The 144,179-nt window shown below is 42.4% G+C and overlaps 1 protein-coding gene across 2 annotated transcripts; it reads left to right on the forward strand.

Annotated features, from left to right (window-relative positions):
* The first annotated feature begins 14,883 nt into the window (after nt 1-14,883).
* Nucleotides 14,884-76,808, forward strand: LOC122775300 (matrix metalloproteinase-16-like). Of its 2 annotated transcripts, XM_044035157.1 has the most exons (11): nt 14,884-15,353; nt 36,399-36,547; nt 37,337-37,351; nt 37,898-38,020; nt 41,669-41,973; nt 56,470-56,631; nt 58,746-58,963; nt 66,655-66,793; nt 69,831-69,981; nt 70,743-70,858; nt 74,677-76,808. In XM_044035157.1, exons 1-11 carry the CDS (start codon nt 15,240-15,242, stop codon nt 75,009-75,011), a joined length of 1,827 nt encoding a protein of 608 aa, XP_043891092.1. In that variant the 5' UTR covers nt 14,884-15,239; the 3' UTR covers nt 75,012-76,808. The 2 variants fall into 2 exon arrangements, with proteins under 2 accessions (XP_043891092.1, XP_043891101.1); XM_044035166.1 differs by lacking the exon at nt 37,337-37,351.
* Nucleotides 76,809-144,179: the final 67,371 nt, after the last annotated feature.

The raw sequence follows: 144,179 nt of genomic DNA on the forward strand, positions 1-144,179 counted from the left end.
CTCTAATTGCAAGGTATCAACCCTGTCTCCCGGATCATTCATTCACATTTCTCAAGCAAAATTGCCTATCATTGAGGATGTGTTTGAACCGCTTGGTGGTACTTTTGGCAGAGAGACGGAAGTGACAGCAATAATGACCATGGATGTGGTGTAGGCACTAAAAGCACCTGGTTAGGGTTAGAAAAAGACCATAAGTTTTCCTCAGCACCAACATCATCTCCATAAAACACAACTGGAAACGTGAAAACACACCAACATTTGATCTTGGACTGGTTTTGAAATATGGTCTGCTGTGTGGTGGACAGCTCCCCGTCTTGTTCTTAACTCGCCATGTTTCACACCACCACCAACATCCACACACGTGGAGTTTTGCTGATGTTTTCATACGTTCAAAATTCCTTCACAAAACCGACAAACGTTGCATTTCACGTGGTTTGCAGGAGCCACTTTTCCTGGGTGGCTGCTCTGGAACAAGCACTCCCCTCTCTTTCTCGTGAGCCTGGTGAAAAGGTACACTAGGCTAGGGCTCACTGGCGTTCACCAATATAGAACTCTGTCAGACAATCTCCAGCAGCGTGTCTGGGGCTGATAACACCCACAACCCTCCTGCGTGTCCTATTCAGTTTTCCCAATAATGCCCCTGGAAGCAGCAGCCTGATTTTTATGCCACAGTGTACTCCGACTCTATAAAATTCCGGTGTCCCCCATCACTGGAACTGCTACACAAGCAGCAGTGTAAAAGGTTTTTATTGATGATGATTAGGTGCTTTTCTTTCTCTCCTGCCTTCCTGCCTTGCAGCTAGTGACACAAACTATAGGAGGTTAATGTCTTTTCATAATGGTGGCTCCATAACTCCTCTCTGCGTATTAAGATTAAGTTTATTATTATTGCTCTCATAGGTGCACTGTCATCGTAAAAGTTTCCCCCCCCAATTCAGTGATGCACAAGCAGCGGGTTTCTGGGTGCACTCAAACTGTTTGCCTAAAGGGGTGATAAAAAATAACTGAGGACCAACCTGTTGTTTTACGATGCTTTTTATATTTGTCCAAAAAGAAACTTTTGGATGACTTTCAGCTCTCACCGAAACAACATTTTGGACTGAACACAACAATCACTTGCAGTAGTAGTACGCTGGCTCATTAGATCTAATATCGAAGTCACAATTTAGTTATAAAGGTAGAGCTCTTGTGAAGTCTTGATGAAATAAAGTGAATTGGCAAACGCACGGTAATGCTGTCGTAAAAAAGAAGATTGCAGCAATAAGGCTTAAAAAGAGAAATCTCCCTCTGGCTTGGCCAAAGTCGCCGCTTCTCTCAGTGAGTTGCAGGCCTGCTGCGCTGGGAAAGATCTGACTTTAACCTCTCATCGCAACAGTGCTTCATAAAATCCACGTCTCGGGACGAACATGTGGTACAAGGCGAGATGCGGGTGAGAAAGAAATGAGGCTGGACAGATATTTAGTGTCAACCTGAAGCGTGAGGACTCCTCAACCACAGGACATGTGTTTTTGACTGCACAGCAGATTGATACCACTCTTGATAGTGTATTGTTAAAAGTGAAGACAATTAAACACAAGCAGTGCGACTTTGGGGTTATTAACCGAGCAAAGACGACATTTTAATCAGTGATCTTGAGAAGATGTGGACAAGTTATCATCTGAGACCTTTTAATAATCATCCATCCACTGTTTCCAGGCTGTTAAATTGTGCTAACTGGCCTTTGTAGCTGAACATTTAACTCCCAGAAAGTTCCTCTTTAGCTTCTACCCACCACTCATTCACGACTAAACTTGGATGAAGAGTGATGGACATTCTCTCCTCCCGTATGTGGTCTCTGTTGATCCCATGTCCCGATAAAACCAAGTACCACTCCTGATATGCTTTTTAGATGTCAGATATTGTAGTTTCTCTTGTTAATGAACCTTTACGTGGAGTAATAAGTGCTTCGGCCGCTAGACTCACATCTAATGTGTTAACTTTTCCAGTGAGATGAGTCCTCCTGCAGGAGGGTGTTGATTACATGAATTAAATCAGGGCAGAATTCAAGCTGAGCCTTGTTTCAGAAAATTATAATAGAACCTGTGCGAACCAGGTGCTTTGCCTGAGGACATTAAGTGAGTGGCCTCTCAGATTTTCCTCCTCGGAAGAAAAAGCACATTTGGAGGAGGGGGAGTTTATAATCAGACACAGTGTGATGTGAGCTCCTCTCTCAGTATGACATTAAATCTTCTCCTTGGCCTTTTTTTGCACTCAGAGGTCCTGAGATGTGCTTTCGATGACCAAGGGACAGTGTGTGTCACACTATGATTCCAGGTGAAGTGAAGGCGACTGTGATACAAAGATGCTTCCTTTTTTACCCAGCACAGCGAAAATAAGAAGGGGGGGGACATGATTTTGAAAAGGTCATTTATTTTGAAATAAGGCGTTAAGTTATATCATCTTCCACCTTCATTAACGCAGACTTACAAATAAAAGGGATAGTGCAGCATGTCTTTGCAGTGGATGGAAAATAGTGTGACCTCACGTAATGTTTTTTTTTTGGCATTGTTTCTCACAAAAGTCGCTCAATACAGTTACATAATGTTAGAAAACATAGTTTTTGGAACAAGGACAGTAGTCTTGTCACCTCAAAGAAAGAAGGTTCTGGGTTCAAACCTGGCAGCCAATCAGGGTCTTTCTGTGTGGAGATGATTTGTTGTCCCTATACATGTTCGGTTTCTCTGGAGCTACTTTGATTTGCAAAGTCAGAGTCCAAAGCCACGCAGCATAGGTTAATTGGAGCCTCTAAATTCCCTGTAGGTGTAAATATGTGCCTGTCTCAGCCCCTGTGATGCTGGAGCTCGCCTCTCACCTGTCTGCTGGGATTGGCTCCAGATGTGTTTTCAACCAACTCTGCTCACAACAAATGTTGTCTCAGCTCAGAAATCTGCTTTTTGTTTTCCTCCATCTGAAATCGCGGACAATAATTCATCTATTGTAAAGAACATATTGTGTTTTTTCGGGGTGTAACATTCTGTTTTCTATTATTGCCATGCAGCCATATTGTCCATGTAAAAAAACTCACCTCTTTTTTTTCCCCCTGCTTTTCTCTTAATGAAAGACGTACTGCAGGGAAAATATTTGGGGAGTCCCGAGACCCCTTTTCATCCGCCCATGAGCTGATGAAGCTGTGCTCTCTTGAGGACAGATGTTTGGCCTTGCTTTTAGCCTGCATTTTGTGGAGTGAGCTGTAAGACTATTTCCCGCAGGAGTCAGAGGAGAACATCTGATGCCTGCGCAATTTGGGGACGTGTTGCCTTGAAAATGACCTGTGATCTGACACAAGCCGCCTCCCCTTTCCTCCCTGATGAAATTCCTTCACCGGGGCTGTGTTCTTTTCACACGAGACAACATTCTGAAGCACATTTCATCTGCACAGCGAGCAGATCCTCCACAGGCTCCTTCAGTCCGTGCTATACGGTGTTTCTGAGCCAGGTGCATTTTCAGCAAGCTGTCTGCTGCAGGGGGGGGGCGAACCACGGGTATTCACAAAAACAAGCTGGGCCTGCTGCGTTGCACGGGAGCCCGGTGCTTTGATTACACTGTGCACCAGCTCCACACGCACACATGCACCGAGAATCTTGTTTGTACACCCAGTGAAAACATTTACCTTATATTTACAGTATCCGACCTGATTACATGGTGTAAAACCTGGCGTTTTATGGAAAGCTAATGTGTCCGACTGAACACTCACTATGCAGTGTCAACACCAACCCTCGTTCTTTATTGACGTACGTTTGTATTTCGACATGAAAAGTGTTGGTTTCATATTCAGCACTTTATGGCATCATAAAACATTACTGGTTCAATACCTATAATAACCAATATTGGGCTTTTCGGCAAATGAATACACCATTCTTAGAGTTGACTTGTTTATGAGCAGCTGTATGAAAACAACTGCTTTATATAAAAGAAATATTCTCTGTGTTGACGGTATAAAAGACTCCCCATTTACAGTTTCACCTTATTGGAAATAATTATAAGTTTATTGGTTAAATGGAGCAGTCATTATTCTATGAATTGATGGAGCCTGTAATCAAACGATGTCACAGGAAATCCTTCAGACGGTGATACATGTAGAATAAACCCGCTCTTTGCACTGACTCTGTGAAATGAATGACTCAAAATGTGGATCAGTGGAGACAACGAGATTCTGCTCACTCTGCCGAACCCAGGCGACAGCTGTAAGGTTTTCAATTCTATTTTTAATTCTCTGTAGCTAATTCCCCCCCCCGTAAAAACAGAGGTTGCACAGTTAAAACCCTCGTTCGCCTGCAATCTGGGCACGGAGGGACGAGTGGGTGGAGGACGAGGGACGGAGCGAGGGAGAAAGAAAGAGTCCAAAATGACCAGCATCCCTCCCTAATGTCAACTCTGTAACAGAGACAGATTTCTGTGGGAGGGCCACGTCCCATTTCTGAGTGAGTAACACTGAAAACAGATGACAGCATGATCTGATTCAAAGAGGCTGCAGCAGGGATGGAGAGAGAGATGAAGAGAGACGGCGCCAATAATTCAAATGTAGCACACACACACTGCAGTGACTTACATTAATTTGGACAGAAATTAGGTTCTGCCTTAGTAGGACCAGGCTTTGGTCCCCATGACAACTCGTGGTCCTGAAAAAGTTCTGTTTTTTTGAGGTATCGTGATTTAGTTAAACATAACTCAAGGTTCAGTTCAATATAAACCATGTAATGTGATGCATTAACTCATGAAAACAGTAACTACTCTGTAACTGCTGCCTTTGCAGTTTACTACTGACTGTGTTGTTTCAAACTGTGATTTTGATTAGGAAGCGATTTATTTCCTCAGCCTTTGTCCTAAAGACAAATGAAAACACGAGTATATACACACAAACACACACACACACACACACGGGGACTGTTCATGATTACATAACCAGAACCTGATTCAACCCAAATGATCAGCAACTATCTGCAGTTTAGGTCATGTTTGGATGATTTTCACCATGTCGCCCTGTAATGCTCCACGCTGGCACCCATGTGGTCCAGTGGCACCAGCAGAGGGATTATGATGCTCCCACCTGGAACGTCTCCCTTATTTACTGGCAACAACAATCATGGCCAAATAATTCATAAAGACTCAATCTGTTCCACGTGGCGGTCCAAAAACCCTCGTGGTTATTACCCACTGATTACAGCCCTACAGGTTTCCTATTACAGCTTTAGTTACAGTTTTAGGCTTTGCTTGCATGCCCGTTCTTGGTCTGATGGATAATAATGCACGTTTTAATGTGCAACTTCAGTGTCATTGTAAAGTGATACCAGAAGCTGTTAGCGGACCACGCGGGATTTATTGCACCAAGCCTGGAAGCAACTGAGTGTTATTACAGTCAAATATCGCCGCTTGCTTTTTGGAGTGGAAACTAATGATAGACACTTAGCAGCACACACTGTGAATGTCCCAACACAGATTATGCCATATTGATATTCCATCCATCCTTAATCTTTACTGGTTATCCCTTGGAGGGTCACGGGGGGGTGGTGGGGGTGGGGGTGGACAGGTCAACAGCATGACAAGGCCTAACAGACAGACGCAAAATCCATTTACAATTACATTTACACCTGTGGTCAATTAAGAGCCTCACATCGACCCAACCTTAGTCTAAGTACCTGGAGGAAACCCACACAGACGCTAGGAAAACATGCACAATTCACACTAGATGACTGAGGTGAACAGGGATTCAAACAAAAACCCTTGTCGCTGCAAGGCAACAGCTACCCAGTCATTAACATTCTACACCATATGTTGATATTGATGCTATGATTTCCTGCACTGAGGATAAAGGTAGGCCCGAGCCCCACTGAATGCAACAATAACATATCTGAAATACTCCCCCTGTCTCAACTAAATAGCATCACATTAGCTGTCTTTTCTGCAAATCCGCTTTAATGCTTTAATGAGGCTTCACCTTGATGATGCGTTTGAGACATATGTGACAGATGCTGAAGCTGTTCAATGATAATTTTGCCCATTTTGCTGTGAAATATTACGTGAGAAATAAACGAGGGTGCTGTCCTCCTTGTCCGTCACTCGCATGACACGCCCCTGAGACTCTCACTTCTCACTCCAGCAGTGTGGCTGCTCTAATCTTTTAACATGTATGCCTCATGTGTTCCTAAGAAACCAAAGAAACAGCATGCAGATAACACACTTATAATCCAACTTTCTCTGTTTTTCACTTCTAAAATAAGTAATAATAGTAATAATGGAAATGTTGCATGCAGGCGCACTTCTGTTGATCGTTTCCTCCGCACACCTTCAAAAGGCGTCGATACACAGATAATGTAATATTGGCAAATATCTCTGGCTGCCTGTTTGAGACAAGTCTGACCTTTGAAATGAATACATCGTCTTATCATGGATACACGTTTGATGGATTTCTTTGAACCTGTGTGGCAGCCCGGCTGAATACAAACAACAGCGCTCCCTTCGGCTGTGGCATTTCGACGTGACCCACCTCACATCATGAGCTGCTGATCAGAGACATGCCGCCCTCAGCCGTTCACCCTACAACTCGAATCACCGCGGCGTCTCTCACGCGCAAACACGCGGTCCCCGAGTGCTTCGCTTAGCAGGAAACAACAATAAAAACCAAAAGAGTAAAAGTCAAAGCAATAAAACTAGACAAACAGACAGGATGAAAATAAATATTCAAACCACTGATACAAACATAAAGACTAAAGGCTGCTGCATTGCCTCCAAATAAAAGGCAGATTTGGAAAAACAACAACAACAGCTCTTCAGTGTGTTCTAATGTGTGGAGGCAGAGTGCTCCACAGTTTAGAGGCATAAAAACAGAAGGAGGCCTCATCGGTGTTTTTATGGGACACAGATGGAGCATTTTTAGTGATCCGGCTGGAGCATAAAGTGAAAGAAGATCTCAGATGTAGGGAGGAGTGAGGTCATTTAACGCTTTACAGACAAGTAAAACAACAATAAAATCAACTCGTGTAGCGAGAGTCTCCAACAGTGGAGCGATATGATGTGCCTCCTTTGTTTTAGTTTGGCTCGTGGCCGGAGCTTTTTGAACAAGTCGCATTTTTCCTCATACAGTCGCTGCTCGTGCAATAAAAAAAGACGCGCGGATGAAAGCATGAATGAGCGTGCATCATTCAGAGTTGAGTTTAAAGTGAAAAATGCTTTGACATTGAAGAAAATGGGAACTTCAAAGTAATCAGGTTGAATATTGTGTGCATTAGTGTGAACTCATCCCTACATATGACATGCAGTGAGAGCAAGGGACAGCTGGTGACACCCACATGTACAGAAGTGTGTCATCAACATCACAAGTTTAATTCCTCAAATCTGTCCATTCAAACTTTGCGGTTGATAAGATAGGTTGAAAAAAGATAAGAAACTTTACTTTGTACATGTTTCCTAATATTTGTTCAATTTCACAACTGAGGCACCGTCACTCTGGTCTGAGAAGGTTGGTATAATAAGAATAAGCTCAGGTGCTGGTGGATTCCATTTTAGAGATAGAACTGAAATGGAATCAGTGAGCCAACATCACATTTCACCGCTAACTTCTTCATCATCACAGTGATGTTTATACAATTTTTGTTTAATTTAAGGTACTACACCAGCGATACACGGAGAAGTGGAGCCCCCCCCCACAAAGAGACAGTTCTTACACTTCATGTCATTTTCTACTCCAATAACTTTGATGATAGCATCTGTCCAAGTGTAAAGCAGCTCATCGAGTACACTTTGAGATGTGCGCTGTCAGTGTGTGTGAACACTCTTGTTAGAAGAGACTCCCGTCGCTGCACTTTCTTTTCTTTTCTTTTCTTTTCTTTCGCTCATAAACTGAAACGATAAAAAGACTGCGCCGAGCGCCGCCAGACACCGCGTGAACCTGGCCAGCAGTTCTGACACGCAGAAAAGTCCCGTCCCGGCTGGTGTGGAGACTGGTTTTGCAGTCAGGAGGGTGGAGGAATTCACTTTTCATTTCAGACTGCCAACTGATCTGAGCCCACAGCTGGGTTACTACTGTCACTATTAATATGGATAAAGCTCATCCAGCATAACATCATTAATTCATATATTAAGTGTGGCTGGTTGTAGCTAACCCACTTCTGCAGGTCTGCTTTAGAATGTTCCTGTGTGAGTTGGTTCTTTGCCCAGAGCCATGAACCACTTTAATGTCCGCAGAAGATCCGTGTGTGAGATGCGTCTGGGAGCTGTAATTGGTCATAATGGCTCAAAGCACTTTGATCACCCGGTGCCGCCGAACATGAACCATTCGGCTTTCTATTCGGCTGCGAGGGGAGTGGATGTGATGCTCGAGGTGATTGAGCCATGAGAGATTTCCCACCTTAGCATCTGCTCCATTAACGCACATTATTGTACAACCAGGATCTGTCCGTGTGTCCTGCGAGTCTGAGGTCACAGCCAACACGCAGTTGACCAAGATGGAGCCGATGTCATTAGATCCCGGCTGGTAAATTCTATATAAATTATACATCAGCTCGCAAACACTGCGGTTCCCTCATTGCTTCTTCACCTCAGCATTTACTGAAGAATGACACTAACTGTGAATAATGCATAACGCATTTGAGGAAGTAATCCTCTATACACACACATGCTCTCTTCAATATTCCCGGGTCTTTCCTGGAGTTACAAAGAGTAATGATCGTCTTTCACAACAAGAAAACTAATTAAAAGCCTTTATTTTTTTTTCTTTACCAGTTCTCCTCTGACTTGGGTTTCAGTTTTACTCCAGTGACGGCTCATGTGGCTTTTTAGTTCAAAAAAAAAAAAGCCCCCATGTGTAGTAAATATAAAACTTTTTTTTCAACTAAGTAAGCCGGAAACAGCTATGGCTTTTGTCCAAAAGCAACAAACAGGCAGCTTTAAAACCCAGTAATTCATCTTATTTTCTGCCCTAATCAGTGTCAGCTTTACAGTCGCTGCAGGCCAACCGCAGTTGTTCCTGTCCCCAACAGAACTTTCCACACCAGGTGAGTCCACGTAAAAACATTGATAATAAGACAGCCGTGTTATGTGTCAACAAGTCCAATATTTTATTGTATCGCTATAATTACAAGCTGGTGACTTTTTCTTCAACGTCAGCTTGGGTTGATTCCATCAACGTGGTGGTGTTGACGATGGATGGTTGGATGTTCCACGTGTCGGGGGTTTGATCCACAGTTGTGCCAGTCTACACGTCCCTGGGCAAGACACGTCATCATAAATCGCTCCTGGCAGCATGTAAATGCAGATGATGTAAATGTGAATGTGTGCGAGCTATAACGGTTGTGTAAAGCGCTTTGAGTTCTAATCAACTTTAGAAAAGTGCTTAAAAAAAGGGTAGATCATGGGTGACATGATGGGATCCACATGTGCCAAACTGTCTGGACCAGGAATTGTTTTTCTCTTAACTGTCAGGATAAAGGGAGGTTTCCTCCTCCAGTCACTTATGGTCTGGCCGTGGACATGAGATAAATCATAACACAGTCTTCACCAGGACACCACCAACTCTCTACCCCGAGGCCAGTCGACCTCTGGCAGACCCACAAAGACTAAACCCAGACACGACGGAGGAAACTGACATTAGATCACATTTTTTTCAGTTAGCACCTGAAGTTTGATCACAGGTGAAAGTTGTGAGTGAAGATCCACTGTTGCCACACCTAAGACCCCGGGATGCTTGAACTCCCTTCACTTGAGGTAGCCACTCATTTTCAAGCCTCCAGCAAATGACTTCACTGGGCAGCTTCACACTGAACACGTCTTCCGATCAGAGAGATCAGAAACAAGGGATTATTCTGCTGCTTATATGGACGTAGCTCCCACACGCTCACCTCAGCCAAGACTGCTGGATGTGATGTAATATTTACTGTACATACTGAATCCTGCAGTGGCATCATTTCTTTCATTTACAGCTCAGCAACAAAGTGAATATTTCTCCAAATTCCAAGCCGTCCCTCGCAGCTTAGAGTACTATATGTCTCCCGCTTCAGAGACGAAACACAGACACTGTGTCTCCGTCCACAAACAGCACGTTTTTTTTTATATTTGTCATTAAGTGCAGGAGATGGGAAGCGGCCAAGCGTCTCCCACTCTCAAGTTATTAACGGCATCGGTCTGCTTTATTTTCACAAGTAGAAAGTTGAAGAAGAAAGTGTTGGGCACACTGAGGCAAAGACAGGGGGGGGGGGTGGAGGTGGGTGAGAGATTGCCAACAGCGCTAATCGACCTACTTCCGATTTTGCGGCGAGGATCAGTTTCAGGTTTTTGGCCGGTGGGTGGCTGCATGGTACGAATGTTTACCCCATACAGGAAGGGTGGAAACATTTTAGTGTAACCACAAGCAAATCGCAAGGGAAAATCTCCCAAAGCCGTGTGTGTGTGTGTGTGTGTGTGTGTGTGTGTGTCGGGTATTTGCTTCCTTTGCTGTGAATGTCTGACTTTGAAGCTTCGCTTTCTAGTCTTATCAGATCTATGTGGAGGTACGGCACAGCTGCTCTCACTGTGCACTGACCATGCAGACAGTAAAGTCACTTTAATACTGCGTTAGTAAATCAGCCACAATATTAACAGCTGACAAGTGTGAGTGGACAGCAATTCTGGTGGATAGTTGCACAAGAACTGCAGACAGACGCATTGTACATAGACACACATGAGTATATAACCTGATTCTATTAGAGTCAGATGTAACTTCAAAGATTGGGATTGCAAATTCTTTTTTTTTTTTTGTTTTAATCGCCATTTTGTAGCTGAATGTCCTTCACCTCCCCCTTTGACGCTGTTCCTGCTGCAACTATAAAATAAGAAATACAATTCATACAGTCAGGTTATAATAAACATCAAGTATTTTAAATTCAAATAGTTTAACCTGAATACTCAGGTTTAAAGCTGATGAACATAGTTTTATACTAGCCATCTGTACTTTTAAAGTAGATTTTTTTTTCCATATTGGACTATTCTGCAGATGTATAAGTGCAGGAGGCCGCGTGTCCAAATATTTACACAGCAACATGAAATGTATGTTCGGTCGTGGACCAAGAATTTAAGTTATTCATTTCTAAACCATAGCACCCTCCCCACACTTACACACACTTACAGCGACGACACACACCGACATCACGCATTCTCTCGCCCCCTTTACCCCAACCTTAACCATCACAACCAAATGCCTAACCCTAATCTAAACCCAATTTTGACCCTTAAACCAAGTCTTAAGATAAGTCCCCATAATGTGACTGTGTTAACAGATTTACGTCCCCACAACATAAGGAACACCAGGTACACACACACACATTTTTGTCTGTTTGTAATAGGCTAAAACGAGCTGCAGGTAGTTACGGTTGCTGTTTCTCTCTCAGTCCAGAAAATGTGAACCGCAGTGGATCTGGTTGTTGTTGTGTTCCTGCTCCACTAAGCTCATTATGTAAATGTCTGCATTCTCCGTGTATACGCAGCATGTGGGCTGTGATGATATATATATATATATATTATTTTTTTTTTGAATACCCATTTCTGCTGTTTGGATGGCAGTCTGTGTGCCCACCTCAAAGAAGTCAGTGCCCAGCCCACACGGTGCTCCGTGGCAATGACGGCGGTATCTTAGCCGGCTTAATAGAGATCACCTTTCTGCTCCGTGCTCAAATTTTCCTCGAAGGAGGTGCAGTGACACGACTGATGGAGCCACCGACCCAGATGTGCTGGGTTTTTCTGCATCGCTCTCTGGTCTGAGAGCGAAGCCAAGCTATTGGCAAAATGAAAGGATGTTTATTTACTCTGTTTGGGGAAATTACTTCACATGTGGGAACTTTCTTCAACTACCTGGCAGCAAGAAAAGGGATATAATACAAGCCGAGAGAGATCAAGTTGAAACTTTTCTCTTTTTTTATTCAACTGTATGACTAAATGTCCACTGGCAAAAATGCAAACTCCATTAAAGAGACAAAACAGAGCAGATTTACAGCTTTGGATTGAGTTTGGATGCTCCCACAGTAATACTGCTAAATAAAAATCTCTTTGGAGATACATGAAGAATAAGGAGCCTACGTGAAATTAACAAAAACTAAAGCTGAAAACAATCAAACTGTTTATGGTTTCAGAGGAAGAACAATGTCAAAATGGAAAAAAAAAAAGTGAACGGGTCCAACTTGGAAAACGGTTCTTGTTGGACTGGAGATGATTTTCCTATTATCCTTTTAGTTGGCTTTGACAGTTCACACGATAACACGGCAATCAATCTGAGACTGAACGCTTCTCACTGTGCTTTCAACTCCACAAGAATACGACCTCGGGAAGAGGATTAATGTAGAAATGCCACAGTACGAAGGGAAAGCCTGAGCAGGGAAACATATACGTTTTTAAATGATACAAACATCTCATATTTTATTAATTCCTCTGCTCGAAGAGAAAGACAGATGGATGCGAGGCTTTGGATTCATGCTGCCAGCAGGTCCAGGAGGTCTGACTGGGAGCAGATGCAGCAGTTATGAGACAGTCATGTTTGGAAAAGGACACTTTTAAGGATCCTGGCAAAGCTCGGCACTGGTGGGAGGACCAATTGGAAGGGGCCACAACCCTTCAGAGAAGCTATTGAGTGAGAGAGGAAATCTTCAAGAGGACAAGAGGAAGAGGGAACTGGAAATAGGGGAGAGGAAGCCAGGATGAAAAAAAACCATTCAAGTGGCCAACAAACCTCTGAATGAGCTGCAGGCAGAACAAAGAACGGAAGTCAGACTTTTAAACATTTAGCACAGCGCAGTGAAATGAATTATTCCAAAGAATAAAGATAATAAAATAAGACCCTCTGAGTCATTGCATCTGCCATTATGTATAGCTGCGTTCCTGCCGTGTACCATGTTTCAACAAATGTGACGGAGCTCATCGTCACAGCCATGCATTTGTTTTTTGGAGATGAAATTAATCCATGTAATAGTTATTACTCAGTCAATAATTTAAATTGCCTCTCGAATTTCAACACTAAACGAGTTCCTTTGCTTCCCATGAACAAACACAGGAAACATGACACCCTTGAAACTAACGTTCAGGGAATTACTTGATGCAATAATGATGACGTGGCTCACTGAGTCATGTGATCAGTGAGTGATCTGTGTGAGGTTTATGTATCTGTGTTTCTCATTTCTGCCTCATTTAGGACCACAATTTGGGTCTCCATGAGGACTACTGGTCCTGACAAGTTTGGAGTTTATGCCAGAAAAGGTCCTAAAGAGGTACACACAAACACACACACACACACTTGGTGCTTACTTAAGTGGAAAACTAAGTATTGATTAGACTCCTCTCTGTTATGTAAAGAGATTATAGACAGGTTATCGGGGTGCTATGAATTGTATCCTCTCTAAGTTTGCTGTATCGACATCTTCATGAAAGAACTGACCTGGTTTTCCTGTAAAAATCAGGGCGTGCATCACTTTGTACAGTGACAGCATCACCACCACCATCATCGTCATCGTCATCATCATATGCTTGAGGCTGAGACACAGCAGCATTACTCAGACTTTGAGTCTTTGAGTCTATCGGTGCCCTCTAGTGGAGCTGAAGGATTGGTAGAATAAGTACAGTAAACAACAGACACTGGGTACAATGTGCATTTCATAGCACAGGAGAGACTGAACATGACAACCATCAGCAGATATTGTATGTATCTACAACAGTCCCCAATGCAAATAAACCAGAGAAGAACACAGACACTCAGCTGCTTGTATGGTCACCGCATACCTGACTGTGTGATGGTGAAGCAGAGCTTTGACGTAGGTCATAGAAGTTCTCCTTTCCTTACTACTCTCTCTTTTTGTATTTAGCTTTTGTCGTCTCAAAAATTCCTCAACTGCAAATGTATAGGCTGTTTATTTTATTTTATTTATTTATTTTTTAATCTATTTCTATATCCTGAAACGTGAGAGGAGAATAGAAAGACAACTCACACACAAACTCTTAGGAGGACTCCTGATTTAGGAGGACAGTCTGAATTGGACACCCTGGTTTTAGCGGACAAAAGTGGTTGTAAATTGGAAGATGCAGTTTTCCGACGACAACCTGGGTTGGACACCCTCGTTTTAGTGGACAAATTAGTTTTTAATGTGGGACACTATCGTTTTTTGAGGACAGGATTTAGAAGCGGTTCTTAGATGGGGTTTGGACGGGGTTTTGTGAGGACATACTGGTTTTACAGGTGGGTAGATTAGTTCATACATGGAGACGGACTATAGTCTTAGATGGGGACAGACTGGTCGTACAGGAGGACAACACTAGTTTTCAGAGCGGGACAGTTGTAAATGGGACAGGCTGGTCATGCATGAGGACATGCAGTAAGCCAGACTGGTTGTCATAGGGTTAGCCTTGTCTTAGATAGGGACAAACTGGTCTTCCTTAAGGACAGGCAAACTATAGTCAGACTGGTCTTATTTGAGGACAGACCGGTTAAATGGGACTAGACTTTCATGGGGACAGACTAGTGGTATGGTCTTATAAGTGGACAGATTGGTTGCACATGGGAACAGACTCATCTTTGGTGAGGACTAACTAGTCTTATGTTGGGACAGACTGGTCTCACTTGAGGACAGACTAGTCTTTGATGGAGAAAGACTAGTTTAAAATGGAGACTGCTTGTACATGAAGACTGACTAGTCTTATATTGGGACAGACCTGTCATACTTGAGGACAGATTAGTCTGATGTATAAAGACACGTTTTAGGTGGAGACAGACTAGTCTTCCTTGTCTATGCTGAGGACAGACTGGTCTTACTAAGGGACACACTGGTTTTATTGGAGAACTTAGAAGGAGGAGTGGGATGGGACGCTCGGTCCGCACATGCGCACTCGGTGGGAAACACGATAGAAAACGGGCAGCTATGCCGCGCGGTGCTGAAAACGGGCTGGACTCGTCCGCTTGGAACAACGGCCGGTGTACCGGAGGACTGACCCGGGGACTGCGGGACCGGGAGGCTGCTGACAGGCGTTGACAGCTCTTTTTTTTTTATTTCCTCCTCCGGGGACACCCTCCTCCCGCTAACCGCGGCGGAAGCAGCCGACCCCCCGCTTCCAGCTCCCTCTCGTCCGCCTGAGAGACGCAGACACTTGGGCGATGTTGCTGCTCGACGTCTAGGATTGTATTGTTGTCCGTGTGAGAGCAGCGAGTGTAAATACAGGCAGCGGCAGAGGGAAGGAGACACAGCGGCGGCTCCACCATGGTTGTACTGGCGCTCCGTCCTCATGGCTGCTGTGTGAGGACGCTGTGTTTGCAGCTGCTGCTGTGGATTTTATGTTCCGTGAACGGAGAGGAGCAGCCGTTCAGTGTGGAGGTAAGAGCCGCGGACAGCGGCCTGGTTTCAGTCCCCCATCATTTCACTAACACCAGTAGCAGCAGCAGCAGTAGCAGCTCCGTTCTCTCCTACCGCACTTCATCATTCTCTCAGTAATGTCTCTCCTTCCTGGGCCTGTTTGTGTCTTCTCTAACTTCGTTCACCTTTCTGATGTCGTATCATTCAAAATGCAACACAATGTCCCAGTAGTTTGTGGAGAAAACTTCACGAGTGTGTGTGTGTGGGTCCACAGCATCACACAGATGCAGCACATGGTCTTTGTGTGGACACTCGGATCAGATCAGGTTGTTTTCATCTGTTTTCTTTTTACTTTTTAACACAGAAAAAGGGGTCAGATATGTATCTATGCAGATGGAAACACGTGTCATTTCCTCCAGTGGTGGACACAAACACTCTACTGTGTTTGTAAATCTGCAGTTTTACTGAACAATGAGCACATTTTAAACACATGTAGTAAATGACAAAGGCTGTAATTTAGAATATACCTAATGTAGCACATCAGACTCAGGATTCATACTTTATTGACAATGAAATTTTCATCCTGTCTTCAAGTTTTCATCCCTGCGGAGATAATAGTTTAGTGAATACTTTAATTTTGTGTCTCGTCTTCTTTTTATGGTCTGTCACATTTTAATACAGTGACTGTTAAACTGAAGCTCGATTGAAAAAACAAAATATACATCACAAATGAAAAGGTGATGGCAATACCTGTCAGAAAAAGAATCCTAAATCATCCCACTCTTCTTTTCATGGTTTGTCTCTATCCAGTCAATATTCTAATTGTAATCTTCGTGTGACAGCTTTCTTATTGGCTTATTGCAATATTAGCAGAGTTAATTGTAGAAAAAGAGCAAAGGCAAAGGTGTTCTGCCAGTTCAACTCATTGCTTTGTTTGTGCTCACAGTCTTTGTGTTGGCTGCATGACTCCCAACACAAGTGGCTCCTGTTTGAAGAAAGACTACAGTAGACTATTGTACAGTGTGTCCTCCTTTTTGTTTGTAGACACAGTTTGACCGAAATGAAATGTAAAGCTTCTCGAGTGCATCGATGCACCCACTGAGTCGCACAAAGGCGGCACACAAGGAGCGTCCTGGCTCGTCTGCTGACAGTCACCCACGTCCTGCATCCACGTATCCACATGATTTGCAGGCTTGGCGAGCTGCACTGTTTCCTCTGGAAGGCAGAAAGAAAGAAAGAGAACAAGAGAGAGAGGGAGAGAGGGAGAGGGAGAGGGAGAGAGAGCGAGCGGCAGTAGATTTGGTCCAGATGCTGTCAGCTCACATGACACAAAGAGGAAGAGACATCTGCTCTTAGTCTCCAGGTACATCTCAATTCATATGAGCATGTGCCGGGGTGACTTCAGCCTTCGTCTCTGCTGTTGCACAGTGTCAGTGAAACGATGACATGTTTATATTATTGTGTTCAAGAGCTTAACGCAAGTTCAGTTTCACGCTCGCTCGCCTCACTGTGTTGTCAGATTATCATCCTCCAGCATGGGCTTCATGGGCGGTAATGTAGTAACAGTAATCTGACTATTGCCCAACGACATGTTTACATGGACCGCGACGTTTCAGTACGACCCAAATTAAGACAGTCTGCCGTGAAAACAGCGTTTTCTGATTCTCTTAACCTGAATCGTAAGTCATGTATTCCAATCTCGGACGTGTCATAGTCAGACTAATGTCACAGGGTTTTTTATTTACAATAAGGTCAATTATTAGATTATTAGTGTTCATGTAAATCTAGCCACTGTTGGAAACTTTGAAAAACATGAAGAAAAAACATTTTGACAGCAGGCAGGAACATTTCTGCCTGAGAGGAGATGAGATGGATGTGGTTGCGTTCTGCTCCGAGACATGTATAGACTCCGCTGTGCTCACACTTGTCAGAGCGTTATCCTACGCTAAACTAAACGTGGTCATAGTCATTTGTCTGTTTGTTTGTTTGTTTTATGAAATCGTCCTCCCCGAGTCTCCCGAGTGGAGATGAGGTAAGAGCTTGAAGCTGAGCAGTTGCACCAGCAGGTGCTGGGAGAGAGTGACAGTAAAACTGTGAGGGTGTTTTTATCAGAGGAGGCTGAAGCAGAACACAGCCTGAAACATGGTCCTACAGTCAGTGCAGTTTTACATATTTAAGTCATCTTTCTCACAGCTTAGTGTTAAAGTGTAATGTCCCCTGAGCCACTGATGTGTGTTGTCTCATTTTCACTGGTCAGAGAAACCCCCCACACACACACACACACACACACACACACACACTATCACCCGCTAACATCTGGCTTTTGTGGGAATGGATACACTCAGCGTTCCCTCCTGTGTTAGATGATGATTTTGGCAGTCCAGACGCTGACTCTGTAACTTTTGCGGTCCGACTTTATGATGTGTTCAAGCAGCGATCGAAATGATTCGAAATCATTCACTTGACGCCGAGTTTGATTGAGCGACTGGAGCGAAGTCTCCGTGGTGTTTCCAGCTTCTGGTGTGACGGTTTTCTGGTAGGTTTGTGATGTAGAACATGACTCTGCACGGGGAAGAAGTACACATGAAGACTTCTAGTAATGGGGAAAGGAGTCGTTTGTCTCATTTAGTGAGTTTACCCACAACGAGAGTTGTATAGTGTGTGTTTGCGTCGTGCAGATTGCACCACAGTCCTGGGTCTGACTTAAATGATTCATATATCGATTTAAATGAGGAAGTAATGTGACGTTTAACGCTCTTAATTACACATCCACATAGTGTAGGTGGTGTAATGTTTACGTGACGAGTAATTAAGAGATAAGGCACACGTAATGTATTTTTCCTGTGTTTGTTTGTGAATGTAATTACATGCACAGTTTAGGACGTGTGTGCGTGTGTAATTAGTATCCTCTCATTTTCTCGAAAGTGGTGCTTCTCAAATCTGCTGCTCGGAGTCTTTCAGTCGAAGTTATTTATGTAACCGTTGACAGGTTTAAAGGGCCGTGTGCTGCTGAAGCTTTTGTGCAGTGCAGTCGGCGATGCTACACGTACAGTATGTCTGGTCTGAGCTGTGGACGCAGGTGCCAGGTGAGAGTCATGTGACGTGTAGACCGGATGGACTTCATGGTTGAGTTTTTTTTTTCATTTTCATTCGGCTGCAGTTCAGGTACTTTTTCACTCCTGGGTGATTTTTCACACCACAGCAACTTTCTCCAGCAGCAGCAGTGAGGGCAGCGAAGCCTCCTGAGCACAGCACTTCAGGTGTCACACTCCCATGTCTGAGTCATGGTTCAAAGTGCACAGATGATCTGCTGTAAAACAAAGACAAAAGCACAACGTTCTTTGTCTCCCTGTGATCAGACATCTTTCTGTCTCACTGTCCCTTGGTCAACCCCAGAGTTTTGTGAATTGTACAATCATCTAAAGGTCATTCTGTTCACCCCAATATGAGACTGGAAAAGCTGCAAAAGCTGTAATTAACAAGTATTTGACATCGGTGCTCAACAGTGGACATGAATGATTAATCAGTCATTAGAAAAGTGACTCATTATTTTTCTCTCTCGCTCCAAACAAAGGTTACTTCTCTCTAAACAGTTTGGTCCAGATGTGGAAATAGTTATTATTATTTTTTTTAATTGCTTTAAATGTAAAAAAGAAACTCGTAGTCGTAAAAAATCGAATAATAAAATTGATTGTAATGACCAGTTACTTATAATAAAATGTTGTGAACTAGTGTTGGGCGGCTACCCAAAAAAAAAGTATGATATGATACATTTTTTTGATATCATCTGATGAGAGGACCTTTTAAAAAAAAAAATAAAAAAAATAATTCAAATTACCCAGCTGTTCTGAACAGAGGGCCCCTGCTGACCATGTCAGAACTTCATTCCTGTCGCAGGTCAGGTTTCCAGCTGGCGGCCGCCTTGTTAAGCCTCTGAGGCTTCTGCGTAGCAAAAAAAAACACCTGGAGTTAATATCAGTGTGTGAACGTGATTGGGATCAGCATCTTTTTACAACACCATCAGACGCATCCATGCATTGTCTATGGCAGGGGTGGAGGCCGGACCAATGGGCTGAACCAAATTCTGCTTAATATTTGATCGCTTCATAAAAAGCAGTTAATTGTATCATTTTTGGTGTAAATGGGCAGCATACAAACACATAATTAATTAAAGACTTTATTCCAATTAATTAATTATTCCAAACTAACTCTATTGAAAATATCAAATTACGATGCGACGTAATGAATACTCACTACACTATACTGTGGTCTAGTGTAGTGAGTATACAGTATATACAGTACCTCCCACTAACGCACGTGCACACAGTGTTTACATACAAGAGTGTGAAGAGAATATAATTGTTCAATTGTTAAAATAATCTGAAAGATCTCATTTTCTGCTTTATTTCCAAAAACCTTGGCAGTTAGTTTGTATACATGCTGCTGCTGCTGCTGTCGTTTTCTTTAAATAAAGTTTGACCAGGCATTATGTCACAGTCTGTGGTGCCCCGTGCCCTTATCTTTTATACAGATAGATGATAGAATGTGTTGCTGTTTTTGATGTGAGAGAAGATCTGAGACATCTGTCTTGATGAAAGAAAAAATGGATATGGAGCTAGCTTGTGCTTTCAGGTCTGTACACAGTAATCACAGCTCATTAAAATGCTTGATGTGTGTTACTGTCCCTTCCATGTCTTTGCTGTGGTGGCTGTTGCCACTGATGTTGCCTGCTTAATAATTCATGAAGACCTTTTCCAGCAAATGCTCAGTGTTGTCATCATTATAAAGTGTTGCGTCAATCACTCTGGGCTTAATGTTGGCTAATGGGAAATTAGAGTCCTTGATTTTGGTAACGATCAAACCCTCTTCATTAATGAAGGAGATGTTTGCTTGTATCCGCTGTCACTTTCACAGCATTGTTTTCTGCCTTTACACACTGGGGCTGTCACTCCAAAAATCAAGTTCCAACGAATATTACGTGACGCACTAGTCCTTATATTCAGATGTCCTTTACACCACCACACACACACAAACACATAACATATTTATTATAATTCTTACTCTTACTCATGCTGTGTAGAACCTTACTTTCTACCACACACAGCTTTTCAGAAGCTTTGGTCTTGCGATGCTCATGTGCACAATAGAGCTGAAACAATTAATCGATGAATCGATTACTAAATTAATCGACAACTATTTTCCGATTGTTTAAGCTTCTTAAATGTGAGTAGTTTCTTCATTTCTGTGCTCTGGATAACAAAGAAATCGTTCAACTTTAACCATTTTGGTTTGTGGACAAAACAAGACATTTGAGAACATCACATTTTTTTAAGGTTTTCTGATACTTTATGGACCAAACGATTAATCAAGAAAGTAATTGACAGATAAATCAATTATGAAAATAATTGTTAGTTGCAGCTCTGGTGCACAACTATACATATATATGTATGTATATGTATATGTATATATATGTATATATGTATGTGTATATGTATATGTATGTATGTGTATATATATATGTATATATATATATATATGTGTGTATATATATATATATATATATATATATATATATATATATATATATATATATATATATATATATATATATACAACGTCTCCTTGGTCCATCAAGTCATTCAGAGTTGATCTAAGGCCAAGTGGTGCTCATGGCACCCTTTGTTGGACCATGCAGTTATTACTTTAGACAGTCTGAGGCGCTTCTAGGCTGTTTATTTTGAGTGGAAATTGAACTGCCCCCGAATGTGAATGGATATCTAAACTTTGGATAGAAAGTCCCAGTCGTGTATATATACAGTATATACTTTGTACAGTCCTGTGACTGACTGCATGAAGGTGTATTTGTGAGTGTGGTGCTCCCTCCTCTTTTCTCGCACACTCTTGTGCATGCATTTGCACGCACGGATATGCTGACGTCATTTGGCTTTGGTAAGCGAGCAGATTTCTGAGCCACTGGGGTGTCTGTGTCAGTCTGTTCACCTCAATCCTAGAGAAATACAACAACACCTGCACTGACCTAAATGATTCACGATCACACACACACACACACATGCACACAGATCTGTGTCTTTGGTAGCAACTCAGTGGGCTGTTAAATCTTTGATGTCACAGATAACGGCAGCATGAGGTCGCGCACGTCGCAAATCCAATGTGAGGATGTCAGTGCCCAACGCATTCTTGTGATTCATGGAAACTGTAGTAGTTTATAATTGCAATCTTTGATCCTTCTGTTTGCGGCAAAAATAAATACATAATCATTTTCCCACCCTGGAATGTACACGAGCGGTAACACAGTTACCAGACAACCTTTATGGAGGTTTTGTCTGACTGAGATGCTTTCAGTCGTAGAATGTTTACGCTCAGAAACCCAGTTGTGATTGGTATGTGTAACATTTTTGAGACCTTTTGACCTATTGGGATCGGTGAGTTGGTGAGCACTGCATGCATAAAGAAAGACTGCATGTGTAGGAGTGCATAGAAGTTGAATAAGAAGCGATACACTGCTTGGCCTCTGCGATAAACAAGTTGCATCTGAGTCACGAGTTGTTGCCGACAGCGTCAGTCTCATCTGAAGTGATGTTGAGTCTTCAATTCAAATTTTGCAGCGTGAATCCAAGTCCGGCAGTTTAAAGTTTGTGTGTGGGTTTGTGGCTACTGGTGTGGGCAGGAGGGCTGCGGTTGCCTTGACGACCCTGGCACTGTTGCCAGTGGTTCATCGTGTAACTGTTGAATAATTCAGGGCGGTCTGAGGCTGCAGGTCTTCCCAAGAGGCTAGGATCACATTCCCACAAGTCACATGGACCCCCTGCCCCGTCTATACTGTGTGGCGTGCTCGCTGAATGAGACAATCTAAAACTCTGCTATCTTGAATTCTTAGAGATTCAGCAAGCTGTTCTTATAATTCGGAGAAAATTGTATTTGAGTGAGCGTGTTCAACTCGAGGCAACTGTTCTTTGTTTGTTTTGTTTTTGGTCTACTGTTGCCAGTGATTGCCTGTGAATATTTCTCTTGTCAGTCTCGATGAAACGCCACAGCTGGAAATTCAAGAAATGAGTTTCTCGTTGACTGCTTTCCTTAAGTTTGTAATCGTTTGATGAGCTGTAATTTGTGTGGTATGGAGGGGGTGTCCAAATCATATCACAGTCTCCTCAACACACAATCATGAACCACAGTCTGAAAAGTGGTCTCCATAACCTGCATTAAATCATCATAAGCATCAAGAATGTCACTTTATTGATACATAATACACTATGTATTTGACAATCTATTCAAAATATGATAGGAATTTTTGTTTGAAGCAAGAAAATCAAAACTCTAAAAGTAATTTAACATTTGTATGTGCAGTATAATATATATTCCTTTAAACCTGTAGGTGTCTAATACTGTTAAATAAGTGATGAATGAATAAAGTCACCTGCTATGATGTCGTAATCTGTCTCAATATATTACCTCAGGACCAGTGGATCTCATTCACTGGAACTCTTGAAGAATGAAGCTCTTTTTAGTTTTTCAGTCCTGATTCTGACTCTGATGAGTTGCTTAATCATTCAGATACCGGTGTTATGTTCACGGCTGCAGCTAATGATTATTTTCATTATTGATGAATCTCTCCATGATTCTCTCGATGAATTGCTTTGTTGTTTGGTCCATAAAATATCAGAAAATGTTGACCGGTGTTTCACCAAACCTTGAAATGATGACGTTCTCAAATGTCTTGTTAAGTCCACAAACCAAATCTGTGCAGTTTTTATGATTTTCCAGAAAATATTTACATTCAAGAAGCTAAAAATCAACATTTTAATTACTAAAAAGACACTGAAACCAAATTGTTGGTGATTACGATGATAATATAGATGATGATAATAATAATGCTTATTAAATGATTGATTCATTGTTGCCCTAGTTACTATGCTTCATACTCGTCTGTGTGGGAGAGACTGTGTGTAAAGCAGCATCACACTCAACGCTCTGAACTCCAAACTGTTTTTGTGCATTTTTAGCTGCTGTCACATTTTTACTCATTGTGGCTCATTTTTCACTGCAGCACAATCGTGGCTGGAAGCACAAAGAACTCACACATGCCTTTGTGCAGTGTAACACAGTGAGATTGTCATAAATCATTAAAAAGATAAAAAAAAAAAAAAAACCCAACAAACGTTGAATTTGTTTTTCCTAAAACTAACCCCAAAAAGTCTAAATAATACATAACAGTTCTCCGAGTGTTGGCGATAAGTAAAGCGGCATCTCGACACACGGACATGACATCATGATAATAGGATGAGATTTACACGCATATCCTCGGATTTTCAATGGCTTTTTGTCACATGGCTGTCGGTGTCGCATGAGAATAAGAAGCAGAAGATACGGTTTTGAACAGAACTTTCTTTGTTTGACAGGAAATATATCCTCTCGTCGATGCACTTTGCAGAATGGAACAGCCGAAGAACTCTCCCTGCATCCACTTTTCGAAAGTTTTTCATGAGCGCCAGTTTCCATAAAAGTCTTCTTGTCTTAAAGTTTGCGAGAGCAGGAAAAGTCTGGTGACATTTTTCAGCCATGAATAATCAATCGGATGTGGGTCAGTCAGTTTTTAAAGTCACTCTCGTGTCAAACGTCGTCCATCAGCAGTTAGCGTGTAACATGTGATCTGTAACCTGAGGGGAACTGAGCTCAGCTCAGCTGATCAGCCACTGTGTGCTGTCACCATGTTGCCATACCGACCAGGTTCCCTGAGGCGGCACCTCATCCATAATAGAACGTGACTCCACCAGCTCGCAGGTTTGGCCTTTTGATGGCACACATTGACTAATTAGCCCGCCTTCAGCTCGTCAGGGGGCGGGCCGAGCAGTAAAAGTAAACCAAGGACATGAGTGAGGCATCGGCGAGGAGAGACGAGCCGCTCCAGGTTTCGGCTGTCTCTGTCTCTCTCCATAGAAGGAACTCAGAAACCCCGATGTAAACTCGTTTTAAATGATTAACAACCTGCTTGGTGCTTCTTTTGTTTTAGTAGACAAAACAAACACACACAGAGGGCAAATGACACCAGGTTCGAGGGAACAGAGTCACATCTATGTTCATTACGGAGAGTGCAATAAAAACCATTGTGAGTAAAAAGCTAATGAGAGTAATTTATGAAAGCACCTGCTCTACAAACACACATCTGAAGAAAATCAATGCTTGCAGCTTTGCCCACAGTCTCCCTCCACTGCAGGGTGTTTTACCCATAATGAGCTTGTTAGACTAAAAGCAAATTGTTATGACTGAGCTTGAAGTAAATCTGCCTGCCTGCATTCTAACTGCTTGGCCTAATTAGCATCCTACGTTATAATTCTTCACTCAACGCATTTCATTTCAGGGATATCATTGATTTTTTAGTAAGGAGTTCAATTTAACATTTGTTCACAGGGAGATTCTTTCGACTTTTGGTGACTTCTCTCTCTGAAATGTCACCGTTTCTGCTCTTAGAGTGAATACTGTGTTTAGTAAAAGATATGAATAACTTACAGCCGTGACGTACGTAGTCCCGGATGTAGTGGCACAGTAATAAAGAAGTGATGAAGGAGAAGGAGTGTGTTCTCACATGATTTCTGAGTCTGGTTCAGTGCTTGGTCTCCATTGCATTGGTATGGTTTGGAATGGTAAAGCTATGGGACAGTGCCTTTACTTGGTAGGCATGTAGCGTGATGTCGCACTGGTGCAACGTCAGCGGCAGAACACGATGGAGCTCATCCAGCTTTTTTCCTGCTTGGTCTGTGGCTGTTTTGGGTCAAAGCTTTGTTAAGGAGTGACGTTTTTCTGTCACCCAAGCAGCTGACCTTACCGTACCGTTTTATTCTGGCACCCAAAGGGAAGGTTGCCAAAAAATGGAACAGTCGGAAACACAAATAAATATGTACTGTTTCCGCTCGATGGAAACATGGTTTATGTTAAGACTCTGTTCCTCAACGGTTCCGCATGTAGCTGGATGAGAGCCTCAGCAAAAACATGCGGCTGAGTTAATGTACTCAAGAGAGGCTCCAAGGACCAGAGACTTAAAACCGCAAGCTGTTTTTATTTGTTCACTGTGTGACAAGGTGCGAGAGAAATGTGCTCCGTGAAGCTGAGAGTGGAGCAGCAAAGTGAGGCCTCAGCATCCACGAGCATGAGCCGGAGAGAAATCTGGATCAGGGTGCCGTGAAAACCAAGTGTGGAGCAGCCAGAAATAGGCACATTTTTACTTGACTTATCTTTCCTTGATTTCTGTATAATTTTAACCTCATTGTAGCTCTATTCGTTCAGGAAGTGCTTGGCATTTTTCTGGCGGCATGCTCATTACTTTACACACAAGGACCTGGTTTAAATCAGATCAGTCCAGTCCCGGTGTGGTGGGATGCAAACAGAGAGAAACACACTGGATGACATTCTGTGTTATTCAACAAGAAACAATTTGATTTCATTTGCTCCCGAGTATGTCACCGCGTGCCATCAACTGTCTCTAGATGCATGTTGTTCCTGTAAATACAAGCGAGGTCTAGTCTTTCTGCTAAGCTAAGCTAAGTGGTTGATTTATAACAGACCAAAATTAGCCCTGTATCAGATTTCTCATCTATTTTCCAGTTTTCTTTGGATTTGGTTTTTGGTTCAGGACTGTGTGTTGGCAAAGAGCTAAAACACATCAGTGGATAATTTTCTGCTTTGATCCAGGGAACTGAACTACAGATGTGAATACACTGCCAGCCATTGCAGTGCAGTGCAGCACGATACTGTCTGAGGAATGGTTGAGAATGTTCATCCTTCATTTTCCGCCAGCGATTAAGTTCAAATTACAGATACTACATTTTTTTTTTTTATTAACGAGGGTAAATGTGTGTATTTATATTTTATCCAACAGTAATTTATCTATTTAACTGTCCATTCTGCGTCTTTGTTATCAAACAGACAGTAAAGAGTCTTACAAACTCCCTTGTTATCTTGTTGTGGAGTGAGGACTGTCTTATTGAATAAAGAGGCTGTCACGTTGGAGCCCCCTGCTCCCTACATGGGGAGGACGTTGGGAAACAGCAGATCACAGAGAGGGAGAGAGGAGAGAGAGTTAGCAGGTAGATCAGTGAGAAAGAGAGCGAGCACCAGAGTGGGAGGATGAAGAAATGAAACAGGTAGGGAAAAGCAGCATTCTCCGTCTCGATTTAGAAAAATATGAAGTTCCATTATTCTCTCTCTGAAGACAGAAGAGAAAAGCTCATGCACACCTGAGCTGCCAGCTGCAGTGCAGGTTGTGCTTATGTCAGCTGTGATGTTTTAGTTTAATCTTTGTGTATGATGAGACAGAGTCTCTCATCACTCTGCAACTTTCATTTGTTTACCTCTTAGGAAGTCAATGACATAGTCCAAAAACTTTAAATATCTCTGCAGCAGCACTTTTAATGTACTGTATATGCTCTGTCTTTGTGTTTTCACGCTGTGTAGCTGTTGTATTTACCTACCTGCAGATGGATGTTTTAGGTTTTCTCTGTTATGGTTGTGCAAAGAAGATAACGGACTGCGTGCATTTGTATTTTACCTTAACATTTGTACACCTGGAGCTTTCTTTTTTTATTGTAAACTTAAATGGGTTTTTACTTTTTTATTCCCTCAGGGTCCATGATTCAGGAGGCTTTTACCTGAAGCTGAATTGTCCGCAGAGGTCTCCTCCTCCTCTCCAAAACAAATATTCTCATTAAATACAGAATAAAGCTCAAACACAGAATTCAAGACCCATATATCTCTCATCTAGGGCTGTAGGTGTTTGCATATTTTTTTATGTCCAGTTTATTAACACACTAGAATGGTTTTTGTTGGCTCCCTTGTGCACGTGATACAGAGTTACGCTTCTGAATGTGTATTTGAAAGTGAATTTCTCCAGGTGTGAGGCATTCAGGTGTAAGTCTAACAAAAGCATCTCTTCTGCGACAATGGAGGCTCCTAAAGAAGTTAGTGTAGATGCTCGCATGGAAAGACAAGACGTTTTCTCTGTGCACCTTGACATATGGCTTGTTTCCTTTCCTTAAAGTAAACTTCCACATTTATCCTAGTTGAACTTTTCATAGAAGTTCTGACATCTTACATACATTATAGAGATCATCTACAGCCCCTACGACATCAGGAGCACAATCCGATGAAGTTGTGTGTCCTCAGCAGAGCAGTAGTAAACCATGACTCTGCAATAAAATAAAAAAAAGTAGCCCTAAAATCGATCCTTGCGGAATCCCACAAGTGTGTGCATTGGATAAATGGTCATTGATTTCTACGAAACACTCTGCCATAAACATATGAGTCAAACCACTGAATTGTCTTTAGGTGCATTATCTGGCACAATCGGGAAGTCCCAGTATGACGTGTTCCTGTGTATCTCTGCACGAACAAGGTTCAGGATCACTTTCAGGATCAATATCAACATTCTATTTATTGTAGAGAGACAATACGCAGGATGGCAGGTTTACCAGTACACCGTAGCATCAATATGTAACATTATTATTGTAAAATATTAAACAAAAATGTTGTCCCCACATGAAGGTATGACAAAATAGCAGCATCAGTTGTAGCTCCACAGAACACTGTGGGCAAGTAGGTTATTCTCTTTATATAATGTAACTCAAATCAATATCCTTTGTATGCTTCAACCACCTCTGGGGACAATGTCAGTCACATGTGGAGTTAATTTCCTGTCTTTACTCAAGAGTATGGTCTTTTGTTCACATTTGTAGTCTGGTAAAAACCTGCCTTGCCAGATTTATTTAAAACAATTTTATCTTGCCTTATCTATTGACCCAGACTCCAGTCCAGGTGCCGGTAATGTGGCTGTAAACTGGTTTGCCAACCACCAATAGAATAGAATCCACATCCTACATAAGAACTTGAAATTACAATTGAAGATGACTCCACAATATTTCAGTAACTGTAGTTCAAACATGGAAAACATATGGTCCCCGGGTCAGATTCTGTCCACAAAAAGGTTTAATCCTGCACACTGTGTGAAGCAATAGTGAGGTTTCCCATTTTCCTGTCCACCAGTGCGTATATCACCGTTTAATGGAGATCTTTGTTTTATTCGTCTCTGTTTTGATCTCAGATCTATGGATGTTGTTCCCATATGGAGCTCATCTTTCTCTTTCTTTCACATTACACTTAATTCTTGACTTTAAAATGTAAATGCGATGCATGTTGCGTTTGAAGATATTTTTTTTTCTCTTTAGAACTTTTTTATTCTCTTTCCCTTCATCTACGTCAGTTGTGGCTCTCTGGTGAAAATGTGTCCGCCCCTGCTGTAATTGATGCACAGTTATACTGTAAGTCAGGAGAGGAGCCAGTCAGTTTGAGTTTGAGGCAAAACTTTTTGCAGCACTTAAGTATTGTTCATGTCTTACTCATGCATACTCATACTTTGTAATGTTTTTCAAGTCATAGACTGTATTTTTGTCACAATTCTTCTCAAAAATAGTGTCAAAATCTCATCTCTTGAGCTCAACTGAATGTCTCCCCACACCTGTATTTGGTTTATATTCAGTGTTCATTATACTTTCCCACAAAACCCTGTCCCTTATTTTAAAAAGCTTGGGTTAAAAATGGATACACTGTTGCTGGGACAAGGCAGCATTAGTACATCTGTTAAGCTCAAGATGCAATGCCACGTCTTAACTGTATTCCTGTATTTTTCGGCCCAAATAGCGGCGGGGAATTCACCAGGGCAGAGCCAAACGTGGTTGCAATGAAAAGGCTCCCAGTGACAGAGAGGAGACATTGGGGAGGGACATGTGATTTGAGGACAGAGATGATTACAGGACAGGAAAGTGGAGAGCACACATTAGGATGAAAATAATGGCGGTAGAAAGCAGTGCAGTGATGGGAATTAAAGTTTATTTTTAAAGGTAGTGCACCTCTCCGCCTGCAATTGGGTGTGGATCTATTTGTTGTTTTACGTTTTATCAATTTGTTTGAATCAGAAGGTCAAACCGAAGTCCTGAAAACTTCAAAGGGGAAGTTATTACCAGAGTGGGAGAGTGAATGTTTGTCATAGGAACTTTTAATCTTTGCAGTGTTGCAGAGATTTAGGTTCGTCTGCGCTGCTTTCCCACACTCAATATGGTGACGGCGAGATTAAAAAGCTGGGATTTATGACATTGATAGAAAAGGGGACGGAGCTGTAAGGCAGCTGAAATTTCAAGACCACTTTGTGTTCTCTACTTACTGTTTGGCACATGGGCCGATGGGTGGATGTGAGTAGTTTAAGAAGCACTTAGTAGTGGTGAGCACAGCTATTCCCACATGACATTAAAAATGTGTCCTGGACGCGTCTCATGTCACTACATGACATGGTATCGGGCGTCACTTGTATTCAAATACACACTGACATCATGTCTGACTATGCAGATACAGATGTGCACAGAGTGAAACTGAGTGAATTAAAGCTCTACACGTGCAAATGAGGGTTAATCTGTCCTGGATCAGGGATCTTAGGACGTATTCAGGTATTCTTTAGGTGTGCTCAGACCTGGACTTGGTACTATCTGCATGTTAAGAGATCACTCGGGACAAAAGGTGCAGTGTGCAAAATCGAGGTGACATTGTTTTCCTTTTTTGCAGAAATTGGAAAAAGAACAATTACACTTAATTCTGTCAAAGTCATGTTTTCGTTACTCCAGAATCAGGCTTGTATATTATGTGTATCAGGATCAGGTCTCCTGTACAGACGCTGTCATGTTGTACCACCATGTTTTTTACCTAAACATCTTTTGAGTTTCCACCAATAAACGTTGCAACATCTTTCACGCTGTACCTTTTAATAAAACCAGGTCTGGAGAGAATTTATAACATAAGTTATTAACGCGGTGAAGACACTTTTATTTTAGCTTGTGGTTAAAGTTGCATCTTGGATAAGACATGGCAAAACCTAATGCTAACATTTAGTTTCAGCTCTAGGGAAATGTCGGATTTACTCTTGCACTTTTATGAAAAATTCAGTCACTGTAACTGCTGATAACAAGTCGAGGTTTATTCTGTGCATTTGTGGAGGAAAATGATAATATCCACTGTGTGTTGCGTTTAGTGTGCTGTCGTAAATACTATGTCTTGGTTCTAAATGGAAACACTAGCTCAGTGAATCAGTTCCTACTTATTTTTACGTGTTATACATCTATTATTAAATGTTAACACCGTATGTTCAATAGCAATTTAAAAGAAAAAAACGCCGTTTGTTTCACTAGAAGAACTTGAATTTACCTGACCTGAGACGTCTCTGGATTTTTGTCCCCCCATGGGCACGGGTCAGGTATCCACGCTCTCTTAGACGACCTGCACAGCAGCTGTGTTTTACTTAAATGAATGACTTCTACCAATGGAGGACTGCTTTGCTACCTGAGCAGCTGAATGGAAATCTCACCCCTGCAAATTTTTTTGCTCAGTGGTCTATTCACAGCGTGAAAACCTGACACACATCCTAATGTTATCCCCCACTCACTGAGTGTGAAACGAGGAGAGAGTGCAAATAGGAACAAGGAGGCAGTGAGAAATCCACAGCAACTTGCAGAGAAAAAATAATACATATGTGTATATATATATGTGTATATATATATATATATATATATATATATATATATATATATATATATATATATATGTGTATATATATATCTATATATATATATATATATGTGTATATATGTATATGTATATCTATCTATATATATATATATATATTTTTTTATATATATATATATACAGTATATATATATATATGTGTGTATATATATATATATGTATATATATATGTATATATATACGTATATTTTTATATATATATATATATATATATATATATATATACATATACACAAGCCACCGAAGGAGGGAAAAGGTACAGTAGATGTGAGGATACATGATAAAAGTTGGGCATGATCAGTCATTACTGCAGTGTTTGTAACTGTGCCAGCGACTGTTCAGTTAAACTGCTGGGGTTCCTCACTGTGTTCCTCCATTGTCAAACTGCAGCAGCAGGGACTGTGGACTTGAAAAGACAAGTGTTGGAACACACGGTCAAATGCAGTTAATTTGTCATCATAGTTGTGATTGCTGCAGAATCTTCTCTGAACCAGCTTCACAGACACGAGAGACAGAACACGTCTGTAATGCGAAGTTTGTAGACGTTTGGCTTTTATCCTTGAATATATATATACACAGTATATGCAGTGACGGTTTTATTTATGGTTAATGTGTGCGTCATGCTGATATTTCATGGTGAGCTCTGAGGTAGCGTTTGTTGGTTGTGGAAGCAGATGTTGATCATCTCCCCAAAAATACCTCTAATGAAATCCAAGTAAACACCGTGTTTATTCATTATTAATTTTCTAAATCCAAGTAAATACGGCGTTCATTAATTATTCATGTTCTAAATCTGAGTAAACACTACGTTCATTAATGATTCATTTTCTGTTAAAATTGCCTGTGGACACGTCGAGCTGTGCACTGTCTTACTGTAATTCACAAGTTGAACCGTCTCCTGTGGAGTTATCGTGCCGACACCTGCAGCAGTCTTTCCCAGCGCTTCTCGAAGGAAAATACAGGACACAATGTTCTGACATTTTGTGGCAAAACTGTTGCCTGCTTTCTTGCCAAGAGTTAAAAGTTTGGGCCGTAACTGTCGATATTTGAACTCAACAGCAAAACAAATGCACCACTTCCTCGGGAGGCTGCACACACCAACATTCAGACACATGGTGTATCTTATCTGTGTCACTTTTTCAGGTCGTCCTTTCTTGTTTTTGTAGTTGAAAACAGAGGAATAATGTCATTATTGCATTTGAGTTACAACATTATAAAGAACGAGGGTGAGGGCATACTGTTAGCACGTACCAGTCATCACTGTTCCCTTGAAAATCACCGTTTGCAGTGATTAGTACCAAAATAACCAACCCCTAATGTTCCATTTTTGGCACCCTTTCCCTTAAAATGGTATGGTAAAGGTCAGCTGACTGACGACAGACTTTCCTGTTTTCTTTCCCTTCAACATCTGCTGTCTATTCCCATACAAATGGCACTTTGCCACTATACAGTTCCAGGACTCGACTCGGCTCAGTTTGGTATCGTTTTGCATTACTGTAGCACCTCAACGTGGGCGGAGTCATCATAGCACGGCTGCATGAAACTGCCGTGATGTTGTTTTATATGCTTTTGGCAGTGCTGTCACTAAATACACCAGACTCCTCCGTTAAATGTTGAGGTTTTGGACATTTCCTTGCTAAGTGTTGAGATTAACGCACGTTTTCAAGACTTTTAAGTCTTTTTCATTGATCTACAGTTCGGCGTTGTTCGGTTTGATTCCTGTGTTGGACGTCGCGCTCATGACTCTCGTCGGTCTGTCCATGTCCATGTCATGAAACCTCGCCAGAGCAGGTACTTAAAAAGTGCCAGGTACTATCCCTAAAGGAAAAGCAAAAAAAAAAATGAGCAAGACTTGCTCGGTTGAGGCAAGTCTTGCTGGAACTGTGCCGTGAAAAAGCTTTTTTGCTTACAGCCTAAAAAAGAGCAGCTGGATGTCCTCCATTGTTGTCTGTTGTGTCGCGTTTGATGTAAAGAACTGTTCTCTGTCAAAACACAAGCCTGACCCAGACCATAATGACCTGTACCAAACCAAACCGTACCATGATGGAAACACAGTGTATGATGAGGTCCGGTTGCCTGCAACACCATTTAAAAACTGAAAGCGATATTTTGACAGTTCCACTGATTATACTGATTATTCTCATTATTTCTCCCAGTGCTACTAATGCAGAGAGTAGTTTTGGTTGATAGAGAGAGAGAGACACAAGAATCAGTGCTGTAAAACATTAAAACTCTCTTTTCATTATCAAACTATTGGAAAACACTGCAAAGTACACTTTAGTTTATACAGTATCTTTTTGTTTTTAGGATTTCCATTACTGAGTTCTTTCCCTGATTATTATCCACATTATTCTTATGGCTTACCTGAATTATTAGCACGACTTCCAGCACGGTAATTGGACGCCGAATGTGGGAACGTCACCTTTTACACCTCAAAAATGATGATGGGATCATTGACTGCCTTCTTCTACATTTACCGTGCGAAAGTAACACTAAAAGTGTAAATTTAACACCAACTTAGATAAGGACAAGATAGAGGTTGCAAGGTTTGTGTTAAATTGAACCCTGTGTTTATACAACACGAAGAAATAAATGTGAAAATGTTGCTCGACTGCTTTTACTGTGTGTAAATATCACATTAGAACACTGTCATGTGGATTACCTGAATAATAATAATAATAATAGATGTAAAATAATTAAATGAAGCTGCGAACAATCTGAAAAGCTCCGAGGCGCATCAGTATTTACACAACAATGAGATCAGTTGTTGTTCTGCTGAAGGAGGTTCGACGCCATTTATTTATTTAAAGAAAGACCCAAGAGTCAAGGCAGATGTGTCCCACATCACCAAGCCTGGGTCTTTGCGATTTTTCAGATTCACTGCAGGGACAACGCGTGCCCGGCGCCGCGCAGCTGCCGTCGCGGCCGCCGTGTTTTGCCACAGGAAACAACCAGTTTACTGTTGGTTCCACTTCTTCTCCCAAAGTTTCACCCTTCATAATATCTCCAGGAATAAGGCGGATAAATCTTCACGAGTACACGCAGTGCTGATCAACTCCATACCAATCTCTGTGTTAAGATTTCCTTTTTTCTTTTTCAGGTGAAGGACCCGATATACAAATAATGTTTCATCATTTCTAAAACTGAGGCAGAATAATATCAATAACATCAACTACAACACAAAGCTAAAGTTAAGTAAGCACGTCCGTGTGTGAAAACCGACCCCCGACTGAGTTTCATATCTCATAACTAGAGCTCACAAAGGTTTGCCACTGTTCCGTTGCACCAGACCTCCTTTAAATAGCAGGTTTCCACCAGAGCTTGATTGTTGCAGCTCGGGGCTCGACATGATGCTCAGCCACTGTAACAAAAGCTGCACACTCGCATTTGTTCCAGAGCTCCTGGGTAATGGTTTGCCTTTGATTGCGTTTTCGCCATGCTTCCCTCGCTGTTTCAGTGAATTTCAGTCTCAGTGTGTGTGCTATCTCGAGCAGCAGGCCTCCATCATGACCGACGCGGCTTGACAACAGTGTGTGTAAGAATAGCACCTCAGATATCTCGGCACAGCGTTGCTGAATGAAGAATAACAGCATCCCGACAGTTCATTGACTCTTGAGATTGTAGACAAGCGGGTTTTTTTTGTGTGTGTTGTTTCTCTGCATTTTGAAACAACACAGTTTAGCTCCTGTTGTGTGGGGTGTTTTCTTTTTAACAGCTGGGTCTTTTGTTGCTAAATGCGTTCATATCATAAAGACTGAATGGATGCAACATGGTCGCTTTGTATGGAAAAGTCTGGCTGATCCTCTTCTCTCCTTCCTTGTCCTAAGCCCTGAGCTGTGATTTCCCCTGGCAGAATTTTATAGAGACTCTGAAAGCTCTATTACACTAAAGCCCTTTCCCCAGACAAGCCAAATGAAATGATAACAGATGACATTCTCACTTTCTGCTCATGCCCTTTTTCCTAACACAAATGTCCCTGGGTAAAAATTGTCTTTAGATCTTGTTACTCTTCCTCTCTCTCGCTCGCATGAAGTTGTATCTTGATGGCATTTAAATGGTGTTGCACAGGACAGGCAGTAGATTTTTTATTTTCGTCTATTCCAGCAGATTTAGCTGACTGTATCTTCTCTTTAAAGTGCTTCTCTTGCACAAATACAAAACTACAACTTCACATCTGGCTACCTGCAAACGCACACTATTGCTCCACTGGACCAGGTGTGGATAAGTGCCATGGTGCAAAAAAAGTGTCTACACTTAAAATATCTTTGTTCAATTTGCTTTCCTTTCAGGTTTCAATGAAGCCGACATGCGTTTCTTAACACCTACCTTGTCTGCGTGTGAATGCAAAGTTCTGTTCTTATTAACATGTCATGTCTTGTTTGTTAAATCGCGTGTGTAGAGGCGACTCTGCGGTGTTTTATCGTCGTTGTGAGGCTTGATCACAGAGCGGTGAGGTGTGAGGAGTTATTGCAGACGCCCATTGTCGCCATTCATTTCACCCATTGACCATGCTGGTGACTCACAGTGTGGGTCGATATGAAACGCTCTCGCTTCAATCATTAGAACAAATGATCAGCAAATACAACACAACATACACTGCTCTGTGCATCAAAAGCCAAAGCTCAGGGGTTTTTTAGGACTCAGATGAGATTTATTTTGTCTGCATGTTTAAAATAACATGTATAAAATAAAGTAGTGATTCATTGAAATAATATTAAGTGTTCCCTTTTTGGGAATAAAGTATGCACCCATTTATACTGTGAATTAGAGCTGCAACTAACGATTATTTTCATAATCGATTAATCTTTTGATTATTTTCTCGATTAATTGAGTCAGTCCGTAAAATATGTCAGAAAACGTTAAAAAATATTGATCAGTGTTTGTCAAACCTGGAGATCAACATTAGAGCGGAAACTATTAATCAATTACTAAATGAATCGACAACTATTTTGATAATCGATAATCGGTTTGAAGCTTTTTTTCCTGATTAAAACAAGATTTCCTATGGTTTAAGCTTCTTAAATGTGAGCATTTTCTTCATTTCTTTATTAATTAAAAGTTAATCACATTTAAGAAGCTAAAGCAATCAGAAATCAGTGTTTTAATCATGAAAAAATATTCAAACCAATTCATTGAGCAATCGATAATTATTGATTAATCAAGTAATTGTTTCAGCCCTACTGTGAATTGTATTATAGTAGCTTGTTTGCTTTAAAAAGTCGGTCCAGAGACAAAAAAAAGGTTTGGGAAACACTGATTGAGAGCATGATCTCTCTGACACAAATTAGAATAAAATAGGTAAAGGTTTAGATTCCACTGGGCTCCATGCTATGGCAAGCGAATTGTTTTCTGTTACATGGGATGTGTTCACTTGTTCCTTTAACGTGTCCTATCACTCACCTGTTCCTGTTCTTGTCGTTTGTCCTCTCGCAGGCATGGCTCCAGAGGTATGGCTACCTCCCCGCTGCCGACCCCAGAATGTCAGTGCTGCGTTCTTCCCGAGTCATGCAGTCCGCTATCGCTGCCATGCAGCGCCGCTATGGCCTCAATGTCACAGGAAGCCTGGACATCAGCACTATAGAGTGAGTCACGCTGCTTTAAAAATACCCGCAAAACATGTCACGGTGTGAATTTTGTGTGACGGTAATGGATTTCTACAAAAAAAACACAACAGATGTCAGGGGGTTAAATTTAAAATGACCACGCGGTGTGGTGTGGACGCTCCGAAACATCGGTGCATTAGCGGAAGAGAGGCCGAGAGTGGCTCCACAGTTACTGATGATGGTGTCGCTGTTTATGCCTCATTTTCTGCAAGATGAGATTTGAATTCACTCAGGCACAGGCGGCTTCTTCACAAGAGGAGCGAACAGCAGTGTGCAGATGAAACGTGCAGTGAACTGAGAAGCTGTGGTTTAAAAAAAAAATCTGTGGTTCACATTTATTAGTTTTTGTTATTAAGATTCAAAAAGTGGTCTTGACTGTTAAAATGAAGGCCCAGCTCCATCAGTAAAGAGGACACAGTGGAGGGTTAAACCACCAGAACTGCCACTGATTCCGATTCTCATACGACGGAGGTTTAACTTGTGTTTTCACCTTGACTGGAAAAGAAAAGCTGTTTTAACCCCCGGTAGCTCACCCATATATCTTGTTTCCTGTTCAGTGACATTTTGTCCCCCGCAACACTGAAATACCAACAGTGCTAAAAGTGCCAGAGAGTTCAAATCGGCCACTGGACTGTAACACGGTGGCGCGGCGTGAACGCACACGAACATCTGTTCAACCACCGAGCTGAAACCGAGTGAATGTGATGATAACTGTACACCTGTTTGTTTTCTCTCTATTCCCCCCTGTGCTTCTCTTTGTTGACGTAGTGATAACACAATAAGGTGAGGTGGCTTTTCCATATACTGTATGAATGAATCTGTCGCTGTGTTTACATGTGCAAACATACATTCTGAATTCCGACGACAGCGTTGCATGTGTCTGCTCGTCCCATCGTTTTCTTCCTCCTCTGCGTCTGTTTACTTAATGGAAGTACAGGAGTAACAAAGTGGAAACACGTCACGCTTACGTGGATGAGACAGACGAGGAAGTCACGATCGGATCGTTTATAGGAACACTGATCCAACATAGACTAGCCCTCTCATTCGGTTTGTTGCCGTATGGGCTGTATCGGATCAGAATCTTCAAACTGATATTTTTATTCCGATCAGGTTTCTATCCCGATATACTTGCTTTTGTGTTTGGTCCTGAAAACTGCTAATCTACTCGGACTATCACTTGTTAGCCAACAATTCAGATATTGCTTTGATATTTGGGATTAAAAAAAAAAAAAGACATCATTGAATGTAACTGGATTAGGACTGTTAATCAAATAATTCGTGTTATAAGCCTGTATGATGAAAAACGTGCTGCTTGTTGACCTCCTGTAGGTGGATGAAGAAGCCCAGATGTGGCGTTCCGGACCAGGTAGGGGGTGCGTCCAGATTCAGCGTCAGGAAACGGCGGTACGCGCTCACAGGACAGAGGTGGCAGCACAAACATATCACGTACAGGTAGGTGGACTACATCAAGCTTTTTAATGGTCGAGTCATTGCACAATAATCCAGCTTTCTTCCAATCCCTGCTACAAAAACTGACCCATACAAGATCTATTAGTACGTGTGGATCAGAAAACAGCTGCTGAACATAGTCAACAACGTTTTCTGTCATAGAGGCGACATAAAGCTACAAAATAACTTTACACACACAGTACAAACCAGGTTCTGTAAACCACACGACTGCAGAGGAACCAGCTTTGTCGCCAGTGTCATGATTTACACGCACATTTCCTGATATGAATGTCCATGAGTGGTAACGTAGCATAAGACAACAACATGCTGTGGTTATGTAACATTGAGTGAGGCCAGTAGCCCAGTGCCGGTAATATCTTATACCCACCATGCTGTCGCCTGCTGCCAACTTTATGTTTCATGGGATAATCCTTAAGTGGTGGGCCTGGTTTTATTTATTCCTGCTCTGCCTTGAGGATAAATGAATAAGCAGCATTGCATACTAAATATATCAAATGGATCAGTGACCTATAGCTAAAGTAGGACTGTATACGACTGCGTTTTTTCCTCTTTAGAATATTACACCGGGATTGGGGTTTGAAATGGTTTCATGAGCACTCGGTTCATCTGTGACGCTGCAGGTCTGAAGACATGAGGGGGGAAAAAAAAAAACCGAGCAGACCTGATGAAAAGTGGAGGAGGAGGAGAAGAGTGTAAATGAGGAGCTGTGGAGGAGAAACAGCTGCAGTAAAAAAAGAGATGAGCTGAGAGGAGGAAACCCCAGTGGAGGGCAGAGGGTGCTCTCTGACAGATTAGGGTTATGTAATGGGATATGTGTGTATGTGAGTGAGTGTGCTGGACATGGACGTGTGCCAGGCCTCCACTCAGCAGTCAGATGTGCCTGCAGCTGCTCCTTTTGTAGTGGAGGCAGTAATAGACAATATAGCACATTTGTGTTTATAGATCTTGTGACTTTCAGCTCATTCTCTGGAAACGCTCCCGATTGTTTGCTCACAACTGCGTCAAACTGTGTTCATCCTTGAACGACTGAGACGTTTCCACACAGTTGGGTACAAAGGAATATAAATGAGGTGATAGCTGTTACAGTTCCCATCTGTCACATATTTATGTTCGCTCGTTAATTGTACAGAGAAATGTTTTAATAATATATATAAAAAAAAAAATGTGACGTTTCGTTTCATAACTTAAGTCTCTAAGTGGGAGACAAATACAAACTCTGGTCAACCGTGGGAATTAGACTAAAGTCTGGAAACATTCCTCTTTCTGTGTCTGTGGGGGCTTTTCATTATATTTGACTCAGTAGCATCTTAACAATGAAACTGAATTCTGTTTCAGCTGTGAATGGCTCCTTTATGTCGACTCGGATGTTTAGTGTGATGTAAAAGGTCAGAGCATTTGCCCTCATCTCCTCACAATCACCTCAGAAAAGCAATGCAAATCCACAGTCTCCCAGGCGGAGGCTCGTTTCTGTGTAGCCGCATACAGCACTTGCTGCAGGGAGGTAGTAATTAGTTTTGGCGTGCCGGCTGTTCTCCCTGCATGCTGGTACGATTAGCTGCATCTGAAATCACTGTCCCCTCACAACATGGAGTTGATTGTTAGATATGGCCCGAGAGCAGGGAGGATTCTTCCATTCGTCACAAAGCACCTCCTCCAGTTGGGTGATAACACTTGCTGGACATGGGCTCCTGGAGACTCTTGGCCATTTAAGTCTCATTCATTTCAAACTTTAGGACTCTCCCGGGATCGGATGATGTCCATTTGAAGCCGGATTGCACTTCTTTGGTCGCCTCCGCCGGCGCCGTGTGAGCACTTCACATCACAGGAGGACCATTTAGCGCAGCTTCAATCAGGCAGAGCCAGTTTACTCAACAGCCAACCGTCACATTCACACACCACTCCAGCTGTTAAGGATTCCCTTTGTAATTCAAGGGTTTTCTATCGTCCAGTTAGATGAATTGTTGTTGTTGTTACTTGTTGTGGAAATGAAAAGTGTTCCTCGTAAGTGAACTCACTCAGAACTAACATTCAATAACAAACTGTCAAAACCTTTTTGGTTGATAAGTGCTACAATTATTATTATTATTATTATTATTATTATTGTTATTTTAACTATAAAAGGGCCAGAAAATGCCCTGTAACTAAGTGCTTTTGCCCATTTTTCCCTGAATAACTTTCAATATCTGGTGGTTATTTACAATTTAAATAAGGTTTTATTCACCAGATTGTGTGTTAAATTTGAAATTTCAACAGTATAAAACATATTTAAAACAACATTTGTTGTTCCAAAAAATGGAAACTATGTCGTTTTTCCAACTCTTTCCTCTCTGGTGACTAAGACTTCCTGAAACGGCACGAGTGAAATTACCGCGATAACTTCTCAGCTTTCAGAAGCCGTTGGAATTTTTCCAATAGCACAAGCCGATGCGTAATTACAGAAATGCATAGTTCGCTCTTGCAAACATGTCATCTGGGATACGCTCGGCGTTAAAGGGTCGAATAAATATACATTTGGTTTCATTTATACTGAATATTATCAAATTATTTATTGATTTCTTTGTTTGTTTGTGTAATTTTGGCAGCTCCAGCTCTCCATCCTCACTGTGAACCCGTGCCTCTTTATTTAACCCTGTATTAAAAACACATTTGTGGATAGAGGATACAAAGGTTAAAAACAAATCAAAAGATCTTGAATAAACACAGCAGCTCAAGTCAGTAGTACTTCACTTTTTTCCCGTTAAAACCTCTGAGAATCATAATTGGCACACTGCATTCTTGAATGCATCAAAGCAACTTTAGTCCCAGGTGAGACTCTGAGCCACCGACACACAGCATATTGTGAGTTCACTAGTGCCTGAGCTGCACAATGTAAACTACACTTCTCCATTTATCCCAGAGAGAATGTGCGAGCGTGACACTGAGATATTTCCAGAGTGAATAAAGTGGAGACAGGCTTTCCTGATTGCCCAAACCAGTCCGGGGCACTCAGCAGGCGCTGGGCTGTTGATAATCCTTAATTAGAAAATAAATTCCAGAGGCTAATTCCTCTCCACACCTGCAGCAAGTCGGCCGACAGGAAGGACTCTGCTGTGTTCGCTCAGCAAATCGCTCCATTTAGCTCTGTGTTGGCGAGCGTGAAATGACAGCACGGTGGAGAAACTAAGGATAGCGGCAAACTTATTTTTGTCCTTTTGGCGTAGTGTGACTCCGTAGGTTGACATTAGGGCTGCAGCTCGAGCCTATTTTGGCAGACAAAAGAGCTGATTTTTTTTGTTTATTCAATTAGTGGAAAAGTCACTGTTATTTACTGTTTATTCAGAATGAACACCAGTAGCAAACTAAATAAAGGGGAGATAGTTACTCCTGTAATTCAGAAACACGACTTATTACATGGCTCGGTTGAATATGTGATTGGAATTGGTCAATAGTGACATTCAGCAGTCTGTTATTTCTGTATAATCAAGTGTAAACCTGTTTAAACCCGGGATTATTTGAGTATTGGAGAATGCAAGAGTTACCAAATGGATTTACCGTTATATGATCCTCGTGGTTGAAGGAGAAATCACTTCATCCGGCCGTGTTCGTCCATAGTCTTAATATCTCTGTCCCCTGTCTCATGTGTCCCCGCAGCATAAAGAACGTGACGCCAAAGGTGGGTGCGGAGGAGACCCACGACGCCATTCGGCGAGCCTTCGATGTGTGGCAAAATGTGACGCCGCTGCGGTTTGAGGCCGTGCCCTACAGCGAGCTGGAGAGGACCAAGAAAGACGTAGACATCACCATCATCTTTGCTTCAGGTTTTCATGGCGACAGCTCACCCTTTGACGGCGAGGGTGGCTTCCTGGCTCACGCCTACTTCCCAGGGCCGGGAATAGGAGGCGACACACACTTTGACTCCGATGAGCCATGGACGCTGGGAAACCCCAACCATGATGGTAAGCAGTGACTAGCTTGTTATCACGTGTGTTGTTTCTGGCGAGTTGGATGATAAAGAACCGGACTTACTTCCGATTTAAAACAAACACAAACTCAACCTGAACCCTGCTCGAACCCAACCTGAAAATGACCTGACCCAAATCCACTCAGGAACCATAGCAGGTTTGCATCAATTCATTAAAAAAAACAAGACAAAAATCATGTAGATAACTGCGTTTCCTAAAATAAACCCTGCTTCACTTCCCCCGTCTGCTGAGTGAACCCATCTCTGTCGTGGCTTATTTCCATTTCAAATGAAAACAACATTTGAATAAAATGGGACACGGGTTCAGTGTGATCATAACAGTTTGTTCTAATGGGATCTGACAGAGGAGTTCAAACCTCACAGATGACCAGTCACTGAGGGAGCTGGCTATAATGTGATGATGTCATTATTTGGATTGGTTTGGAATTGGGTTTTTGAAACAAACTGCATATGAAATTGTGTAGGATGTCTGTAGACCATGCGTCTCATGTTGTCACCGTCTCTGAAACCAAATCAGTGGTAAATACGTGAGAAGAAGTTTGTGTTATGATGCATAATACTCTCACCGAAGCACATGCAGTCACCGCGATGCACTGTCGTGTATCGCTGGAAATGTAGAGTGGGCAGCAACAGCAGCTTCACCTCCCCGGCTCTGGCAGTGTCACTCGGATACAGCTGTGAGTTGTAGGTCACCTTTGTTTTGTTGCCGCCCCAGTGAGTGTGTGTTTGTGTGTAAGCGTTGAGATAAAACCACGGGCGCTCAGACGCCGTCGATCACCCGCTCGGCCCCGGCGTGATTCCAGTGTGATCCGTTGACGCTCGCTCAGGCTTTTCTCTTTTTGTTGTTGTTTAACTAGTCACATCAGTAGTGGCAGAGCTGAGTGATTACCCCCTGAGCTATGCAGCTTGTCAGCCTTCAGCCGCCTCGCTGTGTCACTCTGTTGTGTGTGGCTTGCGTGTCGAACAGCTGTGATGCTGTTTATTGTTTTCGAGGAGGTTCAGCAGATCTTTGCTTGTGTGTGTGTGTGTGTGTGCTTGTATTTGTTTCCCCTGTGGTACCTTTTTTGGCATAAACACTGATCTTGTCAGGACCGGTAGTCCTCATGGGGACCAAAATCTGGTCCTGATAATGCAGAACCTCATTTGAAAGGTCTGAATAAGTCTGTCCGTCCATCCATCCATCCATCCATGCATGCAACGTCGCCCTTGTTCCGACTGGGTCACAAACCCGGGACTTCTTGCTGCAAAGGCGAGAGTATAAGACGGTCCCAGTGAATGGAATTCAATGTGGATAACTGCACAAACCTGTGTGTGTCTGTGTGTGTGAGAGTGGAAGCCAGCTGTTAGTTGACTAAGCTCCCAGGTTGACCTCTGAACCGTGTGCAGCTTTCACTGTTGTGATGGTAGAGTTTTCCTCAAAGATTAGACGAGTAGAGAGACAATGTGTGAGGACGAACAAAGGTATCGTACAGTCAGAGAGGCGGCGAATGACCCTGTTTGGTCACTGTCATGAAGAAACAAAGCAGTGGTAACAAAATGCTGGTGCCAGTGTTGTGTTGTGTTATAAAAGGCTGCGAAAAACATGGCAGATTCCAAGTGAATGATATTGTCTTCATTGTTTTTGGACACGATCCATTTGTCCCGTAAATCAAGTTGCCATTTTTCCCACTAAATCCCCCTTTTTTATTTTAGTTGCAAAGAGAAAATATAGTGAAAGCATAGCTTATAAATGGTCTATAAGAATGCTGATTACATTATTAATATTAGTATGTCTATTTCTTTGAATGATGCTGTTTAAAATGGTATTCAACGGTGGACGTGCCTGTTTAAAGTCATCACGAACGCCTGCAACTGGAGTGATGAGTCAGAGCCGCGATGGAGATGAAGAGACACTTAAAAGACGGAGAGAATGAAAAGAGGAGTTACTAGCAGGAAGCACACAACACAGAGAAGAAGAAGAGGAGAGGGAGAGAGTGGCAGAGGGTCTCTTTTGACAAATATTGAAGGTTGAGGATCTCGCAAGACAAACGAGAGAGTGAGCGAGCGCTGTAGTGATCGTAAGGAGAGCAGACGAGCACTGTGCAGGGAATTTGCGTGGAAGAGTGAATTGGGACGCGTGAAGGCTCCGTTCACATGTTGTGATTAACCTGTGAGAACACGTTTGATCCAACTCAGCAGAATCTCTCCTGCAGCCTCGATAACACACCAAATAAAGTAAACTAATGATGTTTCATTCACACACACACACACACACACTGCTGTGCTTCACCCTGTACAACACACCCATCCAGATACACACTCTCTTTCCCCCGTCAGTGCAGTTTGAACACTGTACTGCTGCGGCCCACGCTGCTGTGAAAACATCCCATCATGCACTTCTATTACACAGTCTCCAGCTGACGTTTTGGCCAAATATGAACATGGTACTGGCTGAACGCTGCCTGCTCTCTGCTTCCACTCCCGCGTGATGCATTTTGGAAGGCAAATGCAGATTTATGCCACCTGATGTTGAATATCTTGACTTACAACTCCCTACTCTGATAACTAAAACAGTGATATAGTCACATTTCTTGTTAGAGAAAAGAGACGGGCTATTAACGCAACACTGAATTCATCCTGTCAAATAACGGAGCGAGCACAAAACACAAATGTGAATGTGTGCGAGATGCCAGAAAACACTACCCAGCTTTATTTCCATCCGTGCAGCAGTCGCTACAAGACTAAAATAAGACAAAATCTATGAAAATCTAATAATGTGAATCTGGAAATAGAACTGGAATGGTGCTTTTATTGTATTACAGTCTTAGCGGTGGAGACCTCCAGTGGGTTTGGGGTGTGTGAGTAGACTGCTCTGTTCCTTCCTTCCTTCCTTCTTCCTTCATTTATTCATTCATTCATTCTGTCAGAACATAGACGAGTCTGGGCAGGGTGTGTGCAGGATTAGCTCAGTTTAATCATTTGAATTTGTCCAGATTAGGTCTCTGTGTCCTGATCAGTCTGCAGCTTTCTCATGTTCACTCATGTTGTTGGAAGTTTACAAAAAGCCGCTGAGGTTTTAATCTTCAGACCCGGAACTCTTTTTGTGCTTTTCTCACCAGGTATGAGATGCTAAGAGTTCTGGTGAGACATTGTGAGAATCTCTCCACAAAGCACAGTCTTCCTTTTTCCTCCTGTAATCCACAATCATCTCTTTTAATCCTGTGGTGTTCATGCAGATATATGATTTGTGGTATGAGTTTAATGATTCATTTCATGGGCTGGTGGAGGCGGGAGGCATGTGTGACATCGGGGACTCAGGGTGTTGATGTCACTGCTGGCGATGTGATAGCGGCAGGACGCGTGTCACCACGGTGTCACCCAACATGGCCATCAAAGGCTTGTCTTCCCAGGTCAGGACACACTGCACATCCTATATTACGATGGCAGCATCTTTTCATCTCATGTGTACGGAGCTGGCGGAGGCTTATTTACCTGAAGGTTCTCGGCAAAGTTCCGTAGTGGATGCACTCACTTTGACGGGGACGGCCATTCAACCCTGTTGTAAGTCGACAAAATGATTGGAGACATTAGGAAATTCGACACTGTGTTGCTTTAAGCAGAGCGACGTCACACCTGTGTCTCTGTGTGTTGATATTGGGCCGACAGTTGCGTTTGAGTAACTCGGGAAATTCCAGGCCTTCTAATGTACATAAAGATAACAAGACGAGCACCTTTGGACCTTTCACGACCTGAAAACTATCTTTTTCTTTTTTAAAGCCACGGGTGGACGTATTGATCGAAAGTCAGTACTCGCAGTGAGACAAGCTTCTCTGTAGTGGCAGGAAGTAAATCAAGGTGTCCAAATTAAGGTGACTCTCTGGATTTACTTCTAAAAAAAAGCTTGTTTTTTTGGCAAAAGGACATGGAGAGAGATCAGATCAGGGTTAATATTCATCTGAAATTTGGTGATGGAGAGCTCTGTGAGCCATGGAAGCGTTCTTGCCCTTCTCCTCTGTACTCAAATGTCATGTTACATTGCTGACCGGCCAGATTACGCAGAATGGTTTATATTGAGATGACTGGTGATGAAAAATATGAATAAAATGTTTGTCACATTTCCCAAATCCAATATTATAAATAAAAAGATGTAAATCATTGTAATCACAAATCTATCTATCCTTCACTCGCCCCCATCTCTCTCCATGAATCTCATCCCTCTTTCTTTAGTCACTTCCATTTATTTATTTTCATTTTTCCATTTCAAAGTCACACACGCACACCAGAGATGAGCTCCTGTCCAGTAAGCCGCCTGTGCCTGTCATATCTAATCCCCTTTCACTGTTGTCGGGAAGGATCAGTTGTCACGGCGACCATTGCCAGCATTGGACCTTACATGCTGTTTTTGTTTTGAATGGTGACATCACAGATGCTCATTGGAGGATTAATCCCCGCTGACGATGGAGATAAACATTTAAACGTGCTAGAGTGCTCACACATCAACTCTCTCAATGACACACACACACACACACACACAATCGGAGACATTTGAGGACACAGGATTACTCCACACTTATTTTAGCCCACACAGCAGAGTGAGGTTCTTATTAGGATTAACTAATGGCATTTTAAAAGAGTTGGATATATGATACAGGCAGCGGCTGCGTGTGTGTGTGTGTGTGTGCGTGTGTGTGTGCTCTGATGTTTTCATGGTGTGATGTCTGCTGCATCACACACTTGAAGAAGAGGTGACTGCTCTAACATCAGAGGACGCTGTTGCAAACACGTTGATGTAAACGCGCCGCATCTTCAAACTTCTATTGTTCCCCTGTTGGCTGCTTTAAAATAAAGTCTCATCAACCGCAGACCATCATGGCCAAATGTTCATAACCAGAGTCAGCAGCAGCGAGCCTCCGTCCTCCTCAGATGACCTCTTCACTTGACTCCTTCAAACTGAAGTAGACAACATTATAAGTTGCTTTTTGTTTCATGAAAAATGACGACTTGATTTAAGGCACAAAGGAACGAGAACGTGTTATTCCGTGACCAAAACAATGAAGATAAGCGCTCACTCAGTGTCCTTGCATTTGTTACGTCCTTATTCAGCGTCTTCACTTTGCTGCATGTGATGCTTTCTGTTCTTTCTAGGCTTTTTATGGCCTTTAGGAAGTCTTTACAAAAATGAAACTCCATGAATTAAAAAATATATAGAACATAAAGATCGATAAACGCTGAAAAATTTTACAGGCATCTCTTTTGCCATTGTGGTCTATGGGAAAATTGCTTTTTGGGCCGCATATATACAGTATATGTGTATATATATATATATATATATATATATGTATATATATATGTATATATGTATATATATATATGTATATATACATGTATATGTATGTATATATATATGTATATATGTATGTATATATATATATATATATATATATGTATATATGTATGTATATATATATATATGTGTGTATATATATACATATATATATATATATATATATATATATATATATATATATATATATATATCCGATAGTTAATAGCAAAGGTGTTGACATCTTTCGCTGATCAGATCCCTTTTCTCTCACTGCCTGTGGGCTGCAATAATACATGAAAAAAACAGGCACTCTGTGACCTTCTCTTCCCTCTGATCTTGTAGCGTTAGTGCATCTCACTTTATCTCACCTCAAGCTGGGGATTCACGCGACATTGTTAAGGACAGCACAGCGACAGTGTGACGTTAGTCGGGGTGACACGCGGTGAGAGAGACCAGGAATAGAGTGGGTGAGTGATCGGCAAATACTCTGTAGGATGGATGGGCGGATAGATCGGGGGTACAGAGACAAGAGTGTCGGAGGACAGAGGGGAGCACTGTGGAGGTTTTTCGCGGCGGTAGAGACGATTTGACTCCTTTCATCAGATCTCAATGTGCTGCGGCCACTCATGAAAGGGAGCACATTAGCGGAAGGTGCTTGCTTTCTTTTTTTTTCCCCTGACAGTTTTTCAATTCTGCACAACAAAAGAGGTGAACGTGCAGACACACACACACACACATGCGGTGCGCTTTATCACAAGGTCATCTTTGTGGGCTGACGCCGCTGTGTTTTTCTTTGTGAAAAATCAAAGCCATGCCCACAGGAATAGATAAGATGGGTTCCATTTCTGACTTTCACTCACACGTACGCACACACACACACGCGCACACATGCACAGGCAGGCTGGATTTTTTTCACCAAACCTCATCACCGCTGCATACCGTGACTGTACACAAACACCCAGTCTCGCCCGAGGGTGACTTATAAGGCCTGGTATGCCTTCAAGGTCCCGTAGCCTCCAGTAGTATCAGGAAAACTGTAACATAACACAGTATCCAGGCCAGACCTACACACAGGAAATGAAAGATTCCATGGTTTTATTACTTCCCTCGCTCTTTCTCCGAGAACCAACCAAATAGATTAGAAAAACACACCATTACCAGGAGGAAAAAATACACTATGAATTTGGATTGTGTAGATAACAGCAGCACACAGTGGCAGACGGGGGAGTCAATAACACAGTGATGATTGGCTGTGGGAGGGGATGTCAGGACGGGCGTGGCGCTGATCAGCTGATTGATGGCCGTGAAGAAGAGAAGCCTCCGCTCCCTGACATCGATCAGCAGAGTGATTCATCACTGACACGCAATCCTGTAACTTAACTGTACATTTACAGCTGCGGACGATGACCGGAGATCAATCTTCAGCGAGAGTTTGCAACCAAAGAGAAAACTCTCTGAATTGGAGAAAAAGAGAGGAGAAATTCTGTGATACGGCTTAGGAGTAGAACATATGGTGTCCTTGCAGGTTTATTTTTAGGATATTACTCCTACTGGGTGATGAGGAGGAAACAGTCACTCTTCCTCCCTCACTCACTCTCCGTTACGTTCATTAGGTTTAGGGTGGCATGAAGCTGTGTGTGTTTCCAAGCGCCGGGAAATAAAGTAGAAGAAAAGGACAAAAACAGTGTTGAAATGTGGCTGCGTCTTATCTAACGACCGGCACCAGACAGATGAGAAGAGGGATTTTCTCTATGTTGACCTTGTATGAAGTTTTAGAAGTTGAGTTTATACAGAGAGTTTGGTCCGTCTGTCAGATTATGGTTGCACACTCTTTTTTTCTTTTTCTTTTTTCAGTCAGCCAGTTCTGCCATTGTATGTTATTCCAGTCATTATACCAATGAAGCGACAGATTTTATTTTGCTGACGTCATGGAAAGACTCACGTGTGGCCCTCAATATAAATATTAGGGGAAAGGCTTTTTCAAAGAGCTCATCTGTTGTCATGGTGAAGTGTGCCGTACTTAAGAGCATTAAGAGTGGGTCAATTTCAAATGTAAATTGTGATATTTCCAAGATTTCACGCTAATCTGGGTCTGTCATCCTCCTTGTGTCGTCACAAAATCCTGAGGAACAGTATGAACATAAGTGATGATTGAGTTACTGTGAGTAGAATCATTTGTGGGAGGAAATAGGCAGTCAAACAAAAACAAAAACAAACACAGGCACATGTACGCACGTATACACACCTTCTTGTACAGGATTCTTAGCGAGGACCCTAAACCTAATTCTAACCCCTAAAACCTAACTGTACTCAAAACACAAAATGTCCTCATGTCTTATGGTTCCTAAGTTTTTTGGTCCTCACGAAATGTACACACACACACACAGTCTGGTTTCCCTGTCTTTAGAGGACATTACTTTGATTATTGTCACTATAAGGAAGACAAGTCCCCACAACGTGGTTAATACGTGGAACACAAACGCACTCGTTCTCCACCTTGTAGGCTGCTTATCTCAGGGATGCAGGATGACAGTTGGCAGCGCTTGATGTAATGCCGTTCAACATAACCGTTCAGTATGAGGTACATGATCCAGTGTAAGCACATTGCGAACACAACTGATGCCATATGTGATGAAATGTATACATGTACACAGTATAACTCATGTTTGAGGAGCGATCTGTAACATATTATGGGCTGTCATCGGCTGATAAAACAGCAAAAGGATTTACAAATTTAGCATTACATTTGTGTCGGATGAATTCGAGCACACGTTGTGCAATGCCGATCGTAAACATCTTTTATTGTTTGCACGTGAAAACGTGACATGGATGTGAGCGTCCGGTTTTTACGAACACAAAGAGCTCTGTGTGCAAAGGCGAGGCATTTGAAATCACTGCCTCCACTCTTTCACAACAGGAATGAAATGAAGAGAAAGAAAGCAGAGAAATCATAGTGTTTTGCTGCCAAGCAGGCAGACACTAGAAATAGACGGCTGCCTACTGACAGTGGCAACAACCTCCTTGTGGGCGGCAGTGCTCTCTTCCGCCCCCACACTTGAACACACACACACACACACACACACACACACACGCGTGCACACTCACAAATCACGCACCTGGGGAGCCTTGCCCTCCCACCGGTCAGTCAGATGCTCTCATAACCCTGTACCCATAATCCTCAGCAAACAAAACAATGCACTCTGCAGAGCATACACCTCACACATTTTAACACCACTCAAGCAATTTTGCCTCTGACCTTAAAGTGGAGCTGAAGTGTAACATTAGTCTCCTTTGTATTTTTGAAGGTGGAAGCAGTTTGGATATTTACCATACCAGGGGAACCACATGCTGTTGTTATTATTATCCGATATGCCGATATATCTGGAGAGCTTGGGCCGATAATTGGTGCCAATATATACGTCAACTACAGAGGTCTTTAGTCTCTTTTGTTGTGAGTCTAACACAATATTTTTCATACTCATTTCGCAGCAGATGTGGATTTAAAATGTCTTAATTTTGCAAAAAGAAAAATACATTACACTTTAGTCATTAGCCGTATTTGCTGATTTCCTATAATACACTGTAAGGGCAATATCTGTCGATACCAATATCGTGCCGATAATATTGTGCATCCTTAGTAGACGTTTGGAAACTATGTCGTCTTCAAACTTATATACTCTTATAACCTTTATATACTGTATGGAATTAGATTTGTGTCAATATCATCAAACATTTTTCACTAAGCAAGCAACACTTTTTAAGAAGCAGGCAACACTTTATGAATTGAACAAACAATTGAACAAAAATTGACCACAAAATCAAAAAAAACACAAGTGGCAAATAAAATATTGATGTAATCATTTCCAATGATTGTATTTTATTTGTTTGAAAATACACTTTTGTTGGCTGTGTTTGGAATCTTGCTAGCTCCCTGCATTTGTGTTTGTGATTCTGAAGATGGGCGGGTCTTAGAAAGCTGCCTGCTGATTGGCTGCAAGCAACTGCTCAATGGACCACAAGTACTCGCGGGCTAAAGTGTCGGAGCAAGCAAGACTTGATAATAGTGACACAAATCTAATACTTCTAAACCAAGTGCGAACTATACAGCCTAGAAGCCCATCACACTGACTGAAGTAATAAACCTGTGGACCAGTAGAGGGCGCAGTGCAGTTACAAGTGATCTCCTAGCATAAATTGTGGTTCGGTTAAGTTAATAATTAGGTGTTAAAGGGAGGTTACTATGTTAGCTTAGAGATAATACATTTGTTTAGGCTGTGTCCTAAGAAGAATAGCTGCGTAAACCTGTGTTTGAGTGTGTGTGTGTGTGAACTGGTGAACGTACACGTACACATGACACCCACTTGTGAATACATTATTAATGATAAATGATCACAGTGAAAATGTACACACAACCCCGTCTCGCTCGCAGGTGCTGCACAGAGATAAGCATGACAAGAAGAACGGATGCCCTCTCTGGATATCTGGAACCGTGGAAACATCTCTAGCAGCCCCTGTAAATAAATAATCACCCCGGTGTCCATATGTCGCACCCATCAGCTGTGTGTTTGTAGCCTGACAAGCTGTGAGAGTTCAGCGTAATAGATTCAACAGGACAAGTGTTGCTCAACCAGTGTCAACTGCCTGGAGCGAGGGGCAGAGAGGGAAGGCAGAGCAAGTAGAACAACACACTAGACCATCACAAAAGTGCATGATGCTGATTCTGCCGATGCAGCGTTTTGGTCTCAACCATCCTGACAGTGGCTCAGTCAGAGTTCACACTAACGGCTCAGCCTTACATGGTCGCAGTTCCGTCCGTGATAAACAGTCTGCTAAAGCTGTCACTTAAAAAAAATAAAGTAAAAATGAATGAATTTATAATGAACATCCTCCAATTAAAGCCATTTGAAATCTCCACAATGAATCACCGTTTGGTAAAATGTTTGCAGACAATTTATCCGTCAGTGAAATGTGCCTCAGCGCACTGAGGCACGATGTTTGTAGCCGTCGCTACTGTAAATTGATGAGCTCGCGCCGTGTTTCGAAGCAGACGGAGTGAAAAGGGAAGCGAGGCAGAATGCAGCCATTCTACTTTGGCTGCTGTCTTCACAGTGGCGGCTCTGTCCCGCTGGACACGCAGCCAGCAGAGCACTCTGTGTGTGTGTGTGTGTGTGTGTGTGTGTGCCTGTGACCCTCTGAGCCAGGCACTGAGACACTGGGTTGAGATGCCAGTGCATCACTGTTTCACTGTGCCTCTCTGGTCTTCACATACCAAATCCTTCAGGGCTGAGGTTTGTCTGAATCCTGATCGTGCGCTGGCTCAGAGAAACAACATCCAGTGGCAACAGCAGCAGAATACCTCACAGCAACAGCGCGGCTTACCATTAAGATTCGAGGTGTTTTATATCAGGTGTCTTCCTGTACACCTGAACCTTGAATTTTATAGATCAAAAGATTTAAATAGAATGAAATGTGTAGCAGCTATAAGACATAATTGATCTTGGTAGTAAAAGTCATTTATAAATATATAATATAATTTAAATTTGATATTTTCAGTTCACCTGTGTGAAAACAGCAATTTTAGCCTTAATATACACTTTGTAAATGTAATAGTAGCTACATCTAATTTTCTAATGACACAGTTTGAGTACAAAGTTGACGTAATGCATGTGACTCTATCAAACCACCAGAAAAAATCCTTGCAATACCCACAGCTTTTTGTGAAAATGCAGTGTCATCTACTCGGGTAGACTTCGTGGGAGCATGAACAGTGGAGAGCGTTTATGCACCTGGTCACAGAACAACAGCAGCGGCATAAGAGCAAACTTTTCAATACTGAAGTAGAAAGTGTTAACATATATATATAGCCCCACCCCCCCAAAAAAAAACCCAGAAGGGCATTTTTTTGCCTAATATGAGAACATTAGTTTTCCAAATAGCATGTGCCCCAGAAAGTGAAAAGAAAGGTTTCTAGATGTTTAAGATGTTCTTACAGTGTCAATGTTTCAACTGAACTAAACTTTTGAAAACCTCCAGCTGCAGATTAATATTCACTGACGCATTAAAGCCATAATAAGAGGAGGTAAAGGCGTTTTAGAGGCTTTGAAGGACAGTTAAGACAACAGGTGGACAGCCTGCTGGTCACCCAGGCCTGTGTTTGACATTTTGTATTGAGTGAATTGAGTGAAACACGGGCACTTAGTTAAACTTTAAGAAGCAGAGAGGTTTACAGGCCCCTGGAGACATGTGCTGACAACCCAAGCTATTACTGCAATTGAACAGCCGTGCCTTGGGCCCTGATTCTGATTTGTGGGCCGGTGTGTGTGTGTGTGTGTGTGATATCCAGTACTCCCACGTCACGTGTGCCCCTGGCCGGCAGATGGGCTGCAGCAGCAGTGGCATCTGTAGGGAGCTGGTAAATTATGACGGAAAGAGCAAGTAGAGTTTACTAGTGTCTAATCACAACCACTGTTTGCTTTACTGCAGCCCCCTGTGGATAAAGACAGACAGAGGTTTGTCTGCTCATAAATCTCCAGAGATTCTCCTCCTCCACTCTTGTCTTGTCTTTTTATTCCTTTTATTTTTATTCTCCGCTGCGCCGCCATTTCGTTAGCTGCAACCTTGACCTGTCCTGAGGAGAGTGTTGGTGAGACCGCTGCTGCTGCTGCTGCTGCTGCTGCTGCTCGCTGTGATCGCTGACCGCCTAAAAAACAGTCTTCAATAATGTAACAGTACCGGACCTGTGAACCCTGTTACTTCAGATGGAGGTTTTGTGCTTTAAATAGATGCCGGAGTTATCTTCACAATGAATTATTGCTGAACTCGGTGGAATAACCACACGGGTTACAACACCATTCTTCTTTGTTTTTCTGCTCTACTTTTGTATGTTTGGGCCGAGGCGCGGTCTGTGACAGGAAGCTGATGTTACAAATGCTGAGGTCAGAGGTTGCGGTTGTATAATTCATCACCTCCATCTTGTGTTTGGAGCATCTTACAAGATAACAAGTAGACCCGAGTCTTATCGTTGTCCTTGCCTCAGTTTCCCTCTTCTATTTATTATCCTGTATTTTTGCCTTTTCCTCACGCAGCTATCGCTCCCAGTGCCCTTCCTCCCGCCTTTCCTAGCACCTTTTTTTAATCCGTGTGTTCACCCACTCTTGTTGTCCTCCAGCCCACGGCTTTGTGCGCTTTCTCTTCGTCTTCAGCACAATTTCCTCACTTACCTCTTTGTCTCGCTCACCCTTCGCTGTCCGTCTCGTGCTCTTGCCGCTCGTCACAATTTCCTTTGTGTAGCCTCTGTTTACCTTCCAGCTGATAGCGAGCCAGGGAGTGCACATCGCGTTGGCCGTGTTTGTGGCCCCGGGCCCCCGGTGGGACACTCCCGTCTACCACAGCATAACTTATAGGCAACTGAAGGAAACGAGTGACCTCAAATGTCCCCAGGAGGCTAACTCTGGAATGAGGGAAGGACAGAGATAGACCTTCTGTTTACTCGCACAGCTGTTGTGGCTGCAGCATCTGAAACATCGGGACCTTGACCGGTTCATCTCGGCTGCGCTTGTGCTGCGTTTCACTGGAAATGAATACATTTGAGTGGCAGTGCTCGTCAGTGTCTGTGTGAGTTGAGTAACATCAGGTGACGGCACGTTCCATCACAACCTCGTGTGTAATACAATCGTCCGTCTGTGTCTTGTCTTCATCCATACGGGTGGAGCTTATGGAGCGAGAACAGTTCCCGCCCTGGTATGCAAATTACACGCACATCGTACCCTCAAGTCCCTCCTCTACACGTCAAAATAGTGACAGCGTAAAAAAAAAACCAGACATCAATAAAAAATTAAATGATTGTGATTGTGAGATTGTGATTTTTTTATGTTTGTGTTTTATCTTTCAGTTGAACATTTTTTCAGTGTTGTTTCGATGCCAATATTTATTTCCAATACCTCCGTTTACTGTCGCTGTTCTAGCTTCATAGGAGCGAGCCCTACGACAGTCAGCTGATTGGGTGGAAAGCGTTACTCCTTGCAACGCGCGCAGTCTATTCTCATACAAGGCTCGACTCCTTGTTGAGACAAACAAACCAATCTGTTGTGTTGTGTTCAATGTCGTCGTTCATTGTCGGTGCACTGGTGCTACATCAGGCTACGTAGCTCACTGACACAGCCATCAGGCACCGTGCACGCCCTACCAAACCAAACTCATATCAAGCTTCTATTCTAAAGACTGACTGACATAATGCTTTCTCTCAGTGGAACGTTGGTAAGCCTTGTACTGTAGCAGCTGCTGATGTGTTATTCATCAGCAGATAAGTGTGCCCCTTTAGTAAGAATCACAATGAATAAGTGATGTACTTTTCATTCGTGTTGCGTCTCTCACTGTGGTGAGAACAGCAGGGGAAAGCGAAATTGAAGAGGGACGACGGTGGGGAGAGAATCACAGGGACAATCTTCAATTACAAAGTTTTTCTAGCCTTTGACCGGCACATTTCAAAAAAGGCCCGTCGAAAAAGCCCAGTGTTTATAGTCTCTGTGATGTGTGTGGGTCCAAAAACACCGAGAGCAGAGTTTGTCATAGGTTTATATTCATGATATTCATGACGGAGTGGAAAAGTTCTCTGCGACGAAGTGCAGCAGTGGCATTTTTCACATCTCACTAAAATCAAGTTCACAGCTCCTTCCCACAGACACTGAGCCATTATAAATAACACGAGACAGAAGTCGAACCCTAATTATACAGTCATGGGTTTTTGTGCAATGATGATGAGCTTTTTCGTTAGTCGGAGGCGACATCTCGGCAAAACATTACAGAGGAGTGATTTCCTTTGTTGTTTTTCACGCTGGTTCGTCCCCAAATTCCAGCCTTGTACAACCGGGGTTTGGGTCAAAAGGTGAACCTTGAACCTGGTGCAGAGACCAGGTTTTGTATGTTTCTGTACCGTATACCATATACCACTGCATAAGTGAATTTCCACTCCTGTTTATTCAAACCACCCAGAGAAACCGCTCGAGCACTGCCAACGCGAACAGGTTCAATCTGAGTAGCTGCACTGTGACAGAAAATAACCGGAGGCTGTCCAAGACTTTTACTCATCTCTGCAAACACATTTTGCTGTTGAGCACTGCGCTGACAGGCCTGCTCTCTCCTCTCCGTCTCTGTGTCTGTTTCTAGGTAACGACTTGTTCCTGGTAGCGGTCCACGAGCTTGGTCACGCTCTTGGCCTGGAGCACTCCAACGATCCCACGGCCATCATGGCTCCTTTCTACCAGTACATGGACACCGACAACTTCAAACTGCCCATGGACGACCTGTTGGGCATCCAGAAGATTTATGGTGAGTCCTCCTGGGTTTGGTTCAGTCGTTTGGCTATTGTCAATTTTTAGGCGTTTGATGGATCAGTGAATTATTCACTTAGGTGATAAGTAATAAATACAGTTTATATCACACATGTGTATAGACAGGCTGTCAGCTATGCTGAGGACAGAGTCCGGCCCGGCTTGCTTTTGTGGGTTGATCATTGTTTGTTATTGATTGCCCCTGTGGTCAAGCATGTAGTACACTCACACGCGGCCAGAGTGACAATAGAGGCTGCTGTGCCAAAGTTTGTGTGCTGAACTCTACCGGTGTATGTTCTGTCGGGCCAGTGACCAGTGACACGGATGGATTTGTCCTGGTGCTGCACATAATCATTCTTCCTGTGTCAGACAGGGACAGACAGACAGAGAGAGAGAGAGACAGAGAGAGAGAGCACAGCTTTGCAGCGGCGTGAATCTATCGTAACAACAAGCAAATCCACCGAAAACAAGGAATTGATTTTGTCATCTTAAAGGCTGGAGGGACCTTCGTCCGAAGTCGGTCATCATCAGGCGTCACGCCGCAACTTTTTTCCTTAATGGGACGACTTTGTTCCTGATCCACGTGCTGCAACACATCCCTTCAGTAAAAACAAGCAGAGTGTTTAGTTTAGTTTGAATCGTGTCATCACTTATGACTCACTTATTATTTTTAATAATTAAGGGAACTTAGGGAAAGTATTCCTCTGCATTTTGACCCATCCTAGAATTAGGAGCATTGGGGGTTGGGTACCTTGCTCAGGGGTACCCCAGCCCTTTTTGGCCAGCCGACCCTCTGGTTACAAGTTAAGTTCCCTTTCCACTTGGCCACGGGCTGCCCCAAATAATAAGGCTAATTATTATTTATTACCCTTCCGGTGTAATAAAGACTGACTAGTTCAATCCATTGCTTCAAATGGGCTGGTATTGTGTGGTACGTGGTACAGACACCTCTTAATTTGACTATTTATGTGTTTATTTATCTGTCCAATTCACTGTGGCCCAGAGGTGCACTACGTGATATTCACCTGTTCTCACGAGAGTCTAGGTTTGTTCCTTGTGTCGAGTCAAGTTTTTAATTTTATTGTTACATTATCCATCAGTCAGATGATCCAGTGTGGCGACACCTAAAGAAGAAGGAAAACAATATTAAAAGTGTTTAAGAATAGTCATTGTTGGAAACGTGAAGGATAATATAAACATACACGTTGGCAAAGGTGTTACATAAGTAGTGGTAGTTGGAATAGACTATTTAAATAAATAGATGTTGTGAACATCATGTTTTATTTACTGAAGATAATTCGGTTTTTAATGATTCCAGTCATGCGACAAACACGCCTCGTACGGCTCATTCCTTGAAACCACTGACTCTTAAATAGTTCCACATCTGTTCAAAGCAGGTTCCTGTGCTCTACGTACGCAACTGTTATTCCAGACTTGGGAACGTGGAAGTAACGTTTGTGGGTGATTGGGGGGCGAGATGTGGGAGTTACCGCAGTCCCTGCATCAGCAGGCCCGTCAAACACATCCTCACAGCTCTCATCCACATCGTCACGCTCTCTGTCGTACTCATGCGTTGACGTGTGCTCACTTATTCACACACACACACACACTTGCTCCCCCTCTTGTGTAATTCATGGATGTTAAATTGCACAGAATACAACCTCTATTTCCAGTCGTTTGTACATATTTAGAGGTATTTTTGTTTCGTTTTCTGCGACGCTGCAGTCTCCTTTGCCTCTGGCCTTGCGCTCCCTTTTTAAGCGTCATGTCTTTTTCGACTACTCTTTGTTTCTTTTCCACTACCTAATCTCTTCTTTCACCATTTACCACAAGTTACAGATAAAGCAATTACCCTGGAGCGCTTTGCCTTTGGCTCACACGACCGCAGCCTATTTACAGTTCTGTATTTACTCCTTCTGTTCACACAATGGCGTATTTTTCAGTAAATACACAAATTCCCCTTTTGATCAGATTCACAGATGTTAATTAGAGAGCTTTACAGGAAGGAGGATTTTATGAGTGATGCTGTCGCTGATATTTATTCTTTGTTGGAATCCTGTGAACAAAACCTTTACATTTTGGTCATATCCAAACTTCTCTTGCTTTCTGCAGGGCCTCCTGATAAGCTTCCCCAGCCCACCAAACCTTTGCCGACGGCGCCCCCTCCTCGCTCCCATCTTCCCTCAGACCCACGGAAGCCAGACAGACAGACTCGCCCTCCGAGGCTGCCCCCGGGAGACAGACCGTCCCACCCCAACGCTAAGCCCAACATCTGTGATGGAAGCTTCAACACTCTGGCCATCCTGAGGAGAGAGATGTTTGTCTTCAAGGTGAGAGTCTGTGATTTCAAACGAAACACAGCAGCTGTTTTATGTTATATTCTTTACCGATTTCTTATTTTAGTTTTCTAAAAAAAAACAACGCTTTTATTCCCAGAAGCTGTTTAAACAGTTTCTAAGCGGTGTGAAAAACCTCATACGAGCTTGTTAGATGAGCAGTTTCATAACATATACTTGAATATAAGTAATCGGCCCTTTAAAAAAAGATTCCGAGCCGTGCAGTTGGCCTGTAGGACTGAAAACACGCTGCGTAGGGAGAGTGATGCAGCTGACGGCAGTTGTTTGGGGTGTAAGTTTCTTCAGAGCTTGAAGGATTACCTAAATATACAGAGGGTAAGAGCTTTTCTGCTAATCTGCTTCAGACTGTGGGCAGAGTGTGCAAAAAGCTCTCCTGGAAGTAATCTAACTGATTATGCCTTAGTCCACAAATCGGCTGGACTTTTAAGATGTGAACACTGACACTGTGGTTATAGAAATATCTTTAATATTTTGGTATATTATGTCTATTATGTCTAAAATGAGATTTTTCCAGGTGAAGAATTTGAACAAAGTGGATCTTTTACTGGGGGGAGGAGCACGGTCGGTGCAGCACAGTTGCCCTTTCTGTCAGAACACTCTGGTTCTTATTCCTGTACAAGAGAAAAAAAGCACACATGTCCCTTAATGCATCTTTATCCTTGGTCTAAGCTTGCGAGCACAAGACCTTGGCAACATGCAGAAAAGGAACAGAGAAAAACCTGCAGGCAATACAAAGCGCTCCTATGTTCTCCGCAGAGAGAAGAAAGAGAGCGGCTCTGATGCCTCGTGTGAGTGCCGCTGTATTTTCTCTGGATATAAATAGATAGAGTTTTTATTGGTTAAATAAGAGTCCTGTGGAACAGGGGAAAACCCGTCTTGTTCTCTGTGACCCTGCGCCTTCCTCCTTCACCGTGCTTGGATTCGGCGCTGCCACCTGCGGAAGTATCAAACTAAATGTTTTGCTCTATTTTGGTTTTGTGGTGAAAATAATGTCGTTTTTTTTTTTCGATGGTCTATATAAACCCCTGATAAATTGATGCGCGGGTCATGAGGTTTATGAGATGAGCTATTCTAACAGAGAATATCTGATCTGCATGTGTCGATGCAGTATCGAACTTGAGCCAGTCCGCTCTATTTTAATGCGTCAGAACTGATGGAACGTAACATTAACGTACTTAGACGCTAAAACCTATGAAGAAAAATTTAGTGGAATCAACTGTGCAGCAGCTAAAGCACAGATAACAGCTCATTTCGATGTGAATGTGATTTTCTGCTGATGTTCCTCATGTAACGTGACAGACGCTCACAGAGAAAAGCAAAATCTCAATCGTTACCTGGAGTAAAATAATTCATAACAGCAGTTTTTCTTTATATTTAAGTTTATGACAGGGGCATAAATGAATGTTTAAAGAGTCTTTGAATGGAGTGCAGTTGGAAAACCACTGTGTTCACATCCTTAGACGCACCAGTAACATTAGGACTCAGCATTTAGCATAAATCCACATGTGGAAGTGAATTCAGTGGGAGATCACAGGTTTGATTCAGTGTTTTTCACGTTCCTGATGTTTCTTGACTCAAAGTGTGAGCCAGTTTTCTCCAACTTCACTGAGGTTTCATGTCTCTGGCGTTTGGGTGTAAGCAGCTGATCTGGAATCATAATTAGCAACGCAGAGCGCGATTTATTCTCTCTGGAGCGCGCCAAGGTCAACAAATGATTGTGAAGTCTGGTTAAGTGATGGCTGACAGCAGGATTTACGCTTTTGCTTTTTGTTTCATTTCTTCCTTTTTTTTTAAGTCTCCTCTTATGAGGCCGATCTCTCCTGTGCTTGATTGTTGGATTGACCGTCCGCACGGTTACTTTTGCCCGCAGGTCCATTAATCCTGTGCGACTTGGCTACACTCGTCATCCCGAGTACTTGATTGTTTTGGAGGGATCGAGTCCAGTCATTGCCAAGTGATTATAGCAGACATCTTGGCGGTCTGAGAGCCCCCGAGGTTCACAGGTGGCCCGGCGAAAGTACCACGGAATAATGTTGGGGTTTAAGGAGGCTTTATCTGCTCCAACACATTGGGAGCGTCCACGCCCAGTTTTGTTGGACATGCCCGAGGTTTGCTTGTCGTGTGTCAACATTTCTCATATTAAGAATGAGAATGAGAAGAGTTGTGATTGGTGCCATATCTCAGAAATAGGTTTTCTGCCTTTTTAAAAGTAGTAGGTGTAGTTGTGTGTCTACTGGGAACATCCAGGATGCCAGTGAGAGATTTTTGTTTCCATTGCGAGACTTTCCAAGCCTTTTCTTTGGCTGAAGCTAGGAACATTAATATTGTGCACAGCCCCTGCATCTCCATGCAGAGACAGGGGTTTTCGAAATGTTCCACCTCAGAAATTCAGTCATAAAGTTGAATTCTAATACATGTAACAGCAGGACGTTAAAAAAGGTTTCAGTCATCACATCCGTGAAAAGTCAAGCTACATGAGACTGTACAGCTGCTGTGGTAAATCAGTCCTGTGCCCCTTTAGCCTCGGTGATGAGCCCTTGTAAAGGAGGTGAAAGGTTAATGCTTTTCTCTTTTTTTTACCACAGTGGATTAAAGTTGAGCTGGCAGTGAATGAATCATTTGCATGCGCCCCTCTCTGGGTCGAATTGTTCTGGCTACTTAAAGCGTATCAAGTCAAAGAGAAGGTGTCCGATTCGAAGTGTGCCAAAGCGAGCGACCGCAGATGCTGGCGTAACGAGGTCACTGCCGCCAAGTGGCAGTCGATGCTCAAAGCTCTCGAGTCGCGCTTATTAAGGCGGTTGTTTTACAGCCGCTCTGAGGTGACGCGGGGTCAGTGACGGGTCATGGACGACCGCGCGCAGGTCCCTGCCATGTGGAGCCAGTGTCACCAGTAAATGTCCCACTAAAGCTACACAGCTACCACTTTTTTATGATTGCGGTCACCGCAGGTTCAACCTTCTGCGGAGCCACAAACCACATGTTTTCCCACTGGAGTCGGAGAATCCACAGTCTTATTGTAGACGCATGTGTAAATAACCGGGTTTCTGCCGCTGACAGACAATAGCCAGACAGTAGGTTACCAAGAATCCACTCATTTTCCCATCAGGCTCTGGGTGCAGTACAATAAAGACACGGAATTTGCGTCTCCCTGCATTTGGCAGTTCGTCGAGCTGGAAAAATCCAATTTTCGTAATTAACAGAATAGTTTTGAAACTCAGTACGGAGAAGAAAAATGAGGCTTAAACTTTCCGTGTTCGCTTTTATCTCCAGGAAATTCTTCCATTGACTTAGACAATACACATTCTGCATAACACTCAGTGCGGAGAATTAAAAGACAACATTTAGGAATTGTCCCGTCCATTGTCAGGATAAATTGGGCAAAGACGAGAGTTCACCGCAGCTTTTCATGTAACGGCACTTAATTATGTTGCATGGCTCTCCTGCTCTGCGCTACACTCAGGTATAATGGAGACAAAACCTTCTCCTCTCATCAGTCTACTGACCGCCTCTCATCCCGACACAGCCTAAGATAAAGTGCCGCCATCCTTCCTCCTCCTCCTCGCCAACAGTCCCACGTTCTGTCGCTGAGAGACACGTCCTTCCTCGATGTGGACAGATTTAGAGCAGGGGACGCTGGGACGCCACAGGGTCCCTCGCTCTTCAGGATTGACTTCTCGGTCACGGGTGTTGGTGACACGCTTTGATTTGGACAACCGTTAATGAGGACACAGTGGTCAAGGAAGCAGCACACCATCCAGTCGTCTTAGTGTCTCCATGTTTCTGGGGGGAGGAGGAAACAGACATGATTAGGTTTTTACAAAAGTAAAAATTAATCATTTTAAAACCAAGTTTTTTTAAATGCCAGGATGAGATTGAAAAAAACAAGGGAGAAAGAAAGTGAGGATTTGCTTTGCTTGGGTTACAAAGTCGGACAAAGTCCACCAGCACCTCTAAATCTTACTATCCAAACAGTTTCAGGTGTAAACTCAGTCATCTGCACACAAACAGTTAACATCTTCGTGGTCGCCTCAATATTTACTAAGGTATCGATCTTCTCCGGCTCTCAGAAACAGTTTCTCCGCCGGCCGTGAAGTAAAGGAGCCTTGAGAATACTGCACTTCATCCTCTCTGTGATGGACACAGCTTTCATCCCCACTCTGCTGTTATCACTGCGCAGGATTCTGTGACAGATAATCAATCACAAAGCAATGTGCAGTTTTTTTTTTTTTGTTGTCTTCTTCAATTGCAACGTGATCGTCTTTTCCCCACGTCTGGCGTTTTATTGTACACGTTTGGCGCGTTGACGCACAGGAGCGTCGTTATCAATTTCTTAACACATCACTAAAATGTCAACCAGTTTTTTTTTTTTTTATCCTTTTCAAGATACTGTAAGTTTTTCGTGGTCTTATAAATGTGGCTATAATGATGCATGTTTATCTTCAGACGATTCAAAGATAGAAGCAGCAGGAGATAGTTTACCTGCATCACACGTGCACTCGTTTCTGTTTCTTATTTAAAGTTTACTTTTACCACATTTCTTCTAGAAGTTTCGAGATCGTTTGGTGAGGCATTGATATGTGATATGATAAATGTCCTGTATTGAAATATTGGGAGAAGTTTTGAAAAACATGTGTTACAAGAAAGCAGAATATGAATATATACAGCATTGGATGTCACTCTTCTGCCTCAGATCAGTGATGGACAAGAAACAAGACAAGAAATAAGGGCGATGCACAAAGATGATGGCACTCATACACTGTTATAGAACTTTTTTAATTGTGTTAGTGAAAGAATCCAACCTTGAAACCTCACATCACCCGCCCTCTGGGGTTTGGAAATGGGAAGCCTTCTTGACTCATTAAACTGGGATATGTCTTCATTAGAAACAACTACAGGTGGAGAAGCTGCGTCACTGTTCATCGCTGCGGCGGCTAAACACACAACACTGCACATGCTTCAAAAAAGTCTTTTTGGGCGAGAAATCCAGGTGAACACTGATATCAGGCTCCTGGCTTTGAGTTATGCCACATTAACCCAGTGAGAGTTCAGCAGAGTGGTTATCCAAGCACCGCTGTCTGTCATATTCACAGCAACAGATGCTCACTAACCCTGACCTGGATGCTGCCGATGACCTCTGACCCTTTTACTCTCCAGTTTGTTCTGTTTTTTTGTTTTTGTTTTTGTTTTTTTCGACTGCCAAATGATGAAAGTACTTTGACTGCATTTCTCATTCCGCCTGTTTTGGTATGTTTTAATATCATCAATTATTGAAGAGATTCTGAATGATAAAGTATAAAGGATCATTTCAGAGCCGCTCTTCTCCTCTTTTCATCCTCAGTCGCTCCTCCTGTTTGTATTATGAAGTGGAAGTTAATTAATGTGCTTCCCAGCCTTGTAAAGCTTTTTATTTTACTCAGATCAAACACCACATCATTCCACTTTTATTAGGCTGCAAACTGTGAAGGACACATAAAACAAACGCAAGTGTGCAGCGGGTGAAGATGTTTGAGCTGCACCTGAAGTTCTTATCATGTTCAGTTCAGAAGGCCACGTTTCGCGCTGGATTTAAAAAGTGCATTAGAACTGAAATATCATGAGTGTGAGAGTGCGAATCCCAGAAACTGGCAGCGTTTCTGCGGGGTCGTAACGAACCGATCGAAGGTTAATGAAAGCCCCCTGAGACTGTGCGACCAAGCAGGTGAACGACCCTCTTATCCATCGAAACCGAAAGACAAACAAATTGTTGTGTCTCTCTTCGTGGTCGCTTTTTATCTCTCAGCTGTTTCCTCTTTTTCAAATGTGGAGGAAACCTCAACCGATTCATCTATAGCCGTGTTTCTGACAAGTGGAACGGTACCGTTCCATTTTTTGGCTCCCTTCCTTGGGGGTACCAGAGTAAAATGGTATGGTAAGGTAAGGTAACACCCTTGGGACCCTGTTCTCATACAAAGCTTGAAGTCTTGTTGAGACAAACGGCCACAAACCGAGCAGCTGCTGGATGTCCTCCATTGTTGTCTGGTGTGTTCGTGTGCGATGTCATCGTTCGTCACACCACGTATCTCGCTGACACAGCCACAAGCCCACACCCCGCCCACTGTTCTCAGTCGAAATGCAAGCCTGACCCAGGGTTTCTCCATACCAAACCGTACTGTACCAAACCAAACCAAACCGTACCATCGGTGGCCCTCGTATTCGAATGGCTGGTATTTGGCAGTTATATTTCCAGTGACCTGTTTATTTAAATATCATTGAAATGCTACTATACCACAATTTGGCCGATGTATGTGTTGCTCAGTATTAACATGCTGCTCTTGCACTGTATTGGTGCACTTGCACTGGACAAGCTCAGTATAATATTTCTAACTTCAGCTGAAACCGAACCTGTTGTGATTATTCCAGACGTTCCTGCATTCCCAAAAGTGGAGGCTGAAATGTTCTTCAAGTGAGACCTGCTCGCCCCCGCGCTTTATTTTCAGAGTGGGAGTAGCACTTTGGGGCGGGAGTTAAGCACACGCTCTCTTATGTAAAGTCAAAATGATTCAAATGGCATGGATTTCACAGTTTGGTCTGTTCTCAATTACTGGGCTGGGCTGTATATGCTGTAGGAGAAAACGCTGAACAATTGAAACCAATGTCGGCCGTATGTACAGAGTGAGGGGGAGAGAGAGAGAGAGAGAGACATGAGGGAAATGAAGAGAAAGAGGAGGAAAAGTCTAGGGAGAAGGAAGACTCCCACAGAAACAAGTGGATTAGAGGGTGAAAGAAAGATTGTAGTTTGATGAACGAGCTGTTTGTTTAGCTTTCGCTGTGAATGAGGCAGCCTGGGATGATGTGTTGTCTCCTCTGTCTCTCTGTCTATGAACTCTGGCTTTTTGGCCCCAATGCTCGGTCCGTTCAATTGGCTGTCCGTTACCAAAGGTTTGGACATCTCTCTGAGTCCAAATGGCTTTCACAGCTGGGACTCCCCACACACACACACACACACACACACACAGCTCCCCTGGTTATCAAGTTTCATCCAACATCAAAAAGACACACCTTCCACTCGGCTGCACTCATGCTTCCACCCTGAAGGAAATCTGAGACTGTTGGCTTCTCATAAACCCACTGGCTATCACTTTGCCCCTCCGTCACTTGATGGTTTTCCCAGCGTATACATTATTCTGGATCGGTGTGTGTACGGCACTGCTTGCCCCGGGCTTTCCAGGGAACCTGGGAAAAAAACACAAAAACAAACATGTACGGACCTTGAAGGCATCGCGGCTGTCAAAGCGGCCAAAGAGCCGCAAAACAAGACATTGGCCTGAGTTCACCCGTATCAGATGTCACCGCTGCCAACTGTGCTGCAGTGTGCAGAGTTCATTATGTGGGGATTTTCTGCTTGAGGACAGTACTGTGTCTGTTCCGGAAACTCTTAACTAATTTAAACTCTAACTAATGTCCGTCATCCTTTCACCGATCACGTTACAGTATGAACACACACATACAGCCAGCTCTGCTGAAAACAAAGTACTTTGAAGTACTTTGTTTGACTTTGTACTTTTATTCTACTACATTTCAGAAGTAAAATGTCAAACTTATTACAGTACATGTATTTGCACTTTAAGTATCGAGGTACTTTGTCAGTTTTCACTTTAAACTGCACGTCCTCTCTTCTTTTTCAGGACCACTGGTTTTGGCGGGTGAGAGATAACGCCGTCATGCCAGGATACCCGATGCTCATCAATGTCTTCTGGAGGGGCCTGCCGCCCAAAATAGACGCCGTCTACGAGAACAGCGAGGGGAAGTTTGTCTTCTTCAAAGGTATTAACATCGCGATGTTCGCGTTTAGTCGTCGTGCTCTGGGTAACTGAACCAACCATGTGCCTGCGCCGCCCTGCTTCCCATTAGCTTCTCAGCTCATTTGGGTTGTATATTATTCATCCACAGGAACTCCTCGATATGTTCCTGTCCACATGGCTGCAGTGTTGTCTGGTTGTGCACGTGCCTTTTTAGTATTCCGCGCACATTTTCCACATGTGTCTTTCTGACCTCAGAAACAAAGAGAGGGGTTTTTACAACACCAAGCTCGTCTGTGTGAGTTCATTGCAAATCTTTGGAAGATTATTTTCATATTTTTTGATTAATGGAGTGCTTGTTTGGTCTGTAAAATGTCAGGCAATGTTATTATTATTATTATTAGTAGTAGTATTATTATTATTATTATAAGTAGTATTATTATTATTATCATTATCATTATCATTATTATTATCATTATCGTTATTATTATTGTCATTAGAATACAATGTCTCTATATAGCATTTTTTAACAAATGCCTGAAGACACTGCAAAAATGTAAAACAAGCACTGAAATCATAGATGTGCTGGGGAGGAAGTTCCAGATGATAGTGGAAGATTTGTTTCGTGTCTGAAACTTCCCCTTTTGTGACAACCATACTAGCTATGTATAGAAAGTTGGAATTACCCTATTACTTATCTCCTCAGTCATCGATGACTAGTCCACTATCAAAATAGTCCTTAGTTGTAGCACAGTTACCACTCACTGTCTGCGTTTGATAAACTTATTCCTCCGACTTCTGTGAAAAGATTTTTTTTCTGAGTATAAATCTGCACCAAAACAGAGAGATTTCAAGGTGCTTATATCTAAGAAGAAGCACAAACACTGCAGTCCTGCAAACTGCTATTTGCATGCACTCTACAGAAAGTGACAGAGAGAAAGTGAGCGGCTGCTGGGGAAAGGACATGCAGATAAGCAATGAAAGTCTCCCGGGATTAAAAAACTACAAATCTTCCCTCAAAACACGTTCCTATTTTCAACTCCACACACAATTCTTGGAAATCCAGACTACAGGTCCCTGCGTGTGCCACAAGCTCGCTTTTCTCCGCCCCCTGCTCACTTCCCAGACTGGGCTGGTACCGATATAGAAAACTCCTACCAACATAATGTCATTCTTCATTGCGCTGCAGATTTCCCACAAGGCCTTACTCTGCCTGTCCCAGTTTGGAACAGTAATAATAAAAATGAAGAACAAAGTCAGTCAGAAAACAAAAATGCTGCAGCAATTAAGGCGCTTGTTTTAGCAGGTGTTTGGAAGAGAGGACTTCTGCTCGAGTAAAGACACAGATGGAGGCTGTAGAGTCTCGTTCGCGCCGCAGATACGTGACTAAATGCTATTTCAGGTCAGTGACTAGCTTCAGAATTAGATTCAGCCTGCAGTGCAGACTGTACAGTATACATCAGTAACAGCGTGTGTGTGTGTGTGTGTGTGTGTGTAGCTGCATCAGTTCAGAAAAGCGTAGAAAGAGACGACTGTTAAAAACGTCTGAACTCCCTCAGGACGTGTTTGCGCATCAGTCAAACAAAGTTCACCGTGATATCTGCAGTCGGAAATATCGCACGGCGACGCCACAGAAGCAGACGAAGCAAACGCCCGACATGAAGTCGCCTGAAGTCATCGAAGATCTTTTTATTCACGGAAACAACAACGAAGGAACGGTCTTAGATCTGCGTGAGCGGCAGAAATCATATTTTATCCCACAATGACAGGATTATTGCATATTACTTATGTGATGGTGGGGGTCTCACGTTTCAGAATAAATCTTAATCCCATACAACAGCCTTTATACACTCCTCGTGGATTAGTCGATACACCGCAGCAGATGCTGGAGCCACAGCCACATCAAAGCCGCTTTACCAGGTCGGAGGATAAAAAGCAGACTTTTATTAGAGAGGGTTCTGTGTGTGAGTCGACTTCCCTCCTAATAAAAAGGGAGAATCCCATTTAACGTTAGAGGACCGACCGCCACCGAGGATGATTAATCCCCCCCCTCCTTTTGTATGAGTCAAGTTAAACTACTTTTCGTGGGAGTGAGACATGCTTCAAATCTCAAGGTGTGGTGTGTTTAAGTGTGTGTGTGAAGTTTGACCCAGAATGAGTGCAGCATTGTAAGAGAGAGAGAGTGTGAGAGAGGGAGGGAGGGAGGTGAAATGACAGGTATTTCCTTCCCAGAAAGAGGCCACGACAGGTCTGCCCCCGCCCCCCACGCCATTCTATCCGACTGTTCCTCCACCCTTCTCGCCACTGCAAAGGCTCCTCTAGAGTCAGCTGTGCCAAACTGACTTATGATCATATTCATATAGATAATAAAAATGTGCAGGTCTCACTCTTACAGTAAAATATTGTGTGACAAGAGTCGGAAAAAAGGAAATTCGACATCCCGCGCGTCCTTTATTCCAACTCCGTCACGCCGCCTCACTCTCTCCGTCGGAACTCCCCCCTCCTTCCTCCCAGTCACTGGTGACGGAGACTCGCTTTTCCTGGGGTCATGCCGTGTCGGAAACGCGGCGTGTAATCTGCTGCCTCGCTGTGCACAGGAAGCACAAAGAGGACAGTTCACGGAGGAAAAGGCGGAGAGAGGAAATGCAGAGGAAAAGTCACAACATCCAAGTTTTCTCACACTTTCTGACATTTCAGCAACATTCATCTTCAAGTCACTGGGAGTGTGCCAGTGTTCAGGTATGTGCTTGGCTTCCTGCACCATGTAAACCAAAAAGTCGCTAAAGGTCCCTAATGTTTTGTTTTATCGGCACTGAGCAGTTTGGAACTCTGAGACGTTCGCCAAAGCCTCAAAGCAAGGACAAGGAGAACTCGTCACCGTGTCCATATCTTCTTTTAAATGGAGCAAACGTCAGCATCAAATAGTGTAATACAAGGCAACAGGTTATTCCCTGCTGGTTGTGCAAATCTGCCCTTGTCATGTGTTTTGCTCCTGGAGGATAATCCCCGCTGTAGCTTCTCCTCCCTCCCTAATTAATGTCCTTCTCTTTTTGTGTGTGCAGGAAAGCAGTTCTGGGTGTTTAAAGACACCGTGTTGCAGACTGGATACCCCAAGGACATCACCCAGTTTGGCCACGGCATGCCAGCCCAGAGCATTGAGACCGCCGTGTGGTGGGAGGACGTGGCCAAGACCTACTTCTTTAAAGGGGACAGGTGGGTGCAAATGGAGGGAGAAAAAAAAGGATCATTTTTAAATAAAAAACCATCAAAACCTTTAGAATTGCACCTGTTTTTCACGATATATAAGACCAGGACAAACCAGAATTGGGCTTTGTGCATATTACAACATTTCTGACTGCTTTTTTTTCCAGCTAGTATTTTTTTTTGAAAAGGTGAACCAGCCATTTTCCGAGAGATCTATCTTTGATAAATGATATATTTCATATAATTTAAAACATAATCACGTGAATTCCGGTAAAAGGCTGCAGAAAATAGTCAGTTCGTTTATAAAAAAAAAACAATCTTCCGAGCAAGTTTCTGGGAACGACTTGTTTAAACAATCAGATTCATCACGTTGACTTTATGCAGCTCAATCAATCACCTTTTCATACTTTTAAACCGTCGGTCCAGTGTGTCTGTTGAAGGACAAGTCTGAACACTGCAGTCGTGTGTCTTGTGCCTTTCTAGTCAAATGTAAGTGTGTTCCGTCATCAAAGCATCAGCGTAGGTTAGACGGTGAACAGCAGCACAACACTGTTTGTGTCACTCATCTGTTGTTCTCGGCTCGCTGATGTGGGGGGAAAAAAAAGAAAAGGCATTCCCGTGATGGACGGCTACATCCCACTCCTCCTTTTAAGGGGTGTCAGTCAGATTCAGATACACTCAGTGTGGTTTTGAGGAACGTAAACAACGTCAGATTCAAACTATTCACTGAAGCCGCTGCTTTGTCTTCCTCGTCCTTTCTTCTTCTTTAGGTACTGGCGCTACAACGAGGAAATGAGAACCATGGACCCCGGCTACCCTAAACCCATCACAGTGTGGAGAGGTGTGCCTGACTCGCCGCAGGGGGCCTTCGTCGACAAAGCCAACGGTACGGTTTGTCCTGACTTGAGTCTCCGATCTGGCACCGGCGGCCGCGCTTCACGCGCCAGCTCACATTGATTTCACCCGGTCGCTGGCACGCGCTGTGCAGGGAGTAAACCGTGGTGACACTGGTTGAAATTTGCCCCGAAATGTTAATACGTGCAGTAACGAGGGGAAACAGACGGGTTTTGTTTCTTGAAAAGAGGTCAGTTTTTGAGATTTTTCAGGCTCGGTCTGTGTTGACTGTAGAAGAAAGGACTAGACCACTGTTAAGTGCTCATTTCGGTGAGTTGGAGTGGGGGAGGTGGGACTCAAATATCTCACTTATTGGACACTCGGATCGTAAGAGGAGGTAAAAAAAAAAAAGAAGCTCTTCCGATTGGATGTGTTATGTGTGGTGGGTTTTCGACCCAGTCTTGGCGGCTCCCAGGTTGGAAAAAGCAGGACAGGTGGTGCTCAGCACTCAGGCCATCTGCTGAGAGGATCTGAGCCAGAGCCAGAGCCGGGTGTGTCTGCAGACGACGCCAGGTGGAGCGGGGCATCATTCAGAGTATGAAGGGTGGATTGACGTCCAAGGGGGATGATGGATGTTTGAGTGCATCACATGCTTCCCTCTCGTATGTGTGTCGGCGATGTGTGCTCATAACACTGACCCAGATAACTGGGTACGATGGCACAGTGTGAGGCGCGACGATGACCTAAGTCTGAACCCCGCCTCCCAACATCCCGGGCCTGTCTCACTCGACACCCGCCTCGTCACATGGCAGCTTCTGTGGCACATTTGAAAAGCCGCAGAAATCTCAGGAGATGATCACAGTCGTCAGCTGAATTCTGCCTGAGAGTGTGAAGAGCGTCGTGTTTGGAGCGAACGGCGCCATGAGCCCCGCGCTGACAAAATTAGTTTTATTGGAAGCAGCGGTGTCGTTTCACGTTTGTTTTATTTTTATTAACTGTTCATCGGCAACAGGATTACGTCTTCGCGAGCGCCGTCGACGGAAGATGAAACTCGCTGTAAATAGACATTAGACACACTGTGAGGAAACCCACGCGAGATGCTTTCAGTGCCTCCTGCGTCGCTCTAATCCAACAGTTTGGAAGAAAACATGTTCACTACCATCAAATTTCATCTTTTAAAAACAGAAACTCGAGAGTCTCAGAGTGGCATTAGCCGTATATCCTGGAAACACTGTGCGAGTCATTTGTGAGCCTTTGTGCTGTTTTTGTTTCCCCTCCTTCCTCGATAGCTCGTTAAAATCTTTGTCCTGTGCTTCTTCTACACCCTCGCCACAAACACCGTCTCCCTGCTGATTTAAGATGCCCTGACCCCGCTCCAGAACAGAATAGATCTTTATTGTCATTGTTCTGAGAGAACAAGGAAAAACTGTTAAGCAGCTCTATAGTGTCATCAGCAGCGGAGAAGACATCATCATCATCATCATCATAAAAACAAACGCAGTGTCACCAAATCCTAGATTGAAATGCTACGAAAACAGGGTTCACGTCAGCTGAAGATTTTAGTCTATCTATCTATCTATCTATCTATCTATCTATCTATCTATCTATCTATCTATCTATCTATCTATCTATCTATCTATCTATCTATCTATCTATCTATCTATCTATCTATCTATCTATCTATCTATCTATCTATCTATCTATCTATCTATCTATCATCTATCTATCTATCTATCTATCTATCTATCTATCTATCTATCCATCCACTCTCACACCAGTGTCCAGTGGGAGGAAACTGGAGAACCCAGAGAACACCCACACACATACAGGGAGAACATGCAAACTGCATGCAATGCTGAAAAGGCGTGTCTCCAAAGAGTTTTTCTCCAAAACAATTACATAAATAATAGATTAGAGGAAATGAGGTGAAATGGTGAAGACTGAGAATCCAGCACAGCTGTTTTCGGGCAGATCGCGCAAATACATTATTGTATCGGGAGCTGTGTGTCACACACACTCACACAACTGAGACGCACCTGTTTTGACGTAAACATCCCGATTTTTTAGAGGGCCAAAGAAGTAGGTCAAACTGGTCTTTGTGACCCCAAACACTTCTGGCTTCCTCCGCGTGTGTGTTTACCTGTGTTTACCTGTGTTTACCTGTGACACGACCCCTCACACTACACTTTTATTCTTTCTACCTCAGCATGGTCTGTGTCACATTCACCGTCCTTGTTATCTGTGTTGCCTTCACTCACTCTCACTCATTGTCTACAGCTTTATCCTCTTCTTATTGGTCACAGAGCTGCTGGTGCCAATCCCAGCCAATATAGGACCATTCGCTCTCACACCTACAGTCAATGCAGCGTGTACATTTAAAGGAATACTCTTTTAGTAATACAAAGCTAAATGCAAATCAGTGACCGGGTCATGAACCCGGGTCTTTTTGCTGCAAGGCAACAGCACTACGCTCCACGCCGCCGCGTGTAGCCTTCATAAAAGTTCAAATAGGCCGTGGCTTAAAGTTGTGATGATGATGTTAAAAGTGTCTGGACGGTTTAATGGTGATAGAAACAACTGCTTTATTCCGTGTCTGAAACACCAGCGGTCACTCGGTATTGACCGTGTTTGGGGTCTGAGGACAAGTGTCAGCAGTGACCAAACAAAAACCACTAGGGACATGAAAGCTGCCTGGATCGGTATCGAGTGGGCGAACCCCGAAGCGTTGTGTGAATTATAATTCTTTTTGGCACCACAAAGTAAACATTGAACTTCAATAAAACAGTCAATAATCCGCCTGCCTTCATGCAGCACTAGTGTGTTTGACTTTGGTAGAAGAATATTTATTTATTTATTTATTTTTTTTCATCTTCTGTCACCGTTTTCACGACACGACACTTGCTCTGAAAAGCACCACCACAGCAGCTCTCTCCTCAGTCTCTCGATGACATCTGTTCTGCTGTTTGTGTGATTTGAGCTGTGGGTTTTTGGCTCCTGGTGCTTGTGTTTCGCCTTCGATGACTAGATATAATTAGTCTTGTGGGACGGTCGGCGGAAAACAGCGACTCGACAGCTGAGCCGTCGACGCGGTCTGAGGGCGGGGCCTGTTTGTCGCCCTGTTGTTAAGGGGACGGATAAAGTTTGCTCAGTGTTTTAAATAGGAGGAAAATGCGCCGCTTGCTGCGCTCCACCCTGTTTGCTGCTGTAAACACACTCCAACAACATGTTTTGAGTGTCATCCATCTTGGGTATTGACACTGTTGCTTCTAGGAGATGGGATGGCAATATATAGATGGCAAATATCAGTATTTTGATTTAAGAAAAACAATTTATCAACGTCTCTTCTTCATGACTCCTCAAAATGGAGTTCTGCACAGAAAAAAAGTTTGCAAAATAATAGTGGAGGTGACTTAATGATTATTATGATATTATTGTTATTATGAGCTGTAAACCACGCCTTGATGCTTCAGTATGAAATATTTCACCACAGTCAATGTGTAATATTCATATTTAAGTGTCATTTAAGTGCCAGAGTGTAATATTTAGGAGGGTTTTTAAGCAGAAATTGAAAGTGTTACCCCTAAGTATGTCAGTATGAGTTTATAACCCTACAGGCAGAAATTTGCCTCAGGCTAATAATCTGGCATATTTACATTTTAATGTTTATTAATATGCATTGTCCCTTTCCTTAATTAATTAATTTAATAAATAAATAATAATAATAAAATAATAATAATAATATCCACATCTGAATTGAAGATGTCTATCATGACAAACCCCATACACATGAATGGCAAAAGTTACATCATTCAGACTAGTAATAACTGACGCTCTATTGATTTCTTTCTTTCTGTTTTTTTCCTGTCTCAGGTTTCACCTACTTCTACAAAGGAAAGGAGTACTGGAAGTTCAACAACCAGTTCCTCCGCGTGGAGCCGGGCTACCCGCGCTCCATCCTCAAGGACTTCATGGGCTGTGAGCTGATGCCCATCGACCCCGGGCGCCCGCCGGCCGACGACGGCGGCACCGACGTGGTGATCGAGCTGGACAACGAGGCCAACACGGTGAAAGCGGTCGCCATCGTCATCCCCTGCGTGCTCGCGCTGTGCCTCCTGGTTCTGGTCTACACCGTAGTGCAGTTCAAGAGGAAGGGCACGCCACGCCACATACTGTACTGCAAACGCTCCATGCAGGAGTGGGTGTGAGGCGACACACACACACACACACACACACACACACACACAGACGGGAGGGTGGGGCGTGGGTGGGAGGAGAGACTGGTGAAAACACGATGGCGGCCCCCGCTTTCACCGAGATGAGGACGGTGGACTTTGGACATCTTCAGTACAACACGCAGCCACGCCTCCTCGGTTTGGGGCGATCTGATGGTTTCGTTGGGACCCTCAGAAACAGCCTGTCGACGCCCCCTCCAGACTTAATGTTGACTCTGCTAACCCCCCCTCACCCCACCCCCGGCCTTTTTAACAAACGGGGGGCGGGGGAGGGGGCGTAGAAGTCACTTTGTGGGGGTGTCTTTACCTGAAATGACTTGGAGTTCATGTAAAAAAAAAAAACCAACAAAAACAAACAAAACAACAGCAAGAAAACGACTAAAAAACAAAACAAAGCAGGAGGGTCGGCATCACTTTGTATCGCAGACACTTGACCTTCTGTCTCCTTCCTCTTTTCTTCGTGTGCGATTGCTCTATCTCAGAGGGAGGGACGTTCAGAGGGACACTGCATCTGCATCTGTCATATCAGGTTGTTGTTTAAACAGCAGTTTTATATTTTCTGAGCTTGACCCCTCCCCCCTCTCACACACACACACACATTTACACGCTTGATTGTGTGCTGAAAAGACACCGCATTAACTATCCTAAGTCCCTCATCTGTTTGTTTCCCTTTTTTTTGGTTATTCTTTTGAGAAAAAAAAAAAAGGTCCTCACTGTTCCCTTTAACATGCTCCTGAGGAAGAGACCAAACTAAACCAAAGAGGATCACTTTTTACACTTTTTGTTTCTTATTGAGTTCATTCTTCCTTCCCTTCTCTGGATCATTGTGGAGATTAAGAGTCGGGGAGTTCTGACTGTTGTGGCAGTCTGTTTAAGACACAGGGGCCAAATTATTCTGCAATATTTTAACTCGCCTTAATTATAGATCATACTTGTGCTTGGTTTTGCTGTTCTTAGTGTTTTTTTTTTCTTTTTGTTGTTGTTTTTTTTTTGTAAACCGCTGTTTGTTTGTTTGTTTGTTTGTAAAAGAGGCTAAGCTGAGAGCTTCTCATGATTACTATTTCTGTATTTTATTACGTTACGCGGAGACCTCAGCACTGGCTTGCTGAGCTGCTCTGGATTACAAAAAACAAAAACACACAGTAGGATCTGCCTGTATTGAGAGAAATGTACTGTAATGTAACAAGAAGTTGGAAGGTTCTGGAGTAAAAGCCACTATTTTTATTTTTATTATTACCACATGACACTGGCTCATTAAGAGCTTGACAGTTTTCTTCTTATTGGATTTGCTGATGTGTTTGGCATTCTTTCTGTCTTTTTGTTTTTTTATGTCCGTGGCCCATATCCCCCTCAGTATGAACACATGTGCATCAACGTGGTTATTCTGTATGCTTTTATGTGATTGGACAGAAGGTTTTTTTTTTTTTTTAAACAACATCCTGTCGACTGCCTTGTTTGAGAGAGTTCACAATTCTCCTGAATGCTCCTGTCTCCTGACTGAGGACCCACAAAAGCGAGACACCAAGTCGCGATCAGTGCCTGTGTCAATGTGCATGCAAGCATCTACTGTACGACCGGTTCTGCTTAACGTGGCTTCGGAGCCCCTCTTGAAAAGTACTGTTTGCATTCATTTTTGTACATTTTACGTGTAACCACACCTCCCTGCCTCCACTTCCAGGTACTTAGGAAAAAAAAAAGTCAGGTGGTACATCTTTATGAGATCTGATGGCAAATAAAATTGGCCTCAAACACCAACCAACCATTAAGAAACACGTCGTGTCCTGGCAGTCTGTGAATGCGTCTGTTTTTGTGAGCTCAGAAGAATTGATCGTCTCACAGTGACGTCTTTGTGTCTCGGACAACGGAGACACTCGTCAGAGTGAATACAGTGAGGAGTTCATGAGTACATGTCTGTGTTGCCCGTCGCCCACTTGAACACATTGTGTCATGAGCCTGAAGTGGCAGCAACAGACAACATGAAGATCCAAGACGTCAAGTGAGTGAACAGCACATCGGTCAGTTTTCAGTAGTTCGATTACATTTACTGAGCACGTGACACAGTTACTTGAAAGTGAAACTGGAGACACCACTGCTTTATCCTCACTGTCATGAAAACCGGTGGTTGTTGTCCTGTGTTTTATTTACATGTCAATACTAAACGTGCGCTAGAACGTACACACACGTGATTTAAAACCAGTTTCAGCTGTTCTCTATGAGGCGACACTGATTAGGTTTCTTGTTTCATTGCGTTGAGCTCGACGGTGTTTGGACAAATGCGGCAAAACTCCCAGGGAAGCTCAGCTTCTCTTGGACTCAATGGAGCTCTTGGAGTCCCTTCCCCTCTCCTGACCACGTGCGTTTGTTTTTAACGGAGCCGGCGACCACAAGCCATGGAGCCATGTCCATATGGACGAACAGCCAACCACCCACCGAAAAAAAACAATGTCAACAACAGACACTGTTTCGAAAAAGGCTGTGACAGTAACTGGTTAACTTGGCTGTACGACTGTAACAAGGAGAAACTGAATCTGCCCAAAAAGAAAACAAAATCCACTGACTGTGCCCGCTCAAGTGTAAAAACTCCACCTCTGTGACCTCCGTGCTCTTATCACCACCCACAAGGTTGCCAGGCAACCAGCTGGGTGTCTTCAGAAAGACACCGAGCAAAGACCTATACGAACTTAAGACGTGACCTTAAGAGAAGTCCCAGAATTCAAAGAGCGGCGCTCAGATTCACAGTATCACGTCTCACCGTCTGAACAGATCTGCGTTATCTCTGGACTTCTTCTTATTAGATTCCTGCAGGACAATAAGATCGGGCTGCAGCGTATAAATCCAATGAGAAACTTCACATTCTCATCAGTTCTTTTCTTGATATTCTTGGGGGAGTATTTTAACTCAACAGGAAAGATGAAGTGTCAAAGGATGAGAGAGAGCGGTAGGAATTATGTGGCGACCCTTCACGTTCTCTGGCACCGCATTACATGTCAGTACGTAAAGACGCCGCGATGTGTGACGACAGTGTTTGTCTTGCAGTTGGAGCGAGGGATACTACTGTATACAGGCCATACTATATTTTTTTCAGGATAAAATACACATTATCATTGTTTTACAATAAAAATGAGCGCCATACAGTGGAGTAGTGGCTAGCACTGTTGCCTTGCAGCAAAAAAAACAGGTTTGCGACACATGTTAATTAGACACTCTAAACTGAGAGCATCTCTTGTGCCGGTGATGCGCCCCGGAGTGGATCCCATCTCATTTTGGAGAGAGTTAAGTGCGTTGCTCTTCTTCCTACTTTCCTTACTTTTTTTTGACAGCTTTTGTAGATTGTCTCTCCGTCTTCTTGAACAACCGCTGGTCGTGCTTTCCAAAATGCTCCCATACCAATCGCTTTAAGAATTCTTTGTTTTTTTCAGTGCTCATTCTCAGCCATCGCTCAGTTGATGTCGTCATGTAGCTGTTATTTTGTGTTGGGTTATCCTGGCATATGGTTCGCAGAATACTGTGGATTTAGGGCGCATTCACACCAGGATAAATAGGGGGACAACATCACACAATTATAACAGCTGTCCAGGAAGTAAAAAAGCATTTGAAAGTAGACTGAAAAACTGAAATCCTCCCCGCTCAACCTTCTTGTTCACCACAAAAACAAACAATGGAGCGACACTAAATTTATGCAATGTTGGGGTTTCCTGTTTTTACTTTGGTGTTCAAACCTAAGTGGTTTTTCAAAAAGTTTTCCACGTCTGCCCACAAGATATTTTCCAACTTTTCCTTTGTTTACCTCTGTTTCTTCAGATTTGCGCTGTTGGCACTGTAACCAGGGTTCGCTTGTTTGGTCCGCGCAAGTGTTCGGATGAGCTTTCACACCCGCCCAAAAGAAATGGATTATTGAACCGTTTTAAGTGTGAAAGCGTCCGAAAATGTCATCGCTGTGCCGTTACCATCAAATATCTGTGATGTTTTTAACTGTGGTCAATTGCATTATGGATTTGAATGGACCAGTTTCAGCTAAGTGGTCTTCTTAACGGCTAAATGACGACTTTTAGGTAGATTTGTAGAAGGTTGTGATATCAGACACAAAAAAGAGAGGCGTCATTAATGCAAATGCACTCAAACTCGAGCTTTTATCGTCTAGTATCAGCCGTCAGTACGTACATAAACGTGTGTGACGAGGGATAATCGCCAGAGCGGCGCTTACTCCTCTCTGGGCTCCTGAGGTGAATTCACAGCGACTGTGGTCCCGCGTAACCTCATATTTTAAACCCCATTTTTCGACGTTTTTTAATACGGGTTAAACAAACGAGATATGACGCGTCCGTCAGCGAGCTCTCGGAGCCGCTGGACTGTGTAAGCGTTCGGGGCGAGAGTGGGCGCGATAAGAATCAGTGCCTCAGAAGGTTCGATCCCAGACGCGCCGACGTGAAACAGGAGCAGCCGACTGTTTACTCGAGCTTTGCTGGGACTCGTCTGACACACAGTTACTGACAGGAGAGACACTGAGGTCAAGCCAGTTTACTGACTGTGGCCTGTGTGTGTGTGTGTGTGTGTGTTGAAATGAAATTACACTCTTTAGCATTACAATTCATTGGTTCTCATCACAGGGCTGTTCAGTGGTGAAACTGCCGCTCTGCCTTTAGACAAAAAACATTTCATGTGCAGCTAAGTTTAGCCTGCTTTTCCTGAGGCTCTTTCTCATTATCTTTTCCCTCCATCTCTGTAAATATAGAGTGTGTGGGACTGTTCGCACTCACACCTCCCAGCGCTGTGTGTACACAGTGTACCAGTCCTCCAGCAGGGATATGTGCAGTCTAGAGGTAGAGTGTTGGTGTGCATGGTTTTGTCCCTAGACTGAGTTTAAAAAAATGGACTTAGCCTTTTAGTTTGAAAAGTGAAGCCTGGGAAGTAGGACGGAAGTATACGTAGTTAGCCACCAGGAGGCAACTCCACTGGTGGCAAAAAAGTACTGCCTTAGAATGGAAGTAGGCATTTTCCTGAGGCTGAATTGGAAGTTGCAGGCCTTCTTCAATAGAATATCATGTCAGTTTTGTAAATTGTGTTCCCATTTAGACAGAAATAGTCAATAAAACTACTGCTACTGAATGTGGGAGTGATGTCTGTGATCTTCAACTTCCAGTTTCCAGAAAATGACACAGCGGCAGTCAGATTGCAAATCTTCAGGGCCACGCGATGGGATTTCATGTCCATGGTCTGGCTCACAAACCCCCGCGTTGTATCTCAGGCTCTGTCTGGTTTACAATGAGTAATTCTCTCTTTGCTGCGTGTTTGCTGGAGAAGGTGAGAGCGAGAAGAAGAGTGACAGAGACAGAGAGTGTGTGTGTTTGTTGGCGCCTCACCTTTACAACTGGGGCTGGTATAATCCCCGTGGGCCTGCCAGGCTGAAGTAGTTCTGCTAAACTGACCTACAATGGCCAGGTTCCTCCTCCTCCTCCTCCTCCTCCTCCTCCTGCTGCTTCTGCCATTGGCTCAAAGCATGAGTAATTACAATGTGGACCAAAGTCATACATTTTCATTTAACCTGTGCTGCCTAATGGCCTCCTCTTAGGTTACGGCCCATATATCCTGGACTGTTATTAGCAGAGCACAGTGCAGCTAAAAGCAGCTTGTTAAGGGTCTTCAGAGGTCAAGTTGTTGCCTTGACCCCTGATGAACCACGTGAAGGATACACTCACAGAGATTAATAGCTATTGTTCACCTGTATTTTGCAGGAGAACTGTTCTCGTTGCACACGAGTCTGAGAACACAGTCGTGAGGACTGTGGTCAGTGAACTCTTCTTTTAGGCATGACTGAAAACAAAAGGTATAATCACTGGATTAAGCAATCTGCAACAACGTCTGCCCAAAAGAATCACTAATCACGAGGTTACACTCGTGTCTGTGGTCAAATCCACTCCCAAAACCAGCTCGTACACTGCGTTTACTCTCGGTTCAGGATCAAGGTTTAGGATCAAGTCATCAGAGGCTCCAGAAACCTCAGCCAAGCCCCCGAGATCATGATGAGCAGACAAATCAGCCCGTCCTCATCGCTAAGGCTGATTTTTCATCACTAACACTCTGCATGAAAAGGTTTTTTAAAAGGCCAGACAGATAAATTGCATATAGCTTTTTTTAAAGCGACTTGTGGAGAAAACATTATGTTAAGTGACATAAGCACTAAATCGCAACAGACACCATCTCAAGACGCTTGTCAGAGAAAGTTGAAAAACTCACCACAAGAGACTTTGGAGAGGAAAGAAAACTTTTTTTTAATATTAATTCTGCCGCACATTTGCATTTGAGCAAACACTGACTGGTTGACCATCGACAACCAAAGCTTGTCCCGTGTGAAGTTTGCATCGTGTGGGTTTTCATCTTCCCCCAACACGACGAAGACATGCAGTTTGTGTTTTTATTTTCTTTGTAGATTGGCTCCATCTCCTCCTCCAAATATGTTTTGATGCATCTGCATCTTGTTGCTTGCGTTCCTGCTTCTGACTCGCTGCAAAAAAAAAATACCATCAAGCTCGCTCAGTTGGCACGTGACAGGTTGACAGGGAGGAACAGTAGAAATGATGGAGAAAGACTGTGGTTTTAAAGTAAAAACTCTACATGTATTTGAATTCCAAACATCCATACCTGCCATCTAAGATGTATTTTTTTAAATTCTCCAGTTTGATCATGTCGGCTTTCAAAGTGCTGCGATCCTTTCAGAAGTTCCTCTGTTGCTCCTGCAGAGAGATGATTTTTCTCTCCCCTTTTCATAAGGAAATAGAATAGTTAGTGTCACTGTGAGAAGTGGGATACATAAAAACCATCTCGTCTCCCTGGGGCCCATTTAAAAAGCCCGTCTAGTCGCGCCATTGTCGTGTTTCTGCGAGCACAAACCACCTCTGAAGACACACCAACACAGCACGGCACGGCACAGTGATATTGAATAAATGAAGCAATGACACCTTTCCGCAGCAACACACGCACACTTGCGTTTGTGTGTCTGCCGCTCGTACCACGCGCGCTCGTAATCTGTTTCCAATTTCTCTCATTTCCATCATCGTTTCCAAATGGGTTTTTTTCGGCCGCGGTTCACCTTCTCGCTGGAGTCTGCTTAGAATAACACCAGCGGTTCAAATGAAAACACACTCAGGGCACACTCTACATTCCAGACACTCCAATGAGACACATTATGCTGTTGTTGAAAGTATTAAGCCTTTGTTTTTTCTTTTCTAATTGCTGACATTTTGTTAGCTTTCCCACCGTGTTGTGTCTGAACGGTGTTATGTGAACTGTGGTTGAGGGGCCGATGGCACAGAGGCACAGAGGTTTGATCGGGAGAGGGTCTTTGCTGTACCCTCACTTCCATCTGCTGTCCCTCGGTTTTCACTTTGGTTCGTCCAATAATCCGCCGTTTATGGATTTCCTTTTAAAAATCAGATATTCTTAAGGACATGTCACGCAATCATGCCAAAACTGAAAGAATGCGGCGGCTTGATTAGACCCATCATCTTAAATCAGAGTGATGTGACAGCAAGAGAGGAGACACTGCTGCGTTTAAACATGCTTTTCATTTATTTGGCAAAATAAACCTGTTTGCCTTCTGGGTCAGAATATAAACTGTCCTGTCAAATCGTGTTTTGTCGTCGCTAAAAAAAAACTAAAGACTAAACTGACTCTCTCCTTATTGTGCCTCACACGGGGGAGGATTGTCGTTAGCATAAGCAACATTTAGCACTGTCATCATAGGTAACATGAAATGTGAATCGAGAACGAATCGATGCTTCTGGTGCATCCTCTGACTGAAGCTCAGTGGTGGAGCGAGGCGTCTTTCAACTCACAGATTGTGGGTTCGGTTCCTGGTTCCCGCTAGTCTATGTGCCGATGTGTGCTTGGGCAAGGCACTTAACCCCATGTTGCTGGCAGCATGTGATTGGGTATGAAAGATGAGTGGTTAAAAAAATGCACTGCACATAGTTGTATGAAAGTGTGAGTAAAATGTATTGTTCTTTTTTTTAATCTTATTTTATTTTATTTTTTATTCTTATTCTTATTTTTATTCTATTCTCTTTTTCACAACTGAGCTGTGGTGAATGTGTGTTTCCCCCCTGGGGGAGGAATAAATTAAATTAAATTAAATTAAATTAAATTCAATTCAATTCAATTCAATTCAATTCAATTCAATTCAATTCTATTCTATTCTATTCTATTCTATTCTATTCTATTCAATTCAATTCAATTCAATAAATAGGTGAATGGCAAAAAGACTAGAAAAGCAAATACAGACCATTTATACATGTGCCCCAATCTGTGACATGTGTACCTAAGGGGGAGTTTTTGTCTTAAGTGAACTGTTCCACCCCTAGTTCCTACTAGTTTAATGGTACGGGCCAGGCAGCAGACATGATCGTTGCACATAAAATGAAATGATCAGTTCCCTCAAATGCGATGTTCTCCATTTTATGTCGAGTGCTGCAACTTTTGGCTGAAGCTGCACAAAAAGTCAAGTGTAAGCGGTATCATTAGGATGATCTGCGGCCCCCGTCACGGCAACGTTTGAATCAGCGGTTGGACTCATTCTCGGGGAATCATGATCATTTCACATCAATCAGTCTTTTCCGTTGCTTAGACATAAAGCGGTTGACAGACCAAACTCCGTCTGCAGTAATCATACGGGATCAAAGTGGAAGAAGATGACTTTAAGCACACAGCATCTCTCGAGCGGTTTCCACAAACTTCAAAGATTCCGTCAGCAGGGTATGAAAACTGTTCACATCGGAGCGCGCGTCTCCAGAGAACCTAAACTTTTAATAATTGAAGAACAAGAAAACCGACGTAGAGCGATGCAGACAGGTGAAGAGAGCGACACCTGAACTCACAGCCGTGGCAGGAATGGTTTGATCCCATGTATTTAAAATAAAGTCATTGAGCTGCCACCCTCGCACACATCTATTATACAAACCCCTCCGGACCTATTTTCTCTCTGCTGCACTCCTGCAGGGGTCACAAGATCACATTTTCTGGGGTCATACTGAGAGGTTCCCCCAGGAGACGTCCCACTTTCAGCTGGATTTCAATTTGCAGTCTCAGGAGGAGGCTCCGTACACACAGTACAGTACAGTACAGTACAGTGCAGTGCAGCTCCATCCTGTTCTGAAGTGGAGCTCAAAGTCAAAGTGTTTTGTTGCTGTAGGACGATGTTGAGTTTACAATGACTCGGGAAAAACAAGTCTTGATCTTATCCTGACCTTGTCTTAAGTCCAAAAGACTGAACATTTTCTGAGCCCCAGGAGAAACACGTAGACTAGACTTTCAAAATATTTTTTTTTCTATATGTTTTAACCTCTTTTACAGGAAAATACGGTGTCAGCACATTGAGTGTACTGAAAAAACTGCTCCTGTACAAACCAACGCACCAGCAGTAGACGTGCACTCGATTGTTATGTCTAGATTCATCCTTGTTTTGCTTGGACTAAAGCTTGTTTTAGTGTCTCCTCTTGCACTCTTCATGGAGGAGACGTCACAGACTGAAATCACTTCCCCACAGAGAGCCGCAGTCCCAGATGACTCGTCGTCTGTCGCTTCACCCTCCGCTGTCCTCTGTGTGTCTGCAGGACTCTCATTTGTGAACCAAGCACATTATCCACGCTGGCTTCCACACAGACAGCGGGAAGGATGAGATGGAGAGCGGGAGGTAATGATCCGCAGTGTCCAGGTGAAATTAGCTCCATTAATCACACCATTGATTGGTCAGCTGCAGGAGGCAGCGGCCCTTCTCTGTCTCTGTCACCAGCAGCAGTTATGAAGTGTGATAAAATGATAGTTGTTGATGGTGTAGGCACAGTCTTGGTAGAAATGACTCTCCTCTGATGCTGTGTGTGTTTCTCTGTCTCCCCGACGCTCTGATTGTAGATTTTCCTCCATCTTGCGCGAATTTAAAGACGTCACACCGGGAAAGTGTCTTCCCCAAAACTTTCTCCGAATCGCCTCCTCACTCGCAGACCGAGACGTCACAAACATTTCATTTTCGGCAGCCTGATTCCAGAAGTGCAGGGCGAAAGCTTTCTCTTTGATTGATATTGCTCCTCAGGTAGATTTCTGACATTTGAAAATGAGACGCGATTACCATGCATCAGCCAGCAAAGTATCTACACCTACACAGTAAACACCTGCAAACACAAAAGGAACCTTATTATTATCCTCTAACCTTGTTAGAGCCCGGAAATGAAATGTACTGAATTTTGTCCCATGTTCCAATTTAAAAGGACACATTATGAATAGGAATAAAGCAGCGACGTTATCGTCTCACACATAAACCTGAATCGTGTTCGGCTCGTGCAGAGCAAACAGTTGTACCTGTCTGCTGCCTCGCTGCCAACAACAAGCTGGAACACACAATTCATTCCACAGCCAGAGAGGGAAAACCTGGCTCATTTCTCTTCGATTGTAAGGATTGTAAACAACTGCATATGCACATGACACCACCGAATATGAAGACACGAAATGAGTGCGCCTCCACAGTTTGACAATTAGTGAGCTTTGTCTTTCTGTGTTTCTCTTCTGGGTGTTTTGTGGAAATCAGATGCACAAACTCACCATGTGGAAAACAAAGAGAAAGAGAGGGGTTTGCTTTGGGTTTTGCATGAAACACCAGCCACAATCCAGCTTCCCTAGTGATGACTGTACATGTACAGATTTCTTTGTGTTCTGTGATGCACTCACTCAATTTCTGCTGGTTTCTTGATCTTTCAATCTGTGCTTGATTTATTGCACTTTTTTGTATTTTTGTTTTGGTAGATAATTTGTTCATGTTAAATATATGTTTCCAAATGGTATCTGCAGAGTTTTTCACCATTTCATTCATTCATTCATTTATATTTGTACAAACTCTATACGTTTTGAATTCTGACATCACTTCCTGTTAACGCCTATTTATAGTGCTGCCACTTCCTGTTTGCCTGCAAACAAAGCAGTCATGAGCCATGCTGTCCAAATGTTTGTTCTGGTAAAACATCGTAGAAGCAGTGCCGTAAGTTGATGAATTCAATCTTAGAAATGTTAAAAGTTATATTTATTTGAAATGCTGTCACGCCAACAGCTAATATAAGCGACACACTTTGATTATCATTTTTTTTTTTTCAATTACTTTGATAGGTTGTGATCGTTAGCAAAGCATTTAATGTTCTGTTGTGTGAATGACATCAGTAAACAACACAAACTGTGTTACAAACTGCTTTGGTTACAGTGAGAAACATACAAATAAACATCATGTGAACTGTTCTGGGAACAATATCTGCAACATGTTTATGTTTTGCCTGCTGGGACAAATATGTTGGTGTGTAGTGTAATTCTAATCACAGCTGATTTGAAGTCTCTCAAATAATAACTGAATAAAAACTAGCACGATCTAGAATGTATGATACTCAAACTCAGATATGTAGTTTTGTGTTGACTCCAGTCTATAGACATGGGCTGTAGGAGGTGGCTTAAGCAGTTTTGCTTCCTCCCTCTTTAGGGGCCGTCACAAGGGATCACTCACTTTTTCGTTTTTTAAGATGGATGCCCTTCCTGATACAACCTTCCCATTTATCTGGGCTTGGAACTGACAGTAGAGAACATTGGCTGTGGGGTTAATTTAGAGTGTCCGGTTAGCCCAATCAATGGGGAGCAATGGGGATTGATAGCTTGCTCATTTGACCTGACAGGGAGTCAAACTGGCAACCCTCCAGTTACAAGCCAAGTTCTCGTTCCATTGGCTGCCCAGGTGGCATATGCTGTATTTACACTAAGTGGTCATTTTATTTATATGGCGTTTTTCACAGATGAGAAAAGTTCATTAAAAAAACAAAACATAAAAACAGAGCATGACATAGATGTTTACAGCTAATGAACAATGAAAACTGATGATATAAAACAGAACATTCAACTAAAAAGACAGGAACACATGTTTACCCAGAGAATTGTGTAGTCTGGGGGCGGTAGAAGCACAAAGTCAGGGTTTGATTATTTGACGTTAGTGAACGTGAAGAGATCTGGAAGTGACTTAGATCTGTGAGGTGCGTAGGTGCCTCCGTGTCGGGCTCTATATGTAATGGTGAGTGTTTTAAATTGAATCCTATAGGCGTTCTGAATGGACTGCGGAGGACAGATTTAAGTAAAGAGAAAAGAGCATTGCAGTAGGGAACCTAGAGTAGAGCCCTGTGGGACCCCACATAAGAAAGCCGGATAGGCTTGTACATGTACATTTTGACTTTTCCAGACATGAATAAATGAGCACGAGGCCATCAGAGAAGAAGAAGAAGAAAAATATATGTTTAGTTTTTCCTACTTGGAATTCACAGCTTCTTTTAACAGTGATACATTTTTATCAGCAGGAGACATTGGATACAATCTCTTCATGTTGAACACCTCAGCAACAAATCTGCTAAATCAACAGCATGGACATTTTCTCTTTCCCCCACTCTCTCCCTCTCTCTTTTTCTCTCTTTCATTTTGATGATTATTTTCAGTGAGCTGAAACCCGGGCTCAGGAAGCGTTCTGCATTTCAAACAGTCCAGAGAGGCTGGCTGCACGGCGACCCGCTGGCAACACGCTTTATTTACCTTGCCTCGCTTTGTCTGAAGCCTCGATGTGAGGATAATATCAAGGGCCTGCCCTGGACTTTATTTTGGTTCCACAACCGTGACGGTCTGCCGTTTGTTTCCACAGACGTGTTCCTTTCCTGCGCTCAGCACAATCGCACCAACATTCACAATTACAATTATGATGATATAAATCTGTGGGATTCTATTAGCTTCAGTCAAACGACACCCACAGAAATCAAACAAATATCCAACTCTTCTAGGATTACGCCTCTGAGGAATGTGAATGGATGGAGAAGTGAGGGTTAACATAAGCCGACAGCGAGCTGTGGGAACGACGGTGAGCTCCACGATTCATGTGAATCACTCCTTACAGAGGAAACATGGGCTGTGGCCAAGTCATGTATGTTGTGATGTGTGATCACAGAGGAACTGAGGAGGTGCAATGAAGGGTATAACCGCAGAATGTTATGGTCAGTGGCCTGAATAGGCTGAGATATGTTTCTGTGTCATGTGAATGCAGTGACTCATGTCTGTTTGTCTTTGCTTACGGTCACAGTATATACATCATCGGCAGTAACGTGAAAAGAAGATATGAAAGTCGGTTTAAGTGTGTATTGAGCCTCATAAAGGCTGAAATACGTGGAATCGGAGAGCATTTTGAAAACAACCCATAAAAAAAAGAGTTGATGTAATTTTTATATTTGATAGTATAGTTGTAGTGGGTATTATAACAAACCAATAAATCCAGAGATATAAAAACAAAGCATAAATGTGCCTTTGGAAACTCTTCATCTGCTCATCCCTCAGGCAGCTTCTGAACAACTGCTCACTTTGCAGAATCTTTCATCAGATATTTGAAAATCTGTGGATACAGACACAGGTCATTACTGGAGGAAAAATAAGAAACAAATATAATGGTTTTTTTCTTTACTGTGGTAGGAGGAGCCAATCTCAGCTGACATGCAGTGGTCACAAACCAGGAGAGAGAGAGAACATGCACACAAAAAAGCCCTCAGCCAAACTGGGATCTGAACCGGCAACCTTCTTGCTGTGAGGTATTATGTGAGGTATTGGTATTATCATTATATGTATATACATACATATATATATATATATATATATATATATATATATATATATATATATATATATATATATATATATATATATATATGTGTGTGTATATATATATATATATATGTATATATGTATATATGTGTATATATATATATATATATATATGTATACATATACATATAAATCTAAGAAGTAATTCACTCCACAGGCAGACATGCTTGACACGCCTCTAAATGGAGGAGCACAGGTGTAATTGATAAAATGAATGATGGCTGAATTGCAGTGAGTTGCATCAGGTCCAGAGTTCTGTTTTAGTGATTTCCACACAGGACGTGAAGACAAATGGACCACACACACGTACGTACTGTACGTGCCTTGGACCCACCGCTGCAGCTGTGAAGACGTCACCTGTCACTGACGCCGTCCTTCAGGTGGACACCAAGCATCGGCACGATCATGGCTGGACTCCAGGACCACCACACCACTTCACCGGGTGAGTCTCTTCTTCTTCTTCTGCTGCTGTTGCTGAAGTTGTAGCATCTGCTGTTGCTGTTGCTGTTGAGGTTGCTGTCTTATCTGTTGTTGCTGCTGAAGCTGCTGCTGCCATTACATCCGTCACTGTAGTTGCATCTGCTGTTGCTGTCTTATCTGTTGTTGCTGCTGCCATTACATCCGTCACGTCTGCTGTAGTTGCATCTGCTGCTGTTGCAATTGAAGCAATTGAATCTCATATTGAAGCCCTTCTTGCTGAATGTGCTGTTGAAGATGTTGCATCTGCTGTTACTTCTGTTGTTCTTCTTCTGCTGAAGCTCCTTCTGCGGCTGTTCCAAAGCTTCAGTGTCAGTTCTGCTCTGGATCATGGGTCTGGGTTCTCGGTTCTATGTGACTGTTCTGATGTTTATTTTAGTTGATTCGTTGTCACCTGTTACACTGATCACCTACTGGTTCCTTAATGAACTGACTCTGCTCCCTTGTGAATCGTGTTCTAATGGCTTCAGCCGCTAAGAGATGATGGATGTCTGTGTTAATATCCACTATTCTGCAAATCACTACAAGTGACCTGAAATTCGATTTTTAGTTTTGCCAGACTTGTGTTGAGTTTCTCCGAGTGCAACAAAAAAAAGTTAATGATAAGTTGATGACTGCCTCTTCTGTCAATAAAAGTCCTAATCTCTATTTATCTTGCCATCATATTCAGTCACTGTCTGATGAAAGCAGCTTTGTCGTGGAAGTCATAACTCTCGTGGCCTTGTGGCACGGCTCCCTGTAAATGGATTTAAAACACCATAATGGGATTTTCATTAATAATGTTTCATTGACAGATGTGATGAACCTCCACAGACGGCTCATTGTGCGGAAACATTAAATTATATTAAAACTGTCATTCGCTCAGCAGCCACTGCTGTGTCACCTGCACAGCGAGGACAGAAGCTCGTCTGTTTACAGTGCTCGGGCAGCAGCGCTGTGCAGACGTGGTGTATTTATAGTAAGCAGTCTGTGTTAGTGGTGAGTCGCCATGGCTCTCTGGCAGTTACTTAACAAACCCCTGTGGGCTTCGACTATCTGTGCCTTTTACAGGGAAGTCATTATAGAAGCGGATTATACACGACAGCACAATCTCATTTCCAAACCTCTCAGGACCCAAATGTTCAGAGTCAAATATTTGGTCACATCTTATTTTCAATGTCAAACACACATTTGCACTCAATCCGAAATGCTCTGTGCTGTTTGATTTTTAAACTCTAAGATTTGTGTTTATCAATAAGAAAGACATTTTTTTTTTCCTCAGCGGACACACTCGACTCGGGTGATTAAGCCCGGATCGTGAGCCGCAGCCTCGGCTCTTACTTGTTTGATGACTGAAAGCATCTCCGGGTGTGATCTGCTTTAATCTCTCCTCTAATCCCACAACAAACACAGACACTTTGACCGTAGCTAATTTCTTGCGTGCTGAACAAAAGACTGTCACAATTATTTCCAAATTACAGTCTGAACGTGTTTGGTTGTCGCTGTAAGAATTTTGGTTTCTGTTGGAAAACGCGGGACAGAGTGTTAGATGATTGATTTTATAATCGCACAAAGTGAAGAATCTCAATTAATCAGGATTACAAATCAAATCAGCGCCCAAGTATCATCATTTTCTCAGCAGGGAAAACACGAGACAACGCAACAAGAGCAACATTGAGGAGATATTCAAGTAACTATAGGACGAGTTAAAAAGTTTAATAAGACGCACATTGAGTGCATGTAATCCTGGGCGTCTGTCTGTCCGTCCATCTGGAGCATGTTGATGTAAAAAAGCCCACACGTCTGTGCAGCAGTTTATTTTGGTGGCTGACTGCAGTGCGGGTCATTGTCTGATTGCAAGGTTTGGAAACTCGTCTCCGGAGAAGCAGAAATGCTCTCAAATCAGGTTGTCAAGTGGTCGAGTCGACTGATTGGCGAGTCTCGGCTCGACACAGCCGTCACAAGACAGTGAGAGACATTAAAGACATTAAAAACCTATTTTTAAACAATGAATTTACCCACCTGTACTATGCATTTGACTGTATATGTAGATATGGTATTGGAAATCCTTCGAAAAAATTTTATTATTTGTGTGTATATATATATATATATATATATATATATATATATATATATATATATATATATATATATATAAATAAATGTGTGTGAGATATGAAAGTAGCTTTGTTCCAGCAGCCATTACATAACTGAGTTACTTTCTATTTATTTATTTATTTTCCATTTCTTTCTCTCTCTTTTTGGCTTTTATGATGTATTATTATGTCTGTGCTGTCTGTAAGATACGGCTGTCTTAGTACAACTACTGCACTTGTTTTGGCGAGCTCCGGTGATCATGGTGATTATGGCAGGAACAAACAAAGCGTCAAAATACACGTTGAGGTGAATCCAGACACCAAGTGACTTTGACATCATTGGTTTGTTTTCTTTGCTGGCACTGCTTTCATTTTAATTGCAAGTTTATCGTTGTAGCCATGACAACTACAAGGGCTGGTACAGTAGGGGGTGGATGCTGTGCTCCTCCTACAGGTCGTTCCCAAGAGTCAGAGGAAGTTTGAGCTGTGAAAGTTGGAGCGTCTGTGTGAAAAAACAAATCTCCGTCTTTCAAACAGATGTGGTTTGGGTTTGAAAGGATGACTGACTTTTCCTTTTTACAGACTCAAAGCACTCCTGACTGTTTTTTTGACCCGCAAACACATGGAAACATCAAATGAAATGACCACTTAATGCTAAAAAAAAGCTCTCCCATATGGTTTTAAAGACTAAAAAGCCTTTATTTTTTAGGGCTTTACACGTGGGTGTGGCAATAAAGAGGTCAAACTATGATAAGTTTCAAATCTGAGCAAGAATATGTGCAATGATTTACAGTAAGTGATAAGTAACTTTGTTGTTATGAATATGAAGTCATGTGATGGTTGTTTTTACGATGTTCCCCTCCCTTCACGTCCTGATATAGTGACTTCATTTGTGAAATACTGTTTATTTTCATCTCGACACTGAATTGATTTCTACTAAAAAAAGACGTCGTGCAGCTGCAGCTGAGGTCGTTCTCAGGTTGTCTGTTCTTAAAAGTCGCCGCCGTCACTGATTGTCATAATGATGGAGCGGGAATATGTGCTTTAATCTCTTACTTTGACAATGCTGTGGAGCATTGTAATTAAGAAATAGCCTTAATGTGAATCAGGTCATTCCCGCTCTGGAGTGTTGTCACAGCCAGCGACTGTCTCTGTGAAAGAGGCTAATTAAAAATGCCACTAATTCTAACGCTGACTGCGGATCTTATCTTTGATGATCTGTGCATTGCGTCAAAAGCAATTAAGGAAACTGAATGAGCTGATTTGGCTTTTGTTCCCCAGTCAGTTTAATTAGTTTGATAAATAGTGAAAGAACCGGGATATAAATGCTGTTCAGCACAGAACTTTATTATACTTTATTTCCGGCGCCGCTGATGGTAATACTTTGCTTCGGCTCCTGAAAATGGGAACATTGTTTCATTAATTAAGTGTATTTTATAGATCTCCTCTGTACCCACCACCTGAACCTGAAGGGGATTCATAACCACTATCACTGTATAATGCCTTTACGTCTTTAAATATACACGTCCGTGCTCAATGCATCCGTGTGTGTTTCAGAGAGAGGATCTAATTTACTAATTTCTTCAGAAATATTGATTTTTGTCGTGCTGGAATGGGCCCAGTTCTGAGGAATCCTCATTTTCAGAGAGAGCTGTTCATCTGTCATCATGGAGCAGGATATAATATGGAGGATATAATGGCTAGGGAGCACTTTGATTTGCTCTGTGTCTCAGAACACAATGTAAAGCGTGAATATTAATTCAGTATGATATAGAAATAATGTAATTGTTGGACGCAAGGGGTGAAAGAGAATATTTCAGCTGGGTTGCACGTGGGCGTCTGTATTAGCAATTTACTCTCATTTTATTGTTGCATTGCTCTTGGTTGACTGTGAGGCATAATGAAGACGTAGCAGAACCACATTTTTATGTATTTTTTCTTTCTATAACAGCAAATATATTGTGCATTTAGCAATGATTGTAAGTTCTGCATGTCTTTTCTTTCTTTCTTTGGTTCGTCCTCACCACTCACAACATGATTACATCTTTACAGTGTCTCCATAGGGAGCTGTGTGCAGTCGGAACGTCCTCAGGTGGTGTCAAGTGAATCAAACGTCAGTCCAGTTCTAAAACTGGAACAGGAAAGGAGGTTACCTTGGTCGTAACAATTAGTTATTTGAGTTTCTATTGAGGGCCACACGGTTGGTTTAGTGGTTAGCACTCTTGCCTTTGCAGCAAGAAGACCCGGGTTGGAGACCCGGTCGGAACAAGGGCCTTTCTGCATGGAGTTTGCATGTTCTCCCTGTGTGTGTGTGTGTGTGTGGGTTTTCTCTGAGGTCTCCAGTTTCCAACAGTCCAAAAACATGCAATATGGGTAAATTGGACTCTAAATGTGTGAGAGTGAATAGTTGTTTGTCTCTATATGTCCCTGGGATGGACAGGTGAACTGTCCACGGTGTACCCCGCCTATCACCCTATGTCAGCTAAGATTGGAGCAGCGACCCTCATGAGGAGGATAAAGTGGTAGAAAATGGATTGATTTTCTGTTGAGTACCTTGAACCAATTAAGCCGTTCTCCTCTGACCTCTGACCTCTGGCATCAAGGCATTTTCCCCCAGTCACTGGATATTTCCCCCTTTTTTCTTTTTTCTTTTTTGGACCGTTCTCTGTTGTGCATGAAAATCCCACTGGATTACCAGTTTCCTAAAATACTCAGATGGCCCATCTGGTACTAACAACCATGCTGTATTCAAAGTCACTTTAATCACCTTTCCCCTTTTCCCTTATGATTCCCTTTTTTTAAGCTTCAGCAGGTCGACATGACTAAATGCATTGCTGCTATTTGAATGTGCATTAACAAACACATGAACCTAATAAAGTGGCTTGTGAGTGTGGTGTTAAAGCTATGCCAACATCATCTATGTCAGTGGTTCTAGTACCATCTGAGGAAATATTGAGCTCTGGAAGCAACACCATTATCACCAACATTAAAACACAGCGGTGTAAACAGGAGGCAGATTTATTCCCAATAAGATAATTTGCTCTCTTATTATCCTCTTCCTCACATATTCTTCAGACACTGGTATAGCAAAACAATATTTCCGATTTTCAGAGAGAGCACAGCAAACAAGGTGGAATCTGGTTGGAATAAAAGTAGTGTACGTTTATTTCCACTGTGCAAACTATAAAAAATCTTTAGAAACAGGAATGCAAGAAACAACAGGGGCGAGTAAATACATTGCAGTCACATGCAGAGCACCTCAGACTCCCCCAAGTCAGAAAAACCCTCATCCTAATTAACACAATAGTTCCATACCATTATTTATCCAGCCCATGTCCCACACTGCTGCTCATAATATTACAACATTAATATTACACAGAGTATAGACCATCAGCATATGGTGTATTAAAATTAATACAGGTTACATTGTAAATACTTAAGTTTAGTATACACAAAATAATAAGACCGATAAATAAACAATAGATTTTGTAGTTCTGTGGGGCTCGTGTTCCTCTGTGTCCTGTATAATATCCATGTTTGTGTGCAAAATGTGTGGCACAGCGACAGTAAATGATCGCTAAGATGTTGATGGACAAATTGTATCTGTACATTGTGCTTGCGTGGTTTTAATGGACGGCGCGTCATTACCGACATTTCCTGCTGGTGCATGGTTCACATGTTGGCGCGTGTAGAAAGAAAAATGAAAAATGAAAAAAGATTGCGGGTAGCCTCAGCTGCATGCATCCATGAAAAGGGGTGCGTTTCCGTTTCAGATACCTCCAGAGGAAGCTTGCGTACATCTGGTGGTACACGTACCACAGTTTGAGAACCAGGGATCCATCACAATAAAACCTCCGTAAAAGCTCGCGCTGCTTACAGAGACATGTGGAGAGCAGTAAGTTACTTAATATGTTCATGACTGCAGGCATTCTTCCACGCTCATTAGTTAGTGAGGCAGACTCTGTGAGGACAGCGCCGGGTGAAATGGAAGCAGATGGGGGGGGGGTGATGTTTAATAGCATAGGAGAGCTGCTGGAGATCGTTCAAACCGGCGTCTCTAAGGTCCGGTTAAGGGAGAGCGCAACAGAACATAAATGCACACTTGTCCCGATCAGAGTCATGTTAGGCCATGCACTCCGACTATAATGAACCTCCTGCATGATAAATGAAGCACGGTGAAATCCTCTGACGGCGAGCACAGTGTGCTGTGTTTGTGTTCACCTCTCACTATCACAAACAAGTGAGAAAACACGGATGATGACACACACACACACACACACGTGCAAAAAAAAAACACATTCACGTCCTCATACAGTGATGGATAAATGACATTCTCGGGCCGTCCCTCCCCCGTTAGAGCTGCACGCTCTCCTCTGCTCAGTCCACCAAACGTCACCCAGTGGGTCAACGACAATCTAAATTTCAATTAAAATGGAAAATGCCACTGATAGAGACCGAATGAATGTTGATGCCTCTTCGTCGGAGGGCAAAAAAAGCGCTTGGGGCAATTATTTCATTATCTCAAATCCGCTCGGAGCAGGCCGGGGTCACAGCCCTGCCAAAGATTAGCCGGAACCACAATTATTGTTACAATTAGAGAGCAGACGGCACCAGCAGGAGTGTTTGGCCCTGGGGAAAAAAAAAAAAATGAATGTCAACTTCAAGACTCTTATTAGAAAGCTGAAGGTGAAGAGAAGACGGAGAATGCAGAGGACAGGGCAGGATTGGGAGAAGTCTTTAATTGTCTGTTTTCCATGTTGTTCACAGGCCACAGTGTGCACTTGATGCTTCTGTTCAAAGCCTGGAGTCTGAGGGAGGATTTAATGAGTTGAAGAAAAAGAGGGGAAAGTGAAGCGTCTCCCCAACTGTTTCATTAAACTAACTACACGAGGAAAGTTGGATTGCAAAAGTAAACGTCGCCCGCTATGGTGACTTATGTGTGCACGCAATTATTGACGATTCAAATTAATGACAGAAAAGAAACAAAAGAAAAAAGTTTGTTCCCTGTTGAACTTTGAACCCCTGTGATTGAGCTTTGGTTCACCTCACGTGAACTCATATTCATCAGTCTTTTTGGGGGGGGAAAGAATCAGAAGAGAAGGCTTTGATGCCACGAGTGTGAGGTGCAGACTGTACCTAAAAGAGAAGAAAAAGAAAAAATCAAATAAGCTTTTGGTTTACAAGTCCAGTTCAGCTGCGTTTCACTGACATCATGCCTCTCCAATTACTGCTAACAACATAAGGGTGCACTCAGCAGTGCAGGTCTGCGTGTGTGAGATCAAACAGGGAAAAGAACAAGATGTGAGGGGGTGAGCAGAGGTGGTGTAGTGTTAATGTTGATGTTTTTTCCTTCTATTTTTGGATTGTTCTCTAGTTCTATCGCATTTTATGTAAAAATTCATACATTTTAGGAATAATTCATATCTTTACGTTCTCATCCTTGCATTAAGTTTAAGTCTTTGCTCCATCTTGTTTTAACCTGAGCTCCTGTATGCATTTTTTAAAATTTCTTGTTGTTATACTATATTGGGCTTATCCACTTTGGATTTTACTTAGTCTTCTGACACCACTAAAAACTCTACGTAGATGGAAATCGGGCCCCTGTTAAGCATAATCAAGTATGGTATAGACCAGTGCATTTAGCACCTCTGCACTTCTTAATAACATCTTTATGGCTATAGAAACTTTCATTATTATGCACGTGTCACTGCATCACAGACAAGTCGTGGAGCCAGAATTAATGCTATTATTAAAGCAACAAACCCACCTAGCACAATTCTGTGACACACATCAAAAAACATAAATAACCTAATAAAATGGCAACGCTATTAAACAAAAAAGCAAAAAAAACGCTGTTAAATCGCAGCGGTTTGTCTATAATAGCTATAGGCGAACCCAAATTGTGATGCCCACTCATGTGGATGCAGGTTAAATCGATAATAAAGTAAATTCCCGAACTGAAGGAAAAATTAAACTGCAATCGCAGATTTTTATATTATATAATATTATAGTTCAGCCCGATCTGGTGGAAAATAAAGGAAGGGAAATGATGATCATAATTGATAGAGCACAACTGGAGATATCAACTCTTTCTTCGACATAATCTCGATAAATCCATGATAAATGTGGTGTTTTGCGTCAATCATTTTAAAATGACCGTAGTATTTCAAGTTTTTAAGTTTCAGTTCAGAAATTTCCCCCTGTGGTGATTTTGAGGTCACATCAGGTGTCATGTACAGTTGTGATTACTGCTTCTTGTCCATTTTGGTTGCCTTGTCAATATTGCATTGCTTTATCTCGGTGGTTTCCATGACAACCCGCAGTCGTGGGTCTTCTCAGCCGTCATTGGCGTCCCCGTTTGCTGCAAAGAGAATTTTTGGTTATACACACAAGTCGCCACGTGATGCTAGAAAAACACACTTGGAACTGAAGAGGTACTTGAGCAGCGACAGGTTACGTTCCACAAGTGCTGGAGAACACAATTACAAAGAAGAATTTATCTTGAGCACTGGAGGAATTATTTGTTACACCCAAGTAAATTTATTTCAACGCCTCGACTTAAATGCACAGTGTGTCATTTCTGCCAATAAGAGTCTCTCAATAAAACTAATAACAAACCACCTGTGTTAAATGACATAAGGACGCAGCATGTGATTGCGGAAATTGTCTCATAACTCGTGGTTCATTTGCACTTTATGGGCAGAGTTTTGGCAGAGGAGGAAGTAAAAGGCAACGAGTAGTCGTCGTCTATTAGTGACAAATACAAACGATAAAATGGAAAATCAAGAGACACCACACTGGCCGACGAGTACTCAAAAATTCCTTTCACACTGATAGTTCATAGGACCTTTAAACGGCCCTACGAACCCAAAAAATAGACGGTTTCTTTTTTTTTTTTACTAATTCTGATCATAAAAATAAAAAATAAAATTGACAAAAAGTCGACATCCAAGTCACTTCCTTCAAAGAAAATAAAAGCCCTGCACTGCTCTTTACTCTCAAGTTTTATGAGTAAAAGATCTGAGAAAAAAATAAAATAAATAAATAGTAAGTAAAATATAATTATTAATATAATCTAAATAATAATAATGTTTTCAGTTTAGTTAGTTGTTAGAGCACATTTGCTAATTTTTTCTTTTTTTTTTAAATGCTTAGTTTTAGTGTTAGTATTTGTAATATGGAGTATTTAGGTCACAGAAACCCCGCAAAAGGTGCCATTTGGACAGATCCATGAATCAAATATAACAAGTCAACAGCAGTAGTATACATGTGCATACTTCTGCTGAGGTGGGATGAAGTTACTGTGCCAGGTAAAAAGCCAACAGACTAAAAACACACATGACCGTAACATAAATAATGATAAATAACCTTCATGAGACACACGTCGCCGTGCTTGTGAGCCAGGAGTCTCAGGGAGCTCAATCTGAGGAAAAACATGAGCAAAATTAAAACAAAACAAAACAATAAACCCCTGGACGAGAGGTTTGATTCACTTAGATGAACCAATTCAACCCAATGAACTACATAACGGATGTTGTGTTTAACTTGCACAGCCTTAAGTCTCACATTGTAAACTAAAACAACCTGAAAACATTTGATTATGAATGAAGAAATTGCTGGCAGAGAAAAAATAAACACACTTCATATGAACCCAAAAGGATTATGTATGAATTTAATTTACAAAGATGAAAACCATTTTAGTTAGGTTTGTAATCACACACTTAAGTTTCAGTTAGTTATGTATATATTTTTCAACTGTAGTTGTTTTTATTTCAGTTAACATATAATAACCTGTAGTAACTAATATAATAACGATAATAACCTTGAGTGTTTGGCAAGTGATCAATCACTGACATCTGTTTGTTATTGTCGACTTATTATCCGAGCAGCAGCAGATTGTATTGCAATTACATCGTCTCTGGTTTACAATATTGAAACCTGTTAAGAAAACATTTCAACAGGTGCAAAGCAATCTGCTGAAAAACAAACTGTCTCATATCAGTGCGGGTGCTGGGATGCAAACTGCCACTGAGCAAATAAAGGGACACACACACACACAAGACTACATGACTTCGTTATTATGACTTGCATTCCTTTTTTCTAACCCTTGACTTAAAAACAACCTAAAACTTGCTTAAAACATATCTTCACAGTTTATTTTTATTCATGTTTTAATGTAACTATCTGCTCCCATTATGAAGATCATCAAACCAACGGACTGGGAACCTTTATTCAGATTTTTATAAACCATTTTAGACACTCAAACACTCTTCTGTTCTTATAATGATGATTTCAAACCAAAATTTAAATTCATGTAAACACATACACATAAATTGCAGTGGGAATAATACACAACTCCTTATATGGACATCCTGGGGTGTGGCTTTAAAAGAAAATATCTTTTTGTTTTCTTATGTGTTGTTGATTCAAAGTTATGATTCCCTTTTGTTTAGTAGTGATACAAAGTAGCAATAATTGTGCAGAATCACAAAATAGACCGTTTTTCTTTTATTCTGTTGATAAAAACGAGCCAAATGAACTTCAAATTCCACAAATTCAATCCGATTTTAAACATTTTGAGTACTTCTTTGCTCAGGTGCGTTTTATATAGTGGGTGAAAATAAAAACAAGATTTCATCAGATTGCGTCGGTCGTGCTAAAACAAGGATAAAAGACACTCTATATTGCACATTCTTATACCCTCTGTATATACTGTACATTTTAATATAGTAATGGAAAAGAGCAGCCTAAGTGTTCTGTGTTCTAAGAGTTAAAAGGACCAGACTAAATAATGTCCTCGCCCCCTGTGGTTTATACTATTTTTTGGCGATCTGAGGAGGTCAGTGCCCCCACTAATTGACTTCAGCCTAAAAGTGGGCCCAGGTGGACAGTTTCCCGGTCTGCTCCTGCCGACAGTTGATATTAACATCGTGATGAGGTGGCAGAGAATGGTATTCAGAGACGGCAGCGTAACAAGTTTCTGATTTGTTTCACGGCAGGGAACGAGGTCTCCAGCATTGGTGTGTGTCTTTGTGTTCGCATGATCTCACTTCTAGGAAAAAAAACCATAATGATCATCATAGTCATAACATCAGTGTCTAGGCGTGATAATGTAGCAGCGTTAGCAGGAGCTAATGGGAACATAATGACAGCGGGTCTGATTGCTGGGAGCTGCGCGGCACGACAGAGACGCCGCTCTGTGTCATGTGACGAGCCAAGTTGCGAGATGCGCTCACTTGTCTTTCATCAGGCAGCAGCGTTTTCCCCAGATGGAGATCATCATTGTATTACAACAACACTGCAATATTATACGTCAGTAAGATCCAGAGCAGTCAGTGTTTCTCAAAGTAGTATCACGTTTTATAATGGCAGTAAAATATAGCCAAATGTGGGGTTGCAAAGTTTGTGCATTTTCCAAAAACAGTTGAAAACGTCAATAAACAATAATCAGTTTGTTGTTAACAAACGTATGTTTTTCTTAGTTATAATAATTGAATAAACACAAGTACAATATTTAAAAAACTCACTCACTCTTTGGCACGTGTTCCTGGAAAATATGGACAATCAGACAATCAGGGGAAACATTACATTATAAATCCTTCATTGGTAAATTCTTAAAAACCGTAATTAACCAATGTATAATTCATCTTTAAAGCCCACATAGACCGGAAGCTCCAATTAACGCTGCGTTTGTGTGTGTATCTGCGTCATTACCTCGTTTATGAAACCCTAAAGTTTCAGAACAAACACTTCAGCCACTGCTGAGAAAATAGTGTTGTATTGTTTTCCTGGGCTCTGCGAAGCGGATCGGCACTTCCTTAAGTTGATGTCGTCATCAAAAATCCTCACCACTCCTCTCACCACCGTAGCGCCTCCTGGTGCGGGCACTAGTCCGGGCACATCCGGTTGCGTACATTCAACCGCAGAGGAAGAAGAACTACTCTCGTTGTAGCTGCTGAGATGCAGAGCATCCACCGTGCCAGAGGGGGAGCTGTGTATCTGAGAGCTGGCCTATCTATTACGTCACTTCCAGGTACCTGGCCAATCACAGGACAGTGGGAAAGCTCTCGTTGGCTGGCCAATCACAACACAGTCCACATTCTGGGGGTGTGGTTTTGGTCTGAAACAGCGCGGCTGACGAGAGTGTCAGTGAGGAGATATTTCGATCGGCTCGTTTGCAGCGATTAGGAGGTTTTTAACCATGAAAACAAGTTAATATATGTAAGTAGACCTCCATAACTAACATACATGTGTGATACAAGCATTCTATGTCACCTTTAACATCACTAGTCTGGTGTCCCCTGCTCTTGTGCTTGCAAATCCACCGCTACCTATTGGCGTGTTTCCACTGAGTGGAGCGGTTCAGTTCGGTACCGATGTTTTTGCGTTTCCATTAGGAATGGTACCAAAATAACCGCTCCATTTATTGGTACCTTTCCCTTGGAGCGAGACTACGTTACGTATCTCCAAACTGTACCATGATGGAAACACAGCTTATGTGTCCCGGCTCTGTTCACTGACCCGACGTCGGCATTTGAGCAGCTTGAATTACGACTTTGTTGACTGAACCATGTCACACATCAGTCATCTCCATTGTGTTGTCTTTTACGTCTGATTCTCTATATGCCTTACTGCTAATTATTTATGAGACCCAGCAATATGGATGTGCTAATGAGATGGCACCTGCTGTTGATGTGACCCCCCCCTCCGTCATCAGCAGCACCAGGCCTGTGTGTCTCTGGCAGACACGTGCCGTGGACTCAGCTGCCAGTGAGGCTCCACTCGTCGATTCAGTGTGTTTGTGAAATGGACTTTTTTTTTTTTCCCCTCCCTGTGTGTCATCATAAATTAATAGGGAATAGATGAGAGAGAGACTGTTTATCAGTTCCACCAGTCCTTCTTTTCATATGTGTCCACACCATCACTCTCCTCATTTATCTGAACATTCAAACACTAAAAACCTGCTAAGTCCAAAATATAATAAAAGTTTAGAAGTGGTTATTACTGTGTGCATGATCCAGCAGAGGGCGCTGTGAGTGGAGCTAAATGGCCCTCCTTCCTCTATGGTCCCACTTCCACTACAAAATAGTACCCAGTCAACGTGGGCGGAGTCATCACTGCACGGCGACATGAAACTGTGTTTTACATGTGACGCACAAACGAGTGACTAGTGACTTGTAAAGTAGTTGTTTTCAGAATCATTAGAATCGGTTCATTAAACAGTTAGTTCTGAATACAGCGGCAGGGTTTATGCAGCTCACGATACCAGACTCCTCTGTTAAATAATGAGATTTTAGACATTTCCCTTGTAATTGTTGGAGATGAACCCACTTTTTTTTTAGGATTGTTAAGACTTTGTAAATGATCTACCATTGGGCATTGTTCAGCGTGATTCTTGCTGTTTCAACACTCAGTCTCGCCAGAGCAGGTACTACAAATTAGACAGTGATGTTATATACGGTTCTACTCACTGAAAAGTAGCGTGTAGAAGTATTCAGACACCTTATGACGAAGTATACATATATAGGGTGTGGGGTATCCAATTATCTTCAAAGGAATAGCATGCAATATCCATTCAAAGTCGATTTTTCTCTTGAATGTCTCTGCTCCTACTATTCATTTCCTCTGCCTACTTCCTTCCTTCCTTCCTTCCTCCTCTCTAAATGACACCATGAATCCTTATTGAGGCATTTGCACAGGCTCATCACGCAAAGTACCACTGGCTACAGCTGAATGCATCTCCATGGGCTTACAGTGAGTGCCAGGGGACGGGCCAGAGGATACATTTGCCATGACACTAATGCACTGACTCAGCGCTCATTGCTCACCGCTGTGGCCTGGGCAGACCCTCTGGGCTCTGGACACAGCATGAATGCACACACACACGGGGAATCATGTGTGCGTAAACAAGTGCGCAGGGAAGTTGTTTGGATTGATGTCGGGAGATTCTTAAATATAAAATAACATACGCATGCACAGAGAGAGTCCAGCCCAGTGTCCCTCCTTCCTCCTCCTGGGTTCACAGAACTATACAGACCACAGACCGTTTTCCATCAGCATCTGGAATAAAAAAAAAAAACTCCACTGACCCTCAGGCCACCCACACTCAGCCAAGATAAAATTTGCTTCCTTCCAACAGTGTTTTGTGTTTGCCTTCCTTTCCCCGAGCTTTATCTCGCTCACATCATCGTAAATTGCCTTCCTTTGTGAAATACAGTGTGCAAGACAGGGAGGGATTCTAAGAAATGCACACACACACACACACACACACACGGGGTGTGCTGCAGCTGTCGCCCTAACAATGATAAATGGCAAAGAGACAAGTTGAGATGTGGATTGTTGTTTTTTTGGGGTTTTTTTTTTGTATGTGCATCAATTGTCCCCCTGAGATGATAACACCTTTTAATGGCTCAATCTCCATCAACTTCATGAGCCAAACATGCTCGAGCTTGTGTGTCGAAAGACACAAAGCGCACAATGACTGTCTCGACCTCATGTTGCCGTTGTCTGTTCAGCCTCTTCCCTCTCAGCTGGGCTTGGTTCCTCCGCTTTCTCTCTCTGAAAACATTACTGACTTGTTTCCGAATAGCAAAGATCATTTGTGGTCTTCTAATTGGATCCGCAGTGTCTGTTGCCTTTGGCTGATTTATAATTCTGATATGAACATTTAAGAGATTAGGTTCGCAGACTCATTGAACGGCTGTGACGGTGGAGATGGTGGTGTCGTTTCACAGCCTACCATGAAGAAGCGTCCAATCCCGCTGTCGTGGGGCAATAAAAACATGGTTTATGGTCAAATTTCTGGCTTTACAGCTTTTATCGTTATTGGGAGCAATCATTTCAGGAGTTACGGATATTGATTCAACCCTTTCATTCAAACTCCCTAGTTTGCACCGTGTCTTTGATGGAGCTGAATGCATGTAGTTGTTGTTTTTTTTATTAAAAGCCTTTGGGTTCATGCAAACATCTTACAGACAAAAGTGGGTGTACTACACAGAGAAACATGTCAAGGATGAAACCTCTGTCCTGCTCTTTGTGTTACTTCCACAGAGCAAAGCAACAAAGGACTTCTTTACATGAACTGACTTTATACATAGTTACACCTGCAGCCGCATTCATTCAGTCATTGTCTGCCACATTAGGGTCGCTGGGAGCTGGAGCCGATCCCAGCCGACGTAGGGCTCGAAGGCCCTGGACAGACGAACAACCACTCATAGTCACACCTGCGGTCCAATTAGAGAGTCCAATTAATCTCTGTGTGTTTTTAGACTGCGGGAATAAACGGGAAAACCCAGAGAAATCCAACGCACACTGGGATTAGCAAACCTGGACCACCTTACTGTGTGGCAACAACATTAGCCGCTACACCGGTGTTGGCTGATGAAAGTGAAAATAACAGTGAACACCAAGTGTTGCATTCTCTTTGACTGGTAGGGAAATGGAAAACAAGTCAAAATAATGTCCATAAGTAAAAAGAGAAAGTAAACTGTCTTTCTATTCGCAGCCGTCACTGATCATCATAAAATGATATCCACCAATAGGATGCCATATTGCTTATAGGAATCTATCAATATCAGAGATCAATCAATGGTTTTGGTTATTAATAATAATAATAATAATAATAATAATAATAATAATAATAGGTTAATAATGAGTTTTCCAATATAAGACGAGGGAAGAAATGTTGAAAACCTGATAAATGTACTGAAAAAATCTCAGAAAACAACATTTAGTGATAAATCAGTTTCACATGTGTGCAAAGTGAGAGCCAGGACTCGACTGCTTCACACACAAAATAAATGTAGAAAATTAAATTACATTTGTATTGATTTTTAAGCAGATTCAGAGATCTCCTCAGGTTAGAACTGATCTGGTTAATGAAGTTAATAACAAACCTGTAAATGCTAAAAATAATCAAAATAATAATCAAAGTCATGACACCAAAACCAATAAAGGCGTCAGGTGTTGAGCAATATAGATTCAATGCTCTATGAAGAGAAGTGGTCGATACAGGTGAGGCTGCTGTGGATCAGGCTGTGAACGCTGCTCTGAATAAATTAGAATCAATGACATTGATTGAGACTTGTTCAAACTTGGTTGTTGTGGAAAAATCACAGCCCGACTTAGTAGTAGATTAAACCCGAGTCGAAATGCATTCAACTTGGAGAGATCGAGAGAGAGAGAGAGAGAGAGTGGAGGGGAAATGGTCCCAGTTGACCTCTCACTTGAAGCCAGAGAGACAGTAAAAGCTCATCTGTGTTTGTGTGCTTGGCAGCAGGCAGCCACACATGCAATGCCTGACACTATTTTCCAAAGGAGATGAATCTGTTTTTCTTTTTTCTGGCTGCTCAGATGGATCCTCAGACCCTTTTTTTTTTTTCCTTCTTCCCTGAACTAATAGAACAGATGGGATGTGTGTTGTTGCTTCCAGAGCATGTTTGCACCATGTTCCCACTTGCAGTTGACTGATAGTAGTCGGTTAGTGGGTTGTGGAGTAGGCGTATGGGCAACTGGACTCAGAACTCCCGTGCTTTTGTTGGACAGTTAGTCACAGCAGATTATCAAATGTCTGGAAGGCATAACAAAATCTTTATTACGTGTTCGGCCACTTTTCATGCCACGCTTGTTTTCTGCAGTGCTTTGCTGTTTGGTTTTACTAACTGTGTTTCCAAAACATTTCCTTTTAATGACTGTTGGGGCGCACACTGTGGTGCTGAATGTATCACATCCGGCAGTTATGGGGAAAACACGTTATGGCTGCTGCTGCTGCTGCTGCTGCTGCTGCTGCTGCTGCTGCTGCCCATTTTAAAATTCAGTCTGATAAAACTGCAGTTTTTATTTTCTGAAATGATTTAATTCTATTACTTTAAACATTTTGTGGCCCTTACAAAACAATGAGATGAATTTCAAACTCACACACAATTTCAAAGTCACTGAAATCATGTAAAATTCATCAACAACTTAACCAGTTTCTCAGGAATGAGGTTCTGCCTCAATAGGAACAGGTTTTAGTGTCAATGACAGGACAGTGTTTATGTCAGAAAAGGTCCTAAAGAGGTACACAATAGCTCTCTGGTACCCCTGGTATTGTTATTCTTAATTATTATTAATGGACATGCAAAAAAACATGTACTGTACTGTTCATGGAAACACAGCTAACTACACACACACACACACACACACACAGACCAGCTTCTTTGAAAGCTCATTTCAAGCCCAATTATTTACACATAAATTCTGCTGTCTGCTCTAATGATGTAAATCTGAAACAAGAAATGCTATAATAGTGTTTTACAGTGTACGTTTACAGTGTATAATGTGTACAAATGGGAATTGGGCTGCTTTATGTTTCTAGACTGAGGTAGAAAGGGCTCCGGTGTCGTGAATACTTCTACAACGCTGTCGATCAAAAAGCGGTGCTGCTTTTCAGACAGTTCCTCCACTCATTATGCATCAGCCCAGAGACACGCGTCCACCCACTGCTCCACTGGCTCCCAGAGACACTGAGCTTCCCTGGACAATTTAGCCGCATTTATCCGATCGCTGTCTCACCGTCTCCGCACTGTCTCACTGTTCTGTTCTGTCTGGGTTAGGGTTAGGGTTAGGGTTCTAGTGCAGCTTCAGTAATGAAATGTAAATACAACAGTACGTATAACACATTTATTTTATGACATTTTAGACTTTAGTGGGGACCAAGTAGGTGAACATTGGTGCTCGTCAGTGTTTGTACAGATTATGAAGGCAAACACAAGCCACTTGTTAAACAAACATGTTTATTTTTAACCATTTTGGATGGAGGTTAATAGCACACTGTACACAAACACACAGCTGGTTTAGCCACAGTCCTGCCTGCTCTCTCCTTCTTTCTTTATCAGTGGTTCCTGCAGCCTCATCGTTGGAATCTCTTCTTCTTTTTCATCTTCTGTACTTTGTTTCCTCATTTTTAGGAATTGTCAATAAAGACGCAGAACCGCTGTGTGATTTTGTATCCAATGATGATCATTTTATCTTTATTCAAATGCAGTGAATGAATAGATTTAGCAGACCTGCTCTGTTCTTGGAGTTTGTCCCAGATATTTGGGGCATAAAAAGTGAAAGCAGCTTAAAGAAGCATGTTTAGTCCTGGTTCTGGAGACACAGAGCAGATCTAGTGGTCTGGATGGGTCATAGTGAGCCATCAGGTCAGAAATGTGCATGTGTCTATGGTAAAGATTTGTGCGCCCCAAAGGACCTGGAAATACGTCACTTGACCGACACTCGCTGTAAACAAGTGAGAAAACAACGTTTTTAAACTACACTTGGATGCAGATTACGCACTGTAGTCACATATATGTGTATAATATATGTATATTATACACATAGTATAATATACATATATATATATATATGTTTTATAATGTTTTTATAAAGTAGAATAATGTTTTTATAAGTTATTTTAGACGATTCCTAGCTTCTTCTTCTTCTTCATGTGAGACTGGTGGGACGGCGCCCTTGCGCCCTCTATGGACAGGCCGCCACTGGCCCAGATACTCATGAGTGAATGGGTAAACGGCTAAAAGCATGCTGATGGTTTTTATGTCATTGTGTTGGAGGAGGAGTTATGGTGACGATGATTCTCGAGCCATAGTCTGTGAAAAACTCTCCACAGAAGACTGCAGAGCAACTGTTTTCAGTCTTTACTCCATAACTCTTTATTCCTTTATTTTATATAATGTCCGAAGAGGAGAAACTCAAACGTGCATTTGTTTTGCATTGAGCCATTGTGTTGAATAATGAGTGCAGGGGGGGTTCGGGAACATCAACAGTGTATGTGTGACCTCACCAGAGACTACGACAGCTGAAACGATCTCAGAGAGTCAATATTGTCTGACAAGAAAAGTTACGAGTGGCGAGCGAGGCAGGCAAATTTACTGCATAAACACCAGTGTCCACTCATTTGCCCACAGGCATTCAGCCCATAATGCATTAGCTGCACTGGCCTGGTTACTCTTACCCGGGGTCTGTAATGAGTCAGTGGTTTGTCGGCAGGTGGGGAACAGGGGCAGTCAGAGAAGTGTGATTGAAAGTCAATGAAACAGAATGAGTCCTATTGATCTCTGTTGCTGATACGCGGTGGGGGAGCAGGCACAGGCTGCCAAATGACCCCATTTAACTATAATGTGTAAAGCCCTTAGTTACTGAGTCACCCATCCACATAGCAGCCAGCGTGGCAAATCAAATGACAAGTGTCTGACAGCAAAGTGTAAAGATGGTGGAGGATGTTTGAAAGCTCATCATCTGTAGGCCAGAGAAAGTCTTTCACATTAATCGTGCGTGCGAGCGGCAGAATGAAAGATGGCAGCATCGCTCTTGTAGGGAGTCGCTGCTTCTGGCTCTGTGTGTGTGTGTGTGTGTGTGTGTGTGTGAACATCGTTATTACTTTTCTGTCTTGGTTCATGTGTTTTATTGTCAAGGGTGTGTCGCTGTAATCAGCCCCTCTAAACACAACACAGAAATATCATTTTCTTTTCACTCCATTTGTTTCCACTTGTGTGTGCAGGCATTCTCCTGAGCCACCCAGCTTTGATTAAGTCCCATATAACCGAGGTGATAAAGTGAAAGTGACAATGATTGTGCAGCAGCATTCAGCGCGCTGCTATTAATATGAACACACCATATGCCAGAGGAAAATATCTATGTATGAAGATGTAGAGTTTGCAGGTACACCCAGGATTTCTGAACACGTGGGAACCCACTAAAAACAAAAGACAATTAACACCACTGTCATTGCCAGGGGTCGGCCTTTGCTGTGGTGTTCTGTTTTTCACCCTCGCTTCACCCGGGCATGAATGGAATGTCACAAACATACTGGAAACAATCTGAGTCAGAGGAGGAAGAGGAAAACAACCACAGGGTTTTATTTTATATCTTTATTTTGTATCTTTCACTTCAGTCCCTAGTTCAAAGTCAGTGGTTGGTGGACAATTTTAAGGGAAATTTAAGATTTAAGAATTGGTTTGATGAATGCGTATCTCAGTATTGTGTCGCAAATGACAGCGTGATTTGCGTCACTGCCAACACTGAAGTTGACAAAGAGGAAATGAGCCTGTTTTCCCAGCTGAAGACGAGTCATTTAGCCAAATGAACCCCTGCCCAGAATAAACCTGGGTACAGTTTGACCCAGGCCAGAGAATAAAACTGTCCTCAGCTGAACTATACTCACTCATATTTATAAACAGGAACATGTGTTTACCTTGGATCTATATTTCAGCAAAATGTAGGATATAGAAGTCGTCAACGACTTGATAAGTTTCATACATTTATCTAAAACAAGTCTCTGATTATGAACTCTATGAACATTTTCTTATGGTGTTAGTGATGTGGTTGATTAAACCTTTGAACAATAAGTTGTTCTTGATTGTAAATACAATCAAAATCTTTACACAAGCGCGGTATAGTCACACAGAACTCATTAGTATGTTTATTTCACATGCAAACATGATACGCTTCCTGTCGAGAGTGAAGATAACGCAGAAAATGAACCACAAGAAGTGGAAATACATCAGAGAAAGTGGGATCAGAAGAGGTGGCTGTCGGAGCTCTGCCTGTGGGTCACGGTTGGTCGTCTTCAGGGACACGTCTGTCTGTCTCTGACTGAAAGCCTGGACCTGCAGTCCAAAGAGCCAGCTCTGGTTACCTGAGGGGCCCCCACTGTACTCAGAGCCCATGTCCAACAGAGAGAGAGAGAGAGAGTGGAGCTGCTGCTGAGAGATGTTTTTTTTGCCTCTCTTCATTTTACATGCATGTTGATAGTTAAGAGGAATTTGCCTTTTCCATTAACCCATTTCTTCAGCTTCTGTCGCTCATAAAAGATATAACAGAGGAAAGAAAGAGAGAGAGCAAGAGGAGTTGAAACCTTTTTTCTGTCTGCTGCTGAACACGATGACTGAAAAAGTGACCTTCATCGTCACTGTAATGAAATGACGAGGCGCTGACAGCCCCCCCGTCACCAATAAGCCATAATGTGATGACACGAGGACAAATTAAAAGGAGACATGCTGCTGTAAGGTGATACGAGGGAACGTTGCCTTTGTTTTTGAAAACTGTTTAAACTGTTTATTTTGCACTTTGCAAATGGATTTGTTGTCTTTTAAGCGATGGCTCATATACGCTATGCAGTCACATGAGCTTGTTACTGTGCATGACATCAGTTAAACATGAAACACCAACATAGGCCTTCATTTTAAAAATGATGATTTAAAAGAAGTGGACATGAACCATGAGGAAAGTACTAAAATACCTTGTAGTGCTCCATCATCAGGTTGATCTGTGTGGTTTGGACATTGATGGATGAACTGTAACAAGCCTCGTCCTCCAGCCCCTCATCCGTGCTGTCAACTTTAACACGTTCATTGTGGTGATTCATTTAAATGATTTAACTAACGCAGGTAATGTTGTTTGTTTACTTGTTGTTTGGCTTGATGTTTGTGTTGGACGTCACACATAGTTCCTACTTTGGAACCTCTCCAGAGCAGGTACAAAAATAAATAAATGCTATTGTTTAAAGTTTAAAGGAATCCATTAAAACAGTCTTTGAATTCAAATATACTTTTTTTGTGTTGATTCTACATTCATTCCATTATTTTATATGAATAAATATCTGTTATAAGCTTCAGGTATATTTTAGCAATTATTAAAATTAAATTAAAATTGCAAAAAAATTGAGATTAATTCATAATAATTGATTGACAGACCTAGTTTAAACCTTTTCATTTGGTGAATAGACCGTCCCTCTTGCAAAATTTCTTTTTTTTTGTGTGTGAAAACATTGCAGAGGCAAATTACAAACGTTCCAGGGCTGCAATGAAGATACAGTACACATCTTTCCCCATCCCCATCTGGAGTCTCATCAAACATCACCACAACAGGCTTTTTAGCAAGATTTGTCCTAAGTGTTTCCTTTTCTTTCTGGTACACTGCTCTTAAGTGTTTCTCCTTAAGCAGAACTGCCGGAAACCCGGAACGGCTCCTCCAGTGATTACGTTTTTTTATGTGAGACGTGTCTCACTGCAGGGTGCTCACTTTTGGACAGTGATAAGTTGATTGCAGTGCAAGTGGCGAGCCCATTCTTCAAAAATCTGTGCGCAAAAAGGATGTAAAAGAGCTTGTGGCATCAAGATCAGCCCAGAGGGAAGCAAATTTGTTGCATTGTGTCTCAGTTAAAGCCTTTTGGTGAGATTTCTATGACAAAACTTATAGCATGTGCTTTTCAATTAGAGCCATAAATTTGCTTGCTGGGAAATAACAACGGGTGCATATTTAAGTAACTTTCCAAAAAGATGTGCTGTATTAGCTTTACGCAATGACCTCAAAATTATTACAACTAAACAACTAAATCATATCAGATATGGTGTTGTTTTTCTATTATAATTATTTTAATTAATCATCACTTTTTTCCTTATTTGGGCAGGGGTAGTATCAGGATAGGATAGGGAGGGATTTATGTATGTATGTGTATTATGTATGATTTATTATTATGTGTTTAAATCGTCTGTGCTTTTGATCCTCAGACATCCAACTTGATATTTTAGTAGAGCTTAACACTAACTTGAAACATTTTCTTTTAGACTTTGCAAACATTTCTTTTATCTCTCTCTCACGCACACACACACACACACACACACTATTTGTTATGCATGCGTTCCTCTCTCACGTTGTGATTTACAGCGCTTACTTCACACCTACTCGCGTATAATGAATCAAACTCACCTTAGTTCTCTCACCACTCGCAATAGATTTCTGATGAAGTGACATCCATCATGGTGATTTGCCTTGTTTCACTCGGCGTCTCTTGTGTTTGTGCTTTGCGGTGTTTTACTGCGATGACTTAAGTTTATGTTCAAGGACAACGTTGCATGCGGTGCAGAGCTGTTCATACACTGTCTGTGTTTGTCAGCAAACGTGACGCTGTCGCTTTCGTCCGTATCCTCACAAGAAGTCAGTTTAGTGGTCGTCGACAGGGGAATGTTTGGGACAGGGGAACTGCAGCGACTGTTTAAACTCACAAGAAAAGTGTGATGGTAGGGCGAAGTTGTCAAAAAAGGAGTAGAAGTTGAGTGAGTGGGTGAGTTCTTGCAGTACTTGGCTCTACTCTACTTGGTTTAGTATCAGGCATGTAATTTTTCCTTCATTAGATCCTTACACTGGCCTCTGCCAAAGAATTGATTTTAAAATATTGCTCTTAGTCAATAAAGCACTGAATGGTTCAGGCCCAAAATAAATCTGACCTACTGGCCCACTGTGAACCATCTAGACCACTAGATTTGCTTGGTGACCCCAGAACCACACAGGACTAAACATGGGGAAGCTGCTTTCAGTTTTTTATGCCCTAAATATCCGGAACAAACTCCCATTCACTGCATTTGAATAAAAATAAAATGATCATCTGCTGCCGCACCTCAGCCGTAACTGCAACTTTTAGTTTAACTCTCTTTTTAAAAGTTTTTTATTGAGTTTTATTATGCCTTTTATACTTTTTAATGCTGCCGCCGCTGCTGCATTTCTCTTCCTTTTTATTATAAAGCACTTGGAAATGCCTTGTTGTTGAATGGTGCGATAGATAAATAAACATGCCTTGCCTCGTGACAAGAAAACTGGTGACGGGCAAAGTGGTTCTTTTCAATGGACTGAATAATTAGAATCACTTCATTAAAAAGTTGTGTTCACCGAATTGTTCAGCACAGACTCTGACACAGTCACTGAACTGAAATACGGCGGAACGGGTTCGGATTCGGCTCACGATCGCCGGCTTTCGGGAGTGCTGTCGCTAAATACGCCAGAATCCTGTGTTGAATATTGAGATTTTAGAAATGTTTTCAGGATTTTTAAGTCTTTTAAAATCACCTCTGAACCCAGTGACTAACGTGGTTGTGTGTGTGTGGTTTTGAAGTGCATTTCCACATCTCCTGGTCATCACTTTTAGGTTGCAGTTGAAGGTTTTGACATGAAGCACCAAGCAGCACAGAGCTGCTAACGTGGCAGGAGCCTTGTGCGAGTGTTATTTGGCAGGTAATAGCCTCAGACACAACACACACGTCTTGGTTTTCTTTTAGCTATTGTTGCTTTTGCCTCAGTCAGTTGTTTTCACGAAGGGAAAGTATGGTTCATTTCCTCACCAGCACAACTTCAAGGTCTCTGTGACTTACAAAGAAAGGCAGCTTCCGACCACAGGACCCCCAACTCTAAATTTTGAGACTATCACCAGGTGAATGTGGGGCCAGCTGTGAGCTTATGATTTGTGTTTGAATACATCCCGGGGGCAAAACAAACTAATCCCTGCAGCCACAACACAACTTACCCAGACATATCATTCCGTGCGGGAGTGAAGAACACATTTTTTGCATTTTGCTTCACATCTCTTACGCGTCTTCCCTCGTCCACAAGTCTCTCTCGCTCAGATTTTTCTCTCCTCGATGCTCCATCTGTTTGGATCATCGCGGGATCGGAACGAGAACATGCCATACATCCAGATGTCTCTATATTTCAAAGATGCATTTCTGAAGAATTGGCTTTCAAGGCGGCCATGCAGGACGGGGCTGAGACGAACGTCGTTGGGCGCTTTGTTTCACCGCCATCACAAAACCAGCTGCCGTGCACTTAATAGCCCATTTCGGTCCCGAGGTGCACCTCAATCCTGAAAGCTGTCAAGGCTCTTGAGATGATGGAAAGTTGGGCAGCACAGATAAAGTTTTGTAGGCATCCCTTATAGAATTAGTTTGAATAAATCAGACACCATAGGTAAATGAGCAAATACCTCGAACAGGAGGTTAAATAATCTCTGTAAGAAGTCTGTTTGCTCCAACTTGGAACCAAGTTGTATCAACATTAGTGTGAAAGGATTCTCGACACATCACCAGTTTCATAGTGCACACCCAAACAGCAAGACAAAGACAAAGTCGCAGCACTTAGAAGCTACTACGTGACCTTAGATACATTCAAAGAAAAAACTCCCCTCATGTTCTAAAACCATGCAGAGCAGGGTCTCGGATTCTATATTTGCTGCCTCCCGTGTTCCTGCTAAAACGGAGGCACTTTTTCACGGTGGAGGCTTCTTGCAAACAGCAGTGTAATGTCGTGGAACAAACTCCTTCTAGGCTCCGAGTAGCAGCCCATTTTGTCTGCTCAATCTACCAGTCAAGGGATGACAACGAGATTTATGAGTGAAATAAAGGCAGCCATCGTCTCTGGGTAAACAAGGGAAGTGAGAGGAGGAGGAATATGTGTCTTTTATTTCATTATTTTTTAAAGGGAGAGAACACAACGTTTGAGAAATGCAACTGACGGGAGTTGAAAATGTTTTCCCGTCGACGCGTTCAAAAGGCCAACGGAAAAAATATCAGCGCTACCTTTGAGTAGGTGTTGAGTGCAGTTGGTGATAAAGTGCGGTGTGTAAGAGGGAGATATTTAATAGCTTGCGATTCACACTGATAGAACAACATATAAAAAGGAACATTTGCCTCCCTGCCAGGAACCATTTCAACACCAACTGCTACAGAAACACAGTCATATCCAGTTTAGATCCAGTTTATGTCCACAGTCTGATAGCAGAGGCGTCCTTCATGGGACAGCACGGAGGAAACATGAAAAAGTCAAGGGAGGGACGGGACTGATGGAGGTTTCACCATGTTTGAATGCTGTGGACCTGGAACAGGTGGCTCGTGTTTCCATAGTAAGCGTTCTTTAACTACACACCCTCTTCCTGTGTCTCCCACCCTGATCCACTCTGGGATAAACTTTACTTTAAATCAAACTAAAACAGCATCCTGTATCCCGTTTCAATTCCCCTACACCCTCCTGTCATTATTCACTTAATTACTGTCAACCAATTCACCAGTCCCTGTGCTCTCCTTTATGTCTAACGAAGCATCACGCCATTGTTCACTGATACTATTCACTGACCCAGGAAGGTGCTGCGATATCCGAATGTAACGCCGCTCTGCAGCTCCCGCGAGGCTAATATCACACGATATCCCGGTGATCCGAGACGAAACATTCGCTGAATTTGCAATTTCCACGAGCCATATATTTAGCGTTATTGGTCCGGTGCCTGGGAAATCACTTGGAGCAGTGCGGAGCTGACTGGTGCATGAACGCAGAATGGATTTCGCCTCCTAACAGTGGTGGGAGGCGTGGTGAAGGGCGGGACTCACATATGTCAACGCACAATGTGCTGCTGTCAAAGTGGTACACTATAGGTCGCCGCTTTAATATGGAAATATGGATCTACACTCACTATAGCCTCTTTATTACATACACTGTAGGTGTGTCCTGTGTACCTAATAAAGTGGCTCATGTTTATTCTTGGCTCCACTTCTATTTCTAACTTTCTATCCACTGAAACATTTGCCACAGAGACCGGTCGTGTTGTCCTGACTCATCAACCGTTGTCACATGTTCACCTCGTTCTTACGCTGCAGTTAGAAGGACTTATTACACACAATCCATCCCTTCATCGTGGATCCACCTTCCTCTGGCTGCAGAAACCGCACGATGGTCATTTTTACATCCAGCTTAGCGGCTGTAGCTAATCATCTCATTATATCATATTTGCATGCTGATTTAAGTGAACCTGTCTGGCCACACGATCAAACATGAACATTTTCTAATTTCTTAACGGCAGCCAAGATGCTCTTGCCCATGGGAGAGGAGAAATGGGTCAGGGATATTATTTGGATGCCTGGTCTATTATTTGATGAAGTGCTTAAAGTTTCCCTGAGGTCTAAGTTAAGATCCTCTAATATAATTTCCCTTCTGGCTAATTACATCCTGAATAATTTGTAGCCAATCCACTACTCTGGATATCACACATCTGGAGCACACATTGACAGAGGGAATGGTACGTGTGTGTGTGTGTGTGTGTGTGAGAGGGGTGGTGGAATGGAGGGAGGGATAAAAAAATGAAAAAGGCAAAGAAAAAAAAGGGAGTCTTGGCAACAGAGGAGTGCAAGGTAACTGATGTAGTGTCAGAGCATGAAAGGCCCATAAAACTGGGCCATTCACTACACTGCAGACCATTACAGGACAAGATAATGTGTAGCTTTCTAATAAAACCTTTATGAGAGAGAATCTATGTTGGAGCTTGCAGTGTTTAATCACTCTCAAAACTAGGGCTGCAAATTCCGTAACATATTCCTTACTAACAGGTTAATAAACAAAAGTTGGTTCATCATAAATAATAAATAATACAAATGCAAGTCTTTTATTTTTCTGTTCAAATTTCATGTTGCACAATAGCGGCACCTTCATTCATTAAAACAATAAGAAATCATCACCAGCAAATACTAAAACAATGCTGCTTTTGCCCGGAAAACCCGCTCACGTCGTCCTGTTCTTAAGTCCAGCAGGAGAGAGAGCGCCCTCTGATGGCATGGATGCTCCTGGGATACACGAATATCACCCGAACAACCACTGGGAATTGTGTTGCAGTTGACCAGTCAATGGGATTTAGATCCAGATGAGAGGGAGAAGGGTCATCACCAAGGAAGTGGCACTGTGAGTACCCAGAATTTACGCAGTTTATTTTTATTCAATATAATGTCACTGTAATATTTTTCTTCCAGTGCACTGAAATGTCACACTTTGATGTGTTTTTTCTTTTGTCTTTCTTTTTATAAGCGCTCTAAAAAAAAGGTTGTTCCATGAAAAAAGGGAAACATTAACTGTAACTCCCAACACATCAGTCTCAGCCTTGAGTTTGCGTTCATGGGCTTGCACCTGTTTCTGTTGGTTAAGTGTTTTCAGCTGCAGTATAATATAATACTTAATTTTTTTTTCCCCCCCTTTGTAAAAGCAATCATTACTGCCCTCTCATGTAGTGGCAGCTAAACATGCTGCACGCTCTTCGCCCAGAAGATAAAACTGTTCTGCGCAGTTAAAGATGGTGATGCTGCAGCTCTATTGTGCATATGTTTGGTTTTGTCAGTGAGTGATTGATTGGCCTCATCCGTCAGAGAGAAAACAGCTGGGATGGTTTTGTGAGCGGTGGGGGTTTGGCTGATCTCGGGAGGCGAGCTCTGCCATTGTCCCTCAGTGTGTTTTTTGATGCCTTTGCTGACACAGTGTAATTAGTTTTGTGCGTTTTCTGCCCGTGCTGACATGTAATTGGTTTGTGAGGCGGGTTTTTCAACATCTCAACACATGGTAAAGATTCATGGAAAAGTCCCTTTAAAGCTGTTGTCGTATGGTGGCAGTAAGACAGAATGAAAACAGTGGTTCTACACAGTATTGGTACAGTACTATCAGCTGTTCTCCTCTGTGTCTGCTATAGTATGTAGTTTCACATGTAAAACATACAGTGACCTCAATAATACATGTGGTTAAAAACAGCCTAATACATGTATACATAACATGTTATGCTCCTTGTGGACTTGGTTAAGGATTTATGTTTGATTTGTGTCCATAAACTGACCCTGAACCAGTCTTGGATTTCTGTGAATGTTCAGTGTCTTTACATAGAATTAGAGACTCGACACACACAAGCAGGAATGTGTTATTGATGAATGGATGCAGAGATGGACAGACAAACAGACAGACAGAAGAAAAAGAAATCAGACATTTGGTTTTTGTGTTTCCGTTTGGCGAGTAATGCAGATTACAGTTCAGGTGAAACCTCTCGAGCGGCTTATACTTGTAAATAATATTTGTTGCATGGAATTTAACCAGATGGCAAAGTAAAAGGAAGCAACCATAATATTTTCAGCTTATTTTTACTTTATTCACAACTACAGTATACAATACGTTGTATTTGTACATGTTGGTTTCGGGGACATAGCTATACAGGTTTTGACAGGTTTTCAATTCACAGATTTGACACTTAACAAAAAAGAAGAAGAAGCAAAAATGCAATCCTCGGGGATGTTGTTGTGTTTAATCAAGGCATTGAATTAGTCTATGCACTTATAAGGAGCTGTGAGGCTCACAGCAGGATTGGAATTCTGTGTTGAAGTGAAAGTCAAACAGTTTGAGTGACAACAAACCAAGAGGTTCTATTACAACAAGTCGTGTGCGCCTTAGAAACATCCCGTGTCGTTATTTTTTCACCACAGATTGTGACAGGAAAAAAAAAGAAGCAGAAACCTGGTTTGACATTGAGGACTGAGAGTGTTTGAGTGTGAGGTTCAGAGGAAAGAAGGAGTGAAAGAAGAGTGACGGAGGCTCAGGAGGAAATGAGGAGAATGTCATCCCCATGAGCGGCAGCGGCGCGGAGGAGAGGGCAGCGGGAGACGAGAGCTTCCGTGTGATGACGGCAGATGATACAAGAAACTTTCAAAAGGAAGAATGTGCTGGAAATTGTCTCCGTCGCGAAGGTCACACTGTTGAGACATTTCTTTGTGCGAGTTTGCCAGGAAAGTTGCTTTTAATTCAGCACATTTGAAGTCAGTTTGCCACGTAGTAAACTGCTAGTGGTTTGATGTTCGTAGCCAAAAGAAAAAAAGAAAAAAGACCTTGCCCTCAACACAGCATCAGTGCTTCTCTTCAAAAGCATTGGGATGAATAATGGAGAATGTCAGCTAGTCTTGTTCATTCTCTAATAGGAATCATTTCTGGTGAAAGGACGAGGAGTGAAGTAACAGTTTGCCTGGAGTCGTTGGGACACCCCACATTACCACATGAAACGCACAACTCGGTATTACATCATCGTATTAGTTTTCCTACTCACCAGTCATTCACCATCATGGGCCTGGAATGAAATATCTCTTTGAAGCAAACCTGGCTGTATGTGTTCTTTGTAATACGTCGAGTTCTTGTACTCCGACAGTAATTGCTGAATAGTTCCGATATTTCACCGCAATTGAATCTCAAGGTATTAAGTGAAAACCCTTTTGTAGACAAGACTCGTTTTGAACACATAATGCAGAAATGAACTGTCAACGTCAGACATCTGCGTCGCTTTAGAGCCAATTTGCCCCGGATAAGAAGTCTGTATAATTGCTTGCAACAGTTGGTGATCGGCGTGTCTTTTCCATCACCAATTCTCTCTTAAACTATTTCAACAATAAAACAACAGCATGGAACAATCCGATATGGAAACATGACACATTGGGAGAGAAAAAAGAGGGCAGAATTAATAGCCTTGCTTAGGTTACGACTGTGGTGAGCTGCCACGTCGCACACTGGGAAGCGAATCCTGTCCAATCATGGCAGAGGATGACAGCGACATCCACGTTCAAGGAGCTGCTAAGGTCTCATACAGAGATCCAGGCTGAGCATTATGTTGTTAGATATTTAATGTACAGTATCAAATGTAGTCTTGGTGTCGTATTTTGCTTTGTTTGACTTTTTTTCATCCGTCTGTCCATCTATCGAGGTAACTGTCTCACAGCTGAGTGGTTTGACATTGATGACGTAGGAAAACACAGAGGTCATATTTACAAATCGCACTGTGATCCTATAGTTGGGGAATGGTCACAGTCTGGAGCGCTGATATAACGGCAGTCTGATGACCGCGTATCTGTCACAACATGAGGAAATGGAGGTGTGGTGTGACAGCCCGTGAATGGTAAACGGTCATGCCCTCTATTTATAAAGCGGTTTTCTAGTTTTGATGACCACTCAATGCTATTTTACAATACAGTTTTTGCCACTCACCCCTTCATTCAGTGCACAAGCTGCTGGCATAACCACCAGGAGCAACTTTGAGCTGGGAATTTAACCCACAACCCTCTGGTTGAGTGACAACATGCTCTACCATTGTAGCAGCCCTACTGGTCACATGAGAAAGGTGGTGGACGTCTCGTTACATGTCATTTAGCAGACGCTTTTATCCAAAGCGACTTATAATGGAATTGAGTACAATCCGCCAGGGGTGGAGTCGAACTTGCGACCGTTGCGACCATGATGTCTTTCGCACACAGGGTACCGGTCTTAACCACTGAGCCACTCCACCCCCCACCCCTGTCTCCCTTTAAAGCCAACTGCCTGTATTTAGTGAAGCATTTACATGATATTTAGAGTACATAGATCAGGGTTGAGGGCCACATGGTGGGTGTAGTGGTTAGCACTCTTGCCTTTGGAGCAAGAAGACCCGGGTTTGTGACCCGGGTCGGAAAAAGGGCCTTTCTGCATGGAGTTTGCCCGTTCCCTCCGGTCTCTCTGGTTTCCTCCCACAGTCCAAAAACATGCAGATTTGACCCTCTAAGGGTGCATTCACACCAGCCCTTCTAAATCGAATCGAGTCCGAAATCTGACCCGCACCAAAGAAGCGAACTCTGGTCTGCGGACTACAACGCAGGGCATTGTGGGTAAACACAATGAAAACATACACGCGTGTAGAACGATACCAGGGAGAAACGTTATTATGTTAAATACGTCCAAAGGTATGTTTTGTTTCACTTAAGTGCAGTGTGAAAGCAAACTCGGACCAGCGGGATATCGCAACCCCCCATTGAATCGAGTCTAGTCCACTATTTGGTGTGAAAAGGACCTAAATTGACTGTGAGAGTGGATGGTTGTTTGTCTCTATGTGTGTGTCCCTGTGATGGACAAGTGACCTGTCCGTTGGCCCTATGTCAGCTGAGATTGACACAGCTCTCCCATGACCCTCATGTGGAGGATAAAGCGGTAGAAGATGGATGGATGGAAAAAAAAATCATTAAACCCATTTTATATGCATATAAAGCTTTACATTTTAAAAAGTGAATATATTCATTTATTTATTTTTTACCTGTGACTCTTGATTCAGTGACTTTGGCCAGTGTCAGGAGTATCAGGTTTGACTTATCCTTAATTTAAACTCAACACACCCACTATATCAGTGCCACACTTTGCCAAAGCCCAAAACCAACAACTGGGCTAACTGATCAAAGGAGTCTGCAAACCATACACGCCAGCGCGTTGGCAGCCAGTCCAAAGAGTCCTCTTGTCTTTGATGAGGTTTTATGTCCCTGGTTTTCTGCAGAGAGGAAAAACACTGAATCTTAGACTGGTAACATCATGGTGCAACAGTAGTTAATCGTCTCTCAGTGTATTTATTTTTCCTATTTGCGCCTCCAATTACCCTGTGAATATTCATAAAGTCTTCTTTCAGCAGTCATTAGTCAGGAATGAAACAAATGCCGCAGACAAAGGAAATTAATTTGAGCAGCAATGTATTATGTCATTGCTGTTGTCTAATTTTTAATTGTTTACCAAATAGCCACAGAGGCAGCGTACTCCATCATTTTAAATGGTTTAGATTGTACTTTGGGGCTTGAAAGTCGCATTCATGTGCATTGAATTATTTAATGGCTCCTGTTGTTTTATTTCATGTGTTTGACAATAAATACGCAGCGGCAGCTCAGCTGTGTCAGTTTGATAATGTCTGAAACCAAAACAAACGGTGTAAAAATAATGTTAAACTGAGCGGAGGTGTTGGGACTTCAGCTTGAATCATCGTGGATATAGAAGACCTCTTTTTCTTCCCAAAGACTAAGATGTGTAGGATGCTTTTATTTCTCCATTAAGGTTGTGCCTCCGTTCTGCCCAACAGCAAAAGAAGCAGTGAAGCATTTGACTTGTTTTCTGGAGGAAGCCACTGCACCAAATGTCTGTATTTGTTGGTTTGGATGATGAAGGCGGATCGCTTGTTACCATATGGTTTCATTTTTCAGCCAAGCCAGTGGCCTCGAGGCTCCGCCGGTTCCTTTGTTGTTGTTTTCATTATTTTCTGCATCATTCTTTTCTCAGTTCTGAATTTAGACCTAACTTGAACCTCTGAGCATCTGCCATTCGGATTCAGTAGCTTTATGGTTTCAGAAGCTTGTAAAAGTCTCCGTCGTTTGAGAGGATCAGATTTAACGTTTGAGGATTGCTCTTCGCTGATGTTACATCTGCACTTAAAACTAATCTATACTTTGATAAGCTGTCAGCACTTGTGTTTTACATAATCGCACAACATGACGCTGTCTGATTCACGTAGAAATGATTGTTTTAAAAAAGTCGATATTGATGACCCTGATTGGCATTTTTGTGTTCTCCTTGTGTGACCGCATTCTCCCACAGTCCAACGACATGCATATGTTAGGTGAAGCAACACACTAAATTAACTGTAGGTGTGATTGTACGTTGGCACTGCCGCCTCTCACCCAGCGTCACCTGGAATTGGCTCCAGCGCCCTCTCAACCCTTAAAGGATAAGTGTGATACTGGTTCTATGTGTTTTTTGTGTGACGCTCCTGTTGCCGCAGTTGACATTAATTGTATTTTCAAGCCAAGAGTTTCCTTGTTAGTGAGTCTGACGACCTCCGATGAGCACGGTGTTGTTATTCTCATCTAACTCTGAGCAAGAGAGTGAATAGAAATATACAGTGTCCCTTTCATTAGCTCTGAAATAGACCAAACACATCTTCATGTCCTTAAATCGGTAACTATAATGGCTCTGAAAATGAATAAGAATTTAAATGTAGTGGGAATCTTGAATAATAATCGTGAAGTTGAATCTTCTCCACTGATACGTCCTGATTTGAAGGGAAGAATACCTCGGTGGTTCTGCTGCCACGCTGTCACATTAACTTATGAATTTTCCTACTTCACTTCTGAGACTAATAATAACAGGGATGACAATGAGAAGCAAAAGGCTGACATCTCATTTTGTGTGCCGTCGCGCAGGCCTTCAGTGGTGAAGAAGTGAGACACACAAAAGTTAAGTGCCCACATCAGTCTCTCTCACCCTCTCACAACACAGACAGACAGACTGAGAGAGAGAGAGACAGAGAGAAAGTGCTCAGCACTCTCCACCTGCCTCGCCTTGTCTGCCAAATTAATCTGCGTGAGGAGATGAGTTTGGGATGAATTCATCTGTACTGGATGAAAAGCAGCTCCCATATGTTGGGCCGGCTGGGAAACTGAGAGCCGTATCCTTATTTCCCCCGAGGCGGCAGTCGCTGTAACACAGGCCAAAGTATGGCAGCGGTAAATGGAGTAGAGATAGAGAAGTGGTATCTGTGGACACTGCGGAGAGAACATACACACACACACACACACACTGAGAGACAGACAGACAGACAGACAGACAGAGAGAGAGAGAGAGAGCGTGCTAAACAGAGGTTCATATCCTCAATATGACCTACTTCTCCTCGTGTTACCTGGTGTTATGATGGCTTCCTATCTCGTGTCTGTGAGACAGTAGTTTATGTGAGGTGAAGTATGCAGCAGAAGACGAGGTCTTGAATTTAAATCAACACACGGAGGAGAAAGAGATGCACAGAAATGCAAAGAAAATAAATCTCTGTATTGGATTTTGTCTGTATGCATTTCTTCATACTTTAATACCTTGTGGGATTATATATTTAATCTAATATGTAATATTTAATACCTTCTACATTTTGGATGTGTGTGTGTGTGTGTTTGAGACGCTTCAGCATGTGATGGACTTGATCTACGGAGTAAGCCTGTTGGCAGAGTCTTGAGTCCTCTACTAACCCTTCTAATACAAACAGTGGACTCAGACAATCCAGCAGAACACACTGAGGTCTGGCTTTGAGAGTTTTAGCTGAACAGCAAAGTAAAATGTTGCCCTTGAAATAAGACCAAGCTAAATAATTAAACGTTTGAGCCAGAAAGTGTCGGTTCACGGCGGACTAAATCATCCATGAACGTTTACTTTGTCCAGGTTTTTGCTGGGACGTCATCTGTCCTCGTAAGTGGCTGACTGAACTCATCATCTGTTCATTTAAATGTTTGATATTTTGCTTCTGCATCGCCGATGCTAAATGGTGAAGTTAAGAGTTGAAAGTGTTTGTTTTTGCCTTCAATTATAACATCAGCCATGGAACTTATCACTAACTTAATAGAGCAGATCATCGCATATGATCGTGAAGAAGCTATTTGGTCACCCTATATACAGAGACATTCAGTATAAACGACAGTCAATATGCACAAAGCTATGTATGGAAATTTATACAGCTCTCCATACAGTACATTCTCAGACCAGCTAATGTCTAAATATTTGTCTAAACCAGACCTGAACTGTTGGGTTCCCTGGGCTCAGGTCGGGAAATCCTTGCTTTAGTTATTATGAACCGTTCTGTATACTTTAAAATGTAAAAAATACAATTGATACACCTGTGCATTGTAAAACAGGTGGACCTGCTGCATTACAGCAGAACATTTCTGGCAAAAATGTGAGCAAAACAAGCTGCAGTCCAATTTAAGAAAGACAAAAATAGTCTATGTGGTGTGTGGTTGGACTCGCGTGTAGTTCACATATGAACTACAGCAGTTATGAGAATATGAAATATGGAAGAACCCTAAAAAGTGTAAATGTTGTGCACATGAATCAAACCCTCCCGTTGTCAAACCGTAAAAGAAATACATTAATCTCCCGCGGCCTTTTGTATTTCTTTGCATTGGGAAACAGACGCACAGTATTTACCATTTCAGACATAAAACATGTCACGCCTGCGTTTGAAAACACGGTGTGCATTTCATGAGCGTTCCGGCTTGAGTGTGGATGTGCGGCGTTAAATCTCTCTGTGACCGGACCACTGATGTAATGTGTTATGCTAAGACTGAGGAAAATTATAAACGTGTTTGTCAGAATAATAAAACAGAGTTTTAGCCATTCAGATGTTATGGTCCAGCAAACGTAGGAAACAAACGCGGCCTCGTATATTAGACTGCACGGCCATGTCTGGAGAGGATCAGCCTCTTCTGTTATGCTGCAGCTGTGAAAGAAGAAAGAAATCACACATCCTCTGTTATCTCCTTGTCGTCTTCCTTCATCCAACAGCAACTTTGATCATCTTTTAATCATATCACGCTTGATTTATCCTTTTGGGAGTTTAAACGCGTGAAGCTAAAAGTCCAAGCATGGAGCAGCCCAGCTGGAGGGATGCCAGTTCAAATCCCGAGACTGATGGAAGGCTGAGGTGTACCTGGAGCGGGGTATCCAACCTCATTGATTCACCGCTCCTGCGCCCAGTTTGTTTGTTCACTGCCATCGTAAGTCACTTCGTTTAACTGTAACGAGGAAAACATTACGTTTCCCAGATGCACATCCGAACACAGACTAAAGAGTCAGTCAGTCATCATCTAACCGCTTTATCCTCCACCAGAGGGTCGCGGGGGGTGCTGTGCCAATCTCAGCTACATCGGGCGATAGGCGGGGTACACCCTGGACAGTTCGCCAGTCCATCGCAGGGCCACACACAGCTAGAGACAAACAACCGTTCACTCTCACACTCACTCCTATGGTCAATTTAGAGTGTCCAATTCACCTAATCCCCACATTGCATGTTTTTGGACTGTGGGAGGAAGCTGGAGAACCCGGAGAGAACCCACGCACACACGGGGAGAACATGCAAACTCCATGCAGAAAGGCCCTTGTTCCAACTGGGGCTCGAACCCGGGTCTTCTCGCTGCAAGGCGAGAGTGCTAACCACTACACTACCGTGTGGCCCCAGACTAAACACAAGCTTGCAATTTATCATGTAAATATTATGGCACGGCTGGAGTTAGGCTAATTCATTTGTGAATAACTGAGGGAGTGGTGGCATCGTGCTGCGTGAATCAAGCACAGAAACTTGCCATGCATATTTTAACTGTCCATGAAAATCGCACACACAACGGAGACATCTGATAACATCTAAGAGACACAGGAGTTTAATGCCAAACACAGCAAAAGCCAAAAAAAAAGGGGAGGGGGGAGGGGTCAAAGTAACCTGTTTGTTTAGTCGTTTCTTTGAAAGTCGTCGGTGCTGTGTTTGGGTGCCTGCGCTGTGTAGGACAGAAATGAAAACAGAGACGTTTGGTGTAGACGTTCATACTCCAACAAAGACGCCGGGGCATGATGAATGATGTTTGGGCTCGGCGCGATGCGTGCCACTAGGGACGGGGACAAAGTTTGTGCCAAGCTCATTGCTCTGCTTATCCTTTCTTGTCTCCGATGAGCCAGCAGAGACAGTGGGAAACAATGCTCGGCGGTTATTCAGGAGGGCAGAACCTCTCAGGCTCTTGTCACTGTATTGTACCTGGGTCCCTGAAAGTTAGTCAGTCAGCACAGAGATGATGGATTACCTCTAAGAACTGGAAGTCAAGTGGGGTCTCGTGTTTCCTCCTGTGTCCTGTGTTTATTATTACACTGTGTGGAGTCATCTGTCAGCAAGACCTGCCTCAGGCTGCGTTACAGAGAGCCAGCAACTCCAGTGTTTGTCTAATCAGCCACATCAGGCACATCAGGCCTTTGTTGATCATTAATGCTTAATGTAAACCTGGCGGACTGTGTATGGAGCTAATACATCTACTGCGGCTGCCAACACAGCTCTGTGCCACGAGTGAGGATGGGACACACAGAAATATAGGAAATCGCTGACGACACCATCAGTGCGAGAGACATCTCAGATCATCAGGATCGCATTAGGCTTTAACTGAGCCGTGTTCTTCTGCTTTTGCTTAACGTTGAGAAGATGTCTTTTCCTACTTCCTCATGTACTGTATCAGGTCAAAGTCTTCATTTAGTCAAAAACACTGAATTTAGGGACAAATATGCCTATAGATTACTGGTGTATTAAACATAGAGAGGCATCATACTCCTCTGTGTGTTATGGGCCTGTCAGGGACGTCATCATGTCTGTGGAGACATATGCATGATTTTGTTGATTCTGTCGAGTACATGCATGATGATAATAATCCCACAATGATTCCCCTACACTTTACACCCATGATTCTCAAACCGTGGTAGGTGTACCACCAGTGGTAAGCGAGCTTCCTCTGGTAGTAAAATCCGAAAATGAGACATAGACGAGGAGGATGAGAGAGCAAATTATCTTATTGGGAATAAATTTGCCTCTCGTGAAACGTCTGTAGGTGACTTTGTGTGTTACCTTGAGAGCTCAATCTTTTCCCAGATGGTACTTGGTATAAAAACGTTTAAGAACACACCGTCAGTGTAGCATCTTAGGTTTGCTTTTGTTTACTGTCCACCACAGACCAGGTCTGGTTTTCAGGCAGTCAAGTCTAGACTTAGACTCAATATATGTCTCATCTCGGAAAACCCTTTAATTGTTTAATAGTGTCTCTACAGCCAGATGGAACACTAACAAATATTTGAATAAAACTCCAACATTTAGCAATTTCCTTTAAAGTCCTCCTCCTCATTGCAATGATCGGCCTTGACTTTAGCCTGAGCCGTGTCCTCTGTACCTTGTGTTTGTGCAATTTCTTTTTCGTGGATTCGCAAAAACAAAAAGGTACACGAAAATGTGCCTCCTCTGTGTCTGTGTGTGGTTATCCCTCTGGTTCCGCTGCCGCAGGCGCATACGCGAGGCAATCAGATTTTCTGAGCGAGCGTTGTTGTGGAGCACAGTATCACTTGGAAAACAAAATGAAAAGTGGAACAATTGTTCCTTTGACAGTGGACTAGAAAAAATGTTTCTTCACACACAGGAAGGAGTGCAATGGATTCTAGTGGGGGAAACACAGTCTTCTGTGGACCTTTTGTCTGCAGCTGCTTTAAAGCATTCCAAAAACATTCAGTAGCAACTGGACTTGTATTTTCACCACTTCTTCAGTTCTTAGTTCTTTCTTTAGTTCTTCTTTGGCTTCTTCAGTTTTTGGTTAAAAAGTCCTGGATGTTGGAGTTTACAGTGACCTCTCATAGAGATAGTTTGGTCTATAACTGATTGCATGTTTATATTCTTATGCTGAACCAGCTCATGTGTCCATGTGTCCATTTTATCTGCTGACCTCGATGGCAGAGCAATGATCACGCACCAGCAGCTCGTCCAGATGGGAGGTCACAGGAAGTGCGTGTTATATTTAAGGGCCTGTCAGCTGGTTTCCTGGTGACACCTCCTGTGGCAGTGGTGTCACCTCACCTAATGAGTCCTTTGGCCCCCCTGGGACATTTTTCACAGGGTTTAATCCAAATAGCGGAAATGACTTGGCTGTGACCACCTCTGCGTCTCCCGAGGGCAAACAGGAGGCTGCACAGACTCAGCAAAGCAGTTGAACACCAAGGACAGAAAATGGATTTCCTCATGTTAGAGTAATGTTTCCTGCAACAGTTGACTTTGTGAATGTCATGAAACTCGTGTGCAGTCGTCAATTTTTTTTAGAACTCTTAGCTGAGCCCAGATTTGCCTTAAACGCGTCTCCCACTATATTTCCATTCCAGAAAATCCAACTGTAAAATGAAAATGTGGATTAAAGAGTGAAAAATGTCCCTTTCAGAAGACGCCACACAGAAACTGAGGTCAACAAAGGACCTACATGCTCCATCGTCTTCTGGTTCTGGCTAAAAAGACAAGTGGACAGCTGTGTGACATCATTTGTTTGTATTGCAACAACAAGACATATTGGCTCCCTGTACACCTGGCATTTAAATGCATTTACTTGTAGTACAGGTGTAAATACACCTGGGGACCGATTGTCATCAGATCTGCCACATCACTTCAGGAAGTGGTCGAAGATGCATTGTGACAGTAAATGCGATGCGTCTCTGATGAAGATGATGAAGGTGGTGCTGACGCTGTCCAAGATGGATTGATTTTTCACTCGGCTGTTTGTTGTGTAGCCCGTGAGTCGCTGTGACCTCCATCAACAAGGTTTTTTTTTTGTTTGTTTGTTTGTTTTTCTTACGATAGTTGCTACTGGATCTGGCACAACAATATTCTTCCTACTTAAACCACATGTTCTGGCCTTTTTACTGCTCAGACGAACAATACTCACACGTCTCCATGTTGAGTGAAAAGCTCTGTAATTGTGCGCTCTTGAAGGCACAAGTCACCGTCTGAATGAGTATACGCACAAAGGAGGAAGTGCACCCTGTGACATTATGCCACATCACCACTAAGCGGAGGTTACCGTGGTGGAGTGCACCAATACACCTGAATAGATTGAGAAGAAAGGCAAAGAGAAGTCCTTCTGCCACTGCTCCCGTGTCATTAGGACAACTTTTTTCAGTTATGGGAAGAATCGTTTGTCAGTGAGATTAAGTAATACTGACAAATGTCAGAAAGAGCAGACATGTATCTCAAACTAATGGCAGCCTTTCATCTGACATCGGAGCTGATTAGAATATTTCGCCACCTCTGTAGATAAACATAGACATAAAAGGAACGCTGTAATAATTACCCGATGTAACCTCAATCCAGAGCTATTTTCATGAGATCCTATTTATATCAACGCAGCCCTGATGTTTCTTTATCCCTCAGACGGACGCGATGTATAAGGGCAGCATGTGGATAAGATCACATAGAAAACACTGTGAGTCATTCAAGACGACAGACTGAGGGGTCACTTCAGTGCAAAATAACGACCAGGACCATTTTTCTGCAGGGAATTAGAAGAAAACAGAGATTCTTGAAGAGGTTCACTCGAGGTCTCTGAAGCCTAAACATAGTCAGTTCTTTGTATGGTCTCTGATTGACTGGGCTGATATTTGAAATATGGATCTGGTGACATTCTGATTAGAGATTTTGAGAAGGAAATGCAAATATTACCAAATGCCACTTGTTTTTCTGCTCTGTTTCTCCGCTGTCACCTTGAAAATGTAGCATCTGAGCAAAGATTGACTTTATTAATCAACCAATGGAACGAAGAGGAAGAAAATGGCTGGAGCGAAAAGGGCAGAACTTTCTTAATTTGAGATCTGACTGTCATCACAGTAGTTGTCGTTATACAGTGGCTGGAGTCTGAGCGCTTAAAGTAAAGTTTCTCTGATGCCGCAGCGGTCCCCCCAGCATGATGGATGGATGCAGTCTGGGTAGAAAATGCTGAGAACCAGGATCTGCTACAATGATGTCATCCTGTAAACAGCAAATTAGGATTTAGCAGGGAATGTTTCAGGGTTCATTTTAGTACTGCAACATCTGGCTTCCTCCTGAGCTACAGGCTCTCTCGCTCTCTCTCCCCCTCTCTCCCTGTGTGTTTGTGTACTTGTGTCTGTTAACTCTTTTCTGTCAGGACCAGTAGTACTCATGGGGACCAGAACCTTGTCCTTATGTGGCAGAACCTCATTTCTGAGGAACTCTTAAAGTTTAGGGCTAATATTTGAATTGTGATCAGGTTAAGCATTAACTGGTTATGGTTAGGTTTAGGGATAACGCTTTGTTTAGACCAGTGTCTCTCAATCCTGGTCCTGTGGACCGACTGCCCTGCAGGTTTTATATGTTTTCCTGTTCTAACACATGTGACTCAAATGAATAGGTTATTACAGAGCTGACCATTTAAATCAGGTGTGTTAGAGCAGGAAAACATCTAAAACGTGCAGGGCAGTCGGTCCCCAGGATCAGGATTGATAAACACTGGTTTCTGTGTAAATTTGGTTTTGTGTTTGTTACCTCCTGAGGACCAACGGTCCACATGGGGACATTGGGGCCTCAGAAATCAGAAATGAGATTTCTGGGATGTGAAGATGTGAATCCCAGTTAGGTTAAGGTGAGAATTAGCCATGGTTAAGGGTTAGGGATAATTGTGTTTTTAGTTAAGCTGTTCACAGTGCATTGATATTGATGCACAACAATGAGGACAGCTGGTAAAGGACACCCCCTCTCTTTGGCTACACTTAAAAAGCAATAACCCAACACATGACACAATAACCTGAATTACTTCATTAATAAAATGTTGCTGCCAAAGTTTTGGAATAAAAAAAGATTCATGATTGTTTCCACTCATGTGTAACTGTGCACACAACCTTGAGTTGGGGGTGGGGCGTAATCAGACCGGGCGCCTGATGAATTACGCAAATGATCAACAGCTGTTAGATGAGAGGATGAATATTGGATGTTTCCAATATTATAAAAGTTATTGAGGCATAGACCTTAATTCAATGTTCAGAAAACGCAATGTTTTGTGCCAATCATTCGCTTTTGAAGTGCTGGTTGTGAGACAGCTTTTTGGAAAAGATTTCATTCTTGATGCTGAGCTAAGCTAAAAGAGCAGTGATGGTCCCCTTTATCTAACAGTCTTTATAAACAGAAACAAATAAACAAAATAATTATTTTATCCGTTCTCTTTGTGGGGTCAGTAAGAAAAGACTTACAAAGCAGACTGTGGAAATATACTGAAATTATTCTTTAAATCCAGTGAACTTCTTGTTTGGTTTATGGTTGTTTTAAATCAACACTCAAATATCCTGTCATGTGAATAATTAGATCCAAGGTGAGAACGTCTATTGTATCCTAATCTACACCTTTCTACGAGTCCCCATATATGAAAAGAATGCTCTGCAAGAAGGAGACTCATTATCAGGATGTATATAAATCAATAGAGTGCTATTGCTTCTGCTCCCCCATGGGCATGGAGTTTGGATCAAAACTATCGGAAACAGATAAGTAATCATAGAGTGAACTAGAGACAGACAGACACCCAAACTGATTTTGGCTGAGGACACGAATCAAGGGATCGATGTGGATTATGTTTATGAGCACAAACCTCTGCGTTGTTGTGGCCCAGTCAGACGGCTTCAGCCTGAAATCAAAGAGAACATGGCGCACACTCATTAGACCGAGACATGCTCAGACACTGTGGGTGCTCTTAAACACAAAATTCAATACAGAAGCAATTGTAGCAGGAACCTTTTTATTGGGTTCATTACATTCTATTTTCGTGGCGGAGGTTTTAAAATTAATCATCTTAAATAATTAAAACTGTTGTCCAGCTCAGATGACCCCGACATTGATGATTGTGAAGAACCAACCGACTTCAATTTGTTAGAGCTCATAAAAACATTACCACACCATGTCTCACACGCTCACACTCACACATGATGGAACCACAGTGCAGCATCAGGTCAGAGAGAGAATGTAAGGAGACACCAAAGAAATTAGTGATGAAGCCGAGACTCGTTTTCACCTTATTCTTGCTCTTCTTATATTTAATTTTAAGTTTTTTGCATGACAAATAAAGTTAATAAATAAATTTAAAAAAATTAAAAAAATAAAAACTTAATACTTAAAATAATTGCTAAGTATCTAGTTTTCAAATCATGTAAAATTCAGCTGCGGGTGTGTCTGCTTAAGCATCTCAACACGCACATACGCTTTAGTGTGGACTAAAGCAGGTGAACATTGCTGTTTGTACAGAAAGTAGACATAAACACTCCAGTTTCAAACATCTTGTTCAACAAACATGTAGAAAACATTCACCTGCTTTGGTCCAGACTAAAGTGTCTTGTGTGTGTGTGTGTGTGTGTGTGCTTGTCTGCTGGTGGAGCTGTGTGCCACACACACACACACACATACAGTTGTGTGCAAAACTCTCAGGGCGTCACCACCAGCCAAATTCTGTGATCACTGTCATTTGGATTGGAATGATGCGACTGAAAGTTGGTCTGATAAATATTAGCAAGCTGTTAATGAGTTTAACAATCTATGCTCATCAGTTCTAACCTAAAGCTTAATACAACTGTTCTAAATCTGCCCTCGGTGCCTCTCTCGTGTCTCTACCTCATCGAACTCTTTCCCTTTCTTTTTCCTTTTGGGTGAAGGGAAAAATTGCTGCACATTCTTGCTATTAAGAGGGAGTTTTTCTTCTTCTTTCTTCTCTCTCTGATCATTTAAAGGTTTCTATCTTGCTATGTACAGTGCCTTGAGATCATGTATTGAATGGAGTTGACGTGCAGACAGTACAGTTCTGCATCCACAAATTTCAACAACCAATGTTGTCGCTTATTTGAGGGCCTATTCAGTACCCAACTGTGTGTGTGTGTGTGTGTGTGTGTGTGTGTGTGTTTCAGGCATACATTTCTAAATGTGTTTAAGAAAGAGAGAAAAGTTAGTCAGCGAAAAACACACAAAAAAATCTCTCCTTTGTCCTTTTCGTCTGTGAATTAACTAATTACAGATTTTAATTAATTGCACTTTTAGAAAGTGTCCCAACTTTTCTGGAAATGGGATCTGTAATTGGGTTGTAACTCAAGAGTTTCATTACATTTTTAAGTCACACCAATAATAAATTAAAAAGTTGAAGTCATTATGTAACAGATGGCATATAATACCACTTTCATATCCATATTCAGATAGTGTCCGCTTAAACTTCAGTTGTTTTACACAACTTTTGAGCGTGTATGCCATTTCTTTTTTTTTTTCCATGATTCAGCATATTTTGGCACCAACATCGACTGATTACCAGGTGTTCACAAAAGCCATATTTAGCTTTAATTAATTGGCCAACAAATAAACTGCGTAAATTCTCATTCATAATTTGTCAATTGTTGCCAAGAGGAGCATTCATCCCGTTAGACCTGAGCAAAACAGTGTGTTATGGAAATGGCTGTCTTTGTTATGAGGACAACAAGAAGCCAACCGGAGATTGGGCCGCAGCCCAATAACATGCTTCTGCTGCTGCTGCTGCTGCTTGTAATCACTCCAATGTTGTAGAAAATTAAGAATAAATGACTTGTCGCTTGTTTGACATTTCGGATGCTTAGTTATTATTTGTTACTTCAAGCGCTTGGAAAAGTCAACAATTAGACATGACACGCACCAGAGTTCTGCTTTGTTGGCATTAAAGGTTTCATCTTCTCCGTTGATTTGGTTGCAGGTCTGGGCTCACATTCATGTGGATTATTGTGTCCCCGAAATGAGACCATTGGCCCTCCCCCCACATTTATAAAGTGACACGTCTCATCATGATCATCACTGGAGGCAGAAAAACGTCCAACATTTCCTCAGTTTCTTTCTCTCGTTTCACAGAACACTGGAAATGTTAAGAGCTCCACTGAGTTCATCCCGTTTGGAGAGAGTCCTTCAAAGCTTTTATCCAATCTAAACACTAACAACACAAATAGTTTTATGGGACTAATTTGGCCATTAATCCTTCAAGTTTGGTTAAGTGCAGCTGGGGCACTGTGGTTTCCTTGACGCAAGCGAAAGAAAAAGAAGATGGGGGGAAAAAGGGAAAAGGGAGGGGGGGCGATAATGATAATGTCATGGCAAAGATACCTGACAGAGTGGGTGACAACAGCTTTGACTATTTCACCTCCAAATGTCATTCTGGTAAAATACACTAATTGAATCGGATTTTAAAACCAGTGAGCAGCACTGGGAACATGTCAACGGACTGAATTAGCATTCTGATTAGCATGAAATGTGTCACGGAGCACATGCAGTACTAGTATTACACAAAAACAGCTGCACACCCCAAGTATCTTCGGATTCTGGCTGTTGTGTTGCTGGATGCAGTTTGTGCATCTTGAACAAAGGGACGGGGAACTCTGGGACAAAAGGGGGATTTTAGGGGAGAAACAGATGCTACAAGAGACAGATTTCAAACTGTTTTAGTCTCAAAACAAGTGCTGAACAATTTGGAGATGTTTTGCTTTGAAAAGTTGCGACGCCATCAAAATAAAAGTTGTGACACCATCAAAAAACATAATGTCAGGTTGAGAACTTTTCTTCTCTCCAAGTGTATATTTAAAGCTCCAGTGCAGAACCTCTATTGCCCTCTGTGGACTTCTGAGTAATTACCAAACCACTGCAGTCTCTATGACCTAGTTTACGGTAGCGTTACTCATCCAACCTGCATCCAGGAAACTTGGAGCTGTGAGGTGCAGACTCAGGCTGATTGCTATGTGCAGGCGAGCGCTCAGACAGTTGTTTATGGGAGCACTGTTGGATGAGAATGCATTTTCAATCATGTTTGTGAGAAGCTAAAATTAACCAAAAAGTTAGTTACTGAGTTACAGCATTAACTACAACACAACTACTGTAGTTACGAGGGAAAGTAACTATTGCGTAACATTGTATTTTTAATGTTCAAATATGTGAAAGAATTTGGACCCTCCAATCCTTAAGAGAGCTGTAAATTCAACTGTATGTTCAACTATTTATGATGAAACTGAATATTAACTATGTTTAATGAATGAAATGGACACCCAATAGAATAGATGATTAACAGAAAATATTGTACACTCATCTACACTATTTTAATGTTTGTAGATATTATTATTCTGTCTTTTGTGTGTGCGACTGTGCGCGTGCTTCAATGAGCTCAGTTATAGTAACGCGCTACATTTAATTGTCAGTAACAGTAATGCACGTTACTGAAAAAAGTAACGCTGTTGTTTTAACGACATTATTCCCGTCACTGAAAATAAGATTGGGAAAAACTACTAGAGGTCCAAGTTTATTATTAGCAGTAGAATCCACACCTCTTGGTGTTTACAGCCGTAGTAAAGTTGAGGTATGATGCCGTTTCACTTTACTTGCGCTGTGTGCTTCCTCCGCCAAGCCTGCTCAGTCGAAACGGAAAATACGCCACTTGCAGTAATGATGCCACAGACATGAACATTTGCACATAAGTCTATCCATCCTTTTTCTGACATTTAGTTGACATAGAGCGATAGGCGGGGTACACCCTGGACAGTTCTGCACAGATAAGCGAACAAACAAAATAGTCTTTGCCTTTTCCAATTGTATTTTCAATTTAAAAGCAATTTTAGCATTGTTTCTTTTATTCATTGTTATTTTTACTTTTAGCTGCCTCCACGGTGTCATTTCAGTTTGAGTGGACACAAACCTCATCCTCTAGTCAGTATGTATCTATATAATATGAGGCTCCAGCAGTTTAAGTTCAATAAGTCCATCTTACAATGTACAATGATTTGTACACACGTACATTAAAGCCTCCTTTATGTTAGATCAATGTTAAATGTGTTTTCGCACCAAACATATAATAAGTTAATGTCTGCATATCTGTAGTCTGTCTGAAATAATCCTGATTGCAAAGGTGCATCGAGTTAATCACACAGACACAGACAGATGATCAAAACAAACAGGTGTTAATAGAAAATAAAAACCTTTTTGATTCCACCTAATGGACTGTAGTTATCTGACTCCGGAACAGCTGCTCTGAGAGAAACGGAGGCTCAACCTCATTAAACTTTTCATCTGCAGGAGACCCACACATTATTATTATTTCTCTGTTGATAAAACCAATCCCTCTCTCTGAGTGGGAGGATCCTCCGCTCGCATGAAACTCCAAGTAATGAATAGCAAATCATTTGTAATTGTTTGACCGTCCTGAAGCTGAACTGGCTAAATAAATCATCACAGCCACCGAACTGAATTTTCCCAAACTAACCAAATAGTTTAAACGTGAAAATGTTTCCACATGTGGATTACTGGTCTACATTGTGGCAACATTTTTGTAGCCTAAATTTAAAAAAAGAAAGGATTAAAAAAAAAAAAACACACGAGGAAGCATCAATCCAGATGTGTATTTTATGTGGAGAGGATGTTTCTTTACAACAGTTGCTTGCAGCTATTTCACATCCAATTAAGACAAAGGGAAAAGTTTTATATGAGAAATAATGAACAGATGTCCTGCATTGAAACAATCTGGTAGTAAAGGCTTTTGTATGTGATCATGTGTTTAACAGCAATTTCACAATCAAAATTAAGCCAAGATTTTAGTTTCATGTCCTTGCTGTGGATGCAATATATCTTATTTCTGTCCCTGTCCTAATAATAGTGTCTTTACAATTACATGAACATGTAAAGAAGTCTATAGGCAGTAAGGTTAAGGTACACAGAGCATCATTGAATGTGTCTTTGTTCAACAGTCTGCTCTTCTTCTATGTGCTTCTCTGACCCTGTTCACACCTGGTATCAACATCTGCCTCCGCTGATCTGATCACAAGTGGTCACCTGAGACATAATCTGACGTCAGGTGTGAGGTCACGCACTCAGATCTGTCCACGTGTGACAAGATCATGAGAGACGCGGGTTAATGCCAGGTGAGACTCGTTCCCACGTGACGTGCCTCGACACCTCCTGTTTGAACTGAAGCCGTGTGACAGTCTCTTAGGACGACAATCATTTGTTTATACAGTATGTGTTTATGTCTTAAAGCACCAGTTTAGGGCATATTCTGAAATATACAATAGAGTTTCCATAGCCAGAGTTATGATGTGTGTAAAACACTTAAGACTTTCACTTCAGGGCAAAGAGATCACATATTGACGTTTAAAAAAACAAAAAAACAACAACTGTGTTTAATTAACGGTGAGCAATTTCTGCTTTAACACACACTTTATATTTCACTGTTAATTTTCAATTTACTGCTTGCAATCTGCTGGGAAAGACTTCTCTCCAGTCATATTCATCTTCAAAGGCCAGCAGGGTGGCTCTGTAATCTGTCCATAATTTGAGATGGGACTCGTTGCACTCCTGCAGCTTCTCGTGAACTGAGCTGACACAAGCATGTTCTTACATCAGCCAAATTTAGTAGCCACGTCAGTTCTCAAAAGTTTACCCGGTTGTTGCATGACCTCGTGCACAGCATGCGCCTGTTTTTCCGATCGATTTTGGAGCCGATGTCTCCCTCGTTGAAACTTTCTGTTCCCATCACTGCCACCCATCTGGTCTGTCCCAGTTCTTTGTTTCCAGTCCACATCCTGTACAAACTAATTAGCCTGAGGTGCAGATTTCCATCATCTGTCCCAATCTGCTTCGCTTGTGCACTGCCAGTTTGCCGTTGTGAAACCCAAAAGTAACAACTTCCTCAGAATGATGCCGCCACCTGCTTGGCTTATCAGTTATGCAAATGTCAACGTTTCCAGGCCTGTTGTGAAAGAAAAGGATACTTTAGCAGAGCCATGTCTCTTTTTTGTGTGTGTGTCTGTGCTGCAGCTGATATGACAGTTGACATTTTAGACTAATTGTGAAAGTGTCGCAGCGCACTGGTGCGAGGCGTCACCCTCCAAATCCAGATCAAACCTGGTCAGTGATAGATGAGCAGACAAACACTGCAAGGGCAAAAAAGGAGCCTGTTACCTTTTCTCTGTGACAAATGGCAACATAGGAAGAGACCGACCAGAAGTTTGGATTAGTTTATATTTTATGTTGCCACCTTTTACATTAGTGTTAGCGAGGGACTTTTGTTGCACTAACATCCCAGTGGGGAAAAGCATCACAGTGAAAAACACTGCAAATGCCCTCACAGTTCATCAAAAAGTGAATGAGGTCATGGAAAAGATGTTATTGTTCCATGTGAGGAGGTGCGTGCTGTTAATCACGCACCGTTGTGTTACTTACAATGACAGTAAATCTAATCTAATCTAGGGCAAAAACCTAGCGGGGTACACCCTGGATAGGTCTAAGTCCATCACAGGGCCACATAGAAACAACCACCATTCACTCTCACAGTCAATTTAGGATGTCCAATGATGTGCCTAATCCCCAAATCTGTTTTTGGACTGTGGGAGGAAAACGGAGAACCTGGAGAAGACCCAGTACACATGTGGAGAACATGCAAACTCCATGCAGAAAGGCCCTTGTTCCAACCGGGTCACTAACCTTAATCACTGCACCATCTGTGTGGCCCGAGGTGTGAGTTTGAAGTAATGTTCTCAAGAATTTGTGGATTCAGAGGAACCTTACTTTACAACTTTGTGTCTATAGGCAGTTTTCTAAGAAAATATACAAACTTTGTATTGTATCTTGGGCCATATGGCGGAGTAGTGGTTAAAGCTGTTGCCTTGCAGCAAAAAGACCCAGGTTCATGACCCTGTCAGAACAAGAGCTTTTCTGCATGTTCTCCCTGTGTGTGTTTCGTAAGGTTTTCTCTGGTTACTCCAATTTTTGCCGTGGCAGCTGGGGTGGGGCTCAAGTGACCCGCGACCCTCATGTGGAGGATACAGCAGTAGACAATTGATGGATGGATGTACTGTATGTATTTTAAGTGGATCACCTGAAAATGTGCAGAATAACATGACACCTTTTGTCCTGCTGTGTCAACATGAGCTGCTGAACAGCGCAGGCTATGAAAACACGATGGAAATGTTTCATGCGTTAAAATAAAAGAAAGTCTCCACATCCGTCTCCACACATCTGACGTTTTTACTTCTTCATGTGCGCCAGGCATTATTTACTCCGCCTGTTTCCATTTCACTTCAATTGTTCCGTTTTGTTTTCTGTGATGCATTAAACTTTTCCAACTCTGCCAAACTTTTTCGCAAGACTTTTTTTTTTTTTGTTTCCATGACGTCTTCCCTTTGACATGGAAAATGAAATTGTGCATTTGAATATGTGGAGGACACACACTTTTTTACAGGAAACAGAGTGAGATACTGTTGTCTCTCTATCTGTTCAAGTCAGACCCATGAAATATTAGCATCTGTGTTTTCTACTGTCTCTCTGAATCATTACCTCAACCAATTCATCATGTCTTTTTGTCTAGGTTTTTATGCCTTTTATATGTCCTCAATGTCTCTCACCAGCAAACTTAATTTTAACCCGATCTGTCCCTCGTGTCCTCATCTGTACACCAACTGTCCTCATGTCCTCCTTAACAAGTCTAGATCAATGTAAGATTTTTATATTGTTTTTTATTTGTTGTTTTTTTTATTTAATTTGGATTAGCACATGTTTCCACTCAACTATAACTAGTGATGGCTTGAGTATCTACTAATACCGCTTTCAACTTGATACAGCTGATTTATGTTTGGGTTTTTTTTTTGTATTTTACCGACATGTTTGTGTTGTTGCTTTAATCATTTCCAAAACATCATCTCCAAATGTGGAACAGATAATCTGCTCCCTTAGAGAAGAAACTAACAGCCCACAACACGACTATTACAATGCTTTTGCTACATTTTATATGTGTGATATTCAGGGTTATTTTATTGGAATCAAATGTCACGTTTTTCTTTTTACAATATATCCGATCCGGTGATTTTAACCATTGTCGGACTGACACAGCTACTAAGCATCATTAGCTCAGACTATGACGAGGGGCCGCGATGAAGCTATACTTCCCAAAGTTGCTGTTACCTGCTATTTCACATCTGGACTAACTTAACAGAACATCAGCTTATTAATCAGCTGTAATCTACAGGCCTACATGTGATGTATGCTCTGTGACCCAGAAACTGCCACCTCTGACTAATGGGGTGACACTAACACCAGAGCTCTTACTGGTTTAAAGTGATTACTGTCCACGAGGACAAATGCATTCACGTTTACACGTTTGTCTGTCGGTCACAGTGTGTTGGCTGATGCATACGTTTAAGGATATTTTATATCTCGCTGCCTGAAACACAAACCCACTGTAGCTCAGCTCATTGATTGTGTAGACGCACAGGGGGCTAATGTGGGTCAAATCATCCTCTTTAATAGGCCGCTATTATTGTGATTATTACCACATTTGAGCCCTTCTTGACAGTAATGAGGCCACTGCTGCTATTATCAGTTTGTGATGTAGTGACACATAGAGCAACAGTTGGAAAAGATGGAGGCAGAAGAGATGGAACGGCCAGCTGAGGATTCTCAGATGAGGTCAGATGCTAACATCTCTCAGGCAGCAGGAGGAAATGAACTCATTCCCAGAGGATGTGTCATGTAACACCAGTACACACACACACAGCTGCTCAGCCATGCTGATCAGCTTGGTTGGAACGATACATAATTCCACACAATCAACAGCACATTGTAAGTGTTACCACCTGTATTCACCGACGAATCAGACTGATTCTATAACATAAACCTGAAGCACTCAGTCAAAAGCCAGACCCTGGACTGACCTCATGGGATCAAGTCAGGAGACATGAGCCATACACTGTATACAAGAACTGGAAAACAAACCATTTGGAAGCTGCAATTTGACCGATGCCAGGTCAGTTTTTGATAAAAAGAAACTTCACAGACATCATGTGCAACTACTGTGTAGGCACCCATTGGACAATTGCCTCAATTCATCCCGTTTCATCACCCTTCAATAAGCACACGACATACAGTACATGTTGTAACAGTTTATGCGTGAGGCCTAAAGTGTTGTTTTGTCTGTAATTACATGTCACATTATGTTTAATAACGTTTAATGTTGGAACCTGCTAAGGAAAAAGTGTGTACTTAAAACAAATTCCACTAGTTTGGCCGTGCGGTCATTAAATAATCAATCAATCAATGATTGGATGATACTATAGCGATAACACAGTGTCCACTCATATGTGCCATGCGTAATCATCTATTTTCCTCTAAATGGGAATGTAATTCACAAAATGGACATCATTTTCTCTTGAAGAGGAGATAAAATTGTCAACTGAGGCCTTTACCTGCAGGAAGATGTTTACCATCATTACAAGTGAGAAGTGAGAAGTCAACTAATTGCGTTTTTATTTTTTTCCTGGGTGTTTACTGCTACTTTTTCCAACAGAAAAGCTACATCTATGTTTTATTCATAATCTTTGGCATGACGAGACCCCACTTTTACATGTAAATCACAAGGCTGCCTGCACTTTGTCTGATCCTCCTCTGCAGTCAGGAATACGACAAAGCAATCAATCATGTACTGTAGGTGTGTATGTGTGTGTGTGTGTGTGTGTCTGGGGGAGGTGGTGGGAGACTTACATGGCTGTCTGGACGCGGGACACAATATTCCATTAGCGTGTCCAGTGTTACAATATTCCATGGTATCTTTTTCCAGGTCAGTCTGCTCCAGTTTGGAAGCGTGGGAAAGCAGAGCTGCTGTCTGAACCAGGCCAGTCAAAGGGCCCCTGAGGTTTGTGTGTGTGTGTGTGTGCGTGTGCACGTGCGTATTTTCAGTCTGCAGCTGTAGCATCACAGTCAGTCCAGCATATCCACTGACATCATACAAACCCAAACACAAGAGCTGCGTGTAATGGGCTACTGTGTGTGTGTGTGTGTGTGTGTGCGTGCGTGTGTGTGTGGCCTTGTTTTTATATCCTGGAGGGAACACACTGACAAAAATGTAGGTCTGTGCTTGTTGTAGCAGACCTTTCAAATGAGGGGTCATGTTTTGTTATGTTACATTGCGTTAGTGAAAAGTTTGAACGTGTCCTATCACATTCGCTCACTCAAGAATAGAGAGCAGGGAAACAGTGTGTGTGTGTGTGTGTGTTATACCTGCAGGCAGATCACTGCACTCTAGACATTGCAGCACACACACACACACGCAGACACAAACAAATTAAGTTGTCCCTGTCTTAATCATTTTTACCCACTTGGATCAGTGATCCATGCTCCGCTCTTGATTAAGGAAGGGGTGGAATTAATTGTGTGTGTGTCTGCACCAATCACCTGTCAGGTTAAGGTGCTGAAGAGTCACTGCTAATCTACTGTTGGCCTAGTGAACTGTCCACTCCATCTGTGTCTTCATCCTGTCTTCTCACACTTTCACTTATGTGTTTGTTTTCACCCAACATTAAAAGTAGAGATCAATCAAAAGACGACTTGGAGGAAACTGACTGACACTTTGCTCGTTGGTCACTGTATTGAAAGAACTGCAGACAGTTCACTGTCTCTGTGGCGAACACTTTATGTCAGTAAGTACATTAACATTTAGCGCATTTAATAAATGACATGGTGCATTTAAACAGGAGTGTTTGAAGTTCCAAAGCATGACGAATAGGAAATAAGAGGCTTACAGCTACTTTGAAGACGAGTTCTTCACAATATGAGCACAGATCTTAATTGAAGTGATTAGTCTATTGCCCATAAAATCGTTTTTCCCTTCACACCTTTTGATGGATGACTGTAGCTGTACTCGGTCACGGTGGAAAGGTGACCTGTTTATTCTGCCTCAACGCACAATTGGAGTGGTTGTTGTTCCAGATTTAGGTTGGTAGTGGAGGCTGCCACAGATGGGACAGGGTGCTGACCAAGTGGCAGCTGTCGGTGACATCACCCAGAAGAACCTGAAATCCTGTTTCCAAGCTTCCAGTATCGGGATTTACAACTAGACATTCACAGACGTCTCCTATAACCGGGCTCCTATTGGGCTAAAAAAGCTGTCCACTCATATGTGTCATACTTCATATCATAAAGGGGAACATCATTTACAGAATTGACATCAGGTTCTATTGAGGAAGAGCTAAAACTAGCAATTGAGACCATGCACCCTTCAGGGAAATGACTATACTGACATAATAATTCAACTGAGCAGTGGGTTCATTTTCACATAAACCAGAACCAGAAGCCTGTACGCCAACAATTTATATAGGCTATGCTAACTCTATTTTACTGTAAAACCCCCTTAAATTCTCCAGTGGTAAAACACAAGTTGCGTCAGTAATGAATTGGTTTTGTTGAGGCGACATGATCAGCAGTCTTCTTTATGGAAATAAATGTTGTGATCAATCCGCTGTTGAAAGCGGCTGCTGTCATACACCAGTGGTTTGCACACCACAGAATCCGTAACATCTTTTGACATCTTACAAGTTTCTGTAATTGGAACCAATCAACAAAGTGGCAGACATTTTGAATCTTTTCCAATTCTCTCCGCTCAGGAGTCAGGGATCAGACAGAAGGCCAGGTAAAGTTGTGAGGGGATCCACTGTTATTTCTGTGAACAGTGAAGGTATTAGTAAGGGTGTGTTATTGGAATACAAAGGACCTTTTGAATCCTCCAAACATTTAGAATGATTAATATATCCCCTTTGGATTTTACATTTTATTATTATTGGGTCCTTTGGGTCAAAGTCCAGTTTATAGAGTCACACCTATCTCTCGGGTAAAATCCAAAGAAAATGAATCATGATCTAGTGAGAGACTCAGGGAATTTAGGGTGTGACCATCATTAAACACACCAAACAATCATTTCAAGTTTGATTTCTGTCCAGTTCCATTCAACGTATGCTGTTTTTCACTGGGAAATGAACAAAGCAGCCTTCACCAAAATAAAAGCCAGACATCAAGTCATGCCAAAGGATTATCTCTCTGAGAAAACCAATTATGCCAGAGTCTTTGTCTTTATGAACAAATGACTAGAAATACTGGACATTTTACTCTAATTGGCATAGATGTCATAAAACAGTTGTCTTCTCCCACGCTGACATTTACCACTGACATAGTCAGGTAATCTTCTCCGCTGGTGTTTTAACCTTTAGACTGATCAGGCTTTTGTTCTCCTTCAGCTTGGCTCTTGCCTCAGACTTCAGTCATTAATCGGATACAGTACAAGTGATAAAC

Source organism: Solea senegalensis, linkage group LG1 (genome assembly GCF_019176455.1).
Source record: "Solea senegalensis isolate Sse05_10M linkage group LG1, IFAPA_SoseM_1, whole genome shotgun sequence".
Taxonomy (NCBI): Eukaryota; Metazoa; Chordata; class Actinopteri; order Pleuronectiformes; family Soleidae; genus Solea; species Solea senegalensis.

Excerpts from the sequence above, each read along its gene's own strand:
- LOC122775300 (XM_044035157.1), top strand. The coding sequence starts at position 15,240 with ATGGTTGTACTGGCGCTCCGTCCTCATGGCTGCTGTGTGAGGACGCTG. Across the intron at positions 56,632-58,745 it reads GGGCATCCAGAAGATTTATG|GGCCTCCTGATAAGCTTCCC; the intron begins GTGAGTCCTCCT and ends TGCTTTCTGCAG. Across the intron at positions 69,982-70,742 it reads TACTTCTTTAAAGGGGACAG|GTACTGGCGCTACAACGAGG; the intron begins GTGGGTGCAAAT and ends CTTCTTCTTTAG.